The sequence below is a fragment of the Brassica napus genome, chromosome A3, assembly GCF_020379485.1.
Source record: "Brassica napus cultivar Da-Ae chromosome A3, Da-Ae, whole genome shotgun sequence".
NCBI classification, from domain to species: Eukaryota; Viridiplantae; Streptophyta; class Magnoliopsida; order Brassicales; family Brassicaceae; genus Brassica; species Brassica napus.
In genome coordinates, this window is record NC_063436.1 from 11,601,995 (window position 1) to 11,725,178 (window position 123,184).

General features: G+C 35.6%; 31 protein-coding genes, 2 long non-coding RNA genes and 1 other non-coding gene across 43 annotated transcripts; 14 read left to right on the forward strand and 20 right to left on the reverse strand.

The window, feature by feature from the left end:
* Positions 1–1,995: 1,995 nt before the first annotated feature.
* On the forward strand, positions 1,996–5,364 carry LOC106438330 (transcription factor MYB12-like). Of its 2 annotated transcripts, none has more exons than XM_022709903.2 (3): positions 1,996–2,289; positions 3,141–3,213; positions 4,330–5,364. In XM_022709903.2, exons 1-3 carry the CDS (start codon positions 2,157–2,159, stop codon positions 5,195–5,197), a joined length of 1,074 nt encoding a protein of 357 aa, XP_022565624.2. In that variant the 5' UTR covers positions 1,996–2,156; the 3' UTR covers positions 5,198–5,364.
* Positions 5,365–5,765: 401 nt separating this feature from the next.
* Positions 5,766–8,544, forward strand: LOC106438331 (protein disulfide-isomerase like 2-1). Its single transcript, XM_048775876.1, has 11 exons — positions 5,766–6,236; positions 6,414–6,498; positions 6,576–6,673; positions 6,760–6,815; positions 7,110–7,227; positions 7,297–7,324; positions 7,421–7,512; positions 7,605–7,761; positions 7,853–7,977; positions 8,061–8,160; positions 8,282–8,544. Exons 1-11 carry the CDS (start codon positions 5,983–5,985, stop codon positions 8,354–8,356), a joined length of 1,188 nt encoding a protein of 395 aa, XP_048631833.1. The 5' UTR covers positions 5,766–5,982; the 3' UTR covers positions 8,357–8,544.
* Positions 8,545–9,400: 856 nt separating this feature from the next.
* Positions 9,401–10,924, forward strand: LOC125606884 (60S ribosomal protein L7a-1). The gene is made up of 4 exons (XM_048775877.1): positions 9,401–9,644; positions 9,872–10,414; positions 10,495–10,587; positions 10,673–10,924. Exons 1-4 carry the CDS (start codon positions 9,642–9,644, stop codon positions 10,802–10,804), a joined length of 771 nt encoding a protein of 256 aa, XP_048631834.1. The 5' UTR covers positions 9,401–9,641; the 3' UTR covers positions 10,805–10,924.
* Positions 10,925–11,403: 479 nt separating this feature from the next.
* Positions 11,404–12,598, reverse strand: LOC125607148 (putative nuclease HARBI1). Its single transcript, XM_048776975.1, has 2 exons — positions 12,190–12,598; positions 11,404–12,107 (listed from the first exon to the last, which is right to left on the reverse strand). The coding sequence occupies exons 1-2, from the start codon at positions 12,596–12,598 to the stop codon at positions 11,404–11,406; spliced, it is 1,113 nt and encodes a 370-aa protein (XP_048632932.1).
* Positions 12,599–12,915: 317 nt separating this feature from the next.
* Positions 12,916–15,386, reverse strand: LOC125606885. Its single transcript, XR_007338142.1, has 2 exons — positions 14,912–15,386; positions 12,916–13,619 (listed from the first exon to the last, which is right to left on the reverse strand). It is a non-coding gene; the product is annotated as an uncharacterized LOC125606885 (long non-coding RNA).
* A 993-nt stretch (positions 15,387–16,379) lies between these two features.
* LOC106438333 (SWI/SNF complex subunit SWI3A) lies at positions 16,380–18,832 on the forward strand. The gene is made up of 7 exons (XM_048775879.1): positions 16,380–16,578; positions 16,654–17,165; positions 17,241–17,711; positions 17,809–17,951; positions 18,036–18,088; positions 18,182–18,327; positions 18,439–18,832. Exons 1-7 carry the CDS (start codon positions 16,521–16,523, stop codon positions 18,613–18,615), a joined length of 1,560 nt encoding a protein of 519 aa, XP_048631836.1. The 5' UTR covers positions 16,380–16,520; the 3' UTR covers positions 18,616–18,832.
* A 69-nt stretch (positions 18,833–18,901) lies between these two features.
* LOC106438336 (caffeoylshikimate esterase) lies at positions 18,902–21,438 on the forward strand. Its single transcript, XM_013879453.3, has 7 exons — positions 18,902–19,105; positions 19,195–19,285; positions 19,365–19,397; positions 20,147–20,293; positions 20,384–20,652; positions 20,748–20,846; positions 20,953–21,438. The coding sequence occupies exons 1-7, from the start codon at positions 19,079–19,081 to the stop codon at positions 21,328–21,330; spliced, it is 1,044 nt and encodes a 347-aa protein (XP_013734907.2). The 5' UTR covers positions 18,902–19,078; the 3' UTR covers positions 21,331–21,438.
* Positions 21,439–21,820: 382 nt separating this feature from the next.
* On the reverse strand, positions 21,821–24,246 carry LOC106438334 (UDP-glucuronic acid decarboxylase 4). The gene is made up of 6 exons (XM_048775880.1): positions 23,333–24,246; positions 23,168–23,247; positions 23,015–23,098; positions 22,861–22,935; positions 22,350–22,442; positions 21,821–22,248 (listed from the first exon to the last, which is right to left on the reverse strand). Exons 1-6 carry the CDS (start codon positions 24,087–24,089, stop codon positions 22,021–22,023), a joined length of 1,317 nt encoding a protein of 438 aa, XP_048631837.1. The 5' UTR covers positions 24,090–24,246; the 3' UTR covers positions 21,821–22,020.
* A 1,280-nt stretch (positions 24,247–25,526) lies between these two features.
* LOC106438337 (universal stress protein PHOS34) lies at positions 25,527–26,759 on the reverse strand. The gene is made up of 4 exons (XM_013879454.3): positions 26,449–26,759; positions 26,285–26,379; positions 25,905–26,026; positions 25,527–25,797 (listed from the first exon to the last, which is right to left on the reverse strand). The coding sequence occupies exons 1-4, from the start codon at positions 26,630–26,632 to the stop codon at positions 25,710–25,712; spliced, it is 489 nt and encodes a 162-aa protein (XP_013734908.1). The 5' UTR covers positions 26,633–26,759; the 3' UTR covers positions 25,527–25,709.
* Positions 26,760–26,975: 216 nt separating this feature from the next.
* LOC125606886 lies at positions 26,976–28,835 on the forward strand. Its single transcript, XR_007338143.1, has 2 exons — positions 26,976–27,971; positions 28,171–28,835. It is a non-coding gene; the product is annotated as an uncharacterized LOC125606886 (long non-coding RNA).
* A 381-nt stretch (positions 28,836–29,216) lies between these two features.
* LOC106438339 (glutathione S-transferase F8, chloroplastic-like) lies at positions 29,217–30,624 on the forward strand. Its single transcript, XM_013879459.3, has 3 exons — positions 29,217–29,728; positions 29,795–29,843; positions 30,013–30,624. The coding sequence occupies exons 1-3, from the start codon at positions 29,432–29,434 to the stop codon at positions 30,459–30,461; spliced, it is 795 nt and encodes a 264-aa protein (XP_013734913.2). The 5' UTR covers positions 29,217–29,431; the 3' UTR covers positions 30,462–30,624.
* A 39-nt stretch (positions 30,625–30,663) lies between these two features.
* On the reverse strand, positions 30,664–33,460 carry LOC106438338 (beta-glucosidase 3). Of its 2 annotated transcripts, XM_013879455.3 has the most exons (13): positions 33,207–33,460; positions 33,061–33,124; positions 32,844–32,893; positions 32,664–32,739; positions 32,511–32,582; positions 32,354–32,441; positions 32,006–32,246; positions 31,825–31,940; positions 31,529–31,752; positions 31,418–31,443; positions 31,228–31,315; positions 31,042–31,138; positions 30,664–30,950 (listed from the first exon to the last, which is right to left on the reverse strand). In XM_013879455.3, the coding sequence occupies exons 1-13, from the start codon at positions 33,378–33,380 to the stop codon at positions 30,716–30,718; spliced, it is 1,551 nt and encodes a 516-aa protein (XP_013734909.2). In that variant the 5' UTR covers positions 33,381–33,460; the 3' UTR covers positions 30,664–30,715. The 2 variants fall into 2 exon arrangements, with proteins under 2 accessions (XP_013734909.2, XP_013734910.2); XM_013879456.3 differs by lacking the exons at positions 32,511–32,582; positions 32,664–32,739; positions 32,844–32,893; positions 33,061–33,124; positions 33,207–33,460 and having other exon boundaries at positions 32,006–32,241; positions 32,354–32,429.
* Positions 33,461–33,632: 172 nt separating this feature from the next.
* On the reverse strand, positions 33,633–38,954 carry LOC111214597 (nuclear transcription factor Y subunit B-5-like). The gene has a single exon (XM_048775882.1). It carries the CDS (start codon positions 38,073–38,075, stop codon positions 37,605–37,607), a length of 471 nt encoding a protein of 156 aa, XP_048631839.1. The 5' UTR covers positions 38,076–38,954; the 3' UTR covers positions 33,633–37,604.
* Positions 33,742–33,812, reverse strand: TRNAG-CCC. The gene has a single exon. It is a non-coding gene; the product is annotated as a tRNA-Gly (tRNA).
* Positions 38,955–46,003: 7,049 nt separating the features above from the next.
* LOC111214058 lies at positions 46,004–48,868 on the forward strand. Its single transcript, XM_022716057.2, has 2 exons — positions 46,004–46,173; positions 46,643–48,868. Exon 2 carries the CDS (start codon positions 46,643–46,645, stop codon positions 48,758–48,760), a length of 2,118 nt encoding a protein of 705 aa, XP_022571778.2. The 5' UTR covers positions 46,004–46,173; the 3' UTR covers positions 48,761–48,868.
* Positions 48,783–51,753, reverse strand: LOC111214059 (metal tolerance protein C1-like). Its single transcript, XM_022716058.2, has 12 exons — positions 51,240–51,753; positions 51,094–51,163; positions 50,920–51,017; positions 50,700–50,821; positions 50,501–50,616; positions 50,279–50,375; positions 50,071–50,155; positions 49,843–49,905; positions 49,649–49,754; positions 49,413–49,543; positions 49,223–49,314; positions 48,783–49,145 (listed from the first exon to the last, which is right to left on the reverse strand). Exons 1-12 carry the CDS (start codon positions 51,543–51,545, stop codon positions 49,037–49,039), a joined length of 1,395 nt encoding a protein of 464 aa, XP_022571779.2. The 5' UTR covers positions 51,546–51,753; the 3' UTR covers positions 48,783–49,036.
* Positions 51,754–51,806: 53 nt separating this feature from the next.
* On the reverse strand, positions 51,807–53,118 carry LOC106438366 (transcription termination factor MTERF8, chloroplastic). Its single transcript, XM_013879496.3, has one exon. It carries the CDS (start codon positions 53,100–53,102, stop codon positions 51,897–51,899), a length of 1,206 nt encoding a protein of 401 aa, XP_013734950.3. The 5' UTR covers positions 53,103–53,118; the 3' UTR covers positions 51,807–51,896.
* A 182-nt stretch (positions 53,119–53,300) lies between these two features.
* On the forward strand, positions 53,301–55,841 carry LOC111197747 (zinc finger CCCH domain-containing protein 32). 2 transcript variants are annotated; one of them, XM_022716059.2, is made up of 8 exons: positions 53,301–53,538; positions 53,622–53,776; positions 53,846–53,985; positions 54,149–54,211; positions 54,309–54,428; positions 54,510–54,809; positions 54,887–55,159; positions 55,254–55,841. In XM_022716059.2, the coding sequence occupies exons 2-8, from the start codon at positions 53,707–53,709 to the stop codon at positions 55,575–55,577; spliced, it is 1,290 nt and encodes a 429-aa protein (XP_022571780.2). In that variant the 5' UTR covers positions 53,301–53,538; positions 53,622–53,706; the 3' UTR covers positions 55,578–55,841. The 2 variants fall into 2 exon arrangements, with proteins under 2 accessions (XP_022571780.2, XP_022571781.2); XM_022716060.2 differs by having other exon boundaries at positions 53,388–53,538; positions 53,627–53,776.
* Positions 55,842–58,311: 2,470 nt separating this feature from the next.
* LOC125606887 lies at positions 58,312–59,928 on the forward strand. Its single transcript, XM_048775884.1, has one exon. It carries the CDS (start codon positions 58,542–58,544, stop codon positions 58,965–58,967), a length of 426 nt encoding a protein of 141 aa, XP_048631841.1. The 5' UTR covers positions 58,312–58,541; the 3' UTR covers positions 58,968–59,928.
* A 1,279-nt stretch (positions 59,929–61,207) lies between these two features.
* On the reverse strand, positions 61,208–62,080 carry LOC106438362 (protein ELF4-LIKE 1). The gene has a single exon (XM_013879490.3). It carries the CDS (start codon positions 61,856–61,858, stop codon positions 61,442–61,444), a length of 417 nt encoding a protein of 138 aa, XP_013734944.2. The 5' UTR covers positions 61,859–62,080; the 3' UTR covers positions 61,208–61,441.
* A 136-nt stretch (positions 62,081–62,216) lies between these two features.
* On the reverse strand, positions 62,217–68,978 carry LOC106438360 (ABC transporter G family member 31). Its single transcript, XM_013879489.3, has 20 exons — positions 68,193–68,978; positions 67,996–68,116; positions 67,817–67,905; positions 67,642–67,726; positions 67,300–67,462; positions 67,130–67,206; positions 66,852–66,996; positions 66,465–66,766; positions 66,029–66,310; positions 65,625–65,941; positions 65,390–65,550; positions 65,211–65,314; positions 64,967–65,123; positions 64,726–64,886; positions 64,301–64,633; positions 63,928–64,218; positions 63,750–63,833; positions 63,510–63,643; positions 62,789–63,443; positions 62,217–62,698 (listed from the first exon to the last, which is right to left on the reverse strand). The coding sequence occupies exons 1-20, from the start codon at positions 68,528–68,530 to the stop codon at positions 62,432–62,434; spliced, it is 4,266 nt and encodes a 1,421-aa protein (XP_013734943.2). The 5' UTR covers positions 68,531–68,978; the 3' UTR covers positions 62,217–62,431.
* Positions 68,979–72,622: 3,644 nt separating this feature from the next.
* Positions 72,623–74,524, reverse strand: LOC106438358 (UDP-glycosyltransferase 71D1-like). Its single transcript, XM_013879487.3, has 2 exons — positions 74,276–74,524; positions 72,623–74,198 (listed from the first exon to the last, which is right to left on the reverse strand). Exon 2 carries the CDS (start codon positions 74,141–74,143, stop codon positions 72,740–72,742), a length of 1,404 nt encoding a protein of 467 aa, XP_013734941.2. The 5' UTR covers positions 74,144–74,198; positions 74,276–74,524; the 3' UTR covers positions 72,623–72,739.
* A 228-nt stretch (positions 74,525–74,752) lies between these two features.
* LOC106438359 (pleckstrin homology domain-containing protein 1-like) lies at positions 74,753–75,549 on the reverse strand. The gene has a single exon (XM_013879488.3). The coding sequence runs from the start codon at positions 75,395–75,397 to the stop codon at positions 74,960–74,962; it is 438 nt and encodes a 145-aa protein (XP_013734942.1). The 5' UTR covers positions 75,398–75,549; the 3' UTR covers positions 74,753–74,959.
* A 552-nt stretch (positions 75,550–76,101) lies between these two features.
* LOC106438357 (anthranilate synthase alpha subunit 2, chloroplastic-like) lies at positions 76,102–79,102 on the reverse strand. Of its 3 annotated transcripts, none has more exons than XM_013879486.3 (11): positions 78,743–79,102; positions 78,472–78,665; positions 78,204–78,393; positions 77,986–78,137; positions 77,790–77,905; positions 77,459–77,705; positions 77,325–77,381; positions 77,104–77,256; positions 76,940–77,020; positions 76,766–76,852; positions 76,102–76,698 (listed from the first exon to the last, which is right to left on the reverse strand). In XM_013879486.3, exons 1-11 carry the CDS (start codon positions 78,978–78,980, stop codon positions 76,330–76,332), a joined length of 1,884 nt encoding a protein of 627 aa, XP_013734940.2. In that variant the 5' UTR covers positions 78,981–79,102; the 3' UTR covers positions 76,102–76,329. The 3 variants fall into 3 exon arrangements, with proteins under 3 accessions (XP_013734940.2, XP_048631843.1, XP_048631842.1); XM_048775886.1 differs by having other exon boundaries at positions 78,472–78,668; XM_048775885.1 differs by having other exon boundaries at positions 78,472–78,671.
* A 191-nt stretch (positions 79,103–79,293) lies between these two features.
* LOC106443685 (cell division control protein 6 homolog) lies at positions 79,294–83,099 on the reverse strand. The gene is made up of 16 exons (XM_013885228.3): positions 82,700–83,099; positions 82,478–82,571; positions 82,190–82,410; positions 82,010–82,084; positions 81,830–81,939; positions 81,633–81,739; positions 81,469–81,528; positions 81,291–81,364; positions 80,927–80,977; positions 80,779–80,828; positions 80,552–80,633; positions 80,358–80,447; positions 80,018–80,080; positions 79,813–79,908; positions 79,587–79,676; positions 79,294–79,469 (listed from the first exon to the last, which is right to left on the reverse strand). The coding sequence occupies exons 1-16, from the start codon at positions 83,003–83,005 to the stop codon at positions 79,437–79,439; spliced, it is 1,602 nt and encodes a 533-aa protein (XP_013740682.2). The 5' UTR covers positions 83,006–83,099; the 3' UTR covers positions 79,294–79,436.
* Positions 83,100–85,882: 2,783 nt separating this feature from the next.
* Positions 85,883–86,837, forward strand: LOC106438356 (glutathione S-transferase U5). Its single transcript, XM_013879483.2, has 2 exons — positions 85,883–86,268; positions 86,346–86,837. Exons 1-2 carry the CDS (start codon positions 85,951–85,953, stop codon positions 86,700–86,702), a joined length of 675 nt encoding a protein of 224 aa, XP_013734937.2. The 5' UTR covers positions 85,883–85,950; the 3' UTR covers positions 86,703–86,837.
* A 5,034-nt stretch (positions 86,838–91,871) lies between these two features.
* On the forward strand, positions 91,872–94,353 carry LOC106438355 (serine/threonine-protein phosphatase PP1 isozyme 1). The gene is made up of 4 exons (XM_013879482.3): positions 91,872–92,374; positions 93,009–93,568; positions 93,644–93,870; positions 94,086–94,353. The coding sequence occupies exons 1-3, from the start codon at positions 92,143–92,145 to the stop codon at positions 93,818–93,820; spliced, it is 969 nt and encodes a 322-aa protein (XP_013734936.2). The 5' UTR covers positions 91,872–92,142; the 3' UTR covers positions 93,821–93,870; positions 94,086–94,353.
* Positions 94,354–95,622: 1,269 nt separating this feature from the next.
* LOC106438354 (tropinone reductase homolog At2g29370-like) lies at positions 95,623–96,578 on the reverse strand. Of its 2 annotated transcripts, none has more exons than XM_048775888.1 (3): positions 96,195–96,578; positions 96,017–96,123; positions 95,623–95,918 (listed from the first exon to the last, which is right to left on the reverse strand). In XM_048775888.1, the coding sequence occupies exons 1-3, from the start codon at positions 96,340–96,342 to the stop codon at positions 95,739–95,741; spliced, it is 435 nt and encodes a 144-aa protein (XP_048631845.1). In that variant the 5' UTR covers positions 96,343–96,578; the 3' UTR covers positions 95,623–95,738. The 2 variants fall into 2 exon arrangements, with proteins under 2 accessions (XP_048631845.1, XP_048631846.1); XM_048775889.1 differs by having other exon boundaries at positions 96,065–96,123; positions 96,195–96,575.
* Positions 96,579–96,810: 232 nt separating this feature from the next.
* On the reverse strand, positions 96,811–98,231 carry LOC106438349 (tropinone reductase homolog At2g29320). Of its 2 annotated transcripts, none has more exons than XM_013879473.3 (5): positions 98,054–98,231; positions 97,748–97,955; positions 97,439–97,655; positions 97,237–97,343; positions 96,811–97,148 (listed from the first exon to the last, which is right to left on the reverse strand). In XM_013879473.3, the coding sequence occupies exons 1-5, from the start codon at positions 98,116–98,118 to the stop codon at positions 96,957–96,959; spliced, it is 789 nt and encodes a 262-aa protein (XP_013734927.2). In that variant the 5' UTR covers positions 98,119–98,231; the 3' UTR covers positions 96,811–96,956. The 2 variants fall into 2 exon arrangements, with proteins under 2 accessions (XP_013734927.2, XP_013734926.2); XM_013879472.3 differs by having other exon boundaries at positions 97,748–97,971; positions 98,054–98,178.
* A 2,674-nt stretch (positions 98,232–100,905) lies between these two features.
* On the reverse strand, positions 100,906–102,292 carry LOC106438348 (tropinone reductase homolog At2g29300-like). Its single transcript, XM_013879471.3, has 5 exons — positions 102,059–102,292; positions 101,772–101,979; positions 101,491–101,707; positions 101,297–101,403; positions 100,906–101,210 (listed from the first exon to the last, which is right to left on the reverse strand). The coding sequence occupies exons 1-5, from the start codon at positions 102,163–102,165 to the stop codon at positions 101,019–101,021; spliced, it is 831 nt and encodes a 276-aa protein (XP_013734925.2). The 5' UTR covers positions 102,166–102,292; the 3' UTR covers positions 100,906–101,018.
* Positions 102,293–102,703: 411 nt separating this feature from the next.
* On the forward strand, positions 102,704–104,098 carry LOC106438347 (tropinone reductase homolog At2g29310). 2 transcript variants are annotated; one of them, XM_013879468.3, is made up of 5 exons: positions 102,704–102,921; positions 103,013–103,220; positions 103,291–103,507; positions 103,592–103,698; positions 103,799–104,098. In XM_013879468.3, exons 1-5 carry the CDS (start codon positions 102,857–102,859, stop codon positions 103,988–103,990), a joined length of 789 nt encoding a protein of 262 aa, XP_013734922.2. In that variant the 5' UTR covers positions 102,704–102,856; the 3' UTR covers positions 103,991–104,098. The 2 variants fall into 2 exon arrangements, with proteins under 2 accessions (XP_013734922.2, XP_013734924.2); XM_013879470.3 differs by having other exon boundaries at positions 102,868–102,921; positions 102,978–103,220.
* A 379-nt stretch (positions 104,099–104,477) lies between these two features.
* On the reverse strand, positions 104,478–107,309 carry LOC106450184 (probable serine/threonine-protein kinase PBL10). 2 transcript variants are annotated; one of them, XM_048775891.1, is made up of 8 exons: positions 107,086–107,309; positions 106,937–106,983; positions 106,729–106,813; positions 105,892–106,217; positions 105,647–105,782; positions 105,429–105,571; positions 105,216–105,339; positions 104,478–105,134 (listed from the first exon to the last, which is right to left on the reverse strand). In XM_048775891.1, the coding sequence occupies exons 3-8, from the start codon at positions 106,778–106,780 to the stop codon at positions 104,701–104,703; spliced, it is 1,215 nt and encodes a 404-aa protein (XP_048631848.1). In that variant the 5' UTR covers positions 106,781–106,813; positions 106,937–106,983; positions 107,086–107,309; the 3' UTR covers positions 104,478–104,700. The 2 variants fall into 2 exon arrangements, with proteins under 2 accessions (XP_048631848.1, XP_013747290.2); XM_013891836.3 differs by lacking the exons at positions 106,729–106,813; positions 106,937–106,983; positions 107,086–107,309 and having other exon boundaries at positions 105,892–106,638.
* Positions 107,310–111,846: 4,537 nt separating this feature from the next.
* Positions 111,847–112,646, forward strand: LOC106443684 (cyclin-dependent protein kinase inhibitor SMR10). The gene has a single exon (XM_013885227.3). It carries the CDS (start codon positions 112,115–112,117, stop codon positions 112,535–112,537), a length of 423 nt encoding a protein of 140 aa, XP_013740681.1. The 5' UTR covers positions 111,847–112,114; the 3' UTR covers positions 112,538–112,646.
* Positions 112,647–116,787: 4,141 nt separating this feature from the next.
* On the reverse strand, positions 116,788–119,169 carry LOC106438343 (putative E3 ubiquitin-protein ligase XBAT31). Its single transcript, XM_013879464.3, has 8 exons — positions 118,740–119,169; positions 118,609–118,668; positions 118,477–118,548; positions 118,271–118,392; positions 118,055–118,195; positions 117,861–117,968; positions 117,523–117,781; positions 116,788–117,423 (listed from the first exon to the last, which is right to left on the reverse strand). Exons 1-8 carry the CDS (start codon positions 119,067–119,069, stop codon positions 117,001–117,003), a joined length of 1,515 nt encoding a protein of 504 aa, XP_013734918.2. The 5' UTR covers positions 119,070–119,169; the 3' UTR covers positions 116,788–117,000.
* Positions 119,170–123,184: the final 4,015 nt, after the last annotated feature.

Sequence of the window (123,184 nt, forward strand, 5' to 3'; positions counted from 1 at the left end):
GCAGTAAATAGGAAACATATGTTGATGGTTGTCGTCATGTTTTCGTATTTATGTCATATATACGGAAACTCGTCAAATTTAATTCTTCTCCAGTGATCCCATAAAGATTAATGGTAGTTCAGTATATATATATAATTGTACTGGCAAAGTATATGGCCGACGCTACATCAGCTTCATTAGGCTGTCTGCATGTATATATTAACCCATTTAACTCGATCGTCAAGCTTTATTAGGACCAAACACAGGCGCACAGCAACTACATTTTATAACTTTGTTTTAATTTAAGTTCTGATTTTAGTGACCTTCTTCTTTACGTATAATATAGATCAAAGCTAACTTATAGTTCTACGTGAGAATATCTATAAGAATAAATAAAATGGAAAAGTTTTGGTTTAGGTTTTGTTTGTTTGTGATCGAGGAGTTTAATAGCTTAACTGCTTAAGAGTTCTGATGTGTGCTAAGAAAAACAGATGTAAGGAAATTTTTTGAGTGCATATATATATTGCCATATCCTTTGTTCTCCTAATTTTGGGGTGTGAATTGTATGTCACTTCTAGAGTAAATAACGAAGAGAAAATATCAGTTACTATTATTTACTAAGTTACTAATTTACTATTATTTACTCTGAAATCTTACCAATCAGCTAAAAACATTTTTGCTAGTGTAAGGTTACACGTGTTTTGTAGTTCAAGAAAAGAGTCAAAGACCATCAGGTCAACAGGCGAAGATCCGGATATTTATTTAAATATTCAAAATACGCGATTACTATGGTTAGGCTTGGGCATTCGGGATCCCAATCGGGTTTCGATTTTATTCAATCGGGTTTTGGTTTTTCGGGTTTATCAAAATCAGCCACATTCGGATTATATGAAAGTTCGGTTCGGGACCGGTTCGGATTCTATCGGGTTCGGGTCGGAGTTAGTAAATCTTCAAAGAACTGGCACAACCCAATATACTTTCGGGTTCGGGTCCCAATCGGTTTTTCGGTTTAAAAATACCTGATTTTTACCTATTTTATAACCAAAACATGAGTAAAATCGGTTCTTCAGTTTTAAAATATCTGATTTGTACCTATTTTGTAACCAAAACTTAAGTACAATCGATTCAAAAATAAGAAACATCAACCATGATCATTCAAAATCAAACGAAAAGTAAAAATATTTACTGATAAAAAGAAAACCAAATAAATAAAAGCATAAAATGAAAACCAAGTTCTCATGAAATAAGAAATATTGTTTAACGAAAACAAAATCTAAATCTAAATACTTCAAGATTCAACGGCCATCTTCAACCATCAACCTTCATGTAATAGAACCACCAACATTTATGTAATAGAACCACCAACCTTCGTGTAATAGATAAGTATTTTAGATGTTCAATATTTCTTAGTGTATGTTGGATACATATTAGGAATTGAAATCATATTTGGTACAAGATCTTTTTGAGGTTTAGAATGTTTCGGGTTCTATCGGATATCCATTTAGATTCGGGTTCGGTTCGGATAATACCCATAACCCGAAATACCACAAAACAAGATCCATTCGGTATTTACGTCGGGTTCGGATCGGTTCGGATTCATTTTTATCGGATCGGATTCGGTTCGGGTTATCGGGTTCGGTTTATTTGCCCAGCCCTAACTATGGTGATCTACGTATTCACGTGACCATTTAATAACCTTCCTTTTGTTTGTTAAATGGGAGTATGGGACCATCATCTAATAGTATTTTTTTTTTTCATTTAGCATTTGATTAACAAACTAATCAGATTTTGAAGAAGAAAACGTTACGTCAATGATCCTAAAATTAGCGTCTATATTAAGATCTAGAACCACGACGATCCTGCACGGACCGATCACGAGTCTCTTGACGGTAAATACGCCACGACTTCAGTCTCCTTCTAAACCAACGTGGCCGTATATGCACCATACACGTGTCATCTCATTTCCACTCGAACGCGCGAGCTCTTTAATCATCTTTTTAATTAAGTCTTCATCTTCTGCTATAAATACTGAAGCAGTCACTTTTACTTAATGCATGTAGTCTAGTCACTCAGTAACTTCACTTTCTTGTCCTCTCACTTGAGCGCTCTCTTTCTCCATTGCTCGAGTCTTGTGGTCAGTGAGAAAAATCATAAATACATAAAACCGCCGGAGAAAAATGGGAAGAGCGCCGTGTTGCGAGAAGGTCGGGATAAAGAGAGGGCGGTGGACGGCGGAGGAAGACCAGATTCTCTCTAGCTACATTCAGTCCAACGGTGAAGGCTCTTGGAGATCTCTCCCCAAAAATGCCGGTAACAGTTACACCCTTTTCAAAGGATAGCTTACAAATACAACAATACCATGTAATATGAACTTTCAACCCATGACACTGTGTGAGAGCCAGAAGTAAAGTAATCCTGGCTCTTGCAGTAATTTTCATGAAATGTATATTTTAAAGTTAGTTTTGATTTATTATATATTGAAAAGTTTCTTTTTTTTTTGCTAAAAATATATTGAAAAGTTACTAAGGTTAGAAGTTAATCTCAAGCCTGATATCGTCTCATTTCTTTTCAGTTTTTTTTTTGCTTATAATTTGTCATTGTCACAACCATGGTGGGTTGTGAGTGTACGTATATAAAGTGCTGCCAAGTGTATGTTTCGTAGATTGGTTTATAGACATATAGTTATATATTATATTATAGTTATACGGACTTTTTAGTGTTTATAAGGAAATACAAAGGGATGAGTATTTATACATTTTGTCCGTTGTATTTCATTTCAAGAATAAAATCAAAATGATATGACTAACTTTATTTGATTTCCAGCTGATCCGCTTTGAATACAAGACTAGTAATCAATGCAGTAGTTGAGATATTTTGTAGTTGTGTACGCATATGATAATGCGAATACAGTGATCAGAATTCTAAAAATCTCGTGAGCAGTCATATATCAAACCCATAAAAATACATTTGTAATAATTATTACGAAACAATCAATGTTTAATAAAAAAAATAACACACATATTTTCGAAGTTTAGTTATACTTATAAATCTGACCTGTATTATTACTGTGTTATTTATATGGATTTTTTTATTTTTGTAAAAAGGATTAAAAAGATGTGGAAAAAGCTGTAGATTGAGATGGATAAATTATCTTAGATCAGATCTCAAGCGCGGGAACATAACTCTAGAAGAAGAAGAACTCGTTGTTAAATTGCATTCCACATTGGGAAACAGGTACAATTCTTATTTAGCTATTTCCAAAAATTTCCAATTTACTTTTGGATTAATAATGATTGAAATCGATCGGTCAAATAAGCAAGGCTTAGTGTTAAACTAACTCTCTTAGTTTAAAGATCTTTATGTGAACAATTTACAGTAGATAATAAAAGTTAGGGTGATAAAATAAACTATTCAATGTTGTTGAACCATCTTTTTAATTGTCCATTGTGGGTCTCCCTCTTGAAGCTTGTATAAACCCTTGGTTGATTTCTTGTCAGACTATTTTCTGAACTCCTATTCTCTTTTAGCTGAGGCAAACAACATGTACTCTCTAATAAATGTACACTTCACTTTATCACATACGCCCTAACTGGAACGTATACATATCCATGTGATATTCTAAATATTACAAAAGGTTTTACTCTCAAGGTTCTAAAAATGCATATATATATATATATATATGTATTTTTAGAATCTTGAAAGTATAACCCCCTAGTTAGCATATTCAAAATCTCCTAAAATATGTGAATAACTTTTTCAAAAAAAAAAAAATTTAGTTGTTCAGGAAAAAAACTTCTTCAAAAAATATCTGAATAACTTGAGTCACTGTCACCGTTATTGTTGACATTGCTCGAGTGATATTCTCGTATATTACTCCCTCCGTTTTTTATTATAAATCGTTTTGAAGCTATGCACATAGATTAAGAAAATCATTAATTTCTTATATTTTCGAAACAAAAACATCATTAATTATTTACCTAACCACAATTTAACCAATAGAAAAATAGAAGATATATTATCATTGGTCAGACAACATTAATTACTAATAAATGTTACATAAAAAACCGAAAACGACATATAATTTGGAACAAAAAAGTTTCCCTAAAACGACTTATATTAATCAATAATTAATTATATTTCTAGAAACATGGTTAGGTCAGCAGTCATATCGATGTAGCAAAATTGTATTTTGAAACTGTTCTGGCCACACTGTTATATTGATTTCCAATCGGCCACGAAGTTCTCTTATTCCACGGATACTAGATTTTAAGTTTTTAAGGCTGTTCAAAGCTGTTTTAATAAAGGGTTAGTAATAATTAGTTGTTTTTGATTGAATATTAATTAATGTAGGTGGTCACTAATTGCTAGTCATCTACCAGGGAGAACAGACAACGAAATCAAAAACTATTGGAACTCTCATCTCCGCCGTAAACTCCACAACTTCATCATCAGGAAGCCATCCATCTCTCACAACGTCCCTGATGTAGTCATAAACGCTCCTCCAAGGTCACCGCGTCCGCCTACAAAACGCAGACCAGGGAGAACCAGCAGATCCACCATGAAACCTAAAACACACCACCCAAATATTCGAAAGATGAAGAAAACGTCTGAACCGCCGGAACCAGAAGCCAGCGCAGCGGTTAAAGCAGGAGAAGAAACATTAATGATGGAGTTAAACGGAGCCGAGGCTGAGCTAGGACCATGCAACTACTATGTAACCTGTCACGAAGGAGGAGCTTGTCGCAATAATAATAATAATAACAGCATTGATGGCGATAAAGGAGTTTCATCCTTTGATGAAGACATCATTGATCTTTTGTTGGACGAATCAGCTCCAAGCCACGTGTTGACATCGTGTGGTGGTAATGCAGAGTTGAATCATCTAGGAGACTCTGAAGAAGCCAAAAGGTCTTCGGAGATTTTAAACCAAGAGAGTATCGACTGTCTTCAGTCTTGTCCGTCGATGGAGTCGTTTCTCAACTATGAGCATCAAGTCAACAATAATGCGTTCACGGATGAGTTTATTGATTGGGACTGTGTTTGGCAACAAGGGGATGACAATAACATTTTCGATGAGAAAGAGGGTTCTGATTCAATGGTGTCGTGGCTTTTGGACGGTGAAGATGAGGCCACGATCGGGAAAAGTAATTGCGAGAACTCTGGAGAACCACTGGATCATGACGAGGAAAATGCGTTGGTCGCATGGCTTCTCTCTTGAATATATTTATTTATCTGTTAAGTTTGTAGTCCTTTTTTTTTGAGCACCGTATTGTATGTGATGTCTTATCATCGACTTATTAAGGTATACTTTGTATGGTTTGTTTTGAAAGTTTATGTCTTGCCTTTTTCATGTTATTTAATAAAGAGGTACAAAATGTAGGTCTATCCATTTATGTGGCATATGTATTACAACCTACTCCAAATACGGGAAATTCAGAAAGGAAACTTTATAAAGCTTGTGTCGAAATCATACAATATCAAATAACTTTAAACTATCGGAAAGCATTTTTCAAACATATTAGTTACATCACATCTTTTTTTTTTGGTGTAAGTTACATCACATCTTGGCGGCCAAATAATTACGCACCAAAAAAGAAGAAGACAAAACCAATAATATTTTGAGGCATAAAGCTGCATTACATCTGCGAATCATCACGTGCCATTCAAGTGATTACTGGCAATGGGAAAGTGACGAGATCGCATCTGAATAAAGGTGGCGTTCTTTGTTCAAAAAAAAAAAAAAAGGTGGCGTTCTAACCCATCTTTTTTTTTTTTTTTTCTGAGAGAAGGTTTGGGGTGTTCTAACTTCTCCGTACAAAACCACGGACAAATAAATATTTTCGACAGAAAGCCCATTGAAGCCCAAACAAATCAGATTGTATGAAAGACTTGTTCGCTTGTCTTGTCCGAGAAAGACGTGGACCATTGATAATCTGACAAGTAACCCAGCCACGCAGTACGAATTCCCGATCACCGTTGGTGATTAAATCAACGATCCACATCATGCCATGTCACTATTTTCTGTATCTTCCTTCTTCTCTAATTATTTTAGTAACAGAGAGAGAGAGAGAGATCAAAGCTAACTCCAAAGCAGAAAGAAGAATGGCGAAATCTCAGATCTGGTTTGGTTTAGCCTCCTTAGTGGCGTTGCTTGTGGTGTCAGCCGTAGCAGACGATGTGGTTGTTTTGACGGATGATAGCTTCGAGAAGGAGGTTGGTAAAGATAGAGGAGCGCTTGTCGAGTTTTACGCCCCCTGGTATGGTCATGGACCTATCCTTTCTATATATATTTTGATTGATGAATCTGAATGAGTATGTGGACTTTTATGGTTTTAGTGAGCAAGTAGAGTTACTGATGTGAATTTCTCATCTTTTTATGATATAAGCTTTTGGATCTCTTTTATTCTAAAATGGTGTGTGTGATTACATCACAGGTGTGGACACTGCAAGAAACTTGCCCCAGAGTATGAAAAGCTTGGTGCAAGCTTCAAGAAAGCTAAGTCAATTTTGATTGCAAAGGTTGGTCACTTGTCTCGTTCCTCTTTTTTTTTTTGGTATGGTGGATTCTTTACTTGAACTTGTGTGTTGTGTTGCAGGTCGATTGTGATGAGCATAAGAGCGTCTGCACTAAATATGGTGTTAGTGGTTATCCCACCATTCAGTGGTTTCCTAAAGGCTCTCTTGAACCCCAAAAGTATGCTCTCTTATTTTTTCTCTCCCAAGCTAATCTATTATTGGATTTAGTAAAAGATGGTGAATGATTGTTTTCTTATATAACAGGTATGAAGGTGCACGCAATGCTGAAGCATTGGCTGAATACGTCAACAAGGAAGGAGGTACTCTCCTTGGTGATAGCTTAACTAAGCTAGCCCAAACTTACTTTTGTTTTCTGAGAAAATTTGTTTAGGCATGGTTTATGAGTTAGACTAAGTTGGTGAAATGTTCAATCTTTTGTTCCTGGTGAATTTTATTATGTATGCAAGTGTGATATTGCCGGAAATTCATTGATTGGCACCACTTCTCCCTACATTTTTTATATTCAGTCTGTTGTCAAATTCTTGTCTTTAAAATTCTTCAATTAAATTTTTGTTGTTGTGTACTTACCTATTGTTGAACAAATATGCTTTCAGGTACCAACGTTAAGTTAGCTGCAGCTCCACAAAACGTTGTTGTGTTAACACCTGATAATTTCGATGAGATTGTACTGGATCAGAACAAAGATGTCCTCGTCGAGTTTTATGCCCCATGGTACTACACTATCTCTTTCTTCACTGCCCTTGGTTTTTGTTTTCTAATTCTGATTTTTAAATTTTCCAGGTGCGGCCACTGCAAGTCCCTCGCTCCTGTAAGCTCTTTTGAACTATGTGTCTACTTTTGAAACAACAATAGTTCACTTTCACTTTGTTATTAATGTTGTGATTTCTTTATTTTAATTCGTCAGGTATATGAAAAGGTAGCCACGGTGTTTAAGCAGGAAGAAGGTGTTGTAATAGCCAACTTGGATGCTGATGCACACAAAAGCCTTGGCGAGAAGTAAGTTTGAGTTATCGATAGTACTGTATAAAAGTCATATATATTTCAATAGAAGGTTGAAAACAAGTACCTTTTTTTGGTTCATTAACTAGGTATGGAGTAAGTGGATTCCCAACACTAAAGTTCTTTCCAAAAGACAACAAAGCTGGTCAAGATTATGAGGGTGGAAGAGACTTAGATGACTTTGTAGGCTTCATTAATGAGAAAGTTGGGACCAGCAGAGACAGTCAAGGGCAGCTTACTTCAAAGGTTAACCCAAAAATAAAACATGTCTCATTGTATTGCAATTTTATATCTAAAGTTTGATACCTTTTGATGATTTATCTCTGTTTTTTTATAGGCTGGTATAGTTGAAAGCTTAGATGCGTTGGTAAAGGAGCTAGTTGCGGCCAGTGAAGATGAGAAGAAAACAATCTTGTCTCGCATCGAAGAGGAAGCTAGTAACCTTAAGGGCTCCACAACAAGGTATGTACTAGTATTAGCGTTTTATCATTGCATCGAACAAGAGTTCCTTTGAGCTTTCATGATGAATGTCGCTCTATAAATAGATACGGGAAGCTTTACTCGAAACTGGCAAAGAGCTACATAGAAAAAGGTTCAGCCTATGCTACAAAAGAAGTGGAGCGGCTTGGACGCGTCCTTGGCAAGGTCTAAAATCATTTCTTCTTTTCTCTCTGTATATAACATTAGCTTATTGCTTTTCAATCCGGAAATAATAAAAACTAGTTTTTTTTTGTATTGACATTTTGTCTGGTTTACTTGGGTGCAGTCGATAAGCCCGGTGAAAGCTGATGAGTTAACTCTCAAGAAAAATATACTGAGCACGTTCGTTGCTTCTTCTTAGAAGCCAAAGCCCTGAGAGAGTAGAGGAGTCGATAGACTCTATATAAACTGATACAATTTGTAGAGTCTGTGTTTTGGAGACTTTTCTATGTCTGTTGTTATTTCTGTTTTAGTTCTATACATTATGGATTTAGTTTTGTATGGATTCTGTTTGAGCTACCAAAGAAAGAAATAAGAATATCTCAACTATAGATAAATATCAGAGAACCTGCGTTGCTCAGTGGATTCCTCTTGATTGAGAAAGTCTGTAGGCATTGGACATAATGGGCAAGAATACAGTCCTTAGAGCTTTAAGTAATCAAAGAGTGATTTGATACGTAAAAAGGCTGCTGCAATTTGAAGGCCTGCTTGGTTACATCAGGGGCTCAATAAAGAGGCGATGCTTTGTAAATAAAGGTTCTAGATTGCTTGAGGATAAGAGATTCTAGAAGGGGAATAATGAATAGCGACTGGGTGATAAGTCACAGGCAGTGGCACATGCAATGTTGGACATGGTGATAGTGTGGAGACGTTGCAGCGTAGTCTTTGGGATCGCCTAGTATGAAGGGTGTCATTTGTATGGTCAATCATGTTCATGGAGTTTAATATAATATACATATCATTATGGATTGCTACTACTCACTTGAAAAACATCTTAAACTTTTTATTTTGTGCATTAACAAAAAATTATATCAAAAACTTAAAATAATAACCAAATTATTGTCCTTTTATTTTTAAATTTTATTTCCAAATATATTAATCATTTAATTTGTTAAAAATTAAAAAAAACTATTAAGTTTAAGATATATTTTTAAATACAAAAAATTTGAGCAATGAATAATTTGATTTTTTCTTTCAAAATCTAAATATCGAAATTGACCCGAAATAACTGAATCTAAACTAAAAATATCCAATCCGAAGTATAAATATCCGAACGAATTTTATACCTCTATACCGAAACACCCGAATGTCCGAAATACTCGATCCGAACGCCCACCGTGTACGTCATAGTGCTGCGTTCGATATTCTTCATATTAATGCCCAATGATACAGTGTTCAATCTTTCTGTAATAGCAAATATGGAGTACAACATTCCCCGTAACTTTTTTTTTTAGCCCCGTAACTTTCTTTCATAAATTTTGATCTTTTTTGTCCAAATTTTTTTTTTGATCTTATTAAAATAAAATTATATAACGGAAAAATAAAGAAGCCCTATCGATTGTACTGTATATAAAGCAAAACCCTAGAAACACTCATTTTTCGACTTGAGCGCCGTCCGTTTGCAGAAACCACCCATTTGGACGACGATGGTAGAACTCTCTCTTCACTCTTTTCCTTTTAGTTTGTGTATCTCCTTGGTAGGATCAACGAACTAGAGTTTTATTCATCTGGCATGACCTAGCTAGTGTTTCACATATGTCTGTTGCATTTCTTATTAGGTTTTAAGGATTGTTAGATTTGGTATAAAGAGAGCTAAGCTAATGAATGAATTTACCAATATGTCTCTCGTGTTACTTGAACTTCATTTTCTTGTTAGGCCCCGAAGAGAGGTGTCAAGGTCGCTGCCAAGAAGAAGACGGATAAAGTAACAAACCCTCTCTTTGAGAGAAGGCCTAAGCAGTTTGGTATAGGCGGAGCTCTTCCTCCCAAGAAGGATCTCACTCGCTACATCAAATGGCCCAAGTCCATCCGTCTTCAAAGGCAGAAGCGCATCCTTAAGCAGAGGTTGAAGGTCCCACCTGCCCTTAACCAGTTCACCAAGACCCTCGACAAGAATCTTGCAACCAGCCTGTTCAAGATCCTTCTCAAGTACAGGCCAGAGGACAAAGCCGCCAAGAAAGAGCGACTTGTCAAGAAGGCTCAAGCTGAAGCTGAGGGAAAGCCTTCTGAATCGAAGAAGCCTATTGTTGTCAAATACGGCCTTAACCATGTCACCTACCTCATCGAGCAGAACAAGGCACAGCTTGTTGTCATTGCTCATGATGTTGACCCCATCGAGTTGGTCGTCTGGTTGCCTGCTCTCTGCAGGAAGATGGAAGTCCCTTACTGCATTGTCAAAGGCAAATCTCGTCTTGGAGCTGTACGTGTTATCTCCCTCCTAGGCTCTACGTTTCATTCGCGTCTTGGTTAAGCTGATCTCTGCTGTCTCTTTACTTTCAGGTTGTTCACCAAAAGACTGCTGCTTGCCTGTGTTTGACCACTGTCAAGAACGAGGACAAGCTTGAGTTTAGCAAAGTCCTTGAAGCCATCAAGGTAAAAAAGCTTCTTTAGACAAAACAATTGCAGAATCCAAAAGAATATTATGATGTTGAAACTTGGTTGTTATGTTGGTGTGTAGGCAAACTTCAACGACAAGTACGAAGAGTACAGGAAGAAGTGGGGAGGAGGGATAATGGGATCCAAATCACAGGCCAAGACAAAGGCCAAGGAAAGAGTTCTTGCAAAGGAGGCTGCCCAGAGGAATAACTAATTAAGGAATCTATCTTTTTTGAGTGTTTAGATTGTCTCTCTTTTCTTTTTAGTTGGAACTATCGTTCGTTATGGATATGTTTTGTACCCGTCTTCAGACAGTTTTCAAGCTTTATTATCATTTTTGGTGTCGGGAACTTCAACTTGTCCGAAAGCAAAACTAGAATCAGAGATAATTAACACAAAAATAGTCTTTTGAAAAAATATTGCTGTAATATAGGATACTTAGAGCATGAGTATTGGTGAACCCCTCTTTGGGGTTCACCAACATTTTTTATTATTTTTTCGTGGACCCACGAACAGTTATCAATTCGGATATGCTGTTTTCTGCATTAGTGAACCCGAAGAAAGAGTTCGTAGGAATAAAATAATAATATTAATTTTTTTTTAAAAAAATGTAAAATATTCAGAAAAGATGAATAAAATATTAAAATATATTATTAAAATTATGAAAACATTTTATTCAATACATTAAAAGTACATTACATAAATTGAGAAATTTTTCTAACATACATAACTTGTTTATTTATCTTCATCACCAAACATTTGCCAAATATTTTCCACTAAATCAGCTTTCAAACGATGATGCTTGTCGCCATCTCAAACTTCTCTCCGCATGGCTAACATATCAGGGGTGACATTAACACTATCTCTGCTTCTCGCCTGCGAACTTCTGCTAGACTGTCCTGTCTCAAACTCAGATGTATCAATTAGAGCGTATCTGTCTCGTTCATCCTCTACTATCATATTGTGCAATATGACACAAGCTATCATTATTTTTCCTATCCTTTCCTTGTCCCATTGTAGAGCTGGGTTCCTAACAATTGCAAACCTCGATTGCAATACTCCAAAAGCCCGTTCGACATCTTTTCTGGCGGATTCTTGCATTTCTGCAAATTTCTGTGCTTTACGACCTTGAGGAAGTGGGATGGATTGGATAAATATTGCCCATGGAGGATAAATGCCGTCGGTAAGATAGTAGGCCATACGATAAGTGTGGTTGTTGACCTTGAACTTCACTTTAGGGGCTCGACCATGTAAGATGTCATCAAAAATTGGAGACCGATCAAGAACATTGATATCGTTTAGGGTACCTGGTAAGCCGAAAAAAGCGTGCCAAATCCAAAGATCTTGTGATGCCACGGCTTCTAACACAATTGTCGGCTTTCCCGAACCACGTGTGAACTGACCTTTCCAAGTTGTTGGGCAGTTTTTCCACTCCCAGTGCATACAGTCGATGGAGCCTATTATCCCCGGAAATCCCCGTACCTCTCCAATATCGAGTAATCGCTGAAGATCCTCGGCTGTAGGTGTTCGTAGATACTCATCCCCAAACAATTGTATTTTATGCATCAGTGAATTTTGCCAAACATAAACGTTATGTACTGTCAGCCATCCGGAGATATTCGTCATACGTATCTCCTGACTGACCATATGCGAGCATACGTATCGCTGCCGTACACTTTTGAAGTGGAGATAGCCCGTTCCTTCCGGTAGCATCTCTTCTTTGCTGAAAGTACGGAACTTCAGTACTTAGACGGTCGACAATGCGAAGGAACAATGGCTTGTTCATTCGAAACCGCCGCCTAAACATATCTTGTGTGTACGTTGGATTATTACTGAAATAGTCGTTGCATAGTCGAATGTGTCCTAGTTCTCGATCTCTTTCAATATAAGCTCGCCTCTTTGGTTTGTTGGTTTGACCATCAATTATTGTATTGATGAAATTATCAACTACTTCATCGACCAATTCATCAAAAACTTCATCCGCTTCATCACTTGATGAGGAAGACATTGTTGATGATATTTATTGTAATATTTTTCCTACAAAAGGCAATAGGGAGGAATTTTTTAATAAACTTTTGTTTTGGGTTTTAACCTTAGTTTTTTGTTTAATATTATTTTGGTTTTAACCTTAGTAAAGTTTTCCATTAAAATTATAAATCAGTATATTTCTCTATTTCTCTTCAATTTTATTTTGGGTTTTAACCTTAGTTTTTTTTTTAAATTATTTTGGTTTTAACCTTAGTAAAGTTTTTCATTAAAATTATAAATCAGTATATTTCTCTATTTCTCTTCAATTTTATTTCGGTTTTAACCTTAGTTTTTTTATTATTATTTTGGTCTTAAACTTAGTAAATATTTTCATGAAAATTATAAATCTGTTTATTTCTCTTGAATCTTTTTTTTTTGGGTTTTAGCTTTAGTAAATTATAAACCTTTTTTTGGTTTTAAATCTGATAATATAGAATATAGAATTTCATTATTTAAGGATGTGTTCATTACTTAGAATTTTGGGTTTTCAACTTACCTCTGTTGAATGGTAGAGATGATCCGTGGGGTTGAGGAGTAGTAGAGTTGATTCCTTGTGTTGATTGGTGATTCTTGTTTGATTGTTGTTGTGATTCTCGTGGTGTTGATTGGTGATTCTCGTAGTGGTGTTGGTAGGTGAGATTACGAGATTGTGAGATAGTTTAGATAAAAGTATGGCTGATGGTAAGATAGTTTTGATAAAATGCATGAATGAGATAAATAGAATGAAACACATAGTCATTTATATAGAAAAACATTGAAGCAAGTAGCATGTGGGTACATACACCCGTGAGTACAAAAGCAAAGCTGTGGGGACATACCCTTAATTTGATACATAAAACGAGTGTAGAAAGTTGAAAAACACTACACTCTCCCGTGATTCCATCTTACATAACCTACCACTACAACCACCTACTACTACATTACCACCCGTGACTTGATTTGATACATAAAGAAACAGAGACCTGCAACCATCCACGCATCCTCCTCCTTGAACCCGTGACCTACAAAGCACAACAGTTACAATATCAATATACATCAAGGAAAAGATTTAAACGCAAACATCATACACTGCATTTCCTAGCAACCTACTATAAATTTCAAAAAAAAAATAACCACTCACCAACTTAAAGCAATTCAGATATGAGTTTGTTTTTTAGAGCAAGCTCTTGATCTGTAAGTGTATCATCGTTTTTTCCTAGCAACCTATCAAGTATTTTCTGTTTGGATAACATACTCTTGGCTGCTAGAATGGTTTCGATCTGATCAAACGCTGCTTCATTGCCATGCTTCTTGCGTTTTGCTGCTTTGCTAGCCTTGACTCCGGGAGGTCTAACATCTTCCTCGCGACCCAACTCATCCGCAGTTTCCTTCCTTTTCTCCTTTGCACCATTTGATGTCAGACTGTGTGATCTCCATTTTTGATCAAACCGAAGCTCCCTCCAACAATGTTCAAGAATGAACTTGGATTTGTAGTCATTAAAGAAGATGTCATGAGCCACCTTCATGACATCATTCTCATTATGTCCACTCGCCTGCTCCTTCAGAGCAGGTTCATGACATCCCACGAACTTACACACCTGCTCATTAATCCTTCCCCACCTCTGCTTACATTGACTCCACTCCCTAGGAATAGAGCCAACGAGCAGAGGGCTAGCATTCAGGTACTCCTCTATTCTCTTCCAAAATGCTCCTAGCTTCTGCTCATTACTGGTTATTGGATCCTTGCTGGTGTTCAACCAAGCACTGATCAACACCAAATCTTCTTTGGTTGTCCACTTCCTCCTTTCCGGAGGTTTAGGAACCTCAGAAGATCCTATTTCTATTGGCTGAGTGGTCTGGGAAGTAAGCATGTTAACAAAGCCGGGAGAGTTTAGGGGAAAATGATCCATTTTGGTTGAGTATTGAAGTTTTTAAGTTTTCGTTTCTGTTTTAAGATGTCGATTAGCTAGGTTTTTAAACTACTTTTGGGTTTGAAAGTACAAGGAAGTAAACACCTTCTAACCACTAAAAATTGATGACACTTAACTTAACTACACAACTACTTCACACAGACCATTCAATAAACATCAAATCAAGTTTTCAAATTAATTATTTCAAGTTTAAATTTAGTTCTGGTTCAGTTGAAGTTTAAATCCAAGTTCACACAGACCATTCAAAAATTGATTACACTTAACTTAACTACACAACTACTTCAGTTCTGGTTCAGTTCAAGTTTAAATTCTACTACTACTCTAACCTACTCTAGTTCAAGTTCAAATTCATTAGGCAACAACTCTATGGATAGTGTGGTTACCTTTGTGTTTTCAGTCGAAGCAGCATTTCTCCAAGTGATCCACCTGCACGGTCAGGTTATAAACCTTCCCAGTGAGCCTATCAACCTCCACAGTGAGGGCTTTCACCTCTGCCTGTACAAGGAAATGACAATGAGATGGTGTTAGCCACAGTATAAAATATAAGAAAAAAATTACAAAACAAAATTCAAAAGTGGGAAGTCAGATTACCTCCAGACTCTTAATCTTATTATTCACTTCCGGCAGCCACTTGATCACCGCCTCCACCTCCTCTACACGACTTGTGAGCCGTTCGATATGCTCCTGCACACCAATGACCCAAGGCTGACGATAATGAAAACCATCAGCCTTGGTAACAACACATAAACTATATCAGATTGTTAATTAACAGACAAAAACAGAAGACATAATTTAAAAGACAAGAACCCGTTTTTTACCTCGTAGTTTATGCAGGTGAAGAAACGCTTGCCGGAGAGAGTGTCGTATTCCTCCTTCCCACGAACCTCGTGAATTATACTCCCACCACAAGGACACCTCGTCGGAATCCCGTGTTCTGAATCACACACGTATGAAAGCATATCGATGTGCTCATTTCTTCTCTTTGTGTCTCTTATCTCTGCTTCGGGATCCATCTGTATCAGGAAAACAAATAATTAGAACAGAAGCAACCGAGAAACAAAAAAAAAAAAATTTGAAAGACTAACTAAAAACCCCCAAATCCAATTCAAATCCACGATGAACAAACCCTAAAAGGAAACCGTATGTCGATTTTAACCAAGAAATCGAAACCCCCTTTTCGATTTACAACCCTAAGACGAAACCCCCAAATCGACATCCTTAACCTAGAAACCTCTCGAGATCAAATCAAAGCTATCTCGTCCCGGAGTGATTGAGACTCACCTGAGAGCGTTTACGAGTGACTCCGACGACGAATTGATCGAGAAAATCTCCGGCTCTGGACTCCGACACGAAATCGCCTCAGAGACGGAGAAACCCTAGATTTCGAAGAGAGAAGAGAAAATGGGATCTTTCACGCGATACCTTTTTTTCTCACTCAACACGCGAGATCGCGTAGCCATTCCCTCTGCGCCGCGTGGCATGACCCCGTATCATACGGGCTCACTTGGAAGACCCGGTTCACGGGTTGAAACTCATTTATTCATTTCTTTTAATCGAAAATACCTATGATACCGAGCCCATGACTCTCTCATAAACCCCCGATGCGGGTGGTCTTAAATGCTTGAAGATTTAAAAAAGTTTCTTTTTGCAGCTTTACTATGAAAGAATCATCGAAGCTAATTAATATCCCATAACATTTGGGTAGTAAGTTAATTAACACATTACAAGAGGGACATAAGCTGAATTGAAAGGTAAATGGTATTGGACTCCTGGGCTTTGAGAAAGAGGTAAACAGTTTGGGCCTGGCTTTGTAATTTTCAATCTTTTTAAAAATTTACCGAGAATCCCCAAGGTCTGAAGTATTTCGGAAATTGATACTTTTGATTTTATATTTCATCAGAAACAGGCGTTGGACATTGCGATTGATAGATAGATTCAAGGAGACTGACTAGATTTGGAGGGAATCTGTAACTTTGTAAGTAAGGAGGAGAGATGGAAGTGAGTACCAAAGACGCAGAGCTTGAGCTCTACACTATCCCTGCTCATTCCAGTACGTCTCCTTCCTCTTATCTCTCCCAATTTCTTCTAGGGTTTGGTCGAAATTGATTTTGGGGGTTTGTGATAGGTTGGTTCGTATGGGAGGATATACACGAAATCGAACGACGCGAGTTTGCCGAGTTCTTCAGTGAGAGCTCTATCACTCGAACCCCCAAGGTCTACAAGGAGTACCGAGATTTCATCATCAACAAGTACAGGGAAGACTCTTCTAAGAGGCTCACCTTCACCAGCATCCGCAAGTATCTCGTCGGCGATGTCAATCTGCTCCGGAAAGTGTTTCTCTTTCTCGAAAACTGGGGTTTGATCAATTACCTCAAGAGAAGTGATGATGGTTCCATGGAGGAGAGTGAAGCTAAGGTCGAACAAGGGACTCCCGCTGGGATTCGTGTTACTGCTACTCCACTTTCCATGAGGTCTGTCACCGTACCTCCCCTTGTTGAGGAGAGAGCTGAGCCTGCCTTCAAGTTCTCCCCACTCACCTCTTATTCTGATGTTTTCACTGGTTCCAAGAAGCCGTTGGTCTGTGGGCATTGTGGAGGAGAAAGTAGCTGTGATTCTGCTTTCTATCAACATACCAAGGTAGACCTTTTTGTCTGTTTATGGTTACCATGTTGTTATTCTTGTCTGTTTTATTAACATACGATGTTGTGGCAGAGTATTGTCTCTTTATGCGACAAGTGTTTCAAGAATGGAGACTACGGGGAGAACAATTCCCCAGATGATTTCAAGCTGATTGCTGCAGCTTCCTGGACCGAGGAAGAGACCCTCCTCTTGCTAGAGTCTGTACTCAAACATGGAGACGATTGGGATCTCATTGCACAAAGTGTTTCTACAAAGTCTAGACTTGATTGCATTTCCAAGCTCATTGAGCTCCCTTTCGGAGAGTTTCTTATGGGATCTTCCTCTGGAAGACTTAGATCCTCTATCCCCACTTCCGAGGATGAAAACCTTTCGTCTCCATCCAATCTTGTAGACCAGATGAAAGCTGACGGTCAAGAACAAAAGGAAACAGAGACGAGGGAAGAAAAGGAAGAAGATCATGTCGTCGATGAAGATGAACCTCCAGCGAAAAGGAAACGTGTTGCAATGCTATCAGATGGTGGTGATAGTTCACTTATGAAACAGGTTAATAAACACTGTCCTTTGTGTTTCATCATTTATCTTTCCCTAATAATATGCGTGTAATACATAGATTACTCAACTGTAGCATATTGTGCAACAGGTCGCAGCAATGGCATGCAAAGTTGGTCCATCTGTGGCAACCGCTGCTGCAAAAGCTGCAATCGCTGCTCTTTGTGATGAAGCCTCTTGTCCTAAAGATACTTTCGAAACAACTTGTGATTTCACAGATTTTGCAGTTGACAGGTTCGATTCTCCAACCCCTTCAATTTGCTCTTGAATTCGCTTCTCATGTCGTTTTCAAGTCTCTAATCTAAAAACAATTCTCAGAGCTGATGGAGACAAAGGTACATCAGATATGGAGGAACAGCAAGAAGACAAAGGTAACTCTTTTATAATGATCCAATTAGTATTCCTTGGTTCAGAATGAAATGCTCAAGACTTTTTAGATTTATATTTCTGATTTAACTATGCAGAGGGACCTCAGGATCTACCTGTAGCTTTAAGGATGAGAGCGTCAGTGGCAACAGCTCTTGGAGCTGCGGCGGCTCACGCAAAAATACTGGCTGATCAAGAAGAAAGAGAGATGGAACAGTTAGCTGCGATTATAATAGACCAACAGGTTGGTTGGTTGGTTCGAATATTAATAAGATGGGAACATTTGGGGTCTCCTTCCACTCTCTATGTTTGTTGTTTTAAGTCTTGACCCGTCGTTGTATTCATTTAAATCCAGCTGAAGAAGATGAAGAGCAAGTTGAAGTTTCTGGACCACTTGGAATTGATAATGGATGCGGAAGAACAAGTGATGGAGGGCGTAAAGGAAACAATTCTCCAAGAGAGGATTAGCGTTTTGCAATTCGCGTTTGGTAGCGGTATAACAAAACGCTGGGATCATACGTACGTGAAATAGGTGATCCTTTGTTGGTCCGTAGGAGGATGATGTTTGGGATTAGAAATGGATGTGTTTTTGTAAGACTTTTGTCCTTTGGATGGGTTTCTCTTGTTATTATTAAATGTAGAAGCAAGGAGGGTTTATTTGACTTTATGAGGTAGGTTGTTGCATTTACATACATCTTTTGTAGAATGGTCTGACCAATGAATGGATGGATGAGTCTCTTCTAAATTCATACGCACATTGTGACGTCCATATGTCTTTTTTAGAAAAATCATTTTCTGTGTTCCAATTGTTTTCTATAAATTAAGTCTGTAAGTTGGTTACAACGTCCTCCTCTAAAACTTTATTCATCAGCTGCCTTGTTGTCTGTGTGAGAGAGAGAGAGAGAGAGAGAAACAAAAAAGAAACTCGAGAGAGGTCTCACTGCGCTAAGGTTATCATCAAGCGGAAAGACATTCATCACCTCCGGTTATAACACATGAAGTCTGAATACCAATACCACGAGGTTCTCTCATTTTTCTTCATGCTTGAGATCCAAGCAAGTATTTGAAAATGAGTGTGATAAAGAGTTTCCAATCATGTTTCTTGAAACAGGATTACATAAGAAACTCGAGAGGTGTTGAGTTGTTTATTTGTAGATGGATTCCATCATCTTCTCCCAAAGCTCTTGTTTTCCTCTGCCATGGTAAATTTATTTATAACTCTCTCTTTTTTTCTGGCGAGTTATTCAAGAGTTTAATTAACCAATAAAAATTCATTTGCAGGTTACGGAATGGAGTGTAGCGACTCCATGAGAGGTGTTCAATCTTAATCTTCTTCATCCATGCATTATTAGATTACATTCTCTCGAACAAAATATTCATTTCTTTTTTTTCCCGTTAACAAATATTGCTACAGAGCACTGACTTAACTTGGTGGTGGGTTTGGACATTTAATTACTTAGTTTTTCCATCCATGCATGGCACTCTATTTTGTGTGCTACGTGTTGAGTTATGCATTTTTAAAATATATTTGAAGAAAACAAGGGGGATGAGCATTTTAATCATAGTAAGATTTTGAGATATTTAGCTAATCTAAGCTTATCATGCTATGACATTTTAGTTTTTATCTTCTGTGTGGTCCCATAGAACCATTGAAAGGATATGATGGTGTGATAAATGTTATTTCTTAAATGATAAGTAAAGTTATGGACATTGTTAGGATTTAGGAACGGTGGGTCAACAAGTCTTGTGTGGTTTGGTTTTAGTTGGCGAACGACCGCTAGACCATGCATGTTATTTAATTGCATTTAATTTTGTTACCTTACCTCTGACAGAGAGCAACCGATCTTCTAATTAATAAATTAATGAATTACCATTCTCAATAATCGCATTTTATTTTCAAGTCTTCGACATATTTGTATATGTTACATTAACTGTAAACATCTTCGCTATTAGGTAGTAGGTGTTTCTATGGCTTGGTGGTTGAGAAAATTGATTCTATTAGGTAGGTGTTTGAAACTAAACCTGATATTGATTTGACACAACAACATTGTGTTCGGTTTTAGAATGCGGAATCAGACTGGCTTCAGCCGGATACGCGGTTTTTGGAATGGACTATGAAGGTCATGGTCGGTCCATGGGATCTCGTTGCTATATCAAGAAGTTTAGTAACATTGTAAATGATTGCTACAACTATTACACCTCTATTTGTGGTATGACATTTACAATACAACACCTTTGTTCATCACTTCTTCTTTGGATTTTGTCTCATCCCTAAACCCATGTTTCTTAATTTTTTCCAGCGCAAGAGGAGTACATGGAGAAGGGCAGATTCTTGTATGGAGAATCCATGGGAGGTGCAGTCACTTTATTGCTTCACAAGAAAGATCCTTCCTTTTGGAATGGTGCCATTCTTGTTGCTCCAATGTGTAAGATATCTGAGAAGGTGAAGCCACATCCGGTGGTGATCAATCTGTTAACTAGAGTCGAAGAGATGATACCTAAATGGAAAATAGTTCCAACAAAAGACGTCATTAACGCTGCTTTCAAGGACCTTGCCAAGCGAGAAGAGGTATCTCAATATATTTGTAGTCCCATGGAATATAGAAAATCTCTCAACATGTAAAAATTGTCTATAGACAGATGTGGTTTTGGTGGTAAATGCAGGTGAGGAACAACAAGCTGATTTATCAAGACAAGCCTAGACTCAAGACCGCACTTGAAATGCTTAGGACAAGCATGAACCTCGAAGACAGTCTCCACGAGGTTGATTTACTTTTGATTCCTTTCACCCCTAACAAAAATTACTTGACCAAGAAGACACGTCAATGCAGAGTCTTTGATCACCTGATTTTTTTTTTTTTTTTGGCAGATAACAATGCCCTTCTTTGTATTACACGGAGAAGCAGACATAGTGACGGATCCAGAGATAAGCAAAGCTTTGTACGAGAAAGCTAGCTCAAGGGACAAGACTCTCAAGTTGTATCCTGGGATGTGGCACGCTCTGACGTCTGGTGAGCCTGACTATAACGTGGATCTTGTTTTTGCTGACATCATCAGTTGGCTTGACCATCGAACAGCTGACCCAGCCTCTCTAACTGTCACTCCTATACGAGCTAATACCACTGCTAGTGTCGAGAGGGTTTTTGTTGACGGCGTTAGTAGCGGTCAAAGGAGACCTAGACGCGCCTACTTCAGTCTCCTTTGTGGTTTGAACGGTGGCCGTTTGGTGCCTCGATCTGCTATGTAAAACGTAATAGTTTTTTTTTCTCAAACATTGTTTCTCAGTGAAATTACCTGGAAAAGTGTGAGTTACTCTATGATTGTTTCGTATGTGGATTATTAAAGGTTGGTCTCATTTATGGTTAGAAAAATCTAAATATGGCCAAGGGACGTATGATCTATATTCTCTTTTAAGCTAAGTGTGATTGAGATGTTATTGTAGCTCAGCTTTTTGTTTGTTCTTCTATACAAGAACTCTTAATAAACTTAAATATATAATAAAAAAAAAAACAATCTAACAGATGTGGACAGATCAACACCTTCCCCTTACTCTTTTTGAGACTTAGGAGGCTAGTTAGTTCTGAAAATGATAAAAATACTCGTAGGTATCTTCTGAGTTTTGACATTTAGGTGTCACTTTCGTTAATATTTGACTTAAGTTGACAAAAATCAGCAACTCATTTGCGGGTTCAGTTAACGGGCATGCGCATGTCCAAAGAAAGCACCAAACACCAAACTACGGTAAAAAAAAGATTTCAAAATCGGTGTGAGGTCCCATCACCAACTACATTGACAGACAAGGAGAAAAATAACAAAAAGGAATGTGAAAAAAATGAAAAGAAACAAGGATGTTCCGTCCCTATGATTCCTGCTGCTGCTGCGATGGTCATGGAGTTATGGGTTGTTTATATATGAGCTTACAGCGGAGACATAGATTTTATTCTGTTGACGAAGAAGAAGTGGTCTCCTCCTGCTTCTGGTCGCCAAAGACACGCTGACGGAAATCTTTGACCATAAGTGGGAGTCCTTGGCGGAGAGCCACCTTTGGTTCCCAACCTAGAAGCTCTTTGGCCTTTGTTATGTCTGGTTTCCTCTTGTGTGGGTCGTCCTCTGTGTTTGGTCTAAACTCTATCTTTGCGTTCGGGTCTATCGTCTCTTGCACCACCTGCCATTCACTCATGTTAGGGTCAGATTCAAAAACGTACGTTTTGAGAGAAAAATCGTAACAGGAGGAGACCAAAGTAGACTAGAGAGAGAGGGAGAGACCTTAGCGAGCTCGAGCATGGTGAATTCACCAGGGTTACCAAGGTTAAATGGCCCAACGTGTTCTCCTTCCATCAACCTCATCAGACCCTCCACCTTTATCACATTCAATTTTATCAACACTCATAAACAACAATCCAACGTAATGGAGAGACAACAACAAAAAAAAGAGGAAGATAAATGTATTTTTTCAACTCAAGAAAACAAGGACATGGTACACAGATCTGATCCTAGAGAGTTGTTTTGCGCTATAAAATAGAGATTCCGCATCAAACTTAATGTTGAAACCTCAACTAACAATTCTCAACCACCTATTGTACGCTAGTGAGACCATCATATCATATCCTTTGAATATGTAACAATTGTATTACCAGGCCAAAATTCGAATACAGTAATAAAACTCCATGAAAGTTACAATAGATTTATAAAAAGAATGATAGTCTTGGTAATTAGAAGCAGTAGGGCCACACTGAATGGAGTAATAATAGTTTAGGAGGAAAAAGAGGGGGATTACCAGATCAGAGACAAACTGGAAACTCCTAGTCTGCTTGCCATCGCCATAAACAGTCAATGGCTCTTTTCTTAATGCCTGCCACCAATCATATTATAACCATTCCATTACTTAAATCATCCCATATTCATTAATCCTAAAAAAGAAAGCCTGTTACCTGGGCAACGAAGTTGCTAACAACACGACCGTCATCAATACACATCCTTGGCCCATAAGTATTGAAGATCCGAGCTATCCTAACCTGTGTTCCTCCTCTTCAGTCAATTTTTCTGTATCTCCTAAATAATTAATGAATCAAAAACACACAGACCTCAACATTAGCTCCTCTGTGGTAGTCCATGGCCAACGTCTCCGCCGTACGCTTCCCTTCGTCGTAACAACTCCGAACACCTGTGCCATTCACAAACCTCAACTACACTAACTCCGCATGAATCATCAATACGAAGTAGAAAGAAGGGAAGGAAAGTAATTTTACCGATGGGATTAACGTTGCCCCAGTAAGTCTCAACCTGAGGGTGCTGCAGAGGATCTCCGTACACCTCACTCGTACTCGTCAGCAGGAACCTCGCTCCCACCCTCTTCGCCAGCCCCAACATGTTCAACGTCCCCACCACATTCGTCTTGATCGTCTTCACGGGGTTGAACTTGTAGTGCACGGGAGAAGCAGGGCAAGCGAGATGGTAGATCTGGTCAACCTCAAGAAGAATCGGCTCGACGACGTCGTGCCTGATGAGCTCGAAGTTAGGGTTCCCGAAATGGTGCATCACGTTCTCTTTACTCCCCGTGAAGAAGTTATCGACGACGATCACATTGTCTCCTCTCGCCATCAGTCTGTCCACCAGGTGTGACCCCACGAAACCGGCCCCACCGGTCACCACCACCCGAAGACCTTTGCGTTTCAGACCCAGAGGGATCTTTCCTCCCACCGATCCCATCCCACCGCCGGTTATGTACTCGATGCTGGATTTCCTCTGAACCGACAACGAGGATCCGGAAATCGGATCCGAGTAGTTGGGGATCGGTTGGTTGGAGGACGGAGAGAGAATCGTGAAGGCTAATGTGGCGATCGCGATGCCGACGAGAACGAAGAGGAGTCTCTGTTCCCGTAGCATGTAACTGATGACAGGACGAATCGATACGAACCACGGCTTGATCGGCTTCCGATTGAGAGCTTGCGCTTCTGGTTGCTCCACCTCCATCTCGTGTCGCCGGTACGTCAGCTCCGACGCCATCTTCTTCTTCTTCTTGTTTAATTGAAATCTGGATCGAAATAATTAAGGAGAGAATTAATCGGAGTGTGTTTGAATCCCGAGTCGACCTTTAGGACGGGAGTGAAATGCGAATTGACTTTTCTCTTTCCTTTTTTTTCTTTTTGAAGTAGAAGACGCGTTACAGTTTAAGCCTCCTTCTTCACTTTTATTACAATATTACCCCCTGCAATTAGTTTTACATCTTTTTCTCAGTTTGGCGTTTTTTTTTTTGGCATCTATTCATTAATATACCAATTACAGTTTCTTTAATTTGTCTTTATAAAATTATAAGTAATTGGTTTGGAATTATTTAATGAATTTACAGTTCATGTATTTATTACTTATTAGTCGCCTTTTCCCCATTTCCGATTTATAAAAAAATTAAATAACTAATGATATTTAGGCATAAATTATACTACTGACTTTGATATTCATTGTTATTAACAAATCCAAGATTTATCTATTCTATTAAAACTAAAATACCTTTTAAAAATAACCATTTCATTCATCATAATAATTACAACTTATGACACTGATACAAAATTAATAAATATTAATTATGCAAATAATTTATTTTGTTAGATTATTCTCTTACCAAACTAACCATTATTCTCTAACCAAATTTATAATAAAATTAATTTTTTTATTTAAAATGTAACACACAAACTATAAATGTTTTTTAAAAACATATAACTTTTCTCAAATATATCTTAAAATTTGATGATTAATATTATTCACACATATATATTTGAATTATAAAAATACAACATATCATTTACAACATATTATAATTCAGTTTAATATATTCCTCAAAAATAAATAAGAAGTCAAATTTATTTGGCATATTAAAAAAAAAACTTAAAGACAAATCTATCTATTTTATTAAACCATAAGTACATTTTATTTGACATAAAATATTTATTTTGAAAAGATAGATTTATTAATATGCATAAACATACAAATCGATGTTTTAATTTAAAAATAAAAATACTTCAAAAATGGTTAATGTAGTTAAAATTATTAATTAACGAATATGTTATATAACATATCATTTTGATTGGTTTAATATGAGAAACTAACAACTTACAAACAATTAAAGATCCTCTATTATCTATAATGAATGTTATATATTTCAAATTGAAAACATCTTATACAAACGCATGCAACTATTACATTCCTATCTTGGGAAGAATTTCACATGTATATTCTATTAGAAATTATCAGTACAGATGCATAGATTTAAGAGAAACTCTAGTATTTTACGAGATTAACAGATGATCAAGAGATTTTTTTTTTTATAAATGAATACATCACTATTATTTTAAATTCATTAGCTTCATATTTCTCACCATTTTTGTGATTTTTTTTCCTTTTTCAGCTATTTTGTGATTCGGTCTCTTTTAATTTTCTTCTCTGGGGTAAAAGAGAAAGATAACCCAGAATATTATTAAACGGGAAGTTATTGTTTAGGAGGTATACTAAAGCAAGAGCACATGTAATAACACAATTACACAGACAAATGGATTGTCTTGGATCGTTTCACGCATGGAAGCTAACACATTATTTCACTTCTCACCCACATTGACTACTGAGATGATTGATTCAGACCTTGATCTTAGGCTTCTTCACGATCATCACCGAGCAATGAGCGTGATGAGCACAGTAATCACTCACGCTCCCGAGAACCGCCCTGCCCAAAACAGAAAAGTGATGATTGTCAGGATGCTATGTATTTGAAAGATGGGGAATATACAAAGGATTTTGAAAAAGAAAGAAAGAAAGAAAGAAAAGGTTGACCTCTTGATAGCTCCATAACCATGGCTTCCAACAACGAGAAGAGAAGCATGGTGTTTATCAACAACCTCGCACAGGATGTTCCTTGCATCGCCTTCAAAAACTTCTATCATTGCGCCATGAACCTAGACAACAAACCAAGCATTATTGTGGTATCTAACAAAAAAAGAAGAAGATAAAATTGTTAAGAAAAAGAAGAAGAAGAAAACTTGTGGATTGTCTCAAAGGTTGAAGCTTTTGAATGATAATAACGACCTAAAGCTCATCTAATCTAATACATGAGCACTGAATACGCATAAAAGTCCAAATCTTGTTCTATTCAAGCTTTGATCTAATATAACAAAGCAGAATAAGGGAACAAGGTAGTCAATATATATCCATACCGACTTGCTCAGACAGAGTGCTTTGGCTTTCTCGATAACCTTAACAGCGGTATGCTTCAAATCAGCATCAACATAAGGCACAACCTCCGCAGTTCCTGAACCGACAATTCATCTCCATAAAAACAGAACCCAAGAAGAAGTGTGAATGAAATCAAAGAGCTTACCGGGGCCAGCGAGACCAACGGCGGAGACGGCGTTAGGTTTGGCGTGGACGATGATGAGCTTGAAAGGGAAATTGGGAGCGTAGGGAGCGAAGAAACGATCGAGAGTCCACTCCAGTGCGTAGGTGCTCTGCTCACTTTCGTCCACACCCACTACCATCACTGGCTTCTCCTCTCCGGTAGCCATCAACTATTCTCCTGCGCTGATCTGTTTCTTGAAGATAACGCCCTCGCGACTAGAAGATCCTACAAATGTACGCACAGAAACAAAAGCCTTTTACTCGTAGATAGTATAGTGTATCTATACAAAGAAAGAGAGTGTGTGTACGTACGAAACAGAGAGGAATGTGATACCTTGATGACGTGGACGGTCCTCGTTACTTCTTGTTACTAACATGGGTCGCTTTCAAATTTATATGGCCGATGAATGGGTTTCCAATGCATTTTGGCGGGCTGGAGGCCCGAATTAAGTTCTATGGAGGATGATGATAATTTGGAAACATTGATCTGCAGCTTATGAAAAGTAAGTATGTATATAAAAATGTTATGCATATCATCATATGAAATAAATGCTGTCCAACTACATTTCGAGCTAAAGTTCCAACATGACTAACTAAATGAACAATTCGATCCAATCTGTAATAATACTATTATATTATCATTTTTATTGGACGTCTCTAACATGAGCATCTCATAATTAAAAAGGGAGAATTAAGAAAGAGTTCTTTTAAAAAAAGAAAAGCTCATAAGAATCTCTATGAGAGTGGTTCAAAAATAAATTCTTCTATAGTTAATCAATAACTAAATTATCATATACTTTGGTTGGAATTCATACAAGTTAATAAGGGGATGGAGATGCTTTTGTTATTAGAAGCGTTTTAAGATGTGAGAATTCCAGATAGAATCTGGACGTCAGCAATGACCACATGACATGTGAGTTTATTTTATGTCAACAAGCAGTGTAAAAAATTAGCAAAAAAGGCTGGACTTGTCGACAGTCCTTTTTCTTTTCGTGTTATTTAATACCACAGTTAAGATTCGCAGACCAAAATAAATGATAGGGAAATTGCAGTATGATAACTATGAAAACTTATTTAATTAGGCAGCTGGATATTGTACTGTTCAATTTTTCATAATGGCGACGTTGTCCCTATGTAGCCGGTCACATATATTAGAAAGAGAATAGTCTAACACAAACACGTTTGTGCATTAATTTTGAAAAGACGTTTTGCAGCAAACAAGAGTTTTCATCTGTTTAATGTTTATCTTTCTATCACTCGTTCTTTAATCTTCCTAACATTTTCTCAATTAGTTTTCAATCTCAGATTTTACATGATTTCCTCTTCTTGTTTTTCGAATCTTATATATTTTATCTTGGTGTTTCATCTCTTCTTGTTCTCTGTTTATTTAAGAAAAAACTCAGATCTAAATAAATTTGAATTCCATGGCTAACCAGAGCTGGAGATGGCAGAGGAGGAGGCAACGTGTCTCTGAGGCGACGGTGGTATCAGAGCTAAGCAAATCTGGTTTTTCTCTCTCCTCCCCCTCCCTCTGTTTTAATTTTTTTTTCTAGGGTTAATATCTGATCTGGTTCAACATCAGTTTCAATGCTCAAACCTTTGTTTGTTTATGGTCAATATCTCGTCTCCCTTCCTCTTATTACAGACTCTCTTTCTCTTCCTCTTGTTATGATATTTGTAATTGATTTTTTTGTTTTATTTATAGATCTGAGAAAATAATGATGAAACGGGAAGGAGAAATGGTGGTGTGACGTCAAGCGTGGTGCAGTGATGAGAATCTGAAGTTAAGAAGTTAGAGAAGAAGATATGTCGGAATCTATGGAACATACTTCCCTTACTGCTACTACCATTTCAACACTGCTCGAAATCTTATGTGGCTGTTCTTACTAGTTTCGGGAGACGGCAGAGGGCTCATAAGGGATGGCGGTTCCCTGTGCTTCTTCTCCATCAGATCTGGTTTCATCTCTCAGCGCCTTGGTGGAAGGTAATACGTGGTGGTTCAGACCTTGAGCAGCGTGAGATTTCAACCTCTTTGCGGCGGTGAGGGTTCGTGGAGTCGGTTCGTTTGTATCCGGCGAATTGGAGCCTCGGGACAACTCCGTGGATGGCAGATTTGAAGGTTTCATTGGTGGATCTGTGTAGGGCATGAACACCCCCGCCAGAGATACTTCGGAATCGGATAAGCCCGCCGTCGGTGTTCACCAGAGGAGCTCGTTCCCCTTGTCTTCTCACCTTCAACCTCTCTCTGTTTTGCTTAGATTAGGTATAGATGTTCTCTGCTTGTTTTCTGTAACCTAACGTTGTTGTTTTGCCGTGGTTGTAACTGTTCCTATGCTTTTTGGGGTTGATAATTAATGCAATTTTATTTTTTTTTTAAGAAAAAAAAGAAATTTAAGCTAGGTTCAAACAGTGATCAATTTTGGACAGAACCGTAAAATCACCATCTCTCTATACATGGTTTTGCAAATATATAAAAATAATGCATGATCACCTAATTATCTTCTCTGTTTTGGTTATTCACCTAAATTGGCCTAAATGATATATGTAATAGGATTTCATATATATTAAACAGAGTGGGTGGTCTGAGAATCGAACATCCGGTTCTACAAGAAGATGACTTTTCATCTAACTTCTATGATAATAATCATGTTATTTGTCTTCCTTAACAGAGTTAATCCTTTGCATTTAACTGATCAAGAGTCCTTTATTCTGTGCTTAAGGATAGAAATGAAAAAAGGATAAAAACTGGTATGAAACAGATATTTCTTCTTGTGTGTGGAAAAAAAAAAGAACAAACAAATTTAGTAAATAAATATGAGATTGAGATATCCGACGCTTGGCAATAATATGGTATTATAGATAATGAAAAATAATTAAAAAGAGAGAATAAAGAAGCAGAGAGAAAGTGGGGGAAAGACGTGGGAGTGGTGGTGGTGGTGAGAAGTTTCTGGAAAAAAAAAAAAAGAATGATGAGAACTATTCTTCAATCACAACTCCTTCCTCCTCCTCCTATAAAACTCCGCCACTCATCCCTTCTCTTCTCTCCATCCCAGCATTCTCGTCCCAACTTGAAATTCACATCTAAATCTTCTCCTTCTCCTCCAACAATCACCATGGCCAGCATCAAAGTCCACGGAGTCCCCATGTCCACCGCCACCATGCGCGTTCTCGCCGCTCTTTACGAGAAGGAACTCGAGTTCGAGTTGATCCCCGTCGACATGAGAGCCGGTGCTCACAAGCAGGAGCCTTTCCTTTCCCTCAACGTAAGTCCCCCTTGTCTCTTCTCTTGGTCTTCATCAGATCTGACGTTTATATCCTTTTTCTTTTAGCCTTTCGGTCAAATCCCTGCCCTCCAAGACGGTGACTTAACTCTATTCGGTGAGTTTATTTTTTTAACTATTGTTGTTTGGTTTATTATATTATAACTTCGAATGTTTACAACCGATCCGCGTCCAGTTAACAAAAATCTTTATATATACCATATATCTATATGTTTTTATAACAGAATCTATATCCATCAATGATTGCTGATTTTTTTTTTGAACAGAGTCGAGAGCCATCACAGAGTACATAGGGGATGAGTACAGCGAGAAAGGCGAGAAGCTTATGTGCCCAGGCTGCAACAAAGTCAAGGCACTCACCAAGGTCTGGCTTAATGTTGAAGGTCAACAGTTTGACCCTATCGCCTCTAAGATCGCATTCGAGCGTATCTTCAAAGGCATGTTTGGCATGACCACCGATCCTGCCGCCGTCCAAGAGCTCGAAGGCAAGCTCGTCAGAGTCTTGGATATCTACGAGGCGAGGCTCTCCAAATCCGAGTTCCTCGCTTGTGATTGCTTCACTTTGGCTGATCTCCACCACCTCCCTGTCATCCACTACTTGATGGGTACCGACTCCAAGGCCCTCTTTGAGTCTCGCCCTAAGGTTTGCGAGTGGGTCAAGAAGATCACTGCCAGGCCTGCTTGGGCCAAGGTCGTTGACCTCCAGAAGCAGTAATAAGGCTTTTGTTTCATCTCTGAGCTTTCTCTAATAAAATGATTGTACCCTCCTCTGTTTGTGTTTTGTGTTTAGTATTGTATCCTCACTCTTTCCAGTTTCTTAACTTGTATCTGTTTGTTGGGTCTTTTATGTTCAATAAAAACAACAGACTTTATGTAAATGTGAAACAGCATTCCCGTTATAGTCAAATCACGCGAGCTACTTAAATCATTCCCAGTATTATTAATATTTTTACTAAATTGTTTGCAAGTCTACAAGGAAGTGGCTGAAGAAGACAAGTTGCTCATGATGTCTTGGGAATCAAGAAAGGTGGTGTTACCCTTGAGAAACGCAGAGTACCAATGTGCAGAGAGTTTTGGAGATCTCTTGCGATGAGGATCACTGAAATTCACAGAGTAAATTCCAAAACTATACTCGTATCCACTCAGTAACTCATACAGGTCCATGAATGACCACACGAAGTAGCCTCTCGTGTCTGATCCATTCCTGCACGTGGTAAATGTTTTGGTTGTTATACACCGACAAAAATAAAATAAAAACAGAGAACAGGAAGTAAGAAAAAAAACACTTTTCTTACCTAACGGCTTTGAGGACAGCACCCATGTAAGCGTGTACGAACTCAATCCTTGGTGTGTCCTCATGCTGCAGCTGCAAATCTTGCTTCATCGGTTTACCTATGTGTTTGCGTTGGCAAGAGAGTTGAGCAGAGAAACACAAAAAAAATAGAGAGCGAGAGAAGTAAAGAGAGAGAGAGAAAGGAGACCATTCTCAAGAATGTAGACAGGAGGATTGCCATAGCTCTGCTTTATATATTCCAGCACACCTTCCATAGCCCATGGAGCAATTTCATACTAGTCCAAACAAAAACAAAACAAGAAAAAAAAAAGTAAGAAAGATGCATTAAAAAAAGGAATATTAGGAGTTTTGCATTTGAAGACTTGAAACTTTTGTACCTCAAAGGCAGTGAAATTCCCAACGTCTGTCCAAAATGAAGATGAAGAATGAGAATGGTTATAGCAAAAACAAACATAGAGACTTTGTTTACTGAAAAGATTTGGTCATACAAGTCAATAGTACACCCATGTCGGCGAAGAATTTGGAGTCTCCTGGAAGAAAAGGTTTGGATTGGGCGTCTGAGACAGAAGCAGCAAGATAGTGAATGACTCCTACAAAGTCAGAGGAGCCTTTAACTAGTTCTGATTCTTCCTCCGAGAAAACAGGCAGCCTTGTTCCAATGATTCTTTTCATTCCATCTGGATAGTCTCCATATGTAAGTGGCCCAAGCATCCTGAGGATTTTTGATGATTTAGACCCTGAAACTTGGATATGAATTATATAACATTTTGTGCCCCTGACTCACCAGGCGTAGAAGAAATCTTTGAATCTTTGAATTGCCAATTCATCATCATTGGAGTTTGTAGAAGGTCTAAATCCTATTGCAAATATGCTGAAGCCTACAGAACCTCCTTGCGTATCCTGCGCATTATATATATATAATATGATGCTTCTTTGTCACCAGCTCAACTTTACTAAATGTATACCTTGTACTTTTGCTTGTATAGTCTTGAAGCAGAGGCGTGCGCAAGAAGCAAGTTATGTGCTACGAGATACGGTTCAGTGGAAGAGTTGCCTGACGAGCAGGTGGAACAACGACCAGGTGGTGTGCCTCCACCGTCGTAACCTCCAATAGTGAATATATTAGCCTCATTGATCGTCGTCCAGAGTTTGACGTGGTTCCCAAACTCTCTGAAGCAAACATCTGCGTAAGCAGTAAAGTCTTTGCTGCAATATTGGCAAAATAAAAAGCAAGTGTTCTTGTATTCAGATCATCCTTCCCTCTAGATACATGTAAAAAGGAAGCTAAGTAAATGGCACTTTGAGTAGCCTACATAATTCTGCAGTTAAGCCATCCTCCATACTCATCCTCGAGAGACTGAGGATGGTCGTAGTGGTACAGTGTAACATGTGGTTCAATTCCTGTAGTAGTAGTAAGTTTAAAAGTAGGGTTATATAGTGGGATATACATATGAAGAAGAAGGGTGTTACCGTGGGATACAAGTTCATGGATGAAGTTCTTGTAGAACTGTAGACCTTTTGGGTTAACAGGACCTCTTCCATCTGGTGAGATAAAGAGCACATAAACTGAATTGGTCCCTTTTAAAAAAAAAATGAAAAAGGGGAGCAACAGGAAACACTAACTGGGTATAAGCCTAGACCAAGAGATGGAGAATCTGAATGCATCTAAGCCAGTTTCCACCATCAGCTGCACATCTTCCTGCAGAGTCCCAATTGGAAATCATGTCATAGTGGTGATAACAACCTTGCCAATCTAATAAAACATAGAGTTTGCACTAAAGTCCAAAGAAAGAGAAAGTGAACCTTGTACTTGTGATACCCATCACAAGTTATGTCTCCATTATCTAAGTTACCTGTTGAAACCATTGAATTTCCAAAATTGATGTTAATGTCAAGAAATTTTTTAAAACCTACTAATTTTGGGTGGTAATAATTTTAATTCTAAAATTGGTGTTAAAAATGTAAAAACGAGCAAGCGTGGTTTAACTAAAATCCAAACACTAAAAATAGAAAGACTAACGAGAGTGAACATAAGTATCCCAGACGCTAGGCTTTTTCCCATCTTCATCATAAGCTCCTTCCCACTTTTCAGAGACCAAACAAAAATTCCTTCTTCAGATGAGACAAAGAAAAAAAAAAGAGGGAAGAAAATATCTTCTTCCATACCTGATAAGCAGAAGTGCCGGATCCGAAAGCGAAGTCGTGAGGGAAATCGTTTCTGGTGTAATTAGCATCGCAGCCGCATCTCACAGCAGCGAGAGTAGCTGCCAGGAGGAACATGGTGATCCGATCCATTCCTCTCTTTCTTGGCTGGCTCCATGCATGGTTCGTGTAAACCATTAAGTAGACACACACACACACCTACCCGCTCTAGTTATTTGTGTGATCAAGAATAAAACAAGTAACTGTATCCACTTCCAATAGTCATTATTATATTGTAATTTATACAGAATAGAGGCCCTACCAAAAAAGTCTTCAATTTCTTTTTGTATCTTTTTAAAACTCAACAACAAATCAGTCAACCAGTCACAATGGCCATGCGTCACTAAATACCGACAAGGCCTTTCTTTATGAGGGAGCAGGGCAGTAGACTGGTGTGCAATTGCTGCTTGATTTTGATTCTCATCGTAACCAAAACCAAAACCGGCTAAACACCCAACCAACTACCATTATTGACTCGAAAGAATACATAAACTAAAAATGCGCATCCAGGGAATCGAACCCTGGTCAGTACCGTGGGAGGGTACTATGATACCACTACACCAGATGCGCTTCATGTCATCCATTCACAGATATATTTGAGAAAGTATGTAACCTGATATGTTGTCAGAAAGGGCAAATATATCCCACAAGTATCTGTATAACCATTTACTGACCAGTTGAATGGTACTTGTTTGCATAATCAAAAATCATCATAATTCTGTTGGATACTGCAACTCACCTATATAGATTGGAGAAGCAGTTAACAATTGGAGAATAATGGGGATTTGTAAGAGATAATAAAGTGAAACCTGAACAAGAGCTGCAGTAACTAAAGCAGATACCGCACCCATTATATTCATGGCCTGTGAATAGCAAAACTCGTATGACATATGAAGAATCAATGGTAGGAGAATAATAAAGCAACTAAATCACTTCCTCGGACCTTTAGTAGGAGAAGCAACAAAGGCGAAGCAGACAAGAGTACATTCATCTTTATAGAGACAGCTCCGCTGCATAAAAAAGGTATGAAAGCAGTCAGCCAGTCACAAGGATAGGAAGAAAGAGATATAGTAGAAGGGGAAAAGGAGGAGGAGTCTTGCCTGAAAACAAGCATGCCGAGATGTCAATTACGAGAGCGATGGAGGCATGAAGGAGCGTCATGGCAAAACAGGCATTAAAGAGACGGAGAACAAAGATTGAATGTATTCTCTTGGACAAACACAGTAAAACGATAGGTCCACAGCTAAACCACAAGAAAGAGAGTCAATTCCAAAGAACCTGAGCTGGGAAGACTTGGCCTCCAGTCAAATTCTGGATGGCAGAGTAAACGTAGAGGAAACCGGCAGGATAAACCAAGGGCCCTGTGTCGCCTTTCAAGCTCCCATACTCTCTCTCTCCCCCAAGAAACCCACTAACCTGTGACATGTAAGCATCCCAAACGATCTTCGTGTCTGTTAAGAGTACCACGGTTAAAACCATGCATGTCCAATGCACACTATTAAATTAAATAAAAATGTGGGAAATTAGATCTCACATGGAACATAGGCGATGATAAGTGTGACGAGGATTGCATCAGCGATGATTAAGGCCAATGCGAAGGGAATTTTAGGTCTTTTAACCAGATCACGTCCATTTGTATCCTTCCCATGCCGACGGCAACGAAAAGCTCTTGACATTAGCCGTGTTTGTTTCTTAACCCCTAATATAATCTGAAGCTAAAGTAACTGCCAAAGGATTTCCGGAGACACAAAAAACGAGACGCGGAAGGCTAGAAATTTCAGCGTCCCTTCTACTTATTGTTAATTGCCACTGCGGTCATAGGTGTTGTGTGTTGCCGTGATAACATGTTTAATTTTTGATTGCTACCGCTGCTTCTTGCGGCTAAAAAACTAACACGGCTATTGCCTCGATATTCGCTGGTGACGCCCGCCCCTCAGTTGTGAAGGATCCAACGTAACGCAGAGAAACAAACACCTACTTGTGACTGATCCTTAATTTAAGCCCATGGTGAAGTTCAATTTATTAAATTTGATTTTTGGTCTTTATTATCTTGAGAAATTGCATTGTATAACATTCAAACAATTAATAATTTACTCCATAGCTAAAATTTTTTTGACTGTGATAGTCAACATATTTTATATCTTATATACCAAAACACTTTTTATATCTACCGGTTCAACATTTCTACTTACGGTAGAACTTATATAAATTAATAATATTAAAACTTTAAATTTTTATTAATTTATAGAGATATTCATTTACAAAACTGGAAAATTTTGAATGTCCAATACGTAAATATCAAGGCTTGTGAGGTGCATGGGCACTGGTAGCATTTGGTGAATAGACCAAACGTGTTGATCCGGCGAACAAAATTGACCATACTTGCCCATCCTCCGAACCCAAATCAAACCCAAACCACCACGAATATGTTTATGCAATAAGTCTCCATCCATCCTCCCACCACTCGTGGAGGTCTCTCCACCGCGTTCTCTGATCAGTAACTTGAAAGTTGAAATGATATAAATCGAAGTGGAGCGTACTACTCCTAATTAAGTTTATTTCGATTTTATGAGATATGAATTCCAGCAAACGACGTTTCAAATTTTCCATGTGCTACAAATACTATCAAAATGGGCTTCATACTAGTAACCCATTTACGTGATATCGGAAATTTCGTAAGGTTTGTCCGTTAATTAACTATAAGCCAGTATTTGGTTTGCAATTCAGCAATTGGATTAGATACTTCGAAACAGGCTCATGTCAATTCAACAAATGGAGGACGACACTTTGGCGGAAGATTTGAGCACTTGGTTTAGAACAAGAACGAAGAAAGACACGAAAGAACAGTTCCAACATGCTTGATGTCTGATTCTTTATTTTTTTCCAACAACTTTACATATATAAGCATTTGATTGAATAAAATTTACATTAAAAACAAGATACATATGCCAATATTAATAACACTTTAATTCAAACTCTATATCAGCTATATATCAGCTTGTCTTAAATGTATATATGATCTTTTGAGAAGCTGTACGTAACATTTTTTGTTTGATCAACTGTTTAAATGATATTAACCAAAAACCATTGAAATGGTGGTAATTAAGCGTGAATTTGGAGTATATATATAGCTTTCTTTATTTGGATGGTCCAGGAGTCTAGGGCTTATAAAAATCAAAAGAAGAACCAGTGAGAATTGTTCGGGATTTATGGACCACTCGCTTTATAAACCAATTTTTAGTTATTATTTATTGTACTATTTACTGTTTACAAAGAGGTACAATTATAGTAATTTCATAACTACAAAAGTTTAAATAGTTATTAGTTTAAAGAAACAATACTGAAGTAGTAAATTTATATCTACTTCGATATCTGTACGGAATGGAATTTTAGTGTTGATTAGTTAAATGTGAAAATCTGTATGCAAATGCTGATAATGATGACTTTGTATATACAAACACTGAACAAGACGAATGTTTTTTTCATCGACAAAATTGATTGATATATATGCATATATACAAATTCTACAGGTGGTGTTAAAAAAAAATACAAATTCTACAGAGTACAAAACATTATATTTTGAAAATTTATCTAATATGTAATTTTGATCTTATGGTATGATTCCTCCATGGTAATGACTTTGTTCCAAGTTTATTCTAATGAATGGTTTGCCCAAAAAAAAATGGTGTGATTCCTCTAGTGCACAACCACATGCTATATATCTTCACTGTCCAGAAGAAGAACCTTGCAAACTTGATTTTGCATTATAATTCTCCATTCATTTCATGATTGACGGTTATATAAATACTAAGATGGCAAACAATAAAATGTCGTTAGGTGGTTCTGGCAAGACTTGCTGTATGGTGTTCTGCTAAGACTTATTTTATATCAGTCAAAAACTAATTAAATCTAAGTTATTTGCTAAAAAAATGAAGCAACAAAGAAGAGATCTAGAGAGAGAGAGAAGAGAGTTTCATGTATTCCTTCATCTGCATATATTATAGACGACACCACCAATCTTTATTTTCTGAATTCAGAGACCATAATCGGCAATTAATTTACCCGAATTGATAAATATTATATGATCATATATATATGGATTATCAAAAGAAAATTTAAAAGCACGCTTACATTTTCACAGTGAAAATTAACAAAATCAGGAAGAACTACACATATATATTTCTTCACAGCCTCAAACCAAAGATGCATCTTATACATATAATCATATATGTTTATTTATATATCTGTAGTACTATATATATGATATATAATACATCGCCATATATATAATGGTAGAAGATGCTGGTCAAGAACCAAACAAGATCATATAAAAAGGAAATCAAACAATCAGCCACGGACCAATTAATTATCCGGTGAGGATAACTTAGCTCCTCTGCCATGATTGGCTCTCTCACCTTCAATAACTCGGTAACGATTTAAGTACTTCCTGAGTTGCTCGGCGTAATCATCAAACCCTAGATTTGCCATAGCCCAACAGATATCGTCTCCATTGACGGTCTTTCTCTTCTCCTTGTGGCATTTATCGGAGGCTTCTCCGGTGACGAAGCTTATGAACTCGGACACACATTCTTGCATAGTCTCTTTTGCTTCTTTAGAGATCTTTGCGTTTGGTGGGAGAATGTTCTTCATGATCCTTCCTACGTTTGCTATCGGAAGTAGTCTGTCTTGTTCTTTTATCATCATGTTTTCCTCTTGTTGTTGATCCTCCACCAATAAACCATCATGATTTTGATGATGAGATGAGCTGCTCCCAAAGTTGTAATTTTTGAATCTATGGATTGGGTTTTCGAACGAATGATAGTTCCCAGCCATCAAATCTTATAAAACGGATGATAAATCGTTATAAATTATAACAACAACTACTGACACTGAAAATTTGAAACAAAATTATATAATCCGCCCACTAATATGGCATAAAAGAAAGAATACAGAAGGAGAGTAAAGGTCTTTACATTATATTTGAATGTATGAATATGAAAATAGTCGGTTTGACAGAGATTTATGTAGTTAGATTAGCTTTATAATGGAGCTAATTAATAAAAAGGAGTTTTATTATATAAGTAGCTTTATGTTTTTCCCAACAAAAAATATATTATAGCTTTATACAAGTAGACAATTAACGGAGAGCGCAACAAGGAGTGCTTATGTTTGGTCTTCGAGTCGATGACGTGTCGTACAATCAAATAAGATCAGAGCCTAGGTCATTTTTTTTTGTCACAGTTTTTTTTGGGTCACATATGCCTAGGTCATTATTATCAAGGAAAATGAGTTTCTCGTAGATATAAAATAACATTAACATTTAATAAAGAAATATTTCAAAAATAGGAATTTATGTTAAATTTTTCATTAAAAAATTTTAGAAAATTTCTCAATATTTTTAAAATATATTTATTGTAATTTGTGTTTACATTCTTAGAAATTTAACTTGAGAAATTTTCATTGCAGATATCTTAAACCTTAATCAAAAGACAATGTGGTAGGTCAAGATAATTTCTCATTTTTCTTGTTTAGTTGTACTATCTTTTAGCAAAATAATTAATTATCTTAAACTTTTACAGTTAAAATGTTTGATTGGTTTTGATTTGTAAGACTATCTCAAATGGTTTCTTCTATTTTAGTATTTTACTCTAAAATGGAGATATAATTTATTTCTAATGGTTTACTCTATATTTTACTCTAAATTAATAATCTTAAATATAATTTCTTTCTATTTTATGATTAATACTTTTATTTTTAAAATTTACAATTTGATAACAGATATTTTGTTTTTCAATTTTTCATAAATTATTACATTTTATATTAAATATATATTATATCAAAATTATATTATAATCCCTCGGTTTTATAAAGTTACATATTTTAGAAAAAATTACTTCAGAATGATCTTTTTGTATCTTTAATGCATGTTTTATCAATTACTTATGATTAATTACAGATTTCAAAAACTTAATTGCACATATTAGATTCTTAATGGTTTAGAATTATAGAAAATATATAATCACAAAAATCATGCATATATAAATGGGATTTAGTCTATCTTATTAATATATGTGAAAAGTCTAAAATATGTATTATTTTGAAACAAATAGAGTATTATATAAGAAAACAAGCGCATAACAACAATACCATTCAAAAATTCAAAACAAAATTGTGCTTTGAATGAGTTGAACGAAGAAAACAAATATTTATTTTATGATCTGAATTTATTGCATAATCTAAATGTTTGTGCATATTTTCAAATGGAGCGAACACAAATTTTACAAAAACGATGTGGCCAACAACATGATCAAGAAGCTTCCCTTTTATCTACCATATTTGAAATATATTTTAATAATTTTGGTGGATCTAAAAGCAATTTACCGGAATATTTAGTATTCATTGTCTATGATTTTAATTTTATGTTATCTTGATTATTTTCAGTTTCAGTTCTTGTTTTTTTGCTGGTATTTAGTTTGTAAATAAATTCTTTTTTTTTGAGTGTTGTAAATAAACTTTTTGTACTTTAAATTTGATAAATAAATTATATGCCTTATAAATGCTATGAAAAAATGATAGTAGCCTTCACACACATGCATACATATATATATATTGTGTTGAACGTAAATATGTGTTGTTTATATATAGTTAAATAACATAAATTTTATAATTACTACAAATATAAAGTAATATTATTTATTACTTTATTTTAGAGTGAACTGAAATATATAGTAGGAATGAAAGTTTTTTTTTTACTTTATAGTAGAGTTTAGAGTAGAAACTAGAGATGGAGGTGGAGATGCTCTGATTGGTCTCTCTTTGAAAGCATGCTTTGCAAGATACTTTTTATTTACGTTAGAAAACCACTTTCTATGCAAAATACATATCATCTAATAACTAATCTAATAGTTATCCATATAAGTTATAGAAAAAGTGAAAAACATGTTAACTCTATTGATTGTATTCTCTCGATTCATCTCTAGAGAATACAATGACAAATTGTATGGCTAAAGAGACTTTAAAGATGTTCAGGTCCAAGTTCATTTATGAAGCTGGTATAAGATAATTAATATATAATGTTAAAATAGATAAAACGATTATTTTATTTTAAATTAATTACTATTTTAGAAAATTATTTGCCTTTGTTTATCATGTCTGAATTTGAAAATATATTTTTAACAATTTATACAGATTTTCTTGTTATTTAATATATTACTATACATTTGAACATATTCACATTTTACTAATATAGTGTTATACAAAATTATATGGTAAATGCTATAATTTCAAATATCTCATTTTGAAATAAAATATTTTTTTCAAAATATTTTTTTGGATGGAATGGTTGTAGTGATGATGACTACGATAATATTATATTAGGAATTTTTTTTTATAATATATTCTTTTTTATCCATCATATCATATCATATATCTTTTATTAATAATAATAATAATTAATTATGTTATTGTTAAAAATATATAATTGGGTTATCAGAAGTGTTTTCTAATATTTTTTGATGAATCGTACGTAAGAGCATTTTTAGCTCCATTTTATTTTTACTTTATACTTTTATAAAATAAATTAAATTATAGAAGTGAATTTGTTTTAATGTATGCATTTGAAATCATTTTATTATTTTAAGTAAAATATAGAAATGCTATTTATATTTCTATATATAGAAATAAAGTAGCATTCTATTTTTCTTAACATATAAGAATTTCATTAGAAACACACACTGGATTAAAATCACTTCAACTATAATATAGGTTTTCTGTTTTATAAGAAACTGCAGAGATAGAAATAGAGTTCAGTTGGAAATGATTTAAGTTTGGTACTAATTGCATAACGAGTTAAATATATTCAGATAGAGATGCAATTATATAACAGTACGTATCTATAACCAGTACCCACCTATGAATAGCTAAATAAATAGAGTTAATTTAATAAGCAACAATATCTAACTTGTGGACCATATAAGAGCACGTCTTGTGGTCTATAATTAGTAGTCTGCTTGCCAAAATTGAAGAGCCATAATTAGGTAGTTTTACTTCTCTTAAAAGGATAAAATGTATATTAATTTGTCACTCCTCTCTCATTGTTCATGAGAATTTAAATAAAACATTGATCTTTGTCACCTTCATGTGGACGAGTATTTTGAGTTTTTTTTTAACAGAGTATTTCGAGTTTGTAATAAAACATTCCCATTTTAACGTTATTGGATGCATATTGTGTCATAGGAATCTAAAAATAATGCACAAGAAATAAGTTTCCTAACGATCGTGTTATTTTGGACTACAGAAAACAAATAAGTGATTTTTAAAAAGAGAAGAAAAAAAAGTGATTTTACATTTTTTTGATGAGCATGAAGTTCTAGAAGTATGATATTTTTGGTATTAATTTATTTTATTTGTTTTCCCCAAAAACCTAAGTCAGGTGGTTCAGTCAGTATTTACAGCTATATATGATAAACAATTATGAAACTGGGGACAAGCGTCGGCCGATAGTGGATCGGGCCACCCTTATAACGGTTAAACAAATAATGTACGTCTTTAGTTATATAATCGATTAAAAATTGAATGATGACGCTTAAAGCATTTATATATTTTTAAGTAGTTCAAAACAGAGGTTTACTTGCTCGTTAGTTGGTTTTAACTTTATATCGAGCAAAAAAAAAAAAGAAGCATGTGTTTCAGATATTTTTTTTTGTTTGAACAAACAATGTATCGCTTTTACTTGTATGTCATATTTGTGCTTCGCAAGACCTTATGTTCCACAATAGTTAGGTTAGATCAAGGATAACAATATCCCTAAATTAATTATAAACGAGTAACAAGAATCATGGAGAAAACATATGAAGCAAAAAAAAAACATATATAGCATTATATTTTTTGTCAAAGGTATATAGCATTAGCCATTAGTGAGTGAGCCCATAAACACATGTATGTATACAAATATAGTAGAGTTTTTACGGCAAAATAGTACATGTTTTACAATATTAAATTCTAAAGTTGGTCACTAAAAATATACCTTTGAAAGATATTCTCTCAAATGGCTTGATAAAAAAAAGCAAATACGACTGATGTGAATCATGTGATTAGGAATATATCGTCGATTCTCCAATATATCTAATAAGAAGCAAATATCGCAAAGTTATATTATATTCATGTCGAACAAAAAAGGCATCGTTTAAATTACTTAACTACCCGTAAGTAAAAATTTAATGTCCCAGTTGTTAATTAGATCGAGTTTAGTGAATCAAGCCAAAGTCATATTAAGCGTGCGATTTGTTTTGTGTGTGGTCCATATGCACTAACATTATTCATTTATTTAGTTAGCCTTGTTTTACTATTAGATTCTTTTCTATTTCAAACTTTTTCCTTATTTTCTCGTTATTCCATTTACACCGATCTAGAGGTCAAGGTTTAAAAATTTATACATCCAAGTCTGGAGTTCAAACCCTAGACAACACAATTTCTACATAAAAAAGTATGGGTTTCAATTCTCGAAAAAGGCGAATTATGCATAAAATTAAAAAAAATATTTACAAGAAATCTTTAGCATAACACAAGGAATACCGTCAGGAATGGATCTCATAGGGCTACTCAGAGTGATGCAGTCAGACATAAATCCTCACAAGACAGGTAGAATTATCGACTGTAATATCGTCTATGTAATGTTTCTTATAATAATCAATCAGAAAAAAAACATGCATATCTGAAATATGTTGACTTGAGCCCTCAGAAATGTATTAAGAGCTAAATCAGATGTGGGCCAGTTGATGATCAACTAAAAGCCCATTGGTTCATCCGTCTTGGAAATCCATCGCCTCTGTTTCGGGCCTCTTCTCACTTTCCAAAGTTTTCATAATGAGCTTCACATTAAAGTTTTTTATTGGTTGCTTTTTTATATCAACAATTTACACTGTATATTTATATTCAAATCTATTTGAACCCTTCTGTTTTATTCATTCAGTAACTGATATACAGCCTAAATAATACAACTTTTACTATATGTATATATATATATATATATATATATTTTTTTTTTTATCATGCTTAGGTTTCTTCAAATCAATATTCTATATAAAACAAATAAAATTGCTATTTTATTAAAATTTAAAGCTGTTGTATTTTATATATGTAAATTTCCTGAAACGAAAATAACAATGAATTTATAATAACTTGTAGTGTTTATAATGTTTTCTAGGTTAAAAGAAAATATTATGATGAAAATATACAAAATAATACTTTTTCTATAGCTTAAAAAACTCAGGACTAATTACGATTCTAAGCTGAGATAAAAAAAAAACTTAGGAACTAATTTGAAATTTTGAATAAAATATCATAGTTGTCAAATTTTATTTTATATATATATATATATATATATATTTACTCCCTAAACATGTAGGGCCGACTTTACATTACCGGAGGCTCTTGGACAAATAAAAAAAACTGGGATCCATAACTAGTTAGATGTTAAAATACTATTCTCTCCGTTTTAGTTTAATTGTTGTTTTAGGGTAAAAATTTATTTTGTAAAATAAGTGTCGTTTATAATTTTAATACAAAGTTAATTGATTTATATTCTAATTTGTTTTACTATTGGTTGAAATATAGTTAGTTGTATTGATAATGATGTTTTTATTTAATATATATACAAAATAAAATATATATTTTAATTTGTGTGTCCAAATCTAAAACAAAAATTAAAATGAAATGGAAAGAGTATATTCTTTCAACTCATGCGTAAAATCAAGCATGTATTTCTATTTGACTTTTAGTTAAAAAAATCTGTAATATTATGTTAATACTATCCAAATCTAAACCAAACATGCTAAAAAGAAATCAAGGCCTTTAATATAATTTGATTTGAAGCGGACCGAGGCCCCCTCCCTCATAAGCCGGTCCTGTAAACAGGCAAACTTCACTAGGTTAAGATTATTACAAAAAGCTTGTACGGGGTTGTTAGACCATAGTTCTTCCTATCATTTTGGTCACGTTAGACAAAAGTATTTAATAGTATAGAAAAAATACATTTTTTTCTATCTTTCTTGTTTATTCTAATTTAAAGTATGGTTGATGAAAACACGAAAGAGTTTTATCGTATAAATATCTCAGTCCATCATCCATGCACCAGTTTACACATAATCATGATGTGAAGTCCATCTTGGGGGTAAAACGTTAGTTTTAGCCTATGAGAAAAAATAAATATCTAAAGTTTGTCTTCCATAAACTCGAGTTAAGAAGAAGACATATACAATGTGGATGATTGGCGTATTTGAAGAAAATGTAACAGTATAAACTCGAGTTAAGAAGAAGACATATACAATGTGGATGATGATTGGTGGTTGTACAGTATTTGTAGAAAATGTAACAGTAAAATTTATGCTATACATGATTTGGTTGTAACTGTAAATTTAAATTTACTGATATAGATTTTTTTTTTGCAGAGAATTTTTTTTTTTTTTTTTGAGCAAACATTCACAGACTCATATAGACTATTAAACCAAGATGGTAACTCTGAATCCATGTGTACGACGAAAAACGGTTGTTTCCGAGCACTACGTGCCAAGCTATCCGCCCTTGTATTCTCCGTCCTAGGTACATGAACAATATCTAAGTTGACGAAACTTATTCTCAAAAGCTTTTGGAGAGAATTTTATTGTGGTTATATTAGTGTGGTTGTATGTTTTTGGCTATAATTTTTTTAAATAACACACGTGAGATATGTGATGTATACATAAAATGATTATTTTATATCAAATAATTTATATTATAAGAAAAATCTAAATTATAAAAAATATCCTATTTCTTAGCATAATATACTAATATATAAATGACATTTATGTTATTTAAAAATTTATTTTTTTATAAAATTATTATAAAGTAAATAAAATATATAAAATTTAATATTTAAATATTAAAAAGTTTACTTATTTAATTTAGTTATATCATACATAATTTTTTTCATTATAGAGATGTTACAGCTTAATTAACAAAAAAAAATGATTTTTGTCTAATTTACATAAGAAAATTTTTCGTTGGACCGGAGAAAAAAAGAAAAAGTTTTTTTTTTGGTATACCTTGAACAATAAAGGTAAATCATGATTCATAAAAATAAATAGAATTTTGATGCATGCTTTAAAATTTAAAAGGAAGTCAAATCATGATTCATAATAAGATTTGATGATTTAAAAAAAAAATTAAAACTAAAAAGTGTGATAAAATCACAACCAATCACCCACGAAGCTATTAACTTAGAAACTGTTACTAGTATTCTAGTAGGGAGTTTTTTTCGACCGTTTTAAAAGACTGTAGTAATTAAACACGAAGACAAACAAAATATTCTTTCCGTTGCATATTATAAGTAGATTTAGCAAAAAAGTTGTTTTAGAAATAATTTTAATATTTTAGCAATTTTTACATTTATTGAATATTGTGTGACCGATTAAATTATGTAGGTCTTTTATAATTACTTAAAGTATATTTTAAATGATACTTTTAATAAATAATTATTTTCTAATTATAAGTGATTTTAACTAAAATTACTTACAATTTAAAAGAGAGGGAGTAAAAATTAGAAGTTGGAAAGCATTGGAAAGAAGTTCACTTGCCACGAAAGGGAAGACAGAAGCATTGTGAATTACGGAAAGAGGTCAAAGGAACACGAAGAGACGGTCGTCAGAACAAGGGCAATATGGTAGTTTCATTCCAATAGAGAGAAGCCCATCTTAGTAGAAGAGCGCAACGCGTGGTCTCACGCTCATAAATAAAATTCTAAAGCAAAGCGTAAGATCCATTATATTTATAGACAAGTTTTTTTTGCAACTTCATTTGCATAAATATTTATTTTTGGTTGTTCAGAAAAGTCTGCGAGAGAGAAGAGAACTCGTAAGTTTTCGGGTGTGGATGCCAAAGCTGAGCTGTGTTTGAGGTAAATCCGACATCTTTTTCTTCCTTCCGACCATGTCTTCTTCTTCCTCTTCGTCTCCGTCTTTTCACGCGACTTGTCTTTTCTAGATATATATAAATATATATAATATATACAGCTCCTTTATTTTTTCTTCATTGTTCTGTCTGTTTCGCCGTTTGTTGTTCGTGTCGTAGCTCTTTGGGTTTACACGCCAAGTTGACATGTTAGCTTTAGATTCACAATCCTTTTTATTACTCGACGTTGCCTTCTTCTTCTTCTTCAATGGAGGTTCGCAACCAAAGTTCCTTTTTTTTTTCCTTCTTTCTTTGGTGTATGTTTACGAGGGTCTAGTGTAGTGTGCGTTATGGTCTCTTTTGTTGCCTAGTTTGGTTAATAATAGCGAAATGAATCATGTATTTGGAACCAGTTGACAAGTTTGCGTGTTTTTTTTTTCTGTTTGTTTATGATGTGGATGCGGTGATTTGCTTAGATGGAGCCAAATCATTCAGATGATGATGCCATGGAAGGTCTTGTGAATGAATCTTCGTCCCCATATCTAAATGGAATTAATGGAGAGCCCCAGGTGCTTCCTCGTGTTGGAGATGAGTACCAGGCAGAGATCCCTCATCTAGTCCCAGAGCATGATCGCTCAAAGCTGATTAGGTGCTTTGGATCAGATCCCCACCTGGTCACTACATTTGGTTTGCCTATCCCACTTATGTGGACAAGAAGTGAGAAATTCAGAGGTTTCCGTGAAGCAGCCGAGACTGAAGAAGAAAAAAGGAAACCTTCATGCCAACCAGCTGCTGCTAGAACGAAACCGAGGGGTATTGTTCTTGCGTTGCCATGCCAAAAAAACTCAAAGTTAAAGTTTGCGTGGCTCGGTAAGAGCCTCTATCCGTTCCCCGGGACTTTAGGTGAATCTTGGGACGACTCCGAGCGAGAGAGGTTTCTTCTTGGCCTCTACTTGATTGGGAAAAACCTTGTCTTGCTGCAAAGATTCGTTGGGAGTAAGAAGATGGGAGACATGCTCTCATACTATTACGGCAGCTTTTACAGGTCTAATGAATACAAGAGATGGGTAGATGGACGCAAGTCCGGGAGAAGCAAACAGTCTGTTCAAGGCCACAAGCTATTAACAGGGTGGAGGCAACAAGAATTGCTCTCTCGGGTCTCCTCTCATGTATCCGAGGAATGCAAGAGTATGCTGCTTCAGGTATATAAAGCATTTAGAGAAGATAGGATTGAACTGGAGGAGTATGTGTTCAGTTTAAAGGAAATGATTGGTTTGGATAAGCTTACGGAAGCCATTGGTATAGGTAAAGGCAAGAAAGATTTGACGTTAGAGGCGACCAAGTTGAATAATCCTGGAGGAGGAGCCTCCAAAGTCCGAATCCGCAATGATCTTCCCGTTGCGGATATTGTCAAGTTTTTAACCGGAGAGTATAGGATGAGCAAGACACGGTCCAGTGACCTCTTCTGGGAAGCTGTTTGGCCACGTTTGTTGGCGAGAGGATGGCACTCCGAGCAGCCTAAAGACGGTCCGAAGAACTCTCTTGTTTTTCTGGTACCGGAAGCTAATAAGTTTTCCAGGAGGAACATGTCAAAGGGGAGTCACTACTTCGATTCTCTCACTGATGTCTTGAACAAGGTTGCTTTAGATCCCACGCTTCTTGATCTCAATACTGATGAGGAGGATATTGGGAGCAGCAAAAAAGAGGAGGAAATCAAGAATGACCCGGCGATGGATATAGAGGAGTTTGATGATGATGATGATGATGATTCTTCACAAAACAAGAGCAAGAAGAAGAAGAAAAGGTACCTAGAACCACGCATTAAAGCAAGTAAAAGTGAGGAGGTGACCATGTTTACGATTGTGGATACAAGTGGTGTGGAAGAAAGATGTAGATTGAAAGAGCTAAGATCTTTGCCTATTGAGACAGGCAATTCAACAAGTTACTTGAGTGAATCTGAGGATTACCAGCTGTCTGAAGAATCTAAAAACAAGGCAACAGTCAGTACTAGTTCTGGTAAGAACAGCTCTGTAAACATGGACAATGAGAGACTGCAGAAGAACAGGAAACGAGGGAGACCAAGAAATCCATCTAACAGGAGTAGTTTGGCAGATTGTTCTCAGAAACCAGTGAAGAAGGGGACACAGATGAGACCAGCTGATCAAAATGGGGTGTTGATGAGAGAGGAGCATATCGATCAAGGTCAGCCTCTGAAACTCTCCTCAACTGGTTCATCTGCAGAAGATAGCTCTTGTGGAAGAAATGTAGGCCGCCAAATATCACCAGAAATTAGAGAAGATTTTGACTTGAACGTTTCACAAATCTCACTAGAAGCTGAGGGGGTGCAGAACAGTGAGAGCTCTTGTGCAGCACAGCAGTCATCTATTCAAATGGATGAGGAAATGCCTCGAGAGGTGCAGCAGGTAAACGGTCCTGGGCGGAGGCAGAGTACAAGGACCCGACCTCTGACTGCAAAAGCACTGGAAGCTTTTGCTTTTGGATACCTAGGTAACTCGGAAAAGAAGAGAAAGTCTACGGAGGAGCCAAGAAAAACAAAGTACACAAAGCGCATCCGTAAACCAGGAGGAATCTAGCAGTTAGAGAGACGATATAGAGTTACAGAAAATGTTTTGCCTTTTGTTTCTTATTGATCATTGTCAGGGCTGAAAGAAAGCTATGGTCTTATTTTTACTTTCACCTTATCCACAGCTCATCAATTGTACACTCCCAAAACTTTCCTCACTCATCAAGGTCCAAAATTTTGAGACTAAACAAAACGCCAGTAATATAAACAAAACGCCCACATGCATGGTTATAAACAGAGAATTGGCTCTCATTGTATTTTTTTTAATCCAAAACACCAGAGGTAATTACTGAGGCAGGGAGTTCTTGAGACTAAGCTGAATGCTGACACGAGCCACATTTGAGACTGCCTTCAGAATCTCCTTCTCTGCATCTTCAGCGGCTCTCATGGCGTCCCTGCAGAGTACCCAAATAAATAATTGTCAGATGGTTTGCAAGAGTAAACCAAGTGGCCTACAAGTGAAGAGTTTTACTGAATTGTCATGGTTGATGGCATCGCAACTTCGATTTGGAGCCAGATCTTGCTATGCAACAAGTGGGGTGTCACTCGTTTTATCATCATTTTCTGCATATATGTGAAAACAAATTCCATTTAACGGATTAACCTAAGTAACTCAGACGTTAGTTTTGGTCTGGATAATAGAAGAGAAAGAAACAGAGTACCTCAGAGAACTGTGATGAAAAAATTTCCGAGACAGTGGCTTCGACAAGTTTAATCTCTTTGCATATGTTACTTTCCTTTTGTATACTATCGTGATCCATCATGCTACTAGAAAACTGTAAGAAAGCTGGATCTGCAACGACAAGTTGAGATGATAGCTAAGAGACCAACAAACAAGCAGTGAGAACATGTAATGTAGTAGATTGGACATATTCTTCTTCACCATATGCAGCAATACCTATATGAATGAAAACTTCAGACACTTGAGGATGGTTTTTATTGATCTGCCCCCTTACATATTCTCCTACCTCATGGGCGACACTCACACTTGAAAACGGATCTACCTGTAAGGAAACGGTGGTGATTTGTTGTTTTTAGTGGGGATAATTCTTGCTTCCTACACTGATAGAGAAGGAAGGAAGCAGCACTCACCACAATGTGTACATCAAGATACAACGATGAACCAGCTCTCCTTCCCCTTAGCCGATGACATCCCTATGTTTAGACAATGTCAAGAAAGTCAATAACAGAGGAAAACATAAAGACATGCTTTCTGATTTACAGACACGTGTATCTAAATACCATATATCAACGTTTTTTTTTTTAATTATTTGAATGTTTATCATCATGAAATGTACAAGGAGGATCCATAGCTCATACCTTGACTCCTTCAACCTGTAATATGGTCTGTCTTATTGGCTCTAATTGTTGAGCTGGTATAGCAGCATCTACCAGTTCCAATACACTAAACAAAGAAATCAACCAATGGACATGGTGTTGGAACCAAAAGACAGAACAATTATTCCATGTTCAAGCTAATGCAACCTTTGTATAGAGAGAATTGATATTAACACAGACGGGGGAATACCTTTGATGTCCCGTTTCCAGTCCAGCTTTGAAAATCATTGCCGAGACAACAAGAGCAGCTAGGGGATCTAAGAAATTAACTCCTAGAATAGAACCTCCTGCACATAAGTAAAAAAAAAAAACTTTCATGCTTTGTTTCACAATGGTTGTGTTCTCTTTGAAGGCTATTCTAGAGACTGACTCATTTTTAACTAGGTGTGGAATAATGGAGTAAAATGGTTACCAACGCCAACAAGTGCAACTAGAGAAGAAATAGCATCTGAACGGTGATGCCAAGCATTTGCCATCATCAACCCACTCCCTTGTTTCTCTCCTGCTCGTTTCGTGATCCAGTAAAGCCTGAAAAGCAGGTCAAAATAAGGGAATTAGTAGATATTGATTGATGCACAAGAGAAATGGAAAGATGAAAATAAAGGAGCCACCCTTCTTTGATGGAAATGGAAGCAATAGTAACAGTCAAAGCGAGAGTGGGGTGAGTCATATCAATTCCGTGATGATGTCCACCATGAGTATGATTCACCTCAGGGGCTGCGGACAGTGCACTCTGCAAACAAACGAGAGAAGAAGAAATCTCAGCAGAAACAACACAGATAGTAGTAGTAGTTAGTATACCAAACATGTAAAAAATTGGTAGGTCCATACAAGTAAGAGGTCAGCGGCATGCCAGGCAATGCCACAGCCAGTAGCCAAAAGCATGGTAGAGATTCCAAGGGCTCCAAGAGTTTCAAATTTACCATGCCCTGAGCAAAGGAAACGCTAACAACATGAAAACCGTAGTAGTAAAGGAAGGTAAGTAATTTGAAGAAAGCAAGCAACCATATGGATGTTCTTTGTCTTTGGGAACATTTGCAGCTCTGTAAGAGAATAGAGCAACACCGCTTAGGACCTGAAACAAAGGAAGATTTATAGAGTATTATACCACATCATCATAATGCATCGATTTCGATCAAGAATAAGCATACCACATCTGAAACGGAATGAGCAGCGTCGGCGATGATGGCGGTGCTGCCGCAGAGATAACCGGTGAGAGCTTTGCCGACAGACAAACCGATATCAGCGGTTAGACCAAGCCGGAAAATCCTCTCTCCTTCATCGGCACTGCCGCCGGGCCTTTGATGTTGGTGATCAGATCCAGTGTGGCCAAAATGCCACCTTTTGGAGAAATTGAACCTGGGGGTGGTTTCAAGCGGAGAAGACTGCCGCCGGAGAGGTGAGTGAAGACGGTGGTGGTATAATCGAGAAAGGGATGATCTACAGATCGGATTCATTTCAGCTGGGGCTTATCACAGATGAACCTACCATCATATGAAATTTACTCCATCTTCTTCTTCATCAGAGGAGACTTAATTGGAAGAAGAAAAAAATGAACTTTTTATTTTATTTTATTCATTTAAGTTAGATTCTCTCTATATATAATTGAAGCAAAATAAAATGCTCTCGAATCAACCTATGCGTGTAACTTCAATTTCTCATCGCAAGCGAAGAAACGGTCATCAACTTCGTTTCTTGCTTTCTTTGAACCAAAAAACTTACAAAATTTCCCCTTTATTACCAAAATTTGATTACACACGCCGCCCTCAGCAAATTATATGAGATGAAAAGAAAAGAAAAACAAAAGGTCAGAGTTTGGTGGTGTATCCTCTATACACATCCATCAACTCAGGCAACTCCTCCTCGTACTTGATCACCAGCTTCTCCAAGAACACTTTCTCCACTGGAACCAACAACGACGTCAAGCTCCAGTCCTCCTTCACCATCCCCTTGGATACCAACACCTTTACCACCGAGCATCTTGGTATAATCCTCTTATCCAGGCTGAAAAACAGCACCACGGGGCACCCTGCGATCGACCTAGGCGCCATTTTCATCTCCTCCACAAGAAACTCCATCGTCCTGTTTATCTTCCTCTCCGACAGCATCATACAGTGCGGGTGTTTCTTGAACGCGCACATGATGTCCTCTTCCGACCACCCCCACCTCTGGTACACCTCGAAGCACTTGTCCCATATCGATCTGTTGCCTTTCCCTGAGAGAGCGTGGATGGCCAGCACGAAGGTTGTCTTCTGGGGATTGAATCCCATCTCCTTAGCTTGCTTGGTGATTTCCCGGAACTCGTGGCTCTTCTGCATCACGGCTTCGGGAAAATGCGTGAGGAGGAGCTGAATGCATTTCCCAGGGACACCCGTCTCCGACATGTGGTTGATGTTGGGGACGAGGTTCTTGGTGTGGTCCTCGAGGAAGATCCACGTCGTCCTGCGAAGGGCGGCCACGATCTTGTCGTCGGCGTCGAGGACGCTCTTGAGGAAGTTGTAGGAAGGGATGAGCTGGTTGAGGAGGCTTCTGGTCAGAATGGTGGGATCAGAGGCAAGCGTTCGAGCGAGCAAGGATTTGGAGACGCCGATGGAGAGGAAGAATCGGAGCTTGGGGAGGAGCACGGACTCGGCATTGGCTAGAAGCAGAACGGGGCGTTTCTTGACGAGGCTGGAGATCTGGGAGGTGGAGAAACCATGGTCGCGGAGAAGGTTGAGAACCGTGTTGGGGCGTTCCGGAGAATCTAGCGAGAGCTTCCGAGCGGCGATGGATGCGTGGTCGGGAGATAATCCACAGGAGTCGACAAGATAGGAAATGGTGAAGGAGAGTCTCTGCTGTTCGTGTTTAGGGCTTTTCTTGGGAGAGGAAAGGTGAGCTTGGGGAGGAGGGAAGACGAAGAGCGGTCTCCGATTCGTAGGGGGTAGGGACAAGTTTGTTGTTGTTGTTGTAATGGGAAACGATGGTTTCGTGAGGAAGAGCTTCACAAAGGAACTGCCTTGAGCCGCAACGGCCATGTGTGTGTGTGTCTGAGAGAGAGAGTGGTTGCTGGCTCCATCTCCAATCTTCTTTCTTCCTCCTCCGGGTGGCTATTTTGGGCCGTAAATGGGCTTATATATCATCTTAATGGGTTCAAGAGATTGTTGATTGAGTCCTGCTGCCCCTTTTCACTCTCGAGCCATCCTCGCTGCCCAAGGGGCGGGCTTACCGTCTTTCTTTGGAGAGAGAGAGAGACTAATTTATGTCTCTTTGGAAATATCTTTCTTTCTGGGATGCCTTTACTTGACTCAAGCTAGGCCAAAAATAAAATATAATGTGAAAAATCAATAAATAATATTAGAAAAACAAAATTGAAAGCAGAAAAAGATACAACAGTACGGGCTAAAGAGGGGAGAGAGAGAGGAGAAGAAGAAGAAGGAATCAGTGTCGAAGCATCTCAGCTCTCGTTCTCCGGTAAATGAAATCTCCATAGATGGTGACGACCTTTTGACATTTTTTTCGTTACTCACTTTTCTTTTCTCTCTCTCTGTGTGTAGAGAAGGTTGGTTAGGTGAGAGAGTTTTACTTAACTTCACTGTACACCAAATCCCTAAAAAAAAAAGAAAGAGAAGGGTGCTTCACATGGACATGTATGGACGCACTCCGCCCTCCCAATCTGCACATGGAAATGCTGCTGACACAGGACTCGAAGGTCTCTCTCTCTTCCTTCTCAGCATTCTTGTTTTCTTTTTAAGTTAATTTTTTTAGCATTCATGTGCAGAATCGATGTGGCGATTAGGGTTGGGTGGAGAGACGTACCCAGAGAGACCAGCTGCCCCTGACTGTCCTTACTACATGCGTACTGGTGTCTGTGGTTACGGTTCTCGATGCCGTTACAATCATCCTCCCGATCGTGCCACGGTAAAACTTTTTTCTTTAATCCCCTGTAATGTAAGAAGTTATATAAAGCTTCCGTGGGCAACAACTTCTTTTTCTTCTTACTACTGCTCTGCTGACCGACAATGTAGTTTTATGTTAACAAATATTATGTAATAACAGTTTACAGTCTCTCTATCTTATGTAGGTTGAAGCAACTGTTAGAGCTACAGGGCAGTATCCGGAACGCATTGGTGAACCCCCATGTCAGGTAACCCTTTAGTCATTCCCAGTGTTCGAAGATTCTCTATTTTAGTGATTATCCACTGTAAAGTTTCATTTCTTTTTTATTTTTTTTGTTATTGCAGTTTTATTTGAAAACTGGAACGTGTAAATTTGGGGCGTCATGCAAATTCAACCATCCAAGGAATGCTGGTGGATCCATGAGCCACGTTCCTCTCAATATCTATGGATACCCTGTACGAGAGGTAAGCTTTTGTTTCCCTTCTTTTTTCAATATATGTATGTATAATATCTAATCAAGGGACGGTTGCTCTGTTCTTTTCTAGGGTGGTGAGAAAGAATGCTCCTACTATTTGAAAACGGGGCTGTGCAAATTTGGTATAACCTGTAAATTTCATCATCCTCAGCCTGCTCCTGCTCCTGCTGCAACACCACCGCCACCTGCATCTGCACCTCAGTTTTATCCATCGTTGCAGCAGCAGCAGCAGTCACTTATCCCCGGAGCTCCATCCTCTAGCTTGAGAGTTGCCAGAACTCTTCTTCCTGGTTCTTATATGCAAGGCGCCTATGGTCCTATGCTATTATCCCCAGGAGTCCTTCCTATGCAAGGCTGGAGTCCTTACTCGGTAACCACTAACCACCCTTCCTTCATTTATTTCTTTCTTGTTTTTCTTCTTCTCTCTTAATTTTGATTTCCATCCAGGCACCTGTGAGCCCTGCTCTATCTCCTGGGGCAACTTCTTTATACGGAGTTCCACAGCTCTCTTCCACCACTCCTTCCCTTCCCGGGGTTTATCCATCTCTTCCCTCTCCTACACATAGCTTTCCAGAGAGACCCGGTGAATTAGAGTGCCAGTACTATATGAAAACAGGAGATTGTAAATTTGGAACATCTTGCAAGTTCCATCATCCTCGACATCGGGTTCCACCAAGTGCTAACTGTAACCTCAGCCCCATTGGTCTTCCTCTACGCCCGGTAATATTATCATCTTTCCACACTGTTGACTCTTGCAATCTTTGGGCTTTGTTCATATATAATAGTAGTAACACTTGTGTTTCTTCTCTAACAGGGTGTGCAAGGCTGCAGTTTCTACATACAAAACGGTTTCTGCAAGTTTGGATCAACATGTAAATTTGATCATCCAACGGGATACAATGCTTCTTCGTCCTCGCTCCCTGATGCACCGGTGAGCTCTCTCTTGGGTGCTCCTTCCTCGACTGGGCTCTTATCTGGGGCTACAAGAAGCACATCTAACATCTCAGCAGGTTTGATTTTCTCCCAGAGCGGCGTCTCAATTCCATTCTCTGACCTACAACTCTCGAGCCAGACCTCTCTTCCTCTAACTGGTAGCAGAATCACAAGACATGGCCGAGAAATCCGTCGATCCTTTTGAATTGATCACCTCCAGAGAAAAAGGGTACGCAGAAGCAGGACTCTGGATCATCTTTTGCAATTCTTAATCTATATCATTATTATTATTGTTTATATAGAAGCATGTGGTGTTAATTTTTATATATATAATGTCCGGACGTAACAAAATCGCCTATTTGAGTATAAGAACTGAGTGAGAATCGCATATATAAGAAGAAGTGTGTGTATATATGTGCACATTTCAAAACAAAGACAAAAAATAAGAGGAAAAGGCTTTTTTTTTTCATTTGTGTGTATAATGTTTGTATAGATACGGACGAGGATTCTTTGTCTTGTCTACTTCTGCTTCAGTCAGACCCCCATCTGCGCGGCTGAGAAATGGAAACATAAAAACTTTTTCTAAAAAAGAGCTCAAATTCTATTCTTCTTTTAGATTGAGAATTGGTGACCTTTCATGTGTTACATATTTGTAGTTGAACTTGAATCCATGTGTGTTGTTCATTTGTTACTACTGCTCCACACATTAGATTACGTTTTAGGGTGAGTAAAAAGAACCTATGTTAAGTTTATTTAACACTAATCTTGAAGCTTGGCGCCATAATGTCTAATGTTCGGAATGAAAATAGAAAATAGTCAAACCAAGAAAAACGGCCAGAAAATTGAGACAAATAAAAACTGGAAAATGCTTCTTTTTTTGTGTATAATGATTGTATAGACACGGACGAGAATTCTTTCTTGTCTGTACTTACTGCTTCAGTCGGACTCAACTGCGCCGCTGGGAAACATAAAAACTTAGAAAAAAAGAAGCTTAAATACTCTTCTTATTTTAGATTGAGAATTGGTGACCTTTCATGTGTTCTATTAGGGATGGAATTTTTAACAGAACCGAAATTCGGTTAGTTCGGTGAGAAGTTTGGTTCAATTCGGCAGGTTTATAAAAAAAACTCCGGTCTTAGGTTCAATTCGATAATCGGTTAGTTGTTTTTCAAAAAAAAAACCGTTAACTAAATTTCAAACCAAACTAATCGAATTAACCAAAATTTTGACTTAAATTACCTAAAATTTTGAACTGACCTAACCGGATTAACCAAAATTTTGACTGAATTAACTAAACTAACCGAAATTATCCAAATTTAACCGACTTTATCCAAATTTTTAACCGAAATATAATCGTAACAAAAAATTTCGGTTAATTTCAGTAATTTTTAAAAACCAAACTACTTAAGAACGAGGTCTTCTTCTGATATGCATGTGTCTTCTATTGTTTAGTTTCTTTCGTCGTCTAGCTAATCATCTACTGTATGTTGATGTACGTAACACAGCGAAGAGACGGAAGATTGGAGTTTAACTGAGGCATGGGCGCATGGCAGTTGCACACACAAAAAAAAAAAACTGAGGCATGGCATTAAGGAGGGAGAAGCACGTAGTATTCTGATATTTAGAAAAAATTGGATCATAATGGACGTTTTAACATTAATGGGCCTGGTTTGTTTTAAGGCATGCTATTATCTTAATGACATGCCTCAGTTTAAGGAGGGAGAAACTTGTTCAAGGCACACAGAGATTTTATTAACCTGGAAATTTGTTCATGTGGGTCTACTTGTTAATTAGGTGTTCCATTTTGAATGATCATAGTGTTTAATTGCGTAACGGGATAAGCAATTGATTAATTGTTTGTCTGACAAAAGATAAGATCAGATTTCATTAATTTAATTAATCCTTCATTTTTCATCTAACCTTTGTCTGCTGCTTTTTGATTAAAGGAGGATGTTGATCAAAGTCAACAAACAATCAAATCAACAATTTGTTGGGGGTACAATTCTGGTTTAATCCACGCCTTGCTCACTGGTCTAGGTGTGACCTACGCTTTGTGACGATGGTTATTTATGTGTTTAGCATATTATCTTCTTTTTTTTTTGGCAAGTAACTTAAATAACATAAAATATCATGATAAAATTAACACACAAATAAATAAATAATCGAGTTAGTACAAATTAAAAGTAATGACTAAATTATTTCGAGCCTTCAAATCTTTTTTTTTTTGGGTTCAAATCGAACCTTCAACTCTTATTCTAACTTCACCCTCTAAATTACTTTTTTTGTTGAAACACCAACTCTAATCATTAAAATCCAAACTGATGCCAAAAAAACATTAAATTCAAATTCAAATATAATTTTGTAAACTTCTGATTGATATTACTTTTGTTATTTTTTAATTTTAAAGTAATAAGGTATTTGGGTGCTAATCTAGGGTATTTCTTGTTGTCTTTTGTAGCAGTTGATGCGATTATTATTTTTTGTCACAGTTGATGTGTCTAATTTTCATTTACAATTTTGTTCTTCTATTATTCCTTCTACATTAATACACGTAAGTATTTACGCACTGTATAATCAAAAGATGGCTCACCATAATATAAATACGCGATTGTAATTTTGATCTAAGATCTGATAGAGTATATGGTATGTATATATATATATATATATTTATTTATTTTTTCGAAAACTAGACGAAATAATTTTGTTTTGACAGTCGGACTTGTGTCTGAATGGTCTTTCTAGAAGAATTGAAGCCAGGGAGCAAAAGCAAAGATATAATATACGCTCGATTTTTCAAATTTGGCAATTGCCTTTGTTTTATGTGTGTTTTTCTGAAAAAGTAGTCAGTGTATATTATTATAAGTTTTGTTAAAGAAAGCACGTTGCTATTTACTTTATTTCTATTAGACACCGTCCTTCTAGAAGCCGACCCCCCAATACTCGCACGTCATTAATTTTGCATACGAACTCCCGTATTCCGAAACAAAATGAACCACGACTACAAAAGTGCTCATAAAATAAAATTTAAATAGTATAAAACATCGTGAGTCGTCAATAATAATGGTCACATTCTGCTTGTGCATATATATTACATTGATACGCACCTGCTGGTGTCGATTAGCTTGTCATAATCCTCTGTTAAGACAAAGAGAAAGAAAAAAAAAAGAATATGAACACAACCAAGAAGGTGTTGGATGTGTCACCGTTCTTGCTATTAGAATCATCTGCAGATTCTGATTCCTATCGCCAAGGCGGAGGCGCCGATCAGATCGAGGGTTCCCACGACGGCGAACCCAATGTTAACAATAACAATTACGCGGATCGAGATGATACTGATGAGTCTTGTACTGCCAATCCATACGAGACGTCTTGTGTGACGACCTGGACACCGATTTTCGATGCGGAGGATACGGTGAAAGAAGAAATAATTCTCACAGCAGGGGAGGAAGAAGACGAGGACGGAGAAGGAGAGGTGAACAGCTACATCATAAGATATATGAGAAGTCAACGTGAAAATCTTACCGTTGATTCTAGTGCGGTGGTGAGTGAGATGGATAAAAGTCGAATGTTCTGGGAAGCTTGTCTCGCTTCCTGATCTGTCTCACTGAGAGGGAAAACGAACAACGTCTTTTTGTCTAAGCTAACTAGGTCTAATACATGTCTATCTATTTTTTTTATTTTTTTGGGATTTTTGCTTGCAAAAAGGTGTCTACGAATCACATCTACCCATCGATTATGTCCACAGATTTTCTTCATCAAATAAGAAAAGTATCAGCATCAATCTAATCGAGTTCTCTTGTTATTAATAATAATAAATTTATGTTTTCACATGTATCCAGTTACAAACCCTTCAACATTTAATTAAACACTAAGAAACGAAAAAAGGGTTATGATTTGATACGTATACAACTACAAGTATACATATATACCAGAGGGGGACTGTATTAAATTTGAAAAAGGAGAAACAAGTAGGCAGTATTTGTTTGTTGTTGTAACAAGTAGGCAGTATAATAGTGTACAAGTGGTTTCTTCATCAAGGATGCTTTACTAAATTACTCAATGCTAATTGCTCACCCAATAATTTGATAGTTTCAGTTGGAAACCAATTTTCTTGTTTTAAATAAACATCGATTCTCTAAATAAAATAAAACATAAAGATTCCATAGCCAGCAAAGCTAAAGAGCAAGAACAACTAAAGAATAGTTTGGTGGTTTTTACTATGTATATGTGAGCTTCATCTTTTTTGACCGATAATTGATTTGATTTTTTGAAAAAGCCGATAATTGATTTGATAGTTGTATAGTGTATACTTTTAGATGCTTTTTAATTACTGGTGTATCATATATATATATTGGACTCACCAACAAGAATCTTTATAGTCTAGTGATGACCACTTTTCCACACATGGAAGTTAAGCTTATGATGATCTTTTGATGTTGGTCGAATCTACTAGTTATGAGCTGGGTTATTCTATTAATTCAGTTAATCGTCGAGTTGAAAGAATCCAGCCTTAGTTATGAAAAAAAGAAGAAGAGTAAAATAAGGGAATATAAAAAGTGGAGGAAATTCATAAAGAACCATATAATAAAAGTGTTTTGGAATATAATAGTTTTGTACTAAAGTGGACCAAATGCTTCTTTTTCGCGCATGACTGTGAATGAAACACAATACTCGCCACTGATTAGACTGTACTATACAATTTAATCTACTAAAACGAAAAATAAACTAGGAAACTAACTTTGATTTCTTATGAAATAATACGTAATTGTCCACTTAGGCACTTAGAGGAATGCATCGGGTGGAGACTAACAATTCCTCACTTTGATCCGGACCCTTTTTTTCTGGCACTTAATTTGATGAATATGAAAGCTAATCTCCTGTATATCCTCTTTTCTGGCAATTAGTTTGATGAATATGAAAGCTAAATCAAAATCAGTTGCAAAAAAAATAAATATATGAAAGCTAAATCTTGCATATATCTTTTATAGTGGTGAGTTCCTATTTTGTCCAAAAGTTCCATGTTTAATGAATACTAGAGATTGACGCAGATATGGGTTATTATATTTTATACATTAATATTTATTTTTCATAATTAGTGTTATATATTTTAGATGAGTCGTAATATAACTAATTGTATTCAAAAGATTTTGACCGAATCAGGTAATATGGTTATTTTTAGTTTAAATATCCGAACTCATTTCAGATACATTTGTTATTTAGATATTTTTAGGTTTCTATACATCATAATCGAACTCAATTCAAAAACCACACAAAATTTATAATATTCAAGCGGTGCCTAATTTAAAAACAAAATAAAATGATACTCGAAAGAATAATATGTACCTAAATGGATAGTCAATGTTCATGTCTAACTGATTTTATAAACTAATAAAAATGACTCTTTCTATGTGTTTGACTAAATTAACTAAAATAGAAAAAAAATTATTTAATAAAATAATTATATGGAATGAAAAATTAAGTGACAATAAATGTAATATATTTTAATTATTTTGATTTAAGTTATTATTTTATTCACAAAACATGTCTTTGAATTATGTTTTTGGCTACATAATTTTTCATCGACTAAAACTAAATTAAAAAAAAAGTTTAGTAAACCCAACATTTAACCATATCTAAAACTCAGTTTTTTTTTTTTTGATTTTATAGTTGGCACAAAGTTGATGTTGATTAACTAAAAAATGTTTATTCCACAATTACTCGAATCAAATAGTACTAGGAACTCATGATCAGCTAGGAAGCTAGGTTCCTCTATATTCAAAACTTAGCAACCTGCAACCCTCTTTTTCTTGTAAGAGTTATTTCAATCCTCAAAACAAACAACCAAACCATCGAATTGTATCATTATCAATCAATGAAAGTAGCGATAGCTGTACTAATGACACACATGCAACAACCTTCACAGAAGAGAGGACAAAGCTGATTACAGAAACATGAATACCTTAGAAGGGTCAAAATCATAGGATACAATGCAAGGAAGGCCATATCAAGATTCTAATCCACCACGCTAATTCTCGTAATTATTTGGATACTAAACTTGCGAAACAGAGCTCAAGAACGGCAAGAGCTCTGTCCACAGCCGTAGGAACCGGAGGTGGTTGTGTCGGTGTCGCCACTCTTGGCCTCCTCGATTCTTTTTGAGAAGTCTACAGCTAAATCGGTGTAAATCTCCATAACTCTCGAGATATTACCGTTGATTTCGTTAATCAAGCCAACGTTCCTGGAGACGTTCTCTGGGATCCGGGACAAATGATTGTCGTTGACGCGTCGGATCAAGTCATGATTCTGGTCTAGAACGAGTTGCGCACGCTTGAAGCCACTACTCAGCGTATTCCACACCTCCACGTCGTTGAACTCCTCATTCTCCGCCGCCGTAATATGGTCGTCGTCTTTGTTCATCTCCGTCAGAGCTCGTTTGCTGCTCTTCCGGTTGTTTCCGACGATCGATCGACGTCTTGGTGCTTCCATTAGTTTTGAAAATCAAAGCCTCAACGGCTGATCAATCTAGAGATACTTCAGAGTTCATTCCACCGTTGACGCGACGAACCATTGTTTGTAATTTCTTATTACATTATTTGCCGCTCCTTCTGGAAGAGCCTACTCGAATTGTAGTTTGTTCGAGTCATGAAGATGACCGTGACATTGTTCTGTGAAGGACCAATGCGTGTTTAAAAGAGGGGCCCGTTGGACGAATCTGATTGGATGGTGTCGTACAAAAGTAACGGTAGCTCAAAGAATCGTCAACTACATTTCCGGTTAATATTAAATATCGAGCAGAGGACTATTAAATTAAAAAATAAATAAAAAGTGAAAACCTCGGACCAAAAATATCTGACCTTTTCCATATCTTCCGTTAAAATTAAAAAAACGCATTTAAGTTTACAAATGATACTTTTTCTTTTAGTAATCACGAACAAGAAATGAACAAATTTGAATAAATTGCAATTGAACTGTATACTAGAAAGATCAACCTAACTACATGTAACAAAGAGCCAAAAAGATCAAAGATAAAGAAAGAGAGTAGTCATCATCCTTTGTTCTTTATCTTCTCTGGAAATTGAGGAACTTGACTGAAAGTGCGAATCCAGAGAAGAAGAGAGCGCAAAATCCGACAAGAACAGCAACAGAGACACCAATCATGCCTGGCTTAAACCCGAAGTCCTGTTCAATAAACTGCTTGACTGTCCCATGGAACATTGGGTCGTCAATGATGCTCTCCACGTCACCAAGCTGTGAGAGTATCACTCCTTGAAGTGTCCACGCCACTGGACATATGTAATAGAACCATATCCACCACACTGGAATCAACTGAACAAAAAAAAAAAGGTATTTAAAAGATTGTTCTAAAAGGGCAATTGAGTCTAACTAAATATTCACTTGATAGACTGGAGTACTTACAGGTTTTTGGACGAGGAAACCAGAGAGGAGATTCCAGAGAGAGTAAAACGCAGAGGAGATCACAGCGGCTAAGTGCTGGTTCGGGGTGAGACCAACGGCCATCATGCCGTAGAATGTGAAGTAGGTGAAAGTGAGGAACATGAACACCAAGTAGAGTATAAACTTACTGAACGTTCTTTCGAAACCAATGGTGAAGTAAGTGATGACACCATAGAGAATAGTTTGTGTGAAAATGTAAGGTATCTCCACAAGGCCTTGAGCTGCTGCATACGGAATTGGAGAATACATTCCTGCGGATTTCTCTCTGTAGAAAACTGTTCTTTCTATTGAAACGATTGGTTGTACCGACGAAGCGTTACTAACTCCAAGAAACAGACAAGCCGAGTAGAGAGCTCCCATAACGGTGACCAGATCTTGTGTGGAAGTCCTCTTGGAACCAACGTCCCAGAACACGGTGCCGAGTATAATCGCAGCGACCGTTGTGAAGAGCAATCTCACGAGGTTGTACGCTGGACTTCTCCAGTAGACAAGGTTCTGTTTCCAGAGGCAGAGTCGAAACTGAGATAATTGGCTTTGTGAGTATCTTGAAGCGAACGTTATTGCCTTTGAGCCTTGTGGTGGAACACTGAGTTGTTTGATGTTCGCCTCCACTTCTCTGCGTGGTTTACACGGTATGGTATCAGATAAAGTTTTAAAAGCTAAAGATGAGTTGTGAAGTTACCTAAACTGTTGAGATTTCTTGTATAAATCTGCAAAGTCCATGTTGATTTTTTCCTCCAAAGCGGGTGTGGTTACTTCAAGCATCCAAGTTGCTGGATTGTAACCACTTGAGATTGCAGGGACTCCGTCAACCCCCTGTAGACGGTTTATTTAGGGTTTAGGGTTTGCCATAATAGTTTTCTTGGGCAACAAGCATCTTAGTTTCAATATCACAACAGAAGAGAAGGCTAAGAACAAGTACCTGAAAGTAGTCTACCATAACCTTTGAGTGTTGACCTAGTTTCCCACCATATATAACCTGTCCTCCACGTTTCATTAGAAGTAGCTGTACATTTTTAAGGTTAAGAAAAAATAGCAAACACGTTAACATCAAAGGTTGATGATAATTTCTTGTGATCCAAGCAAAACGTAGGGCAAACCTCGTCAAAAGCCTCAAAAATGTCAATGCTGGGTTGGTGAATGGTGCAAACAACTGTTCTTCCAGTGTCAACAGTGTTCCTAACAGTTCTCATCACGATGGCGGCTGCTCTTGCATCAAGCCCAGATGTTGGTTCATCCATGAAAATAATCGATGGGTTTGCCACTAACTCAACCGCAATTGTTAGACGTTTCCTCTGTTCTGTCGAAAGCCCGGTCGTACCCGGTAAACCTACTAGCGCATATCTTAGACTATCAAGCTCTACTAGTCTCATAACTTCTTCCACAAATTCCTAACAAAAACACACAAAAAATTGTTATTAGTGCACTATCCTTATGGGAACCAAATGCTTTAAAACTCATTACAATATTTACCTTTTTCTGATCTTTGGTAATCTCTTGAGGAAGACGAAGGCTAGCTGAAAACCAAAGGGACTCCTCAACGGTTACTTGAGGAGAATGTATATCGTTCTGCTCAACATATCCAGATATTCTAGCAAACGTTTGTTGTTCTTTTTGGTAACCGGAGATTCTGATATCTCCCTCGATGTAACCACCGGTCTTTCGACCCGCGAGAACATCCATCAATGTAGTCTTTCCTGCACCGCTTGAACCAACTAAAGCTGTGAGAACACCAGGGGAGAAGACTCCACTCACGTTCGATAACAGTTGTAGTCTTGTCTCTGGTACACCTTGAGAACGCATTTCCTGATATTTCAAAACCATAAAAAAAACTTTATGCAACCATAGATAAGTACTGAAACGACCAAAGTGAAACAGAGAAAGAAGTAAAGTTTAACCTTTGGCATATCAACATAATAGTTAATATTGTGGAAAGTCATTGTTAATGGTTTGAATGGAAGAATCATTCCTTTTTTCTCACTTCTTCCTTGTTTTGCTGAAGCAGTTTGAGTTTCTTCATTCGGATCGTCTAAAACAACTGCTCTAGCTTTTCTTAGAGCTGCAAGAGAGAAAATCTTCACAATCATTCCACAGAGATATATAAGAAAGGATCATGAGTGTTAATAGAGAGACTCTCACGGTTAAGATAAGCCAAGGCGACAGTAACAATGTTGTTGAAGAGAAGTGCATAAGCAATGAGGACCCCGACTCCAATCCAATACCAGTTGTCCTCTGTTGGAAAACTGCGTAGCCTGAGAAAGTTGAATCCAACTGAAGTATTCGAGATAGCGGATGGCTGCTTGATGTGTAAAAGTTTGTAGTTAAGCATTGTATATTCTAACAAAGTATAATAAAACTTAATAGTGAAAATTATAGAACACACCTCCATCCACCGTGTGGCTGTGAACTCATTGACCGCAATGGCACGTTGCCCATAGGATAACGGCGAAACCCAAAAGCCCCAAGTCCACCACGGTTTAATATCATCTGTCAAAAATGATATGGTTTTTAGTATAACAACTTGTATTAGTTTCTGTAATGCAAGAAGTAGTATTAATAAACCTTTTGGAATAACGAATCCACCAAGCAAGAACACTGCTAAGATTGCTGCAGATCCGAATGTGTTGGCAATGACCATATCCCTTGCTATAGAAGCCATCATACGAAACAAACCGAGAGCCATTTGATGCACCGAGAAGAGGAGTAACATGTATCGGAAAAATCTGAGGAAACAAGAAAAAAGAGATCATTTAAAACTGAAAAACTTATAAACCAGTCTAGAGAAATGTTAACCAACCTGCCTGGTGAGGGAGCAAGTCCCACACTGTAGTATACCACAGAAGTCCAGACAACAGATTCAAGGACAGAGTAAGGCACACGCAACAACCAGCTGGCAATAGACCAGGACCAAGCGGGATGAAACGAGTTATCCCTTTGCTTGTAAAAAACCGGGAGACGAGATATCATGAGAGGCAGTTCAGAGAAACCATTGAACATCATGTGCACTAGGCCGTAGAATAGGCAAGATAGATATTCGTTGCCATATGCTTCGTTTGTTGAATGTAATCTAGTTCTCAAGAACATTGTGGCTGTGACAAATCCCACAAATGCAACCTTTACGGGAAAAAAATATTTCGGGTCAGAAACATACGGATGAAACAAACAAGAGGTAATGAAAAAATAGGTAGACTTATTAAATACCTGGCATGTCCTAAAAGTGTAAAGAAACCTGTGCCGGTTGATCAGTAGCATTTCTCGTCTAAAGCAAACTTTGAGGTTTTCCCATCCTGATATGGCAAATTGTGTTCTGCATAAAGCTGAAGGATCCGCGGATGACTTATCAAATGGTGTTGCAAGCTTTGAATCTGCAGCATGCCCGTACTTCGAGCTGCGGAATGCAGCCGCTATGTCTGAGACAGGAATGAACTGATAAGGCTTAGAAGGATCTGCCCAATACTGAGCTTGATCCTTTTTGGAGGTCACCTGCATACCAACATTATAAAACATATTCTTAATTAGTTAGAGAATAGATGTTTGGGCTACAATGTGACAGTGTACTCCTATACCATACCTATTGATGTTTTAGCTTATAAAAAAACCAAAGAAATAGTTAGAGTTAGTATGTGTATAATAATACCTCTTGGAGAAAATCTGCAACACCTTTACGTGGTGGGAGACGGAATCCTAGAGACTCGAAAAATCCGATCACATCTTGTCGAGGACCTTGGTATACCATGTAACCTTCTGATAGAAGAATCAAATCGTCAAAGAGATCAAATGTTTCGGGTGCAGGCTGAAGAAGTGCCATGAGAACGGTTCCATCCATTAAATGGACAAAGTTTCTGACACATTTCACAATCTGGAAAGTCGTTGAGCTATCAAGACCAGTAGATATTTCATCCATAAACAATGTTTTTCTTGGCCCCACGGTCATCTCTCCTGTATTGTTTCAAGATTTATAAGTTAGTATTATGTGTTAAGTAAATAAAGTGAGAATATATAAGTTAAAAAGAGTGAAATAGACCTGTTGTTACTCTTTTCCTCTGACCTCCTGAAACACCTCTCATCATATCGTTACCAACCATTGTATCAGAACATACATCAAGACCAAGCACCCTAAGCACATAATCCGTGGAAACACTATGCTTACTACCACTCACAGAAGCAGCCTGTAAACAAAGTAATAAAAATAAGTGTTGTTTTTTTTTTGTAACACTAGTGTTGGTTATTGTAACTAGTTAATCATTACATAATAATAGAATTAATCAAAAGAAGTTAGGTGCTAATATATAAGAAGCATACCTTCATGAAAGCATCAATCTCAAAAGAAGGACGTACACTCCTTTCTTTCTCTAATCGGGTTAGATCTTTCATTATACCTATAATTTGTAAACAGGAAGCATTTGAGGGCATTTGAAACTTGAATTAGTTATCATTGTAAAGTGGTACAAAAAAATAACAAATGAAAATACCTGCAAAGCCTTCGTTTGCGCCCTGACATCTTGCAGCAAAATCAAGCGTCTCACGAACAGTAAGTTCAGCAATGTGATTATCTGTTTGACTAATATATGCTGAAGTCCTTTTGACATGGAACTCATCAAAACTCTCTCCATTATAAGTGATGTTACCCGTTTTCTGTAAAACCAAAACATAACTTTATCATTAATACCAAAATAGAGAAAATCTAAGAAAAAGAAAAAAAATTCCAAGACACATGTAAGCAACAAACTAAAATAGAGATATCGAAACATAAGATGCATGTGATATAATATATGAATAAGCAAAGTAAATAGCATCACGGATTAATGATCAACCTTTAAAGTTTGATCAAGTTTTCCTGCGAGAGCAAGAAGTAAAGTCGATTTTCCGGAACCTGGTGGTCCTAATAGCAAAGTCATCCTTCAAGAACAGAAACATATAAAAAACTGTTAGTCCCTTTATACATACTCGCTTGGTTATGATAATCTTAACAGTATTATTTTTATTGACCTTCCTGGTTTGATAATACCACTGATATCTTTCAATATGGTAAGCTTGTGTTTTCTAGTCTTCATTATTCTCAAACTGCTTAAAACACGCTGCAACAAAAAAATAGATACAAAAATAAGAAAACAATCACGTAAAATGGTTACGTGTGGAAAATATAGTCATGAGAAAAGAAGAACAACCTCGATGAAATCACGAGAAACGTTAACCAAAGTCGGTAAAGCTCTTGTACCGGCTTGAACATCAGCTTCAACTTTCAAATTCTCGAACCGGACTTCAATCTTGGGAACTTCCATACCAACTCTACAATGAATATTGTTTTTAACATTAATTTAAAAAAAGAAAACCTAAAAATAGAAACAGAGAATCAAAAAGATACCTATCGAGCCGTTCCTTGATAGCGTAGAGAAGCTTGTAATTATCCTGATCGCTAGTGGCGAGAGCTTGACGAACAACCATCTCACGATCCGAACGATCGAGCTTCCTTACGTCAATCGTCTGCACGACGTTCCCGTCTGCGTAACCAGAAGTTTGCGACCGACGCAAAGTCGCTAAATGGCTCCCTTGTCTCTGCGACGGTAACCGTCCGATCGCCGCCCATCTCAGATCTTCTTCGTCCTGCTCCACTGTCTCAGCGTTCGACGGCCGCGCGAACGATTTTCTTCCCGTCTCGACGTCGATGTCGAAATACTCACTCCCATTAGAAGCGGCCGCCATTGATTATTCTCTTCTTCTTCTCCGAGGTCGATCAAGATTCTGTTTTCTTCTCTATGATCGATCTCTGAGAGATATTTTTCTGTTTTGTTTTGGGGACTCGGTTTGTGATTCAGTTAGATTATTAGGTGTCGAAGCTGCATATAAGCGTCCGTCCATGATCCCCGGGCATATTTGAAGCTACTTAAAAGGACTATGTTACCCTTACTTGTTCAAGTTGTTGTGTGCTTGTTAGTCGAGGGTATAAAGGAGTTTGATATATAGAACCCAGTCCAACTTTGTGTCTCCTGTTCTCACTCTGTATTTGACACGTGTCTGACATTTTTGCTTTTTCGTCTCGAAGGGGTTTAATGTGAATTTATTTGTTTTCGGGTAATTAAAGCAACCAATGAATTTCATTATGTTTTAGACTTTTAGTTTAGGGAAATTAATAATATGAAATCAAAGCGGTGAATATATTTTCCATTACTAATTTAATTGTATTAAAACTTATAATTGGTGGAGATAGTAAAATTCATTTATATTTATATTTATTTTTAAAATTGCTTCCACAAATTAATACTGAGAAGAGATCAAAGCTGTGAATCAATTGTATTAATGGTTGATAAAAGGAAGCCAGTTTGTCTGTAGCCTGAAACTTCCAAATATAGGATGGTGTTAGAGTGTAGGCTTCATCTTAGAACTGTAATCCATATTCTTTGTTTGTTCTTGTAAAATAAATAAGCGAATTTATAAATAAATCAGTATACTACTATACTTTCTTATAAAAGATTTTCATTAATTTTACAAGATTACAGGGAAGCAACCAGCATTTTTACAGCAAAAAATAATAGAAAAGGAAGAAGGATCGCCGCCGATTCAATAAGATTACATTCTTATATGGAAACAAATTGAACAATAATTACATAGAGATGGGGATACATCAGTAGATAATTTTTGTTTGATTTAAAGTTGGTAAAAAAACTAGTATCGCTAGTCAGGGTTTTTGTTTACATTAGCCTTCAATATTTCATGTAATTTTCACTGTTATTATAAAGAAAATGTAATAGGGTTTGTGAAACCTTATTGATTCAGTAGTTTGACTAAATATTTACTAATGAATATTAGAAAGTTTAGATTTCGAGTTTTTAAAAATGAAATTATGCAAATTAATGGAGCAAAAATATACAAAAAATATGCATGTGAAAATATTATATCATTAAAGTGGTTTAGATGGTGCAATTAAACGTGAATTCTTATAATACAAATAGAATTACCGGTTTATAGTTTATAATAATATAATTATCTAGTGTTAAAAATAATGGTATTCTAAAATTAAAATATAACGTCTGAAGTAATATTCGTACTTATCAAAACATCCAGCCTGCCCGTACCACAGAGGTTGCTCATGTCTTTATCACAGAGGCTGCACCTGTGTTACAAGACGTGTTAGAAGACTATCACACTTTCCATTCTGTATCTAGAGAATCTCTAACTCTTGTTGATGTTCTTGTTAAGCAAGCAAGAATGGCTTGTAAAAACTATGTAATATCTTGGATATTTTAGCGTTTAGTGGAATATGTTGACAAAAAAAGTATGTTCGAAACCATATATGAACCAACATAAATATCTCGGCATATATACCAAATTTATAATTTAATACTGTATTTATATAACACATAATAAAATGTGCACTAGCCTATCATATTTTCATGTAATTTTCACTGTTATTGTAAAGAAAATGTAACAGGATTCGTGGAAGTCTTTTAATCCAAATTCATTAATGATTTTGCGTTACGAAGTCTGGATTTCAACTCAAATTAATACAGAAAGATTTACAAAATACACAGAATAACAGAAGGAGTGTTATCTCTCTAGAACAGGTAAGGTGATGCGTGAATTTAATGATTGTTTTATAATTTATAGTATCCTAATTATTTAGTGCTGAAATAAAAAATAAAAAAATAATTGTATTCTAAAATTAAAATACAACGTCTGATTAGTAATATGCATATTCGTAACTGTATACAAACCAACATAAATAGTTCCGGCATACATACCAAATTTACAATTTAACATTTTTATAACACATAAGAAAAAAGGATAAAAAGGATAAATACTTTTGCTCTTTGTTCGCCGCTAAAAAAACACTATCGTTTTTCTTTGTTCATCTTCAAATCATTTTCTACTTGCCTATAAGTCTATAACCAGTAACAAGATAAACACTATAATTAAAGATGTCAATGCGAAGTAAAACTCATGGATCAAACCTACCCACTTTATCCGTTTGCTATATTTACGGGTTAGGATTGAGGGTTTTGACTTTTGAACTTATATAACTTATAAGGTAAGTTTTCAAATCCTAATTGATATTGATAAACAAAATAGAATGATGGAAAGAAACCACAAATTTTGCAATGAATTCTTACTTAAATGAACTTTCTTAAACTTCTAAACAAGCTTGGCGTCTTAGCAACAACAACAAAAAAACCTACATTGGTTAATAGTTGGCCCTTTGTTAATTTTTTTAAATAATCACGCTTAATTATTCTATTTTGTAAAGAAATTTGATGATGTAGAAAATGACTGGAAAATTTAATGCCACGTCAAATTAATAAAAGGGCAATTGTCAATAATAGCACATTTTGAAGTTTATGTCTCAAAAATAGCACTACAAGGAGAAAGTCACAAAAATGACATTCATTAAAGGATAAAATATCCCTAATACTCTTGATTTAAAATTAAATAAATAAACAAAAATAAATATAAATAAATAAAATAAAAATAAATAAAATATATTAAAAAAAAAAAATTTATAGTTTCAGATTATATGTTTTCAGATTCAAAATTTTTATTATTTTTTTTTGAATTTATTTTTTGAATTTTTTTTTTATTTTTTTTTCAAATTTTCTTTTTATAATTTAAAAATACTTTTTGAAACTGTTTTTAAAATTTTTATTTTTTATTTTAGTATTTATTTTTTATAAAATTTTAAACCCTAATTCCAAAACCCCACCCCCAACTCTAAACCCTAAGGTTTGGATTAATTAACCCAAGGAGTATAAGTGTATATTTACCTCTTTAATGAAACATATTTTTATGACTTTGAGCCTTGAGTGCTACTTTGGGAACAAAAAATTGGTTTGGTGTTATCCTAGTCTTTTTCTCTTAATAAAACGCTGCGTTATGGCTCTTTCAAACTCGAAATCCCTCCTCAATTTCCTCATAAGTCATAACCAAATCAAGCCGCTTCGTCTTCGTCGATCTTCCCTCTTCAGTCAAAAACCAACCCTAATCTTATGTCTACTTAAAAGGTCTCTATGCGTTCTAGAGATTTAATCAGCAGTATGCCAGATGAGGTTCTCGGCAAAATCCTGTCGTTTCTTCCGACAAGACTTGCTGCCTCCACGTCGGTTCTGTCCAAAAGGTGGAGGAACCTGCTTTCTCTTGTAGACACCCTTGATTTCAGTGACGAGATTGGGAACCCTGAAGGCTTCTCTGATTTTGTGGACACAACACTTGATCTCCTAAGCAACTCTCACTCAATCGTAAAATCATTCTCTCTGAGCTGTAAACATGAAAATTCTTGAGTGGACAGTTGGATTCGCACCGTCCTTGAGAGCGGCTTCTTGGAACTTCACTTGAAAATCGTATCTACGCAGAGTATAGAATCTCAGCTCTTCACGAGTAACACACTCGTCCAGCTTACTTTGTACGGTGGGTTTTGTTTCGATGTTTGATATTGATCTAACTTGCTACACTTGATATTATTTTAAAGGACATTAGTTGTTACATGTGACTACTCATGGATAACCTAAAGTACACACAACACTAGACAACATACGTTATATAACACATGACATAGACAATGCCGAAGAGAACAACAAAGAAATATAGTATTGGGAGCAAACATTAATCTGAAAAATAAAAGTCTTCAAAGAAAAGTTATGTGCTCTGAAAAATAAAAGTCTTCCATTAAAGAAAAGTTATGTATCATTGCCATTAATTAGCCATTTAAAATAGTGTTATTAAATTGTTGTTTCGCATCATTGCTATTAGCTTGCTAATTCGTAAGAGTAGCCCGTAACTTAATATACATTTAAGCACAACATCAAAAGATTTAAAAAAATATATATATTCAGTTCACGAAAGAATACACATCTTTATAGAATTCGGGAAAGAAAATGCACGAAAGAAATGGTTGCAGTTGTGTCTTCTGGACAAAGAAAAAGGCTAAGGCTTGATTCCTGTCACGTCCTGTATAAATTTGGCAGTAGCCGTATACGAAGATCCACCACCATTCAAGGTAGCTTTCCGCACCATCTGAGAGACATCTATCACTCTCTTCGTCACCAAATTATCATCCTTGTTCATCATCACACACCGAATCGCTCTCTCTATCTCGTTTGCACTTACAAGCTCATCAACAAGTACCCTGTAATCAAGCTTCATCTCCACCGCGAGCTTCAGCTCCTTCACCATCATAAACGCATTGAGCTGTTGCTCTGCATACATGGGCCACGTCACAATTGGCACACCAAACCATAAACTCTCTACTATTGAGTTCCATCCACAGTGAGAAACAAAACTTCCCACTGCCTTGTGGGATAGTATTTCCACCTGAGGAGACCAACCACATATCACTCCTCGTCCCCTGACACGGTCAAGGAATCCCTCGGGCAAAGGATCTTCATTTGCCACCTCTTCAGTGCGGAGTGACCAGAGGAATCTGCACTGACAAAGCTCAAGTCCACGTGCTATCTCCTTCACTTGATCACCTCTTAGCCTGCCCATACTCCCAAAACAAAGAAACACAACTGACCCCTCTGGCTGATCACCAAGCCATTTCATCAACTCGTCACGACGGGCCATGTCCTGTTCTGGATGAGGCTGGGCCTTGGGGTTAAATATGGGGCCAACGGCATAAACAGAAGGGTAGTCCTGTTCATTAAGAAAATGGTTCAGAGAGATAGGCTCAAGATCAAAGGAGCTATTCACTAGGATCCCCTTGGCCTTGCTAAACAAAATCGCCAGTTTAACATAAGCATCATAACCATCTTCAATAAACAGAGCTGACGGTAGAACGTTGGCTGGAACAGGGTTTACAAACCCAGGAATCGACAACATTTCTCCAGAATCTCTTACAAAAACCGATGTGTCTTTACTATGTCGGTCTGCTAGATACTGCATCATAGCTAGGAACCCGGAGTTTGAAGTCAAGAAGACATAAAAAGGAAGATTTACATCTTTTGTAATGTCAATCATGGGGAGACAGAAGAAATCAGCAACTATCCCTTTCACCGAGACTCCAGGAGAAGATAAGATACCCATGACTATATCTCTCACAAGAGGGATGTTTCTCTCGATGAAATCGTACACAAAGGCTTCCACAGACTGAAAACTACCAAATGATGGTTTCTCTACTAACTCAGGGACATCAATGAATCTAACAAAGGGCTGAGACGAGCCAATTGACTTAACATAGGTATCCAGATGAGACTGACCTTGTAGCTTCAACAGGATGACGGTGACACGGATCCCATCATCCTGGTCAATGAGACGCCTAGCGAACTCAAGGAAAGGAACAAGATGACCAACAGTCGGTGTTGGGATGAAGATGAGCTCTGTATTCCCCATCTCTAACAACAGATAAGCTTTTGTTCTTGTGTTGACAAGAGCATAAATCTACAAACTGTAGAAGAGAAAATTAGTTACATTGACTTTTGTGATAATCAGACGTGATGATGATTACTGATGCGTTCGGTCTACCTAATGTTGAGCTGGCCCTTGGTTGTTTCAAGAGAGAAGATTAACTTAAAAAGTTAAAATAATGGCCGACGACATCAAGAGAGTGGGATCCACAACCAAAAGGAAAGCTACTTTCTTTCCATCCACAAGATACTCATGCCTACATCTCTTCACAGATGATACATCAAAGTTAGGAGAAAGAAACTCTTGGGAGCATGTTATTGTTCTGGGAAGCTTTATCTACTGATCTAACTTGTTAGAGTCAACAAAAACAAAAGCACATCAATCACATAGGTTCAGTAACTTGTTGAATAGATCAGTATAAAGCAAAAAAATAGAAGCTGAAAAGACAAAACTTGTTCCCATGGGAAGACAGTGAATCAGATAGAACAAAGCTACTTTCTTGCATCTCTCTTTCTTCGTTCTAATCACAGATGATACAGACCAAATCATTCTTCGGTAACTGCACACAGCCTTAAGACTTATTAAGTCAACAAAAACAAAATAAATCAATCACATAGCTCTTAACAACTTGTTGAGTGGCAAAGATAAAAGAAGAACTCGCTGAATAGAATCAGATACAGAACAAAAAAAACCATAACACAAGAGATAGAGAGGTCTGATCAACAACTTGAGAGAGGCATACATACATACACGGTACAATAACGGAATCAAACATAGAGCATAGAAGCTAAAAAAGAAAAGTCACCGCCTTTGATCATAATCAAGGACTTCAGAATCAGTAACCGATCTCGAGTGCTGCACAATCGACCTTCCAATAGAGTTGATCCACTCCTCCTTCTCCTTCTCGTTATCAGCGATGAAGAACATGGTGATGTTCCCGCTCGAAATCTCGAAGGCGAAAGGCTTGTTCACCACGTCCTCAGCTCCTTTCACGGTCAGACAGTCTCCCACCGAGATCACCCCACGCGGGATGGATCCGCGGGTTAAGGCGGAGGATTGATCCTTGAACCACAGGAGCTTCCCTCGCTTGAGCACGAACCAGCGTCGTCGCCAGGTCTTGATGTAATCGCCTTGCTTTGTGAGCCAGCCTGATCGCTCCGGGTTGGACCAGAACTCGATTCCTTCGTAATCTTGCCGGTTCGGGTCCTGGCCTGTAGCGATTCGCCAGAGATTCTCCATCCTCTCCCTCTCTCTCTCTCCTAAAATCTCAACTGTTTCTATCGATCTTTTATTATTTGTTTTCTTTTCTATCAATTGATTCTATGAAAACGCAGCGTATTGGCTACTCTTTCAATAATTCGACCCTGCTCATGCTGCCTGCCTCTCTGCGTATGATGGGGACACGCAATAACTGTTGGAAATTTTAATTTGTTTAGTGGAAGTTGGACTTTTGCTGATTTCCGCACTAATTTTTTTTTACATTAAATATAAATAAATATATATGTGACGAGAGCATAAAAAGTCTTTAAATTTATTTAAATTTTAAATTTACTACTATTCTTAAAAGAACTTACGTTATTGGTTTATAAATTTTAACATTTTTAAAAATTTATTGTAACTTGTTTAGTGATTTATAAAATATGAAATTTACTCTTATTGGTTTATCTATTTTTAAATTATTAACAAGCTTATGTTACTGATTGATATATTGTAATATTTTAAAATTTTCTGTATTGGTTTGGTGATTTTTAAAATTTAATTCAAAATCTGTTGCTATTCAAAATTTTGATTTTTTGTTGATTCTTACCAATTTCATTCATCAAATACAATTTTCAAAATAATATGCATCTCTTAACAATATTTTTCATTAATTTTCTAAAGACGGCTAAAAGTTCACATAAACCATTAGTAGTTAATATAAATTAGATAGGAATAAGATTTTATTTTCTTAACTAAGAGTTTCATTTTGATTTACTGTTCAGCAAAGTATATAAAATGTATTCGGAGGATATCGAGTTTTTGTTTTTATCCCGGTGGCGACAAGAGTATAAAACTATTTGCCCGACAGAACAGACTGAGGACACTAGTCCAACAATTCTTACACAAAAATGAAAAATCTCACGAATCAAACAGCTCGAGTGTGATAATACTGGCAAAAGCAAAATCCATGCTTATTCTAAAACGTTGTTGATGCGGGGGCGGGGCCTAGTAACCTCAGGTGTCTCAAGAAAAGAAGACTCAGCAAGATCAATGGCTCTTGCTAAAGCCGCTGCTTTGTTCTCACACTCCCTCTGTTCATCCTCAGGGTTACTGTCTGCCACCACTCCAGCTCCAGCCTGAATATGAGCAATCCACTCTCGACGTCTCTGAGGATGCTTGTAGGAGTACAATGTGTCGTATCGTGTATTTGTTGGGAAGACCATTGTTCTGAGAGCCAAGGCAATGTCCATGTCTCCATTAAACGAAATGCCTCCAAAGCCTCCACTGTAAGGACCGCGTCTCGTTACTTCTAGTTTATCAATTAGCTCCATTGCTTTTACCTGTATCAAGTGAGTTTCTTTTTTCTTTTAGTATGGTGAATGTGTAAAAATGAGTTTATGGTTTTACCTTTGGGGCTCCACTGACTGTTCCAACGGGAAGTGCAGCTCTAAGAGCGTCCCAGCTTGTTAGATCATCGAGTAATTCGCCTTTTACCTGCAACAAAGGAGATATGTTGTTGAGAGACAAAGCAGAAACTATAGTTTGTTTGCTTTTTAAGAATTGCAGTAAAGGCAAACATACCGTGGAGCTTATGTGCATTACATGTGAATAACGTTCTATATTCATGAGCTTCTCAACCTCCACAGAACCGGGCTTTGAAACCTGAGTTCACAACCAACTCCAACAAGTTATAGATTACATCTCAAAAACTGCTATTTGGTTTACGGAAAGAAAAGGTTATTAACCTTGCCGACATCGTTCCTTCCCAAATCAACAAGCATGATATGCTCTGCGCACTGTTTTTCATCGCTCAAGAGCTCTTTCTCCAGCATTAGATCTTCTTTGGGTGTCTTTCCTCGTCTTACAGTTCCAGCAAGGGGGCGATTTGTAATCTTCCTCTGAAGCGGACACACATTGAGCCATTCATTTTACTTGTAAACAAAGGAGATACTGAGCTAACACTTACATTTTTCGAGCGTAACAATATTTCTGGACTTGAAGCAACTAATATACATCCTCTAGCCTGTAAAATTAAAATCCACAGATTAGTGATATCAATCTATGTAAGGAAACAAGGACTCAATGTGTATGCATGCATACCTGTAAATAAGCCATGTAAGGGCTTGGATTAACAATCCTAAGAGCTCTATATATCTCAAACGGGTCCGCAAATGTCCTCCTTTCAAACCTCTGACTAAGAACTATCTGAAAGATGTCTCCAGCCAAGATGTGTTCTTTGGCTTCCAACACTGCCTCCTTGTATGCCTCACTGGTCATAGTAGATTTCTCCAGCTTAGGACCGAATTGCTCAGTGCGTAGTTTTATGAAACCAGTCGGCATCTTGGGGCTGCAATCAAAAGAAACATCTACAGTTAGCAAAGAGAAAACTATAATCCAATCCATAAGACTGGTATTAGACTGATCCACTCACGGTTTCTGGTCTTGAATTCTAGAGACTAGAGATTCCAACTGATACATTCCATCATTATAATTATCTTCAACAGAACGATCCTTATCTATCCGCACCCAATGGATCACATACGCTTTCTGTGGGATAGTATCACAATGAATCAACTATGTGTGTAGATAAGCTCATGATAAAATAGCAAGATGTAACAAGAGTGTACCTTCTCGACATGATCAAAGACAATCACATCATCATAAAGACCCAAATGAACATCAGGAAGACTCCTATCATCCTCAGGAGCATTAGAAAAAGGAAGCTTCTTCTTCTCAACATAACGCACAGTGTCATACGAGAAGTATCCAACCCAACCACCTAAGGAGAAAACCCTTCATCAGATAAATAATCCTAACTACGAAGTTATAGATTCCTTCCTCTTACCGCAGAAAGCTTCAGGCAGTTCATCAATCCGTTGAGGTTCCCATTCCTCCATGATCTTCTGAGGAACCACCATCGGATCATCCACTTCCTCCACCGTCCTACGACCAGCTCCATGGTCCATGACAGTGACAACATTCCCCTTGGCTACAATCTCAATCGTGGGTTGAGCTCCAACTACACTATACCTCCCCTAAGAGAGATGATATCTCAAAATCTTAAATTTTCAAAAGAAAAAGGAAAAACTCAAAAAAAAAAAAAAAAGGCTAACGATGTTGGAAGCTTGAAGACCAGGCTCCACGGACTCAAACAAGAAGCTGGGAGCGTCTCTGTCGTCTTCTTTAACCAAACAACGGTACGCGAGTATAGGTGTGAGATGATCCGAGAACACGCATCGGTATAGAGGAACTAAGTTTCCTTTCTCCGCTGCTTCCTTGAACTTTGCCAGCTGGTTTGCTGATGAATCTGCTGCTGGAGAAGTTGAAAACTCGATGAGAATATATTCAAATGGTGGGGGAGAGTTTTAATAGTGTGTACTGTACCTAGAGATGGGGTTGGTGAAGGAGAGGATTTGATAGGATGAAGACGCGAGGGTGGGAGGAGTTTTGATCTGGAGATAGATGATACATCATTGCAGTGTAGAGAAGTAGTAGTAGTACTTGAGAGGGAGGCCAGCGACGACGGACACCGGAAGGAAGGTGGCGGTCGATGGTGTGTAACGGCTACGGCCTTAACGGCGGAAAGGTTAGATTTGACGGAGGAGATTGAAACGGCAGACATCTCCTTTGATTCAATTATCTTCTCCAATGAGTTTAAACTATAGAGAGCTGATGAGTGATTTCGTATCAGACGCAATTAAATTTAATAAACCAGTTTTCCCTAAGCTTTCCAAGAAAATTCCAAAAAATGACGTCATAATGAGCAGAAACTAGGGGATTTATTTGATTGATGATTTGAGTTCATTTTGAAAAATTCAATTTGTCTTTAGCCGAAACAAAAATTAATTTTTGTGTTTCGCAGTGATGTATAACAAGTGGAATCAATACATGATTTTTTTTTGTCACACGAATCCAATACATGATAAAATTGTAAATTTGGCTCTAATTAGTAAAATGTAATTAAATAAATAGAAAGTACATTTTGTTTGTGTTCCTTTTACATAACAATTTCTGTGAGTTCGTATTGAGTTTTTAGTCTTCTTTTGTATGCTATAGAACAATTGAAGAAACCACTTTATCACAGAAGACAGTTGCGGAAGAATCGAATTTCCTGTTGTGCAATTAAAACAAAAAATAAATAAAGAGTTAGAAAACAGCAATTAGTGGAAAAAAGGACATGTAATGTAACTATTTTGAAACAATACAGAAGGGTTGTATGTATGTATACCTTAAGAGCAAATGTGATGTCTGCTTCGTCTACTCTTAGGCTCACTCTCTTTAGCTTATCGTCCCGAGCATTACTCAGTTTTAATATCCCCTGTTCCAATTTAATATAAGACTCTTTCAAGGTTCTGTTTTATCTTTTGATTATATAAAAAAACCAAACACACAACATGAGAGTCTATTCTAACTATAAACTTGAAAAAAATTCTACATAGATCCAAGTTATGTACCTGGTCGTTCAGCACTGTACACATATTAGTGAACTCTGTTATTCCAGCTGGAGTGATCATTGAAGATTTACATATTTCCGTGTATAACTTATTTAACTGCATCCAAGTGTTGTCAAAAACAGAGATAGAAACGTTATGTACAATTGTCGTTTAAGATTTTAGTTATATGTGTTTATGTATTCTTCATTCAATAAAATATTATTACCTCTGCAATGCTTCTGTCCTTTTTGCTTCCTCTAAATGCTTTTGCAGCAGAACAGACTATGATCTGCAAGTTTTCAGTTGAAGCAAATATGATTACAGTCCACTAGCTAATAGGTCACTTAGTCATAACCAAATAAACATCAGCATGGGTCTTAAGTTTATTTGTGACTTAGTGTTTGTTCCCGAAAACTTATTATTAGTATATCTGTTCAACATATATTATCTATACTTCTGTTAGATCACACCGTAAAACAAAACTAAAGATTTGCACAAAGATGTTGTAAGTATTATCCTATTCCTATCGGTTTACTTAAGACACCAAGTGTTGATCTATAACTTACTTGCTGGTGTTGAGGGAGAGACTGAATGGTGTCAACTACTGGAGATTTAAATGTCTTGGACAATGCAGCTACCATATGATCCATCTTGACCTGTATAGTTTTTGATGATAACAATTATGATTTATGATCACAGGTTCTTTGAATCCTTACTTACATTGTCAGTTGTGAATTAAGTAGATAGTGAAAATACTAACCACTTGATCCTCTGTAACTGGACTTTGTGGTTCTTGATCTGTTGATCCTTTAACTTCTGTTTCTAAGATTTCTAAGGCACTCCTGTATATCATTTCAATATGAAAAAAAACAGGGATTGTCAACTTCAGTGTGCTGATATGAAGAGTAAATTAAAATATATAAAGGATAGTTCTATCTCATTCATCTTATGCAACTTCAAAGACAAAAATTTCAATAGAGTATTCACCTGCAGACAGATAGAGCCTTTCTCATGTCTCCTGATGCAGCTGATACTTTCTGACACAACAAAACAATATTGAACATCAATATACAATGTCATAAGGAAAAGGGAGGTTGACTAGACTGGGAAAGAAAATTGGCATATGTATTCTTACTCTTGCACAAAGCTCCAAGGCTTTTGATTGAAATGCAACATATGGAAGTTCCTGTAATAAGAGGTGAAAATTAAGAATTTACGAAAAATGGTATTTAGTACGAGTTTAGATATTAACCATTTATCCTAGTTCTTAGGTTTTTAAATTGGTCAAAATTTTCTTATTTACAAGTTTCTGAATCTGCTATTCATATTTTTCCTGATAGTTTTTTGAATACCAACTGTTTTGAAGCAGAAACCTTACATTGGCCATAGATTTATCCTAAATTCCTTGCATAATATTTTCACTAGAATTACTAGTCACTTAATCAGGCGTTTCTCTCTCTGTAGAAGCATCATATACTACAAATAAGAGGCAGACTTACCACAAGCCTCTCTTGTAGTATCCTTAGGATCTGCTCCATAGAATAGGCACGGAAAGTGACAACCAAAGGTTTGCCTGCAATAATTGGAAAAAATATGTTCAAGGACTAACCTCAGTTGTTGCTCTTTATCAAAGCTAAAGAATGTTCCAACTGTAAACAATGATGGAGAAATACTTACAATTAAGAGACTTCAATTTAGGAAGGAAACGATCTGCAAGGTCTATTGCATTTGCTACACCTGGAGAACGAAAACGATATATAAACTTACAATTTGGTATGAGCAGAGGAAACTGGCACATAAGATGAACTTTAAACTATAACTATGATCGCAAAGAACGGTACCTATAAGTATACATCTTGAAAATGGCAAAGTTGTGAGCATAAAAAGTTCATGAAGGACACCTCGATCTCTTGTTATCAAGTAATCCATCTCATCAGCAATGATCAGCCTGCATATAAAATTTGAATGAGAAACAGCATTACTAATTTAAAATCTTAGCAGGTCATCAAATCACAGTGAAACCAAACAAGGAACCTACATCATCTTTGTGCTGGATGATTGCTGCTTTTGAGAAAACAAAACCTGAAGTTGCTGTAGAGGTGAAGAAGAGCCATTAACTTTCTTCCCGGTCTCACTCTCACCAAGTATCTGAAAAAAAAACAAAAAGACCTCAATAAACAACTATATCGAAATGAAACCAAATTGAGTGAGGTCGTACCTTGGAGAAGATATCTGTTGTCTTTGTCAGCGATGTGCAATTAACAGACACAGTCTCCAGACAAGGCAAGCCTTCCTGAAAGAACCCATGAATGAAATGAATATCAGTCTTTTCTATTGATAGATTCACACTAATACTATCACCAAGTCCTGAAGACACACACAACACAAGAATGATTACCTGTTGTGCCCAGTCGTCAGCTTGTTGTCTTATTTTCTCCATCGACAATGACTTCCCAGTACCAGGACAGCCACATATATACAAACTCCCAGCCTTCTTCTGCTCCATACAACCTTTAACAAACTCTAAAACACGTCTTTGCTCATCCTCGCGGCAAACAACAGTTGATGGTGCCTTAGACACATGCAATGCCTCCTTCACAGCCCTCATTTGATCATCATCTGTGCATTAAAATTGGACATCAACTAACTGATACTAATTAGAGTCACTTGAGAATCAGATGTATACCTCTAGGATTCCACTTTGATTTAACATCTAAACAATCAAATCGATCCTTCACGGCTGACATCACTGGACTTTCCAGCTTGCCTTTAGAATCTTCCTGCAAAAATCAATCGGTCGGATGATGCAAACAAAGCAGCAATTGAATCGATCTTTTTTCACATTTAAGCAAATCCTAATCTCTAGACGCAGATCTAATGGATATGAACTAGGAGCTCACTGGATTACCTTCTTAAGTGCTTTGGGGCTTGAAACAGCACATCGTCGAGGAGATTTCCATTTCATCGGCGTAGCAAACGAACTCTCCGTTACGATCGCCGTCGATGCAACCTCGGCGGCGGAATCTGATCTCAGCTTGCGTTTCCGAGGTGTGTTGACTTCAGAAACTCCGGTATTCTCCGATCTGGCGGCGACGATGTGCTTGTGAGGAGACGAACTGGGTCCGGCGATGGTAGGCATCGTAGAGAAAAAAAAGAGAGAGGTCGAGATTGAGATTGAGATTGAGATCGAATCCAAGTGGAGAACCAATCTCATGGTCGATGCTGGTTTATTAAGAGGAAATGGCAGAAAATAATAATGAAAAAAGGAAAAAAAAAAACAGAGGGAAAATGGGAGTAGCGGGAAAACGCTACATGCAGACAGTTTCGCCGCTCGATTTTATTCGGTTGCCGTTTTTGAACCATCGCCTTCGCGGCAATTTTATTGGGCTATATAACGTTTGGAATAATTGAGTCCATTAAGGGCCCATCTATTTAACTACATTATTTCCATTACGTAAAATACCAATTTACCATCGATTCTTTTTTCAACATCAACATCAACATCAGGATAGTAAGTAATAATCCGCACCTTGCACGTGATTATTAGTTTTGTTATTTTTTAATAAGAAGACATTAATCCGTTTAATCTGGATATCAGTTCGGTTTTAAGCTGTTTTTTAGTTTTTAATCTCCTAAAATATAACTATCATTTTAAAACAATATTTATTTGATTTGTTCGGTTAAAATGTTTGATGTTTGTTTTTTCCTGTGATAATAAAAAATTACTATTATTTATTTATTTTCATATTATGAATTTTAGATAGTCGTGATGTCGAACTAATGGTTTTATATTATAGTTTCTAAACATATAATAGTTAAAAATAGAAAAGAAAATTATCAAAACAAAACATTTTACTACAATTTGGTCGATAGTGAAAGAAGCATTAAAAAAAAATATTTTAACTTCCAAAAAATTAGATATTTCAATTGTGGTAAATAGTTAGTTACTCATTACTTTGTTTGTTTTGTAGGTAATCATTAGATGTCCACTCAAACTGGTTGAGCTTATGCTAAACTGATGTAAAGTTGTGTCTTTTTGCAATACAAGTAGATGTTTAGTATGTATAGTAATGTTTTGAGCGCTGAGTTTCCAATTAAATATATATATATGTAATCTTTTGGTTACAGGTGAAACTTAATATTATTTGAATTGATTTAATTTATGAAATTTTTGGATTTCATATGATATTTGATCTTGATTCCGGACAAACTACTTATTAAAAATATCTTGGGTTGGAAAATCTTGTGCTATGTTTATTAAAAAATGTATGATCAGATATTGAACTGAGGTGTGTGAATTTGTTTTAGAAACCTTATCTAATAAATGTATGTGGCAGTGGCATCTTCGATTTGATTTAGGTTTTAGTAGATGATCGATCGTTTGTTTTCATTTAATTGATGTATGATTTGATCAAATCAACATTAGAAGCTTCATCGTTTGCCTTGCCGCATCTTCAACCAAATTGAATAGAGTTTGCCTCAGTTTACGCCGCCCGTGATGCAGAGCTCATGTGAACATTTATTTCGGCACGCAAAAAAATTGTTCAGAGATTAAAACCAACTCAGACACAATAATTCTTTACAAATTATATAATATGAAATATCTTGAGAAGTAGTGTGAGGTGCGAGTCTTGTGACCATAGAAATATTCACCGGCCAATATGGGAAGTGGACCAACGTTAATGTTACGTGTTCCATACGGACCATACTAAAGCAATACCATAAACTACATTAGCTATAGTTTAGCTTTGAACATTTTGAAAAATTAGTTTTGTCTCTATTAATTTGAGACAAGCCTCTCAACAATTTCTTTAAAACAAGTTCTCTTTTCTGGTTCCCATAAATATTTTTGTTTATTTTCTTGTAGTGTATTCTTAAATTTTATAATTGTTTATGTGGCTTTTCTTTGCTCTACAATGAGCTCCTTCCTTTTTTCATAAATAATTTATAATTATTTTATAATATCGTTTACTTTTTATTTTATAATTTGCTTTACTTAAATTTTGTATGTTCTATATAAGGTTGAAATTATTATGTCCAAAAATAAATATTCAGTTAAATAAAATAGATATTTTATGTAATATTTTCATAATGTATATCAACTAATTACATTCTTTTAATATTTAATATAAATGTCCCAAATATATTTATCATTTTTTTTATATATTTATCTTTTAAATCCATTCCCTAACATATGACCATATTATGAATATATTTTTTGTTTCTAAAGACCATATTATGAATATCTCGTTTTACCGGCTCAAAATATCAAAAAACTTTGGTCCCTACGTAATATTTAAAATTTGGATCATGTAAATTTTGTTTTTAATATTTTGGACCTTAAAGTACATCGATTTTTGTTAATTTTCAGAGTTTTTGGTGCAAATGTACTTCTCACCTATTAGATACGGCCTTTCTCAGTGATCACACCGACTAGTTAATCGGTTTAGTTCGACTTCAGATCTGATAACTCACTCTACTAATCTGAGTCATATAAAAAAAATGCGAGTTATTCGGGGACAAAGCAGGCTGATGATTTGTTTGACATATAGTTTAAGTGCTCTTTTTTTTGCTTAACTCAGCAGTTCAAGTGTTCAACAACATCATTTCGCTCTTTAGAAAAACAACATAATTTCTGCCACAAAATGATTATGGTTTTTTTAAAAGTATCCATAAGTTATAAAGCCACAAAAATATATGTAATAAAGTAAAAGTAGTGTTCTTCACTGACATTTTTCTTTTTGTCATAGTATTTACACTTGCTGATTCCGGAAATAATATATTGTATTCTTTCCAATTAGTAACAAATAATAATAAAATAAAGTAAAATACTTTTTTTGTTTGAACAACTAAATAAAGTAAAAATAAAAACAAACAAAAATAAATGAAATCAAAAGCTTGATCTTATCGTAGGGATAACTGACAAAAAAGAAAAGAAACAAAATCCAAAATGAGCTGCAAAATCTTATCAGAAGTCAACATCGATGCCCTTCTAGATCTTTCTCAGCATTTACACTATTGCCTCCAAACGGCAACGTGCATCGTCGTTTGGGCCATAAGATAACCAAAACCCTAAGGCTATAAATAAGGCTTAAAGTCACTAACAGCAACACACACATTTCTAAGAGACAGATAAAAAGGAGTTAAAAAAATTAAGCAATGGCGGAGAAAGAAGAAGTGAAGCTTCTGGGAATATGGGCGAGCCCTTTCAGCCGTCGGATCGAGATGGCTCTCAAACTCAAAGGGATACCGTACGATTACGTTGAAGAAATATTGGAGCACAAAAGCCCTTTGCTTCTTGCACTCAACCCTATCCACAAGAAGGTCCCTGTTCTTGTCCACAATGGCAAAACCATTCTCGAGTCTCAAGTGATTCTTGAATACATCGATGAGACTTGGAAACAGAATCCCATTCTCCCTCAGGATCCTTACGAGAGATCCAAGGCTCGATTCTTAGCTAAACTCGTCGATGAACAGGTACGTATATATATTCTTACTAATTGTTTGTTTATTTTATTTTTATTAATTGTTTTTAATCTTTATCTGTACTGTAGATCATCACTGCGGGTTTTGTATCAATGGCAAGAGCAGACGAGAAAGGAAGAGAGGCTTTGGCCGAGCAGACAAGAGAATTGATTATGAATCTGGAGAAGGAACTTGTCGGAAAAGATTTCTTCGGTGGTAAGAGTGTCGGGTTTTTGGATTTGGTCGCCGGAAGTATGATTCCGTTTTGTTTGGAGAGAGGTTGGGAAGGAATTGGGTTGAAAGTGATTACAGAGGAGAAGTTTCCAGAATACAGCAGATGGGTGAAGAACTTGGAGAAGGTTGAGGCTGTGAAAGACTGTATTCCTCCAAGAGAGAAACATGTTGAACACATGAATTATATGGGGGAAAGAATCAGATCCGCTTAGAGGAAAAGTCATATTTGGTTCGGTGTTTCAATGTTTTAAGTTACTGTAATGTTTGAACCTTGTTTATCTGTTGTGTTTCTCAAAAAAGCTTGTCTTTGTTTTTTCTTTCTAATAAACAAAGTTATTTTATACAAATATGAGTGATTTAAGTTGGCTAAACAACTTTTGGTATTTAGCTGCTCTGTCGGAAGGTGAAACTTGAAAGACTAAAATAGCTTTTGCTCTCTGACTTTAAGGGGGTGATTGTAGGTATAGAAGAAGTTCTAGACAATCAAATCCAATCAAAGCGTTCGTTTCTTTAAAAGTTTTACAGCCAAAATATTTAAAAAAAGTTTAAGTCAAGAATTTTATTTTTGGAACAAAAAATATACTTTACAAAGTTAAACAACTTTTGGTAAAACAACAAAGTTAAACAACTTTTGGTATATAGCTAAACAACTGTTGGTATTTAGCTGCTCTGTTGGAAGGTGAAACTTGAAAGACTAAAAGAGCTTTTGCTCTCTGACTTTAAGGGGGTGATTGTAGGTATAGAAGTTCTAGACAATCAAATCCAATCAAAGCGTTCGTTTCTTTAAAAGTTCTACAGCCAAATATTTTTTTAAAAATTAAGTCAAGAACTTTATTTTTGGAACAAAAAATATACTTTACAAAGTTACATCAAAAGAATTTACAACAACTAAACTTGCAGATTAAATTTTACAGCCAAAAATATAAAATTAAACTGTTGAATGTTTATAATAGACATGCTGAAAAAAAAAAAACTAACGTGCATTGTTGGTGTTAAATTTATTCAACAAGTTGAAAAAAAAACTAGGATCAACAACAATTTTGTTGTTTTTATTGATTGTTGATATTCAATAAAAACAACAAAATTGTTGAAAAAAAACTAGAGTTTCTCCGCAGCTAGACGATCATCAGTGTGCATGGATTCTATGGTATATCTGGAAAGGAAGGAATAATAAAGTTTTTAGTAACCTTGATATGGATCCTAGGGATACAATTAAACTAGCAGAAACAGAGTCCACACTATGGGCTGAAGCGCAAATAGTGAAGGAACAGAGAGGAGGGCCACATGCAGAGGGTTCGGCATTACCGTTAATCCAAGGAAGATGGTGCTACACTGATGGTTCCTGGAAAGTTGATAGTGGTTTCTCCGGCCAGGGGTGGTTTAGTACTTTAGAAGGTTTTGAGGGATTGATGGGGGCAAGGAATGTTAGGGCTAGTCTATCTCCTCTACATGCGGAGATGGAAGCATTACTTTGGGCAATGGAGTGTATGAGGAACTTACGACAATTTCAGGTTACATTTGCAACGGATTGTTCTCAATTGGTGAAGATGGTTTCGGAACCAGAAGAATGGCCAGCTTTTGCAAGTTATTTAGATGATGTTAAAGTCCTGAAAGAAAGTTTTTTCCGATCAGAGATTGTCCATGTGCCAAGAACGCAAAATACAAAGGCGGATAGCCTAGCACGTAGTGTCAGGAAGCAACTGTCTTTCGTCGTTCACATGGATAGACATCTCCCAGTTTGGTTCACAGAGTCTGTATGAGTCTGTTTATGCTGATGACAAAAAAAAAATTGATTGTTGATATTATTAGATTTATATTCACCTTAATTATTTTAAATAATTTATTTCACAATAATTTATTTTTTATTGATTTATATCATTTTTTATGATCTACAAATAGAGATTAGTTTTATTATTTTATATGATTTAGACGCAAACAAACAAAAAATATTTTATCATTAGTTTTAGGTATTTTCAATCTGATTTTGTTTATATATCATAATATTTCAACTTTAAATATATATTTAATTTTATAATTATTATTTTTAAATTTTTTTATCTTTTAAATTTTAATATTTAGTTATAAAATCAAACTAGAAAATATGAACTAAAAATAAATTGATAAGATATTGATTTTTTAAAGTATAAAATAATTATTGTATATTAAGTAGTATATGGAAAAGAAAAAAAGATAATGTGCAATGATGAAAGTGAAAATTAAGGTATTAGAAAAAATTGAACAAATTACATACATAGTTTATGTGTAAGGTGTAGACAAAATGGATATTTGATGGAGCAATAGAAATTTTGTTTTAGAATTGACCACGATGTCTACGGCGATCGAAGTCAACCGATTAATCTATGAGCTTCAGAAATACATATATTTATATTTCTTTTGATGGTCAACAGGAATCGAATTATGGATTTACCGTTTTAAGATTATCTGCCATATCCCAATCTCGATTAGATTTAGGAACATTTGAAGATCACCGTTAACTTCAACAAAAAAGTTAACTTCAACAAAGATTATCTGAAGACGGCATTCTTCGGGTCTGCTTTTCGAACGACGGCATCGTCGCACAGTCACTTACATTCGTGCCGTCGGGGGTGCATCTGTCTGGTGTTTTTGGTAGGTCTGTGCTTTGATTCTTCGAGCCGGTCTGTAGTCTGTGTTGGGTTGGGTTTCATAAGCTGCAGGATCCGTAGCTTCTAGGTTTGAGGGCGCCTATTTCTCGACTCGCGGCAACTCTCTCCTGTCTCTGGCCACGACCCTTTCCAGCCTGCTTTGGTCTTTGCATGATCCGCTGCTTAGCTGGTTGCTAATCTAGCTTTCCCGCTACGGTTTCTTGTCAATGTCGTTTTTGTTGTGTTGTAGTTTAATTTTCGCATTCCGCTACTCGTTATCTTTGTAATCGCTGTCAAAAATTGAAAATTTGGTATAAAATTCTAACATTTTACCAAAAAAAAAGAAAAAAGAACTTCAACAAAAAAGTAGAAAAAAAAAAAGACTCAACGAGCTGTAAGTATGTGCTGTCATGCGTAAGGTGTAAACAAGATGATTATTTAATGGAGCTGCATAGATTTTATGGCTAACATTATTTCTGCTGATTCTCAAATCAATATGTAAGCAATGTACTTGTGCATTGACCGAGACATAACGAGGATCGAGATCAACTAACTTATTCGTTGTTCTCAGATTTCCTGGTAGGATCCAAATCGGGTAAAAAATCTAGACGTGCAACTAGGGTCAGGCCTAACTAGGGTGAAAGTCTCGAGTCAGAGCCAGCTCAGCTGTATAATTTATTGGACTTGGCTTAGAGGGTCATTGAGAAATTGAATTTACATACAGTTAGTGAATTTTAAGAATTGATAGATTTTAAAAGTTATGTGGAATATATGTACATTGATTTATAAAATTTGATCATAACTTTTTCAGATTGGTATAAATTTTCATGAATTTGTATGAGATTGTGTTTGGTTGGTGGTAGAAGCTTTGACTCCGTGAACTATATTAATACATTTATCCCCTTTATAAATATAAAATTAGACTTTTCGGGGTAAACTCGTTTGTGCTATAAATTTTTTGGATTAGGGTCAACTAGGCCTACAACGGCTCCGCATATCATAAAAATTTAGGGTATTTGGATCCGTAAATTTAATATATGGATTTAGATCTGTGGTTTTCGAATATCTTTCAATGTAGTATAATACCCATAGATATTTGGATCCAAATCCGGATCTGTAAAAATAAGCTAAAAATTATTTTTAGAAAATACTAAAATTCTAAAAAATAATACATAAATTAAATATTTATATAATTAAATATGTATAATATTAGAAAAAATTAAATATAATATTATAAGACTAATTTATGTATAAATATTAATATTTTTTAAAAAAATTTAATATTTTTTAAAAAAATACAGATTTGGTTCCAAATATTTGGACTTAAAAATTAAGATACTCGGATCTGAATTTGGTTTTGACAAGTCCAATATTATACTATATGGATTTGGATCTGGACATCTCGGATATCCTATTTTCAAAGCATAACCAAATCGGATCCCGGATAATAAGTCCCAGGCCTAGGGTCAACTTCAAATTTTACATTTTAGTTTAGTAATATAATTATTACAATCACACACATTCTTGATATTTACATGTTGTTTCAATATTGTTTGATATAAACACTAGCAAAGCAAAAGTAAAAGATATGAATGTATATTATTTTTAATTATTACAAAGTCATTTTCCAAATTCAAAAAATATGTATTCTTTTTACATATAGAATATATATTTTCATTAAAATCCATGGGATGAAATGTGTAAATGCATAACATAATTTGTTTCTCTTATATATATATGATTATTTAAGTTCCGTTGAATTTGATTTGATTTTAATATTATTTTGAAGCACACTTTTTATAGGAAAGAAGACTCAAGTAGGTTCAACCAAAATTAATTAGTTAATTTTATTTGTGGTCTCTAGCCTAAAGAAATTTTGAGTTTAATTTTGATTAAAATTTGGCTTTACATTTTTTTGATCAAAAAAATTTGGCTTTACAATTTTCCAAATTTCAGTGTGTGTGTTTTGCCAAATTGCAACATGTGTTCATTAGCTATCCAAAATGTTTTCGTCAATTTTATAAAACCTCAATATATATGTTAACTTATACCACATATTCCCCAACTCTGTTTTGTGCACCATTTGAAATGCCACATCTTCAAAGATTGTCAATTCATATACTTAATGAAACAACTTCTAAACTAGTCTTTCTACAAAAACTATTATATGATTCAATGCAAAACGAATACTGACTAGCAGCAGACAACAATTCAACAAAGTTAACACCATTACATTACATTCAGTTCACAACATCACCAAACACGTATCATCACAAATGTGACTCGACGTGTGCAACCACACCCCCAATCAGTGAGATTAATGCACCGGTCGATGCTCTACTGTGATTACCCGCATACGTCCCTTTTGGCTCAACCAGCCAATCCGTCCACAGTCTCCCCAGTCAATTATACACCTAAACGGGCCATCACATCTCCACACCCTCCGGACCCTTACGAATCACAATCATCACATAGTCTCATGTAGTCATGTTAAACAACCATAATTTTCATTAAACGGTTCACTTCGTCCAATTCTTATCCCAAAGTAATATCATCAATTAATCCATCACATTAACACAAAACATTCTGTTTTAATTCTTTAACAATGCAGACGCTTTTATGCATAATACAAACCGTGTGGTGTAGCTATTTAGTCAATGCATGTGTGTTCACTGACATCACATCATAACTTTCTTTTTCAACTCTGGTTCTGTGTATTTTCCTATGGGGATGTTTATGGTTCATCAGAATCTTGGGGATAAAAGCTTAGATATTAAGCCCAATATAACGTATAGAAGGCCCATTAGGTCGATTTTAAAAACACAAATCAGTTCTGGTTAGGTAATAACGAAGAGTGATAATAAGAAGTTAAATAAAAATGGACCAATCAAACTGAATCATCTGACAGCGCCGGTCGTCTCTTCTTGTCTCCTCTCTTTCTGGCGGCTCGAACGCCAAAGGCAAAGGAGCTTAATCTCCGTGCGTTACCATACCTTTACAGAGCCTCTCCTCTCCTCAGTAATCGGAGATGGCGGATAAGCAGGCGCAGGAGCAGGAGCAGAAGCAGAAGCCAGCAATGGAACCGGCGGTTCTTGACGATATCATCCGCCGTTTGGTTGAGTTTCGGAACACGAGGCCTGGATCCGGGAAGCAAGTTCACCTCAGCGAAGGTGAAATCCGTCAGCTCTGTGCTGTCTCCAAAGAAATCTTTCTTCAACAACCTAATCTCCTCGAACTCGAAGCTCCCATCAAGATCTGCGGTCAGATTCTTTCTCCCTCTGCTCAAATAGTGTTTTTTTCTTGAAAAAGAGAATCTGTAAGTAGGTAACAGTTGGTCTGGTAGTAATTAGTTTGTCGGTTCGAGCATAAATGTTTTTTTAGACCTTTTGAGTGGCTCAAAAAAAAATTGATATTTTGAGTTAATAACCTATTAAATCAAGTGAATGGGTGGTAAAAGGTGGAATCTTTATACTACAAGTCTTAAATATGATTAAGAGTTTGGAGAGGTTCTTATGAATTTCAGATTCGTTTATAATAGTAGTACTAATAAGTTATGGGTTTATTAGAAGTCTTTTATAGTGCAAGACTTGAGTACTGTTAAGTGTTTTGACATGTTCTTGAGGTTTGATTCTTTAATATGATGACTCATTAAGTTATGGTTTGATTGATTGGTTCTCATGAAACATTTCCTGCAAATTTTTTGACCAAGTTCAATGCTGTTCATTCACCAATCTTGTATGGAGGTTGAATTGTTAGTCTACATCATTTAAATCTTCTTAGCCTTATGGGTTTTGGTTGCTCCTTGATATGCCATGTTTTCTTCTGGTTGTTTCTTAGATTTAATGGTTCGTTTTTTCTTAGTTTTTTTCTTTCTCTCGTTTTATACTTTCACAGGTGATATTCATGGGCAGTATTCAGATCTATTGAGGCTATTTGAGTATGGAGGCTTCCCTCCAGAAGCCAATTATTTGTTCTTAGGTGATTACGTCGACCGTGGCAAGCAAAGCTTGGAAACAATATGCCTTCTCTTAGCTTACAAAATCAAGTACCCTGAGAACTTCTTCTTGCTTAGAGGGAACCATGAATCTGCTTCCATCAATCGTATCTACGGGTTCTATGACGAGTGCAAACGCAGGTTCAACGTCAGGCTCTGGAAGATATTCACCGATTGCTTTAACTGTCTTCCTGTGGCCGCTTTGATCGATGACAGGATACTATGTATGCATGGTGGGATCTCCCCAGAGTTGACGAGCTTGGACCAGATCAGGAACATTTCACGCCCGATGGATATCCCTGAATCAGGTTTGGTGTGTGATTTGCTTTGGTCGGATCCTAGTGGAGACGTCAAAGGATGGGGAGTGAATGATCGTGGTGTTTCATACACTTTTGGAGCTGACACTGTTGCAGAGTTCTTGCAAAAAAATGACATGGACCTTATCTGCCGTGCCCACCAGGTTTATTCTTTTATTTTTAACTCAAGTTTGTTTAGAAAAACTATCTGAGTGTTTTATAACTCTTGTGTATTTTAGGTTGTTGAAGATGGGTATGAGTTCTTTGCAGACAGACAGCTTGTTACTGTGTTTTCAGCTCCCAACTATTGTGGAGAGTTTGACAATGCTGGCGCAATGATGAGCATTGATGAGAGCTTAATGTGCTCGTTCCAAATACTTAAGCCGTCGGATAAGAGATCATCACCATTTCTATAGCAGCAATCATCTAGTCACCTCCATGCTTCATATTAACAATACTCCAAAAGGTAAAAAAAACTTTTGTTCTTGTTATAGTTGACACCACATGTGTGTTAGTATAAGACTTGTCTCTACATTTCTTGCTTTAAGGTGGTCTAGATAGTTCATCACCACATGTGTATTATCACATCATCAAGGACAAAGAGTTTTATATGCATGCGGAGTGTTTTCTTTGTGGCTCAGCTTTTGATTATCTTTTTTGGTATTTGACAATTTGGTGCAGCTGTGTACACTAGAAAGAGAGGATCTAGTGGCAGAAACAACTCAACTGTTACCTTGGTGGTTCTCCTGATGATAGAACATTTAAGCAAAAACACAGAGACGGTCTCCAACAGAGTAAAGAACTCAGGTCTCTGCTGTAATTTTAGCTTCTATCTCCATGTTTGTCTAAAACGTGTATGTTTTGTCTTCTTTCTGAATAATCTTATTAGATTCTCTCATTTGTACCCTCTTATTTATTTATGAAGCGCCAAGGCCAAAACTTTTCTAGAGTCCTAGTTGTCTTCACCACAGCTCGCAGATTCTTATGGGATTACAATAACATTAAATTAAATCCGTTTTTGACTATTAAAACTAATCTGGTGGTGTGAATTGTCAAATGCAAGAACATAAGGTGCTTAAAGGAAAAAAATATGTGTAATTGAGGATTAACAGTGAAAATTAATGTGTGCACGTGTGATTGAGAGAAAGTTGGAACCAGAAACAACAACAAACACACATTATTTATGACTTAAGCCAAGCCGCCTAATCACATGATTACTAAGTTCTTTGTGACTGTAACTCGTCCTGATAGATCAGAGTACTTCTTCCTTCAACGTCTCCTTAACTTCCTTTTCTTCTCTCTTTTCTGAGTTCTTTGTTGCTGTGATGCGTGCTGATCAATCAGTATTTCTTCCTTGATTATTGAGTGACCTGACTGTCAATGAATGAGAAGTGTGTCAATATTTATACATTTTGCCATCATTTTGTGGAACTGATCACATTTTCTCTTTCTGATCTGTATTATATTTGGTTATCTCTTGCTTTGTCACTCATCTTTGTCTCTTAGATTGGATGTTACACATTTTACTGACGTTCAACTGGCTTGCATCGGCAGTTTTATCCGCATATGATGTATGAAATCATCTTTGGTGATTACTCTTGCAGGAAAGTGGTGTCTGCGAAAACCTTTTTCTACTTCATTATTGGAGATTTTGTATTCTATTGGGGCCACACGATCTTACCTACAAAATGGCTGTACAATGCATCATGAGATTCTGTTTCTTGGTTTTGCTACCATCATTGGTTTATTTGTGTTGCTTCAGGATATTTGGTACCGACAAGGGTTACAGAAAACTCAAGGCCCTTAAAGAAACCTGACAATTAATAAGCAAAATGTGAGACTTGGTTTATTCAAGAGAGATGTCTCACTCTCAAAAACTCTCATTTTCTTCTGTTTTGCCTCGCATAAACACTTAGAATTTTATTCATAAGAACATCATTATTTGCAGCACTTTGGCTTGCACAGTTAAATCTGCTGGTCTGATCATCTTAGCCAACTGATGTTTGAATCTAGCTTACCGGTTGTCTCAATTTTTTTGTCACAACTACTGCTCGTAATTGCCTTTAGCACATAGGATCCAATCGCATGTCTTTGCCTTGCGGCACAAACAAAGCACCTCCTATAAACTATCAACAACCCTTTGTATTATACTATTAAACTCCACATCATTCCGCTAAAATCTGAAACATATATTGAATATTTGAATGTAAACACGAGCAACAGAGGAGAATCATATATGTAAAAATGGGGTGAGAACCATCAACCTAAATGGTCTCAAATTCATAAGGTATTGAAAACATTATCCAACAATTTGGAAATTATACATATATGTATTTAAGGGAATGAGAAGCCGTTGATAGTGAAACCTCCATCAACGCAAATGGTTTGACCAGTAATATAAGAAGCAGCAGGAAGACATAGAAATGCCACAAGCGATGAAACTTCATTTGCCTCTCCAACACGCCCCATTGGTGTCACACTCTCTACCTTTTCTTTTACTTCACCACAGAGAAACTGAAACATTTTCACATAAATTAAAATTCATTAAAATAGTTATAATCATTATTTTCCCTAGTTTTAGTGAGGTTTTTGTTTTGTTCCATGTCATATACATCTTTAGTTGCAGGAGTTGTGATGAACCATGGACAAACAGAGTTAACCCTTATGTTATCACTCGCCCACTCGCAAGCCAAGTTTCTCCCTAGCTGATTCAGGGCTCCTGGAATGCAAAAATTAATGTTATTATAGAAGCAAATGATCATTAACTTTTGAGTATGCGCATATGTATGCCTTTGGTTGCTCCATAGATGGATGTACGACTCAAATTTACAACCCCAGCAATGGAAGACATGAGCACAATGTTCCCTGAACCAGAGGCTTTCAACAACGGGTGTGCGAGCTGTGCTAGATGAAATGCTGACTCCAGATTTGTAGCCATGATAAACTTGAATTCTTCTGATGTACACTTTATGGTCGCTTCACAACACCCGTTCCCACATTGCTTACCTATATACACCCATAACAAACCAAACACAACATGATTTGGCACTTTTACCAGTTATATGGATAGGAAACTGTTTATGTGGAAAATCATCTGCAGGTTTTTATCATGGGCTCTGATACCATATTAGTAATGACTTGCCCAAAGACCATCATCCCACATGATGTGGGACTAATAATATCCCTTTTAACTTCAGATTTGGGATTTTGTACCGATGCGATGCAAAAATGACTAGCACCTTGATGGAGATGAAGAAAACTTGAAGAACCACACCTTTAGCTAAATTAAGTTCCTAATACAAGAAGAATGTTTATTTATATAAAGCCATAGCTTAAAGAAAAAACTAAGAAGCATTTATTGTACAAAACTGGTTTTTTGTTGAATAAATTTGAAAATTATTAAAAGGATCAGTAATGAATCATGCTTCTCTTTTTTTGAAGAAAAGAAACTAATGGAACTGCCAAAAAGTTTATGTTTTCGTATACACACTCACATCGTGAGGTTTTTATTCAAGTTTAAAGACAGTTACAAAACGCTAAAAGGCCATTATCTCAAGCCCGTGACTGATAGGAGAAACCGTTAACTGTGAGGCCTCCATCAACACAAATGGTTTGACCAGTGATGTAGGACGCTGCAGGTAGACACAAGAAGACCACTAGCGATGCAACTTCATTTGGCTCTCCAGCACGACCAAGTGGAGTTCTACAGAACAATTTTTCCTTGAAACTGACGTCCTCAAGATACTTTAAGAAACAAAAGTGAGTTAGGGATTAGAGGAAGTCAGTAGCTAAATTCACAAAACAAGATCTGTAAATTATATATTATTATTACAGATTGAGACTGTCGAGTCTTGACAACATTAGGTGCAACAGCATTGGCTCTTATGCCGTCTTTTGCCCATTCACATGCCAAATTTCTAGCTAGCTGGTTCAGAGCTCCTAATAAAAGCAATTCAACAAAATATTAAAAAAATGAAGAAAAATTTGTTGATTAGTCAGTCATGCAAACTGCATCTAGTAGTAACTATTAATACCTTTGGTTACACCATAAATGGATCCACACTCAAATGATACAACCCCTGCAATAGAAGACAAGAAGACGATGCTTCCATAACCTGAAGCCTTTAAGAGTGGATATGAAAGCTGGCAAAAATGGAAAGCAGCTTCCAAGTTTGTTGAGCTATGGTAAGCAAAATCTACTGCCACATATTCTATTGTTGGCTTCCCGCGAAGTACTCCCACGTTATTTACCTATATGAACAAAAGGAAGATTTCTCTTCAGAAAAGTTTCCGTTAACGAATATGCTTAGTTGTTTACTTGTTTATTAAAACCATTTACTTACAAGAATGTTGAGTTTACCATCGAACAGGGAGGAGACATTTTGTATCAATGTTTCTCTCTCAGAGCGTGAGGTTACATCACAGACTGAGCCTTTGACTTGAAACCCTTTCTTTTCCCATTCACTTAAACTTTGATTGAGCAGAGTTTCAGATATGTCACATACGTGGATTTTAGCTCCAAAACTAGCTAATTCCTCTACTATGGCATACCTAGACATTCCAGTTCCTTAAATATATTATGTTAAATAGAATCAGAAGAAAGGTTAAAAGAGGTGATATTGTAGATCAAACTGAGAAGAAATGTGTACCCGATTCCGCTGGCTCCACCAGTTACAAGAGCAGTCATACCTTGAAGACTCCATCTTTTATCCATTTTTTTTGTTTTTGTTTGTGATGATTAGCAATGACCAGAAATGCCACAGATAATATACATACGATGAATGTGGATGAGATAAGTCTTATACCCCCTAATTATTGATTATGTTTGTTTGTGTGGTGGAAATGTCATGCAGTCGTAAGAGAGAGAAAACATGACTAACTAAAATATCTAAATTAGTAGTCCAAGGCAAAACTGGCTTTTAAATCAAAAGCTTCGACCAAAAGAGACAACAGAGAATAGGTGTCGAAATGAAGAATAAAACGTGATGAGTTGAGAAGGCTTAATTTAGAGCCGAATTTTTAATTATTTCAAAGTTTTTGTTTACGGTTGTGTGATTTATAAACCAGTTTTTTTTTTTTTTGAAACACAGCTTACTTTCATTCAAACTCAGTTGTTTTGGTTACAATAACAAGAGGGAATGTACCATCCTCTTTGATTAAAAAGATAAACTACAATGCCAAAAGCAGATAAAATAGATAGTTCTTCATGAGAAGATGACAGCGAATTCAAGACCAAGCTTAAATGCGTCGATAAGGCTTTCACAACAAAGTTGGATAGCTGAGAGATAGTCACATGAAAAGGTGACGTTAACACCCAATCCGCACCTCGGAGTATCGTCGAAACGAAGTCCGCTGCATCTTCAGGTCCCGAACGGACCGCTCCACAAGATAGCAAGACGGTTATAGATATGGATGGACACTTCCATTTAATGTTTGGAAGGGAAACACTCTTTAACAAAGAGGTATTGGATAGCACGGTTCGCTTCTTCACGAGGACTGATGCTAGTGAAGGCGATCCCGGTGAGCCCACCGGTAAATGATTAGAGAGTAAACTCTTCGCACAAGAGAAATAGGGCGTTGTATGTAAATCTGCTTCGGTAAAAACTCCGTTGAACCCATCGGAAGTCTTCAGGCAATTAATCAACGAGATTAAAAACCCCCACAAGACTGTGGGCTGTGAAAGCAATGGACTGGACCATTTATAATTAAAAGCAATTGGGCTAACCAAGCCCAAATTCAATATCTGAAGGCCCAGCTTAAGAAAAGTAGAATCGTGACCTTGTTGGAAAAGTGAGGCGGAGGAAGCGCGGTGATTGGCGGTGACGGTGGTAAGGGAGATGAGGGACGGCAAGCCCATGACTCTAAACTGGAACAGTTTCGGATCTAGAAACCGCGTTTTATGTGGAATCCCACTAACACCGGTCAAGACATCAGAAGTTGTTGTCTGAGAATGAGCTTGCGAAGAGATGGAGGGCGAACGTCGGTGAGGATCTTCTAGCCGGAGTGACATCGAGAGGGAGAGAATGAAATACACGGATCTGCGGTTTGAGCTTACAGATCTGAGACCACGATGAGGCGGGCGGTAAAGGGTGAGACGGCGGGTAGAGGATCTACATAGATTCACAGAACGGGAGTCCCCGTAGAACAACGGCGTCGAAGAAACCTTCGGCCTAGAGGAGACCATCGGAGCCCCGATGGATAAATAACGTGACCTTGAGCAGCAAAGAACACGAGAGTTGGAGCGAAAGGAGAGTAGAGAGATACAGGTCGATGATGACGTCGCCGCGAGTAGCCAGCGCCGACGGGAAAACGCGTCGCCGGCGCCGGAGAACATTGATTTATGGAGTGCCTCGAGCCCCGTGTCTGGGAGCGTTTTACTTTTTTATAAACCAGTTAAAATCCATAAACCACATTACCCTAATCTAGTTTTTGTACTTTTTAGTTTTTATCTAAAAGCATTTCCAGGTATCTTTTTTTAGCCAAAGAAAACCATATTGCAACGAGCATTTAAACTCATTTATCTGATCTCAGACACTATCAAAAAGGTTAAAAGATTTGATATGAGTTCAAAGTTTTGATATTAAATAATGGACACGTATGTGTATTACTAGGGGTGGGCACTTTACCCGAAATCCGAAGTGGCACCCGAACCCGATCCGAAAAACCCGAACCGAAATCCGAACCGAAGTAGCAAAATATCCGAACGGGTATTAAATTAGGAGAGATTGGATATCCGAACCCGAACGGGTAATATCCGAACCCGAATGGATATCCGAAGATAACCGAACATATGTATAATTAACCTTCTATTTTTAATTTACATCTTTCATTTTATATAAAATATTTATATTGATACTACACATACTTTAAATTCATATGATATACATACAATTACGTAGAAGATGATTTGCTATGCACTTAAAATACATGTCAAACTTTTTATTTCAACAATTAACAAAAAGTTACATCCAAAATTTAAAAACAATAACCAAATTAATGTCTTTTTAGTTTGAAAATGTTATGTCCAAATCTAATAACCATTCAATCTATTAAAAATACAAAAAATAGTTAAGTGAAAGTTATATATTTAAATACAAGAAATTTGAAAAATGAAAATTTTAATTTTTTTTTTCAAAATCTAAATATCCGAACCCGATCCGAAATAACCGAAACCGAACTAAAAATACCCGAACCCGACCCGAAGTACAGAAATACCCGAACGGGTTCTACACCTCTATACCGAAATACCCGAAAATCCGAAATACCCGATCCGAACCCGAACGGGTACCCGAATGCCCACCCCTATGTATTACCCGTGTTATGATCAATTAAGACACTATTTTGTTAGTACAAAATAGAGGATGGAGGAGAACATTTGTGATGCGTGAGACTCTCTCAGAGAGATACTGCTCCAAGCTTTTTGTGTTTCGGATTCCGGGTGAAAGAGCCGTGCGTGGTCGCTAAGATTCTCACTATTACCACAAGATTAGCATCTCCACAATGGCAAAACAAACTCGTTTATATTTTTTTTGCATAAACTCACAGCGTGAAATTTTTTTATTAGATAGCAGACACTTAGTTAAAACAGTTTTATAACAAGCGACAAGGCCATTCTCAAGCATGTGGTTGATAGGAGAAACCGTTAACAGTGAGGCCTCCATCAACACAAATGGTTTGACCAGTAATATAGGAAGCCGCAGGTAGACACAAGAATGCCACTAGTGATGCAACCTCATTTGGTTCTCCAATGCGACCAAGTGGAGTTCTACTGAACAATGCCTCCTTGAAACTGACGTCATCAAGAAACTTCAAGAAACAAAATTTGAGAGAATGATTAGAGGGCTTGAGGTTCTTAATTGTTAAGGATATTTTAAAGTTGATTTATTGTTTACTTGTTGAGACAAAGGAGTCCTGATAGAATTGGGGGCAACAGCGTTGGCTCTTATGCCGTCTTTTGCCCATTCACATGCCAAATTTCTTGCTAACTGGTTTAGAGCTCCTGTACAAGACTTGTATTATGAATCAACAAAAGAAAAGAGCATCCTTGTTGATTAGTTAATCTTGCCTCTAGTAGTACTTTGGTTACCTTTTGCTAGACCATAAAGGGATCCACAAGAAAATGATACAACTCCAGCAACAGAGGAAGTGAAGACAATGCTTCCAAATCCAGAAGCCTTTAGGAGAGGATGTGAAAGCTGACAAAAATGGAAAGCAGCTTCCACATTTATTGAGATATGGAAAGTGAAATCGTCTGACCCATATTCTGTTGTTGGTTTTTCACGAAGTCCGCCCACATTGTTTACCTACGTTGAACCAAAAGATGATTTCTCTAAAAATAAAATGTTTCAACGTGTATGCTTTACTTACAAGAATGTTGAGTTTGCCATCGAACAATGAGGAGACAGTTTGTATTAATGTTTCTCTCTCGGGACGCGAGGTTACATCACAGACTGAGCCACTCACTTGAAACCCTTTCTTTTCCCATTCACTTAAGCTTTGACTGAGCAGTGTTTCAGATATGTCGCATACATGGATTCTAGCTCCAAAAGCAGATAATTCATCTACGATGGCATGCCTAAGCGGGCGTTCCACAAAAAAAATATCACTTAAAATCTTGACCATTGAAGACGATATCAATAGGAAGAAAAACAAACCCGATTCCTCCCGCTCCACCGGTTACAAGAGCAGTCATACCTTGAAGATTCCACCTTTTATCCATCTTTACCTTTTGCATGTTATTTGCAATGACTAGAAATGCCATAGATTATATATATATATATATATTATAAAATGAAGATCACTAAGTGTGAATTAATTATATTAAAAAGATAAGATAAGTCTGAAATGAATGATTGAGTATGTATGCCGACACAAGAAAAAGGAGTTTGTATGTGTGGTGGAAATGCAATGTAGTCGTATACTATAAGCATATACTAAAATTGGAGAAAATGCTTGAAATATCATAAGTTAACTATTATTATTTTTTAAATATATTCAATCAAAAATATTTTATCATTTGCAGATAAAATTTAGTGATTATTGTTTAGGGTATAATATTGAGAAATTTCTTAAAATACAATTTTCAAAAATACACTCAATCAAAAATATTTTAATGTTTTGGTTTCAAGTTTAATAATTATTTTTAGGGTACAAGTGTCTGTTTAGGTTAAAATAAGAGAAATTGCTTAAACATTTGAGTTGCGATATACTGATTTGTAAACTTAAAAATGACTTGTATATTTTCTTTTACGACACGATAAGATTTCCACCAGACATACAACCAATAATTCGCTACGTTTCCGTCACAAAATCCACGTGCGATAGCCATTAGCCCATACTCAACTACCAATTTACCATTATTCTTGTTTTTCGAGTACTTCTTGTCATTATTGATTAAAAAAGTCAGTCTAATTCACTTGTGGCCTTCTCTTGCTACCCACAGGCAAACAAAAATGGATAAAAGATGGAGTCTTCAAGGTATGACTGCCCTTGTGACCGGTGGAGCCAGCGGAGTTGGGTTCGTCTTTCTCTTTTTGTATTTTCTACTTCTATTTAACGTCATGGATGGTCAAGATTTCAAGAAAACAATATGTTTGTGGAAAGTTTAGGTATGCCATAGTAGAAGAGTTAGCTAGTTTTGGAGCTAGAATCCACGTATGCGACATCTCTGAAACATTTCTCAATCAAAGTTTAAGCGAATGGGAAAAGAAAGGGTTTCAAGTGAGTGGCTCAATCTGTGATGTAACCTCTCGTCCTCAGAGAGAAACGTTAATACAAAAAGTGTCCGCGCTATTCGATGGCAAACTCAACATTCTTGTAAGTAAATGATCTTACAATAGAAACAACTAAGAAAACTTGGAGAAAACCGTCTTGTTTTTCAACGTAGGTGAACAATGTGGGCGTACTTCGTGGGAAGCCAACAACAGAATATGTTGCAGAGGATTTCACTTTCCACATCTCAACAAACTTAGAACCTGCTTTCCATTTTTCCCAGCTTTCACATCCTCTTCTAAAGGCTTCAGGCTACGGAAGCATCATCTTCATTTCCTCGGTTGCAGGAATTGTATCAGTTGACTGTGGATCCCTTTATGGTCTAACAAAAGGTAACTAGAGGTACTACTAGGTGCAGTTCAAGACTGGCTAATCAACAAAGAGTTTTTTGAATGTTTTGGTTATTTATTTTACAGGAGCTTTGAATCAGCTAACTAGAAATTTGGCGTGTGAATGGGCAAAAGATGGTATAAGATCCAACGCTGTTTCGCCTAATGTTATAAGGACTCCTCTGTCCCAATCTGTAAGTAAAAGAAAGAAAATTCGTTTTAAATATATATATATTTTTGTGAATATAATTATCTCAGTTTCTCTAATCATCTGTCAATTTGTGTTTCTTAAAGTATCTTGACAACGTTGGTTACAAGGAAGGATTGTTCAATAGAACTCCACTGGGTCGCGCTGCAGAGCCCAATGACGTTGCATCACTAGTGGTATTCTTGTGTCTACCTGCAGCTTCTTATATCACTGGTCAAACCATTTGTGTTGATGGAGGTTTCACTGTTAATGGCTTCTCCTATCAACCACATGCTTGAATCAGAGAATTTGCTTTGTTTTCCCTTTAATATTTGATGTTATCAATGTATACAAATGCCTCAAAATCATATTCTACTATTTCGAATAAGTAATCTTGCCTCACAACATATCCAAGGCCTTGATCTCCACTCAGTTGGAGTTCCGGATCCGCATTAGGAAAGAAATGAGTTACAAGGAGTCTGTTTTATACTTTGTCTGTGATAGAAAGATGACACTTGCCATTTCAAGAGCTCGTTGTAACAACCTTCCAACGACTTCCTCCTCCTCTAAATGTCTACCACATGTCCTCTACTTCCTATCTTATGTATCATAAAAAGTAACCAATCAAGTGAAATAAAAGCTTTAATATTTTTAATTATTTTACTCTGATTACTGTTTAAATGAAGGTTAAATGCTTTCTTTTCATTCATGATTTTTGGAGAGTAAATGAGTTGCGCTAGCTTCTGTTCTTCTTTCTTTTTTTTTTTTTTTTTTGCTTTGTAAATATATATGAAAGCATTTCTTTGTTCCCCTTGTCGTGCATATAATATGACAAAGCTTGAAGTTGAAGACATGAGAGATCATTTATACTTTATGTTAAACAACTCTCACACTACAAAGATCAACTGTCAAATCTCTGACGAGCAATGAACTTGAATCCCTTGGGTGCATAAGCAGAACCAAAACTGTACATCTGAACTAAACAGAGCAGAACATCATCGTTTCCTTCTCAGACAAACAGAGGCGAAGCAGACGGACGTGGATAAGCAGTTGCTATCCCGCCCACACCGGTTTGTTGAGCAAAACTGTCTCTTCTCCTACGCATTCTTTTCTCGGTCTCATTTCCTCCTTCTTCACGCGAAGCTTGGATGTTTTCGAGGTGAAAAACAATCTCGTTCATGTTTGGCCTCTGGTTTTTGTCAACGTCGAGACATCTGAACACTTGAGTAGCTACTTTATGTGCTTCTTTCACTGAGATTTGGTCTCGGATACGGTTATCGATAACTCGTGAAACCTTCTTCTTGTTTGCAAGTAATGGTTTTGCCCAATCCACTAGTTTTTGCTCTCTCGGTGGACGATTATTGTCCACTACTTTACGACCAGACAACATCTCCAAAAGCACAACACCGTAGCTATAGACATCACTCTTGGTTGTTAAATGACCTAAGTGAAAGAGTTAGTGGTTATCATAAAGAAGTAAATCAAATCACATAAAGAAAAAAAAAAGACTTTTGAGAGGCTAACCGTTCAAAAGGTAACCAGGGTCTACGTATCCATAGGTACCTATGACCCTTGTAGAGACATGGCTATTATCACCTGTTGGACCGTCTTTAGCCAAACCGAAGTCAGATAGCTTAGCATTGTAGTTCTGTGATCATGTCAATGAGATTTTTCTCAAACATAAAATCTTATTAATTATGACAGCTATTTTCCATTTATATCAAAAGATGGAAGTACCGAATCAAGAAGTATATTAGAGGTTTTGAAGTCGCGGTATATGACTTGCGTCTCGGCACTGTGAAGAAAAGCTAGACCTTTTGCACAACCAAGAGCAATTTTCAACCGAATATTCCAAGATAACGGTTCGAAGTAGGAACCTCCTGTAACAGCAAGAAACAAGATTGAATAACATTGCGAGTTACCAGATGAATGAACAAGAGAAGAGAAGACAATACTTCTGAATAAATGATTCTCTAAGCTTCCACAAGGCATGAACTCATACACAAGAAGATGATGTTCATCCTCTAAGCAGTAACCGATGAGTTTCACAAGATTAGGATGAGAAAGCCTCCCCAAGTAATTCACTTCCGCCTGCAGCAGCATTAATCAACGAAAATCATAAACAAACAATCTTCAATATAAGTTTTTTTTTTCTTCAATATAAGTGATCAAAAGATTGAAGTTAGCTTTTCGAATCTACCAGCCATTCTTGATGACCTTGCCAACCCTCTATGTTAAGTCTTTTGACAGCAATAACCATGCCGGTTCCCGGTTTAGATGCAGTGAGAGATTCCTCATCAATCCATCCTTTAAAGACACAACCGAATCCACCTTCACCAAGAACACTGTCTAGTCTGAAATTCCTAGTTGCTGCTTTGAGCTCAGCAAAGCTGAAACATTTTAGGTTTGGAGATTGCAAGATCTCTCCTTCGGTTCGAGGGCTTGTTCTGACAGACACAGAAGAGCATTTGCTTCCCATGCTTTGTGTATCATTTGCCTCTGAGCTCATATACTTCGGACTCGCACCTATGCAAACACCAAACAAATAGTTTACATATAAAAAAACTTTTGATTGCACTTTTTTCACAAAACCCATTTATCCGAAATTTAGTACAAATGGTTTTGTTGTAATTAAGAGATCAGACAAATGTAAAGATTCTGAATTTTCTTGCTTGTCTTTTCCTCTGGCAACTAAAATGAGCCGTGAATTAGCCAAACACCCAAAAAGACAGTTTACGAAAACCTAATCATTAATTTGTTTTTTTGAAATATAAAAAAAAAACTAATTATTTTTAGCGTTAGAAACCAAACTTTTAAGTTAAGTGACTTAAGTCCCGGAAAGCCTAACCTCGAATTGAAAAAAATACGTAAAAAATAAATGAACAACAAACCCTAAAGTTTAGACCCTACTCTATTGCCGACCAAAATAAATTCAAACTCTTAAAACCTCAAAATTAAATATTTGTTTACAAATAAACATTTGTAGGAGTAGTCGTTATTCTATATATGAAATTTGAAAGCTTGAGCCTTGTAGTACCTGTGTTACTTGGACTCTCAGCTTTAACCTGAACACTCATGCAAATCCCCATGATTTTGAGACGGATCAAACAAAACCCATTTTTCTATCTCAAGAAGAAACATATCATAATGTGAGGACAAAGAGATTTTGAAATGTTTTCAAGCTGGATGAAAGTACATATTAAAGAAACCGAACATTAAATTAATAAGAAGGAAACTTTGCTCACCAAATTTCGTTGTCAACCAAGCAGAGCCAGTCCTAGAATTTGAAAGGCTGGATGCAACCAAAAAAAAAATATATATGTGGCCACTCTTTAAGTCTTTGAAGAAAAGAGAAGAACAGAAAGAAAATAAGAAGTTGAAATTGTGGACATACCTGTTAGCCACTAGACTAAAGAAGTTATTTGTAAGGTGTGGCCGAATTTAATTAATAAAACCAATGGCCGCAAGCGAGTGCATCGGCTTTGTGTAAGGGCCGGCGCCACAACCAAGACACAAGAATTCATTAAGTTAGTTATAGATTGGCGAAGACATTTTCGTAGCCAGGTTTTTTAACTACACATATAGTGACAAAACACATAGTTTTAACTTTGTAGCTAAATATGTGGCTAACTATAGCATTCCGTATCTATATAGCTAGAGACGGATTCCGTTGGTAATCTATAGCTAAATAGTTACTCATTAGCTAGAGATAATTGGTTGCTATAATTGTTCCATTTAGCAACGACTAGCTACAATTGTTTTTATTACTAAATATCATTAATGTCCTCGCTTTGACACAATACTATATATAAATCATAAAAATAATAAAAATTAGAATATTTTGTGTATATATATATATAGAATGTTAGATTATCGATTATTTTTTCAATGTAAATACCATTTATGTTCTAAGATAATTTTTTAATACACATATATTAAAAAATAACACTAGTAGTGTAATAAAACTAATGGTTAGACACATATGTTCGTTTAAGATTATTCACATATACTAATTGTTGAGAATTACGATCATATTGATCCACCGAACCGAATCCGGCCTGATAATTAGTAAAACCCGAATGGGACATATGAGCGTAATACAAAAAATCTTAAAATCTTAATTAATCGAACCGAAACCGACGGGTCCCCAAACGCCAGACAATGATATATTTAAGATTGTAGTGTTGCAAAATGTTAAAACTATTTAATGAATAAACATTAGTATAAAAACTAGTTAATGAATAAACATTAGTATAAAAATTCACTTCGCGCATGTCCGCGGGTTATCATCTCGTAAGATTGTATTTGTTAAACGCTGATAAAGAATGACTACATGGGTTGAACTTGAAATAAATAAAGTTAAGGAATAACAATCAAAATATTTGAAAACCCTTTCTTCAAAAAAAAACAACCAAAATATTTCTATTCATTTGTGATGTGAAATATGTTAATTCCTTGGTGCTATATGAAATGCATTATTATAAAAAGTTCTTGGACAAATCATGTATGAACAAGACAATATTTTGTAATGATCTTTGGTTGTCCAATAGAGACATATGTTGCGCCAAACTACATTATTAAGAGTCAATTATTGTAGTTACACTGAAATTGAAACTAAAATCAAAGAAGATGAAACTAGATGGGTAGAACGACAAAGTAGCAGATGGGAGACAATATGATTGAGCATGAGATATAATTCAACTATGCTCCATGAGGGTGTGTGCATACCTTTTTACTAATTATCCATTTTTACTAGTAAAAGCGGATAAAGTATTTGGTATTTAGCTTTTATCTGAACAAGAAGTTAAATTATCTGCTTAACTTCAGTTGCTGAGTGGATTACCTAGTTTTTGTTTTTGTAACAGAATGGGATACCTACTTTAACAAGCTTATCTTCTATCTTTGTTGACAAAAAAAAAAAAAAGCTTATCTGCAATATAAACACAACTCGAAAAAGATGGTATAAAATTAACCGGTGTTACTGTGATAAAAATGTGATATACAATTAATTAGTCAATTACCATTGTCATCCACATTATTTTCTAATTACGTTTGGAAAGGCACGTAATAAAGCGCATACAATGATGCAAAGTTTAATGCTGCAAACAAAACGACTTAACGCAGCAGTCCGGCATAACGCAGCAGTCGCGGTGGTTACGGTTTTAAGCCTAGTTAACCGATTTCTATAACTGATACAACAGTTTAATATTGGTACATTTGCGTATATTTATGACTGGTTAACTATCAAATACAAACGGTTAAATAATAAATTAACAATATTAACACTTTATATAATTATAAAATATTAAAAATCATATTATTATAAATAAATATAAAAATATATAAAATCATAGTATTAAATTTTTAAAATTTTGGGGATTTCTATATGTGTATGTATATATTTGGGTATATATATATATATTAATGTCTAAACACTATAGCATATATTAATGTCTAAACACTATAGCATATATTTTTGTTTTAAATTTTAATATAAAACTAAAATATAATAAATATATATACTAGTATTTTATTCAGTTTTAAATAAATAATAAAATATTTATTTTTATATTTATATAGTTTTTTAAAATTATTTTTATTTATCTTACAACAACCCCTTGTTATTGTAACCACCTTTGAATTCTCAGAGGTTCTCAGTATTTTTTGTGATTGTTATAAAATGCCAATAAATGCAGTGTTTGCGGATTATAAGAGTATCTCCAAAAGACACTTTATAACTTCAAATATGAAGTTTTTTACTCTCCAAAAAAAACTTCAAAACTTCAAGTTTTGAGGAGTGAAACTCTCTCTATATTTGAAGTTTCACTACTCAAAACTTCAAATTTGAAGTTTCATATTTTTATTTGCATTTTGGTCCCTACAATCACACATCATCTTTATGATTCATAAATATTTTCTCGTTTATTGTTTTAATTCTTAAAAAATTATATCTCATAAATATTTAAATTTTGTTTACAGATTTTAAATTTTACACATAAAATTAAATAAAACTTTAAAATAAGATTTAAAATATTTTAAGCTAGATTTAGACAACGATAATATAAAAAAAAAACTTAACAAAAATATTTTAAAAAATTACATGAAGACATAACTATTACACAGATTTAAATATTACAACAACACTAACAGTTAGGTAAATTTGATCTGGAACCTTCAAATTTTTAAATATTGTCCAAATTTTTTTGTGTAACTGAAGATGGTTTTTGTTGTTGTTTTTGATGTCTTTTTCGTACAATTATTTCTTGTTCATATCGAATATATTCACGAGAATTAATATCATCGAAAAGAAATTATTCTTTTAGCAATATTTTATGTTTCTCTTTTACTTTGTTGTTCCGATCTAATATATTTACATGTATCAATATTACCCGATTTCAACAAATTTTAGCTCGTAATCTAAAAAGTAAAAATGAGAAGAGCCATTTTTACTTTGAAATGCACTAATAGATCATATATGCATTACGAAAATTATTTTATGAAATAATATGGTATTTTGTTTGACGTTTAATATTAATTAAGTTATTTTTATTTAATTTTTTTATATTTAATAGAATATTTTATTAATTAATATTGTTGTAATATTTTTATATATATGTTAGTTATTTACAAAAATTTTATGAATTCAAATTAGTTATGACAAGTATAAAGATCATATTATAAAATATAAATAATTTCGAAATTAAATTTGAAATTTTACTTTTGGAGAAGAACACTTTTAAACTTCAAATATAGAGTTTTGGAAATTTCAAGCTAAAGTTCTTTTTTAGAGATGCTCTAAGACAAAACCAGTTAACCCCTTCGGTTGTTTATTACAAAGTTATGTAAAAATGATTTTGTTTACTGCAAAACCAGTCAACCCCTTGGGTTGTTTACTACAGAGTTATGTAAAAATGATTTTGTTTTACAATCTATTTACTTTTTTGGAATTAATAACTTGAAAAAGAAAAACAAACCTTTTGTACAAAGTATAACAAATAGTCGCCACTACTCCAAAGCTACTGAAATAATACTACTCGTAAGTAAGTGAGCTTTTCTCCGATTTTTTTCTGTTTTCGAAAAGGAAATACATGCGTTGGTTGAGGTTTTGTTAAGAGCCAAGATTAAAATAATATTACACATATCGATATAATAAATTTCCGGACAATTCAACTATCTCTAGCCATCTTTTTTTTTTTTGTTATTCGTGTATGCATAACAAAGAGAAAGCGTGTACAATATCTTATTATTAGTGCTGGCTTTCTTTACCTTTCTTGCTTTTCATTGACAAATGTTGGGATAGGTCGATAGAATCTAAATTTTATATCATAAATATTTAAGATTTTTGTCAGTTAGGTGGGTAGTTTAATGTCATTGGATCGTCATTAATCGCCAGAGTCTAGTATATAACGTTTCGTTAAATTTTATCAGTTAGATCGATCTTTACTAGATGTACACACAAAGGGTACATTGTGTATGATCATATTTAATGGTAATACTTGGAAATATGGTGATGTGAGTGGAAGTATAGGTGGTGGTTCAAAAAAAAAAGAGTAGATGTATAGAGATAACATAGAAGGCATGAAAAAAAAAAAAAAAAAAAAACATAGAAGGCATGTGAGATCGACGTTCACATGCATCAAAGTTAGGATAAGAGAGTAACTAATATAGAAAATGATTTTAACTAATTTGAATAAGATGAAAGAGACAGGCTATCTTACTTGGGACACTAAATTCAATAATTTCTTTTAGCTTATGAATAAAGGAAAGTAAATTGACCTTTATCTTTTCACCCAACAAAATTGGCCTTTTCTCGTTTCCATGTCAATATGCTTGAAGCTTTCTTTATCTTTACACAATTATTATACATGATTTGCTTTTTAATTTATTTATTGGAGTAAAACTTAATCTAATTAAGCCAATATGAGAATGATACACAATACATTATAGTTTTAGATGCAATAGCCTGAGTATGTATCTTAATTGTCGGTTTTTAATTGGAAAACTTAAAACAAATGACGTTTTGTATTCATATATTATTCAAACCTGATTTTTTTTATTTACCTACTAAATATTTTGGTATGGTTAAATAATCTTATGCCCCTTAAAGCTAAATCCTAAATGTGACCGTGAAAAGCGAAACATGTGATTGGTATAGAGATTAACTAAATTGACGAAAACCATACCATATTTTTAAAAAGCAAAGCTTACATAAAGTAAGTATATTTGTTGCATCGGATACCTAAAACATTTACTAATACCCGAATGTTCTCAAATAAATTATTAATTCAAATACACAATTTAAAACAACACGCACACGGTATTACCATTATATAAAGCAAATTAAGTCACTAAAGCCATAAATCTTCCTCTCTCTCGTCAGAACTATTTAACTCCCTTCCCTTTCTACGTTTTTCTTCTGATAGATGGGTTTCTCGGACGCTGGAATTTGTCACTCCGATCAAAACAATCTCGGCGAAACCGAAATAGGGCTCCTTCGTGTACCCTCTATAGGGTTTTCAGACCGAAGCGTTCAAGTATTCTGTCCAGATCAAGATCTTGAAACCAAAGTCCGAGAACTAACTAATTGCTCACCTGAAGGAGTAAAGAATGAGGAAGAAGAAGAATTATGTAAGACTCCAACACGCCTGGACCAGATTCTCCCAAATATTCCAAATATTTGTCCGCCGGCGCCGAGGAAGCCTAAGGGAATCCAGTCAAGAAGCTTGAAGGTTCGAGATTCTTATAAAAGCAGGAGAATGATCATTCTGAATGTTTCTAGAGAGATTGATTGTATGTTTCATTCAGCATCTCTCGGTAACAAAATTAAGAAAGCCAGACATATTTGATGTTACATATGTATATGCATAACGTAGCTACATATAATTAACCAAATTGTAATAAACTACGTGTTATGTAATATTGTGAGATGCTTCAGTTTTATTTATTTGTTAAAAATATTGTTTTTCTGTTGGTAGTTTTTTTTTTGTCCGTGAAGGCGTAAAGTATTTAAAGCATCTCCAAAAGAAATTATATAGTTTCAAATATATAGTTTTTTGCTTTCCAATAATTTGAAGTTTTATCTTTTTATTTGCATTTTGATTTTTATAATTAATTACACAACACATTTATGATTTTTAAGTATTTTCTCATTTATTGTTTTAATCCTTAAAAGTCTTATATGTCATATATATTTCAAGTTTATTTTTATAAATTCAATTTTTGCACATAAATTAAATAGAAATTTTAAAATAAGATTTATAATATTTTAAAACATGAATTAGACAACAAGAATATTACAAAAGAAACTTAATTAAAAAAAAACTTTTTTAAAATATACATGAGAAATAATTATTACATAAATTTAAATATTACAACAACACTAATAACATTGGTAAATTTTCTCTCGAATAAATAGTTATTACATAAATTTAAATATTTTGACCTTTTTTGTTACATATAAAGTGTTATTTTAGAATTTCAGTGTAACTTATATTTACTTTCAGTTTAATATTAATTGCAAAATACATTGATCTTCTAATAATTTTGTTTATTTCAAATACTATTGGTTAAATAGGTGTAACTAATAAGAACATAAATATATTTCAATCATTTTTAATTTATATCAAAAAGTTAAAGAAACGTTTTTTTGTGAAAGTAGGAAGTATATTCAATTAAAATTAAACCAAAACAGCTAGTTGGTTTTGTAAATTGATATAGCATAAAAATAATAAACAAAAATTTAAATGAAACGTTTGGTTTAAGATAATTGGAATAAACCTTGAGATCGTAAACCAAATATATTATTCAGGAAATGTTATAATACCAGTTTCAAACTCAGACTTAGAATCAATCCACCCTCGTGGGATTGATAAATTTATCTTGAAACCTAAGAATATGTTTATGTTCGTGGTTCATGATTAGCTTTAGCAGATAAGTTTTGTTAGCTAAGGATAAATCGTCCATTTATGTTCTTTGAGTTAGTCTAAATCAATTTTGATAGAATAGAATCATTATGATCTTATATATATTAATCATTACGAAGATTCACATGGTCAATATTATAATCTGAAACATCGTCAACGGCATGTGCTTCAACTCTTAACATAGAACTTTGCTGTGATCGGTGTTGTGGAGACCAGAGTAGGAGATGATTGCAGATTGGCCTCTTGAGGGAAGGTGTTGTGTCTCGGCTCCCAATCTGGTCAACTATCGTCTTATACTCGTCGGGGTGTTGTGTCTAGGATCTTGTCAATCTGGTCCTCATGATCCATTCGCTTTCCAAGGAGCGCCAGTTGATCAAAACGAGTCGTAAACCCCTGAAAGTACTCGTTGATCAACTTGTTACCCTTGGACCAGTCGTCGATCTGTTATCTCAGTTGCTTGAAGTGCCCTCTGCTAGGTTTAGCGTAGGTGGAGTTGAGCGTTGTCCAGAAACCAGAAGGAACTATGAAGAAAAAGAAGGAAAAATTTTGAAAATTTTGGATGGCGGTTTCTTAGGTTTAGTGCAGGCTCTGATACCATATAAGATATTGAGCTGAATTTTATTAACAATATAGAAGAGTATTTATACATCGTAGACACTAGAGTATTTACTGTATAATAACATATTTACACAATGTTATCTATATTACCCTTATATAAGACACAGTGAATATTAGTTATATAGATATGTGTACCTAATCCCGCATTCGATAACTCCATATTAACAATTGGAAGAGGCGGGTATTACAATTTTTATCCATATATCTTTCACTTTTTTTTGCTTCCTTCTCAAACACGTTTTTGGTATAAAAGTGAAAAGTAAGAAATCTAGCACTTATTTTCTTCGTTTGTCTAATTTTATACTATCATGATAATCACTAGTTTACTTTTCCGATCCTTAAAGTCGACTAACAAAAAATATCCTACCGACTACATCAGTCTTTGCCTACTACGACTCTATAACGAGTCTTGACGTATAAAATAATCAGTCCACGAACGAGAAAACAACAAGTGATCATGTAGTATGTACTAGTTGTAACAATATGACTAATCTTAAAAAAATACTGATATTTTATTTAATAAGAGCCAAATATTTCAAAATTTTGGAGACACACAAGTTGAGAGATAAAGAAAGTGATTGGATCATGTAGGGTCAACGATCCTCAAAACACCACCCAAAGACTCTTTCCATCTCTTTCTCCGTTGGCAACTTACCAGCCATTCACATGTGATTTGTTCCCATCTAATTTCGACGACTTTAATTATAAAGTGAAAATAAGCATAGACTTCTCTAGGGAATACATTTCTCTAAACAAAACTTAAGTTCCCCTCGGATAAACCTTTAAATCCACTCCCTAGAATAAACATTTAAATTCGTCTCACCTATGATCAATCAAAATGTCACATAAATTATAAAATAAAAAATATTAAATAAAAAATAACAGAAAAAAAGAATGACGTTAGCCACCAGTTAAACCCTAAATCTAGATCTTAAATCCTAAACCTAAACTATAAACCCTAAACTCAAACCTTATACCCTAAACCCAAATCATACACTATAAACCCAAATTCTATACCTAAAACCAAAATCCTAAACCATAAACCCAAAACGTAAACTCAAAGTCAAAACCGTACATCCTAAACCCTAGACCTTAAATCCAAACCGTAAACCCTAAACATTACCCAAACCTAGACGCTATAAGGCTTGGGTTTAAGGTTTATAGTTTGGGTTTATGGTTTAAGATTTGGATTTAGAGTATAGGGTTTAGGGTTTAAGATTTGGATTAAGAGTTTAAAATTTGGATTTAGAGTATACGGTTTGGGATTAGGTCTAGGATTTGGGTTTAGGATATATGGTTTGAGTTTAGGGTATAGGGTTTGAGTTTGGTCTAGCGTTTGGGTCTTGAATTTAGGGTCTAGAGTTTATGATTTAAAATTTAAGGTTTAGGATTTGTCGGCGTTAGCATCGTTAAAATTAGCATAATTTTTTTTCAACTATTCTTTTCTAATTTAATATTTTTTATTTAATAACCTACGTGGTACTTTGATTGGTCCTAGAAAAAGAAGTGAATTTAAAGATTCAACATAGGGAATGAACCTAAGTTTTGTTCGATTTCTCTTATCCCCTAGTTTTAAATATGTTTATATATATTAATATAAATTTAATATATTTTTTATTTATTTTATTTATAATACGTTAAAATGGTAAAAATTAGTTTGTTAATTAACCTAATGATCTGATAAACTTTAAACAATTTAGTCATTTAACTACCGACACTTTTTTATTTGATTAGTATTATTTTAGCTGTGTGTTTGTTAATGCAAATTTATAATTTAATTTTGATCATATATATATATATATATACCAAAATTATTTGTAAATACTATATGGATTTCTAAATCAATTAAGAGGTGTTATTGGTTTATGTATTTTAAATGATTTAGAAATCCATATAGTATTTGCAAGTCCAAGTAAAATATACAGATTTTCAAATCTAACCTACAAATTTTATTTAGTTTACAAATTCAGAGGTTTACCATTAGATTTGGATCTTTATATTTTTAATAAAAAAAATTATACAAATTCATTCAAATCTATAAGAAAATTTAGTTCATCAATAAATTTGTATGATTGAATAACACCTAATTTAAATTAGGTTTAGAATTTATAAATTATGAAACCAATAACACATGATTTTGGTATGAGTTTTAAAATTACATAACCAGTAAAACTATATTTAGTTTGAATTTTAAAGGTTTCTACACCAAAGTTTGAGTTCGAATCTCAAACTATGAAATTTCTTGCAGATTATAAGAGCGAAGCTTATCGGAAGTTCCAGAGTATTGTATGTAGAGCCGTTAAAAACAAAAAACTGCCAATAAATACATAAACTCCAATAACATCTAGTTAGTGTATTTCAAACAATTTCTCATATATTTTAATTAATGACATTTGAGTCATTAGTTATTACCATTTACCATATTTCAAAATCTTTGACAAAAATAAATATTGAACAGAAATTTTACTTTAATTATAATATTGAATTATTAGTCATTAGTTCATTACCATATATAAAAATTGCTAAAAATATAAATTTTTATAAAGAAAATCAAGTGAGAAGAAGAGAAGATTTATCAAATTACCTTTCATACAATAAAAATGACCAAATAATAACAACAAACAAATTCCTTTTTTGACAAACTGATCAAAGAAACAACAAATCATTGCATTACATAATTCAACGTCATTTTTCCTTATTTCAATCTACATAATAAATTTCATCTATCTTTTAAACATTCACCCCTTACTGATATGTGGACCCGATCCTCACAAAATGGGTTTGTTCATCAGCTCGTTGTCGGCTGCGATCCTTCCCGAGCTACGGCCGGTTATCCTTCCGAAGGATCCAATGCTTGAAAGACCCATGAAACTGCTGCTTTCTTCGCCAAGGTTTATCGATCTTCTATGCTTTCTGAGTTTTGAGGAGTTTACATCACCTGCCTCACGATCAACAACTTCATATTGGCTCTTGCTCTTGTCGTTGTTGTTGTTCTGGGCGACGACTAACCGTACGATGACACTTCTACAGAACGGGCACACCGGTGGTGTCACGGTTGAGGTCGTTGGGTTAGGTTTGTTGTGACAGCACAGTGCAAGTGTGCATTGCGCACACATTTGGTGACCACAGTCTTTGACTTCAATAGTGCATACTTGCTCAAAGCAAATGCAACAGAGTTCCGAGTCACTCATCTGTTAACAACGTATTATACCGCGTTATTAGAACAATTTACATATTATCAAACAGACAATTGAAGAAGCCTTATGTCAACTAAGCGGGTGTGACAGTACCTCAGACATGTTATCATCCGAGGCGGTGTCAGAGAAAGATGGTGATGGTAAGGAGTAAGCAGTTCCTTTGAGAATGGTTTCCTCTCTCTCTCTGTTAGCATCCATCAGTGCCTGTTCTAAGAGCAGTTTTGCCTCCTCATTAAGCTCGCTGATGAACTTTAACGGAGATGGCCAGACCAGTGGCTCTGCAGAAGACGGGTTAAGCAACGCTCCACATGCTCCGTGCTTGTGTTTCATGGCAACAACATAGGGTATCCTCCTGAAAAAAAAATGATTTCAAGATTCAATGACTTTTAATAAAGCTTAGGAAAGTGGCAAAAGAGAATGTTTATATATACCCAGAAGCGTCTCTTTGAAGACGGTCAGCACCCCAAGCAAGCAATTTTCTGACACAATCGATAGACCCGCTTCTTGCTGCCAAATGAAGAGGTGTGCTCCCTGGAGACCTGTTTCAACAAAGCTTGGAGGATTAGTCCCAAAAACACTGAAACTTCTAACAAATGTTTGATTTCGAATGAAATGATTGTATTACCCGTATAGGCTAGTATTAGCACAAACAAGAGAACCACTATCCAAGAGAACATTCACACATTCAGGCCGTCTTTGCCTGGCAGCTAGATGCAACGGTGTCGCTCCTTTGTCATCTCTAATATTCACAAAGCGCGCATATCCCCTGAACAAACACAAATCTCAAGTGTGAGCTTTTTTGAATCAAGAAAACTGATCAAGATTTGGAAAGAGACCCCACCAATGAACAGCAACGGGACTGGATCGAGCAGCAGAGAGAATGGCTTGAACGCAATCAGCGTGTCCATAGTAAGCTGCGTAGTGCAAGCATGTTCTTCTATTGACAGAATCAAACATCAAAACCTGCAGATTGATTCACAAGAAAGATCTCTCAACAACAAATTTTCAAGAAGGTAGAAGATTAAAGGAAACGTGCTGTGAGCTTACATTAGCTCCAACTTCAGCGAGCTTCTTCACGGAAGAGATCCTTCCATACATAGCAGCCAGCATTAACGGAGTCTACAAGAATCAAAAGTTTTCAGCAAAATCAAATGCGAATCCGAAGATGTTATTTCAAACCTGCTTGTGACGATTCAACACATCTGGATTCTTAAATCGTTCCAGAAGCAAGGTCAAAATCTGCAATAACAGAAAACATCAGAAATGCGAGATTCCGGTGAGATTCCGGCGAGATCTCGGAGAAAACTAACCTCGATCTGGCCACTAGCAGCGGCGACGTGAAGAACGGAGTGGCGATCATAAGGAGTGGTCTGATGCAACAGACTCGGATCCGAAGTCATCACTCGACGCACAGTGACGATGTCGCCGCACTGCACGGAGGCGAATATGCCGTGCTCCGGTCTAGTTCCACAGCTCATGCTCTGCCCCATCTCTAGAGAGATGATGTGGAGGATAGGAGGAATCACGACACCGTCTGCCACCGGTGAAGCGCTCTGCTCAGGCGTGAGAATAAAGCGCCACGGTGGTTGGGGCGTCTTGGGATTGCAATGGAGAAGAAGAAGAAGAGGGAAGTTTCCCATTTATGTACAAGTTGATAGGCATTGAGATATTAATTTTTAAAATCTTTTTTTCCTTTTGGAAAGTGATTCTTTTTTGTGAAAAAAAAAAAAAAAAGAGAGAGAGACGGAGACGACGACTCTATTGGTGTTGGAATTTGAGGATCCCCCAACGGGCAGCATTTTTTATTTGCCCGTGTCAGTTTGATTATAGTTACTCGGGCAGCTTGTCAGATATTTTCTAGGGCAATTGTCAATAATAGCACATTTCGAAGTTTATGTCACAAAAATAGCACTAGAAGGAGAAAGTCACAAAAATGACATTCATTAAAGGGTAAAATATCTCTAATACCCTTGGTTTAAAATTAAATAAACAAATAAAAATAAATATAAATAAATAAAATAAAAATAAAAAAAATAAAAAAAAAAGAATTTTTTTTTATAGTTTCAGATTATATTTTTCAGATTCGAAATTTTTATAATTTTTTTTTGAATTTTTTTTTTCGGATTTTTTTTTTTATTTTTTTTTTAGTTTTCTTTTTATAATTTAAAAATACTTTTTGAAACTGTTTTTAAAATTTTTATTTTTATTTTAGTATTTATTTTTTATAAAATTTTAAACCCTAATTCCAAAACTCCATCCCCTTAACTCTAAACCCTAAGGTTTGGATTAATTAACCCAAGGGGTATAAGTGTATATTTACCTCTTTAATGAAATCTATTTTTGTGACTTTGAGCCTTGAGTGCTACTTTGGGAACAAAAACTTGGTTTGGTGCTATCTTAATCTTTTTCTCTATTTTCTATCCTCTTTTTTTTTAATGACAAAATTTTTTTAATGGATTCTGTTCAAATCACAAATGATTTTTTTTGAACAAAAATCACAAATGATTTGTTATTAAGAAAACTAGAAATGTTAATGCACATATCATATACTGAAAAATCATGCTTCTACCGATTTATATTTTTAAATAATTTTAAAGATAACTTTTCTAAAAAGCACAAAATAATTATCATAAAAATAGCACAAAATGAAAAAAAAATCATAGAATAGCATTCATTAAAAATTAAAAATAAAACTAAAATACTAGTAAAAATAATACATTTGAAATACATGAATCTTAAAAATAAAAATATTATAATTTACACCCTAAATTCTTAACAATAACCCATAAACTCCCACTCCTAGAATTTAAGCCTAATTCATAAAAATTTAATTTTAGGAGTAATGTGTGTTTATATTTTTTAATGAATAATATTTTGTATATTTTTCTTTATATGCTATTCTGAAACAAACAAACAAAAATTATCTTATTGTTTTTAACGGCTTTTTTATGTTACATATGGTATTTATCTATTTTTAATCTACCAAATAATTTTTCGTGTGTTGCCAATATTTTTATTGTAAGTTTTATTTATTTTTAATAAAGATAAACTAGGGAAGACAAACACGAAATGCACATATGGCACAAAAATGTAAAGACCAGAAAAATTAAAATGTATTATATAAAGTTATAATAATTTATGAAATAAATGTTTAGCAAAAAAACAACAAATAAATGAAAAAAAAAAGTACTTTACTAATTTCTTTGGTGATAACAGAACATTCCGAACCAATGGTATTACGTTCTTAGAATATGAGACACTATTTCTATTATTGCTCCAATTTTTTTCTTTTATCTCCATATATATCCGTATATAGGCCTGGGACAGATCGGGTATCCGGGCAAGTTTAAGGTATCCGGATCCGGATCCTTATCCGACGGATCCATAATTTTACTATCCTTATCCGGATCCGGGATTTTCGAATATCGGGGCTTCGGATATCCTTCTAAAAATTGTAATATCCGGCGGATATCCGGATTCGGATCTAAATCCTTAAAATAAATAAAAATAATAATATTAATATATATAAAATATTAACATTAATTTAAAAATCAAAATATATATAATGCTTTTAATTATTTCTAAGTATAATATTACAAAATTTACAAAAAATTTATATATACTATTATAAAAATGAAAATATATTAAAAAAATTAGTTTTTATATATAGATATTATTATTTTTGAAATAGTTATTAATAAAACTTATGGATCTGGATATCCGGACTAAAAAATCAAGATATTCGGATCCGGATCCGGCTCTGACGGTTCCAACATTTTACTATCCGGATCCGAATTCCCTCCGGATATCCGGATCGGATCTCGGATAAAAGTTCCAGGCTTAGCCATATAGGTAGACACCACTTCATCTCCTTTTCTTAATCTAATTGCAGGTTTAGAGTTTAGACAGAGTTCAGTAATAAAAAAAATTGCAGTGGCCAATTTTTTCTACTAGTAATTTCTTCTACTTCAAAACTATTGTGACAAAACGATTGTCAACAATGCAAAACATTTTAAAAAAAAAAGTATCTTCTACAGCTATTATTATTTTGTGTAAAATTTTAAGTTTTTCATGTTTTCTGTGTTACCATTAATCTAAACATACAAAGATATTGAGTTTCTGTTTTAATGATGATAAACAGCGGGGTAGTTCAGTGGTGCTTGAGATAATATAAACCTAATACGGTGAAACCATGGTTCTATCTCTGCTGGACATCCAAACTATTTTAAATGACGAGAATACGTGGAGTGCCGTGGACTTCGTGGAACTAGTTGCTTGACTTCGGTCGCCTGAACCCACGGTTATCAAAACAAAAAAAATTAATGATTTAATAATTTTAAAATCAAACTCGATATTGTTTTGAACATGAACCATGTAAATATGAATAATCTTAGATGAGATCATACAATAGTAAGAAAAATACATGGATAATAGTTAACAATGATAAAAAGTAGAATAAAACATATTTACAAATCACTAAAACAGCCTGAAACCTTTCTAAAGAAATATCTATAAATACTGTAAATAATAACACTAAATTAATAAGTTTAAAATTCATGAATATAAACGACAAAATGATTAAATGTTTATACATCAACCTAAATCTGAAATTTTGAAGACTATAAACATTTTAAAAATATATATATTATTTTTAATTTAAGGGTTTATCTCTATATAAATATCTATAAAAATTTGGAGGTCGAGACCATGTTTGACGCTCTTATGCCCGGCCTTACATTAATCCTTAGATATTTTAACAAACAAACTCGTGAATCCTCCTTTCTCACATACACATGTCTGCATAGTTAGAGCATTTTTAACAGTCAATTATCTCTTTATTTTTTTTAAGGAGTTTTCCATTCCAATAGTCTATTATCCTCTTAAATATTAAGGAGTGAATAGTACACTATCAAATTTAAGAAAACACTAGATTTTGATCTGCGCTTAGAAAGCGCGGATTTATTTTTTGAATTTAATAATTTTTATTATAAATTTTTATATAAGATAGTTTATAAGTTTGGCCATATTATTCAGAACCGAATAATCAACCCGTACCAAATTGAAAAAATGAAACTAAACTTGAACCAAAATTTATAAATAACCGAATATATCATATATATCTAGAACCAAGATAAATAGATACCTGAATTTTTAAAATACAAATTATATACGTACAAATATTAATTATATGTAATTTCTAAATAACCAAATATCTTAAATATACCATTTATAAGCTGAATTATCCAATAAAAACAAATTACTCAAAATATTTTTTCAAATATTAAAAAAAATATCTTAATAAGTCCTCAACATTTAGTCTAAGTTTCCACTAAAAGGAACCAAAACACTAATAAGTGGTATCTACAGTCAAACCAGTAAACGCAGTCACCATATATAATCTAGTTTTAATTTAATAAAAATCTATTATTTAAAATCCTTTAAAATCTAAAACCCATATTAACTCGTGAATCTATACCCGATGACATGGTAAAAATCTAAAATAACATGATAATATTTTTTTAATTTTTGATTAAATTTCTCATATAAATTTTACTAAGATATAAAATTGAATAAACTATATTTTTTATGTTATACATTCTAGTTTATAGGTTTTATAATGACAATATTAAGATTAAATTTTTGAGTTTTAGAAATAAAATTATTATTAAGTTGAGTATAGTTGAGTTACCTATAAATGTTAAAAATAAATAATATATTTTATTTAAACATAAAAAATATTCTAAAAATGCTATAA

Bases quoted from the DNA above. Each gene is read 5' to 3' on its own strand.
- LOC106438330 (XM_022709903.2), top strand. From the start codon at position 2,157: ATGGGAAGAGCGCCGTGTTGCGAGAAGGTCGGGATAAAGAGAGGGCGG. The intron at 2,290-3,140 runs GTAACAGTTACA...ATCTTAGATCAG, and splicing joins ATCTCTCCCCAAAAATGCCG to ATCTCAAGCGCGGGAACATA. The intron at 3,214-4,329 runs GTACAATTCTTA...TAATTAATGTAG, and splicing joins CATTCCACATTGGGAAACAG to GTGGTCACTAATTGCTAGTC.
- LOC106438331 (XM_048775876.1), top strand. From the start codon at position 5,983: ATGCCATGTCACTATTTTCTGTATCTTCCTTCTTCTCTAATTATTTTA. The intron at 6,816-7,109 runs GTACTCTCCTTG...ATATGCTTTCAG, and splicing joins ATACGTCAACAAGGAAGGAG to GTACCAACGTTAAGTTAGCT. The intron at 7,978-8,060 runs GTATGTACTAGT...CTCTATAAATAG, and splicing joins CTTAAGGGCTCCACAACAAG to ATACGGGAAGCTTTACTCGA.
- LOC125606884 (XM_048775877.1), top strand. The intron at 10,415-10,494 runs GTACGTGTTATC...CTTTACTTTCAG, and splicing joins GCAAATCTCGTCTTGGAGCT to GTTGTTCACCAAAAGACTGC. The intron at 10,588-10,672 runs GTAAAAAAGCTT...GTTGGTGTGTAG, and splicing joins AAGTCCTTGAAGCCATCAAG to GCAAACTTCAACGACAAGTA.
- LOC125607148 (XM_048776975.1), bottom strand. From the start codon at position 12,598: ATGTCTTCCTCATCAAGTGATGAAGCGGATGAAGTTTTTGATGAATTG. The intron at 12,108-12,189 runs GTACATAACGTT...GAACACCTACAG, and splicing joins ATATCTCCGGATGGCTGACA to CCGAGGATCTTCAGCGATTA.
- LOC106438333 (XM_048775879.1), top strand. From the start codon at position 16,521: ATGGAAGTGAGTACCAAAGACGCAGAGCTTGAGCTCTACACTATCCCT. The intron at 17,166-17,240 runs GTAGACCTTTTT...ATGTTGTGGCAG, and splicing joins CTTTCTATCAACATACCAAG to AGTATTGTCTCTTTATGCGA. The intron at 17,952-18,035 runs GTTCGATTCTCC...AACAATTCTCAG, and splicing joins ACAGATTTTGCAGTTGACAG to AGCTGATGGAGACAAAGGTA.
- LOC106438336 (XM_013879453.3), top strand. From the start codon at position 19,079: ATGAAGTCTGAATACCAATACCACGAG. The intron at 19,106-19,194 runs GTTCTCTCATTT...TTCTTGAAACAG, and splicing joins CTGAATACCAATACCACGAG to GATTACATAAGAAACTCGAG. The intron at 19,286-19,364 runs GTAAATTTATTT...ATTCATTTGCAG, and splicing joins TCTTGTTTTCCTCTGCCATG to GTTACGGAATGGAGTGTAGC.
- LOC106438334 (XM_048775880.1), bottom strand. From the start codon at position 24,089: ATGGCGTCGGAGCTGACGTACCGGCGACACGAGATGGAGGTGGAGCAA. The intron at 23,099-23,167 runs GTCTGTGTGTTT...GGAGGAACACAG, and splicing joins ACAGAGGAGCTAATGTTGAG to GTTAGGATAGCTCGGATCTT. The intron at 22,249-22,349 runs GTCTCTCCCTCT...AGTGAATGGCAG, and splicing joins CCATGCTCGAGCTCGCTAAG to GTGGTGCAAGAGACGATAGA.
- LOC106438337 (XM_013879454.3), bottom strand. From the start codon at position 26,632: ATGGCTACCGGAGAGGAGAAGCCAGTGATGGTAGTGGGTGTGGACGAA. The intron at 26,380-26,448 runs GTAAGCTCTTTG...TTGTCGGTTCAG, and splicing joins CGTTGGTCTCGCTGGCCCCG to GAACTGCGGAGGTTGTGCCT. The intron at 26,027-26,284 runs GTATGGATATAT...TTTGTTGTCTAG, and splicing joins CACTCTGTCTGAGCAAGTCG to GTTCATGGCGCAATGATAGA.
- LOC106438339 (XM_013879459.3), top strand. From the start codon at position 29,432: ATGATGAGAACTATTCTTCAATCACAACTCCTTCCTCCTCCTCCTATA. The intron at 29,729-29,794 runs GTAAGTCCCCCT...TTTTTCTTTTAG, and splicing joins AGCCTTTCCTTTCCCTCAAC to CCTTTCGGTCAAATCCCTGC. The intron at 29,844-30,012 runs GTGAGTTTATTT...TTTTTTGAACAG, and splicing joins CGGTGACTTAACTCTATTCG to AGTCGAGAGCCATCACAGAG.
- LOC106438338 (XM_013879455.3), bottom strand. From the start codon at position 33,380: ATGGTTTACACGAACCATGCATGGAGCCAGCCAAGAAAGAGAGGAATG. The intron at 32,740-32,843 runs GTTCACTTTCTC...GGGACTCTGCAG, and splicing joins ATGGGTATCACAAGTACAAG to GAAGATGTGCAGCTGATGGT. The intron at 31,753-31,824 runs GTGAGTCAGGGG...AAAAATCCTCAG, and splicing joins AAAGATTTCTTCTACGCCTG to GATGCTTGGGCCACTTACAT.
- LOC111214597 (XM_048775882.1), bottom strand. From the start codon at position 38,075: ATGGCTGGGAACTATCATTCGTTCGAAAACCCAATCCATAGATTCAAA.
- LOC111214058 (XM_022716057.2), top strand. From the start codon at position 46,643: ATGGAGCCAAATCATTCAGATGATGATGCCATGGAAGGTCTTGTGAAT.
- LOC111214059 (XM_022716058.2), bottom strand. From the start codon at position 51,545: ATGAATCCGATCTGTAGATCATCCCTTTCTCGATTATACCACCACCGT. The intron at 50,617-50,699 runs GTGGCTCCTTTA...CCTGCTTTTCAG, and splicing joins TCCATTTCCATCAAAGAAGG to GCTTTACTGGATCACGAAAC. The intron at 49,906-50,070 runs GTATGAGCTATG...GTCTAAACATAG, and splicing joins TACAGGTTGAAGGAGTCAAG to GGATGTCATCGGCTAAGGGG.
- LOC106438366 (XM_013879496.3), bottom strand. From the start codon at position 53,102: ATGGCCGTTGCGGCTCAAGGCAGTTCCTTTGTGAAGCTCTTCCTCACG.
- LOC111197747 (XM_022716059.2), top strand. From the start codon at position 53,707: ATGGACATGTATGGACGCACTCCGCCCTCCCAATCTGCACATGGAAAT. The intron at 53,986-54,148 runs GTAAAACTTTTT...TATCTTATGTAG, and splicing joins ATCCTCCCGATCGTGCCACG to GTTGAAGCAACTGTTAGAGC. The intron at 54,212-54,308 runs GTAACCCTTTAG...TTGTTATTGCAG, and splicing joins TTGGTGAACCCCCATGTCAG to TTTTATTTGAAAACTGGAAC.
- LOC125606887 (XM_048775884.1), top strand. From the start codon at position 58,542: ATGAACACAACCAAGAAGGTGTTGGATGTGTCACCGTTCTTGCTATTA.
- LOC106438362 (XM_013879490.3), bottom strand. From the start codon at position 61,858: ATGGAAGCACCAAGACGTCGATCGATCGTCGGAAACAACCGGAAGAGC.
- LOC106438360 (XM_013879489.3), bottom strand. From the start codon at position 68,530: ATGGCGGCCGCTTCTAATGGGAGTGAGTATTTCGACATCGACGTCGAG. The intron at 67,207-67,299 runs GTATTTTCATTT...TACAAATTATAG, and splicing joins CGCAAACGAAGGCTTTGCAG to GTATAATGAAAGATCTAACC. The intron at 65,315-65,389 runs GTTTATTAATAC...CATTTTTGACAG, and splicing joins TGGATTCGTTATTCCAAAAG to ATGATATTAAACCGTGGTGG.
- LOC106438358 (XM_013879487.3), bottom strand. From the start codon at position 74,143: ATGGGGAATACAGAGCTCATCTTCATCCCAACACCGACTGTTGGTCAT.
- LOC106438359 (XM_013879488.3), bottom strand. From the start codon at position 75,397: ATGGAGAATCTCTGGCGAATCGCTACAGGCCAGGACCCGAACCGGCAA.
- LOC106438357 (XM_048775885.1), bottom strand. From the start codon at position 78,980: ATGTCTGCCGTTTCAATCTCCTCCGTCAAATCTAACCTTTCCGCCGTT. The intron at 78,138-78,203 runs GTAAGAGGAAGG...TTTTCTCCTTAG, and splicing joins ACTGCCTGAAGCTTTCTGCG to GTGGTTGGGTTGGATACTTC. The intron at 77,706-77,789 runs GTGAGTGGATCA...TTTTGATTGCAG, and splicing joins AGAATTCAAGACCAGAAACC to CCCCAAGATGCCGACTGGTT.
- LOC106443685 (XM_013885228.3), bottom strand. From the start codon at position 83,005: ATGAGATTGGTTCTCCACTTGGATTCGATCTCAATCTCAATCTCAATC. The intron at 82,572-82,699 runs GTAATCCAGTGA...TGATTTTTGCAG, and splicing joins GCCCCAAAGCACTTAAGAAG to GAAGATTCTAAAGGCAAGCT. The intron at 80,829-80,926 runs GTAAGAATACAT...TTGTTGTGTCAG, and splicing joins CCTTGGAGCTTTGTGCAAGA to AAAGTATCAGCTGCATCAGG.
- LOC106438356 (XM_013879483.2), top strand. From the start codon at position 85,951: ATGGCGGAGAAAGAAGAAGTGAAGCTTCTGGGAATATGGGCGAGCCCT. The intron at 86,269-86,345 runs GTACGTATATAT...TCTGTACTGTAG, and splicing joins CTAAACTCGTCGATGAACAG to ATCATCACTGCGGGTTTTGT.
- LOC106438355 (XM_013879482.3), top strand. From the start codon at position 92,143: ATGGCGGATAAGCAGGCGCAGGAGCAGGAGCAGAAGCAGAAGCCAGCA. The intron at 92,375-93,008 runs GTCAGATTCTTT...ATACTTTCACAG, and splicing joins AGCTCCCATCAAGATCTGCG to GTGATATTCATGGGCAGTAT. The intron at 93,569-93,643 runs GTTTATTCTTTT...TGTGTATTTTAG, and splicing joins TTATCTGCCGTGCCCACCAG to GTTGTTGAAGATGGGTATGA.
- LOC106438354 (XM_048775888.1), bottom strand. From the start codon at position 96,342: ATGGCTACAAATCTGGAGTCAGCATTTCATCTAGCACAGCTCGCACAC. The intron at 96,124-96,194 runs GCATACATATGC...TTTGCATTCCAG, and splicing joins CATCTATGGAGCAACCAAAG to GAGCCCTGAATCAGCTAGGG. The intron at 95,919-96,016 runs GTATATGACATG...AAAATGTTTCAG, and splicing joins CAACTCCTGCAACTAAAGAT to TTTCTCTGTGGTGAAGTAAA.
- LOC106438349 (XM_013879473.3), bottom strand. From the start codon at position 98,118: ATGGATAAAAGATGGAGTCTTCAAGGTATGACTGCTCTTGTAACTGGT. The intron at 97,956-98,053 runs GTACACATTTCT...TGGAATGTCTAG, and splicing joins GGTGGAGCCAGCGGAATCGG to GTATGCCATAGTAGAGGAAT. The intron at 97,344-97,438 runs GTATTAATAGTT...TGCTTTTATTAG, and splicing joins CATTTATGGTGTAACCAAAG to GAGCTCTGAACCAGCTAGCT.
- LOC106438348 (XM_013879471.3), bottom strand. From the start codon at position 102,165: ATGGCATTTCTAGTCATTGCAAATAACATGCAAAAGGTAAAGATGGAT. The intron at 101,980-102,058 runs GTTTGTTTTTCT...ACGCCCGCTTAG, and splicing joins GGTGGAGCGGGAGGAATCGG to GCATGCCATCGTAGATGAAT. The intron at 101,211-101,296 runs GTAAACAATAAA...TGTTTCTTGAAG, and splicing joins GGACTCCTTTGTCTCAACAA to TTTCTTGATGACGTCAGTTT.
- LOC106438347 (XM_013879470.3), top strand. From the start codon at position 102,868: ATGGAGTCTTCAAGGTATGACTGCCCTTGTGACCGGTGGAGCCAGCGG. The intron at 103,508-103,591 runs GTAACTAGAGGT...TTTATTTTACAG, and splicing joins CCTTTATGGTCTAACAAAAG to GAGCTTTGAATCAGCTAACT. The intron at 103,699-103,798 runs GTAAGTAAAAGA...TGTTTCTTAAAG, and splicing joins GGACTCCTCTGTCCCAATCT to TATCTTGACAACGTTGGTTA.
- LOC106450184 (XM_013891836.3), bottom strand. From the start codon at position 106,287: ATGGGTTTTGTGAAAAAAGTGCAATCAAAAGTTTTTTTATATGTAAAC. The intron at 105,572-105,646 runs GTATTGTCTTCT...TTGCTGTTACAG, and splicing joins AGAGAATCATTTATTCAGAA to GAGGTTCCTACTTCGAACCG. The intron at 105,135-105,215 runs GTTAGCCTCTCA...TCTTTCACTTAG, and splicing joins CCCTGGTTACCTTTTGAACG to GTCATTTAACAACCAAGAGT.
- LOC106443684 (XM_013885227.3), top strand. From the start codon at position 112,115: ATGGGTTTCTCGGACGCTGGAATTTGTCACTCCGATCAAAACAATCTC.
- LOC106438343 (XM_013879464.3), bottom strand. From the start codon at position 119,069: ATGGGAAACTTCCCTCTTCTTCTTCTTCTCCATTGCAATCCCAAGACG. The intron at 118,196-118,270 runs GTGGGGTCTCTT...GTGTTTGTTCAG, and splicing joins AGTCCCGTTGCTGTTCATTG to GGGATATGCGCGCTTTGTGA. The intron at 117,969-118,054 runs GTAATACAATCA...TTGTTGAAACAG, and splicing joins GCTAATACTAGCCTATACGG to GTCTCCAGGGAGCACACCTC.